Below are 144179 nucleotides of genomic sequence, written 5' to 3'. Positions count from 1 at the left end.
CATACCGGTCTCCAGCGCTTGCTGAGCTGCTAATAAGGCAGTTACTCATTTCACACTTAGCTGTTACTCATTACATTGGCCAAGAGCTCCTCAACGAGGAGGAATGAGAAGCAGGGCAGGTGCTAAGTCTCAGTCCCCAGCTTCACGGCAACGTAAGAGCATCAAAATCTCCCCCTGAACCTCAGCCACTAGCCATTACAAATCATGTTTTCAAATGATACTTAATGATATTGTTATAATGCTCACAGTATAATAAAAAGTGAAAGAAACAGAAAAGAAAACTATATATTCTGTGAAATCTCCAGAAAAAGACATTTAAAACACATTCACCTGTATATGCAATGCTTAGGAAAAGACCAGAGGTAAGCACATCAAAACATTAGCAGTGGTCGGGTTGGAGTGAGTGGATTATGAGTGATTTTTATATTATTTTTTATAAGCTCCTATATTTCCCAATTGTTTTGCAGTGAACATGTCTTTTGTAATAAGAGAAAAAAATCTATATTATTACATTTTTTAAGTGGTTGAACATTATAAAGGCAATGGAATGCAAAATTAAGAGAACATGAAATGCCCTAGATGAAGCAGGAATGAGAGGCTGCAAATGGGTTCCCTCAGGGACCAGGCAGAGATAAGGCAGCCTGGGAGAGATCTCAGCCTGATAAAAAGCAGCAAGGGGCTGGGCTCAGTGGCTCCCACCTGTAATTCCAGCACTTTTGAGAGGCTGAAGTTGGTGGATCATGAGGTCAGGAGATTGAGACCATCCTGGTCAACATGGTGAAACCCCGTATCTACTAAAAATTCAAAAATTAACCAGGTGTGGTGGCAGGCACCTGTAATCCGAGCTACTCGGGAGGCTGAGGCAGGAGAATCGCTTGAACCTGGGAGGTGGAGGTTGCAGTGAGCCGAGATGGTGCCATTGTACTCCAGCCTGATGACAGAGCGAGACTCCATCTCAAAAAAAAGGCGGCGGGGGCAGCGAGGGGAGTGATTCCAAATCAGAAAAACACAGGACAGAGAGCAGCAGATGGTGCAGAAAGAAATGATGGGGTGAGGTTGTCCCTCAGGGTTTGATCCATGCCTGAAGAGAGGTAACCCCCAGGTTGGGGGGAAGGAAAAAGAGGCCAAGACACTCAAAGCTGAGTCGGGAAGGAAACTTGAGTATCCATGTTGAAAATCCCCAAGGGTCAGAACTGGAAGAACCGTGGAGCTCTGGAGGGCAGCACTGTTCACAACAGTGGCCAGGAGAGGTGTGTAGCTGCTGAGTGCCTGACATGGGGCCAGTCCAAACTGAGCTGTGCTGGAAGGGTAACTTACATGTGGAATTCAAAAACTCAGCGCAAAAAAATGTAAAATACTTTCTCAACAATTGTATTGGTTTTGTGTTGAAATGAGAATATTTTGGGTGCATTGGATGAAATAAAATATGTTAATTTTACTTGTTTCTTTTTGCTTTTTTAACGTGGCTGCTAAAAACCTTAAAATTATACAGGTGGCTCAAATAATATTTAGACTGGACAGCACTGATCGAGACCAACCGTTTCATTTTACAGATGATAAAACTCAGCTAGCAAGGTTAAGGAGCTGGAACTCTTTTGTGAAAGCCACACAGCTAATTAGTGAGAGAGGGAGAGCAAAACTCAGACTTCTCACCACCCTATCCAATCCTCCTGCCTCCTCACCCAACATACACATCAAATGTTTGATTCTGGAAGCATTTCAATGACATATTTGGTTTCTCCATGGAAAACTGAGGTTATTGTTATCTGACATTCTATATACTTAGAACAACTAAAGGATTTTTTTTCCCAGTACCCTCTGTTACTTTGAAAACCATCTCTGTGAAAATATTTTTTCATGTTTTCATTAATGGATCATTTCAACCCAACCCAGTGTAAGGTGGTGTGTGACGTTCTACGTAACCATTACCATGGAATGAGGTCTGGAAGTCTCCCATTGATAACAACTAAACTAGATCCCACCAGTTCATTTAGGGGCACTTTCTTTGTTTGCACAAGATCTAGCTGAAGCTGGAGAGTTACAATAGGACAAAGCTTACCTGGGCTTGGGTTTTACGCTCATTGCCCAATGTGAAGCAGCAGTGCTGTACCGTTTCCTGGTTTTGACAAGGTCCTTGCAGCTGACATTGGGAGTTGCCTACCCAGTAGCCCTTCTCTCCTCCTTTCCTCCTAACAGAACCCTGATATGATAAGGGACAGCTGAAGGCTCCACTAATACAACCACATCTTCCAGCTCCATGTGCAGCTAAGGGAAGCCAAGTCATGTAGATCAGGCCAAGCAGGTATCATCAGAAGTTACTAGGTGGACTGTAGGGAAAGTTCTTCCTAGGGAGCTGACTCCAATATCAGGCTTCCTTTTGCCCTCCAATCTGCCACTTGTTCAATTGGTGAGGCAGGAAACCACACTAAAGATGGCAGGGTGGACAGACCCTGATGACATCAGAGAAGTGCCCCACCAGGCCCAGGCTGCCTCCTCCTGACTTGCTGTAATGAGAAAAATAAAACTGCAATTTGTTCTTCAGGTCGCTGTACTCCAAAAGTCAAATAAAATTTCTGATACAGAAGCCCAGTATTTCACATCTGTCCATCATATAGAATGAAATGGTTTTAGGGGAAGACTAATTTAAAATGCAGGAATTTGCGCAAATCTCCGATTGGACCCAGTCAAAATCCTTGTACTAAAGAATCCTGCAGAATGCCAGGCAAAGCCGGCTCCATGCAACTGCAGAGACCTTCCTGAAGCTAAGTGCCCTAGAAATGGCTGAGTCGCTCTGTGGCATGCAGCACAGGGAAAAAGTGTAAACGACACCTGTGTTAAGTAACGTCAAGCACCCAGGGCCACTGGCATATCTGTTAACATTCTGGAGCAGGTCATGAAGTAAGTAGAAGCCACCCCACTTTTCTTTAACTTTTAACTGTCTGCAACCCAGATCAAGCCGCTCAGCCAATCTCTGGTGTCTATCACCTTAGAATTTACCGATGCCATCTCAAAAGAACTCCTATTTGGGGAACCACCTTTTGAAAACTTCAAGAGCTGTGGATGTCTTCAAAATGATGAAATTACTTACCTCTGAGTTTCACGGTCAGTATATGTTGTCATCAAAACGGAGTCAAAACAGTTGGATAATAAAGATAGCGTGCACACTGCCACATCAAAACTCACTCCACAACAAACAGTCTCTCAGACCACAGTGCAATCAAGTTAGAACTGAGAATTCAGAAACCAACCCAGAACCGCACAGCTTCGTGGAAGCTGAACAACTTTCTCTTGAATGTTGACGGGATAAACAATGAAATGAAGGCAGAAATAAAGATGTTCTTCGAAACCAACGAGAACAAAGACACCACATACCAGAATCTCTGGGACACATTTAAAGCAGTCTCTAGAGGAAAATATATAGCAATAAGTGCCCACATGAGAAGAAAGGAGAGATCTAAAATTGACACCCTATCATCAAAATTGAAAGAGCTAGAGGAGCAAGATCAATAAAACTCAAAACCTAGCAGAAGACAAGAAATAACTAAGATCAAAGCAGAATTGAAGGAGATAGAGACACGAAAAATCCTTCAAAAAATCAATAAATCCAGAAGCTGGTTTTTTGAAAAGATCAACAAAATAGACAGACCACTAGCCAGATTAATAAAAAAGAAAAGAGAGAATAACCAAAGTAATTTACAGATTCAACGCTATCCCCATCAAGCTACCAAAGACCTTCTTCACAGAACTGGAAAAAACCACCTTAAACTTCATATGGAACCAAAAGAGAGCCCGCATAGCCAAGTCAATCCTAAGCAAAAAGAACAAAGCGGGAGGCATCACACTACCAGACATCAAACTCTACTACAAGGCTACAGTAATCAAAACAGCATGGTACTGGTACCAAAACAGACATATAGACCAATGGAACAGAACAGAGGCATCGGAGGCAACACAACACATCTACAACCATCCGATCTTTGACAAACCTGATAAAAACAAGCAATGGGGAAAGGATTCCCTGTTTAATAAGTGGTGTTGGGAAAACTGGCTAGCCATGTGCAGAAAGCAGAAACTGGACCCCTTCCTGACATTTTACACTAAAATAGACTCCAGATGGATTAAAGACTTAAACGTAAGACCTAACACCATAAAAACCCTAGAAGAAAATCTAGGCAAAATCATTCAGGACATAGGCATAGGCAAGGACTTCGTGACTAAAACACCAAAAGCATTGGCAACAAAAGCCAAAATAGACAAATGGGACCTAATCAAACTCCACAGCTTCTGCACAGTGAAAGAAACAGTCAATAGAGTGAATTGCCAACCAACAGAATGGGAAAAAATTTTTGCAGTCTACCCATCTGACAAAGGGCTGATATCCAGAATTTACAACGAACTAAAACAGATTTACAAGAAAAAAACAAACAAGCCCATTTAAAAATGGGCGAAGGATATGAACAGATACTTTACAAAAGAAGACATACATGAGGCCAAAAGCATATGAAAAAATGCTCATCATCACTGGCCATTAGAGAAATGCAAATCAAAACTACATTGAGATACCATCTCATGCCAGTTAGAATGGCGATCATTAAAAAATCTGGAGTCAACAGATGCTGGAGAGGATGTGGAGAAATAGGAACACTTTTACACTGTTGGTGGGAATGCAAATTAGTGCAACCATTGTGGAAGACAGTGTGGCGATTCCTCAAGGACCTAGAAAGAGAAATTCCATTTGACCCAGTAATCCCATTACTGGGTATATATCCAAAGGATTATAAATCGTTCTACTATAAGGACACATGCACACGAATGTTCATTGCAGCACAGTTTACAATAGCAAAGACCTGGAACCAACCCAAATGCCCATCGATGATAGACTGGACAGGGAAAATGTGGCACATATACACCATGGAATATTATGCAGCCATCAAAAACGATGAGTTTGCGTCCTTTGTAGGGACATGGATGAATCTGGAAACCATCATTCTCAGCAAACTGACACAAGAACACAAAATCAAACGTCGCATGTTCTCACTCATAGACGGGTGTTGAACAATGGGAACACATGGACACAGGGAGGGGAGCATCACACACTGGGGTCTGTTGGGGGGGAGTGGGGGGACAGCGGGGGGTGGGGAGTTGGGGAGAGATAGCATGGGGAGAAATGCCACATATAGGTGAAGGGGAGGAAGGCAGCAAATCACACTGCCACGTATGCACCTATGCAACAATCTTGCATGTTTTTCACATGTACCCCAAAACCTAAAACGCAATAAAAAAATAAATAAAATGCAAAAAAAAAAAAAAAAAAAAAAAAAACTCCCTCCGCAATTTCAGCATCTTACTCAAGGAAAACAACAAAAACTTCTGTTGAAATTTACTTGTAAGCAGAGCTCCAATTTTCCTTTTGTTTTACTCGCACAATTTGAGTTTAATTTTTATTTTTGTAACATTTTTCCTCAAAAATTGAGAAGTATAATTCTTTGGAATATCATTTTTCTATTTCATATATGTAAAAAAAAATCAATAAAATAAGTTATAGGCAAAATTGTTCCTGGTGGTATTCGTGTGTGTTTGTAGAAATATAATGTAATTATTGCAAGGTACCTACGTTGTATAGATGGTGAAAGTGAGGTTCAGGAAATCTAAGTAATTTATCTAATATCAGACAGTTAAGAATTGCTGAGTTCAAATCCATATCTCTACATCCTATTATCCCAGGACTCAGTCTCAGCGTCATAAGTTCTGATCCAGTTGAGGGAAGAGAAAAGGAAAAACTAATTGTGCAGACAGCTAAAGCTGGTCTTCTGTAAAATTATTTTAAAATGAAAGACGGCCTCAAGCTACAGGCACAAATAGAGCAGCCTGGGGAGAACTCAGGCTGCAGCTGCACAGGTAAGAAGGCAAGGCCCCACACAGCAGCCTTTATTCTTGGTATAATCGGTGAGATCCCACGAAAAGGGCCGTCCCCTTTTCAGGCACATACACAGTAGGCTCCACGGGAACCTGCACAGGGAGGGAAGGGCTTACCCAAAACATAACCACAGTTACACAAACAACAGAAGCCGTGCTTGTGCTTACTAAGGATATGCCCGCAGCTGCAGATCAGGGGAGTCACACAAACAGCTACAGAGATGAGGGGAGCTTCTTATAAAAGCTTTTGAATTCGACTCTCCCTCTTTCGAGTCCCCTCTCTGCGGCGGAGCGCTTTCTTCTTTGGCTTATTAAACTTTCGTTCCGACCTCACCCTTTGTGTCCATGCTCCTTAATCGTCTTGGTTGTGAAATAAGGAACTCTGGGTGATTCCTCACAATGAGAGGCTGCTACATTGTGGTGCACTGGTGAGACACACAGTGAGCTCTGTCCCGTTACGGTACATGTGCAGAGATGCGGAACCTCTCACAGATGTTCCAGTCGCCTTCTAACTGATCCAGAAAAGCAGCTTAGCCCCAGAAAAAGAGTATGCAAAGGTCATCAGGAGATGATCTCAGACAGTCTGCTGTGTCCCAGGAGGAAGACGGGGAGATTTGCTCCTGAAAAAGGCTGGGTCTGGCTGGGCAGGCCCCGTAAGCACCAGGTTCCTGCCCGCCCAGTTGCCATGGTTCTCAATCACAGTTCTCAAACTAATCCATCACCTGAAGAGCTTGTAAAATACATACATCTCCCTGTCAAAACTCCACCTAAGATGAACTGATCTGAATCTTTGATGGTTGGGGTCTAGGCACTCATTTTTTTTTAAGCAGACTGGGAATGGGGAAGGCAGGGTCACTGGGCATCTCACTGTATAAATGGTTGTTCTGCCTGCCCAGCCACAGCCCCGGGGAAAGCGGGACAGAGCCTAATAGCAAACATCAGTAATAATGATACTAAGCCCCTCACACACAACCCTGAATGCTGGTGTCCTCAGCCCCAGCAAGGTTAAGAGACGTGCCCAGGCTCCTGAGCAACAGACCCAGGCACCCTAATTCAAATGGCCTTTCAGCTTCCACCAACTCTGCTGCCTGAAATTTCTTGAGAGGAGCCTGAGACGGCAGTGCTAAAGCGTAGATGCTGGTGCAGATGAGGGTTCAAAATAAAAAAGTCTCAGACCCTCCACCGTGTGGAGACAGGTCTAGCAGAGGGGCAGGCCCATAACAGACGAGCACCCTTGGGGAGAAAGTCCTGGCTGGTGCTCTGGATGGCTCTGGCTGCCCAGTACAGAGCAAACAAAAAACAAGAACCACCTCTAATCCACATTAAAAAGGGCCCAGAGAGGTGAAGAGGCTTGGCCAAGGTCACACAGCTTCCTATAGGCAGTTTCCTTTACAGACACATTTCTTTTTCGTTTTTTTAAGATGGAGTCTCACTCAGTTACCCAGGCTGGAGTGCAGTGGCGTGATCTCAGCTCACTGTAACCTCTGCCTCCCAGGTTCAAGTGATTCTCCTGCCTCCGCCTCCCTAGTAGCTGGGATTACAGCTACTGTATTTTTGTATTTTTAGTATAGACAAGGTTTCACCATGTTGGCCAGGCTGGTCTCAAACTCCTGACCTCGTGATCCACCCGTCTCAGCCTCCCAAAGTGCTGGGACTACAGGTGTGAGCCACTGTACCTGGCTTCCTTTACAGAAACATTTCTTGAGCAACCTGATGTGTGCCTGGCCATACACTAGTGCCAGATTTAATGTGACCCTTTCCAGGAGTGCGTGTGTTATGAAAGAGGGCCATGGGTTGGAGTAATATTGATATTTAGGTAGTCTTCCTAGGGGCAGTCCTCGCCATCAAGGGAACCTTGGTTTGAAAGCAGGCACCTCCCTGAGACAACTATACCCAATACAGCTGGGCGAGTGTCACTGCCTTGCAGAAGCACAATCACAAACCCATCACTTGGGCCCAAGAGCAGCACACACCTAGACCCCAAAACTTCCATTCCTGTCCCCACTCTCAGCCTGTTTCTCTCCCCCACCCCAGCAGGCACACAGGGATCCCTGAAGGAACTTCTGAATTCTCAAGCGTCCCTCCACCCTACCCAGAAAGGCACCACGGCTCTCCGCTCCGCGCTCTCTGCTCTATGCCGGATACCCCTAGCTGAGCCACAGTCTCCCCAGAGCCCTGCCCTGGCTCTGGATAAAACTGAAGCTGTCAGCATGTTAATTAGGACCTTGAGAGGGGGTGCTCACTGACTGACAATTAATAACTCCATCTCTCTGTTTCCTGCTGGCATGTTATTAATTTATCGGGCCTCTCCAGTGGGGCCAGAGAGATAACACAGACTGTGAAAGTACACACTTCAATTTGAGTCTGAGATGCAGAGGAGGGGTGTTGAGAAGTGCGAGTCCTCCGGGGAGCAAGGACACAGCGTGGGAAAGATTTGTCCACAGCCCTGCTTCTAGGACTTCACCCCACAGAAATGAAAGTGCACATCCTAAAGGCACGTAGGGGAGGCTTACTACAGCACAGCTGGTGAAGAGCAACCGGGAACGTCCGTTGACAGGGGCTGCTGGAATAAACTGTGGTTCAGCCATGTTGAGGAATACTCTGCAGCGTGAAAGAGGTGCTATGGACACCTTTCCAGAAAGGGCCAAAGAAAGATGCACACCATATACTGTTAATTGTTTTAAAGGAAAACAGCAAGAGCAAAACAAAGACCGATATGTGTAATATAATTTCATTTTCATGACACAAAGAGAGAAGGGAAGGAGGGAGGAAGGGAGGGGGAACTTTCCCCAGCTTAAGCATAAACACAGGGGGAGAAGCAACCACAACAGACAGCAGCTGTGGCAGGGCTGAGACGGGGAGGGGCTGAGACGGGGAGGGGCTGAGACGGGGAGGGGCTGAAGCCGGGAGGGGCTGAGGCAGGGAGGGGCTGAGAGAGACAGGGAGGGGCTGAGACGGGGAGGGGCTGAGATGGGGAGGGGCTGAGGTGGGGAGGGGCTGAGAGAGATGGGGAGGGGCTGAGATGGGGAGGGGCTGAGATGGGGAGGGGCTGAGACGGGGAGGGGCTGAGATGGGGAGGGGCTGAGGTGGGGAGGGGCTGAGAGAGATGGGGAGGGGCTGAGATGGGGAGGGGCTGAGACGGGGAGGGGCTGAGATGGGGAGGGGCTGAGGTGGGGAGAGGCTGAGGTGGGGAGGAGCTGAGACGGGGAGAGGCTGAGATGGGGAGGGGCTGAGATGGGGAGGGGCTGAGATGGGGAGGGGCCGAGACAGGGAGGAGCCAAGACGGGGAGGAGTTGAGACGGGGAGGAGTTGAGACGGGGAGGGGCTGAGACGGGGAGGAGCTGAGACTGGGAGGGGCTGAGATGGGAGAGGAGTTGAGATGGGGGAGGAGTTGAGATGGGGAGGGGCTGAGATGGGAGAGGAGCTGAGATGGGGGAGGGGTTGAGATGGGGAGGGGCTGAGATGGGAGAGGAGCTGAGATGGGAGAGGAGTTGAGATGGGGGAGGAGTTGAGGTGGAGGGGGGTTTGAGATGGGGAAGTCTTGAGGTGGGGAGGAGTTAAGAAGAGCGAGTAGCTGAGATGGGGGAGGGGTTGAAGTAGGGAGGGGTTCAGATGAAAGGAGTTGAGTTGGCTGACAGTTGAGATGGGGAAGGGTTGAGCTAGGGAAGAGGAGGTGGGGAGGGGTTGAGATGAGGGAGGGCTGAGATGAGGGAGGGGTTGAGGTGGACGAGTTGAGATGGAGAGGGACTGAGGTGAGGAGGGTTAAGATGGGGAGGAGTTGAGATGGGGAGAGGTTGAGATGAGTGGGGTTGAGATAGGGAAGGAGTTGAGATGGGGAGAGGTTGAGATGAGTGGGGTTGAGATAGGGAAGGAGTTGAGATGGGGAGAGGTTGAGATGAGTGGGGTTGAGATAGGGAAGGAGTTGAGATGAGTGAAGTTGACATGGGGGCATTGAGATGGGTGGGACTGAGATGAGAAGGGCTTTAGTTTGGGAGGGGTTGAGATGGGTGAGGATTGAGATGGGTGTGGTGAGATGGGTAGATTTCAGATGAGGTAGGTTTGAGATGGGGAGAGGATGAAAACGGGAGGCATTGAGATGAGTATGGTTGAGATGTTGAAGGATCAAGTTGGGGAGATGTTAAGATGGGAAGGGATTGAGCTGTGAAGGGGTTGAGTTGTCAAGTGCCTGGGATGGGAAGTGGTTGAGTTGTGAAGGGGCTGAGATGGAAAGGGGTTGAGTTGGGAAGGGGCTGAGATGGGAAGGGGATGAGTTGTGAAGGGGCTGAGATGGGAAGGGGTTGAGTTGGGAACGGGCTGAGACGGAAAGGGGATGAGTTGTGAAGGGGCTGAGATGGGAAGGGGTTGAGTTGTGAAGACGCTGAGATGGGAAGGGGCTGAGATGGAAAGGGGATGAGTTGTGAAGGGGCTGAGATGGGAAGGGGTTGAGTTGTGAAGGGGCTGAGATGGGAAGGGGCTGAGATGGAAAGGGGTTGAGTTGTGAAGGGGCTGAGATGGGAAGGGGTTGAGTTGTGAAGGGGCTGAGATGGGAAGGGGTTGAGATGGAAAGGGGATGAGATGGGAAGGGTTGAGTTGTGAAGGGGTTGAGATGTGATGAGGTTGAGTTGGGGAGGGGTTCAGATGAGGAGGAGATTAATTGGGGAGCAGTTGACATGGGATGGTCTTGAGATGGGTAGTGGTTGAATTGGGGAGGGCTTGAGATGGTGAAAACGCCCTTGACTCATTTGCAGCCATGGGTCCAGGCGAGCCCTTAAGGACGGCAAGGTGTTACCAGTGGTCAGGGAGAAGGAAGGTCCTGGACTGCCTTGGGAGTCCCGGGGCGCTCACCCTGCCCTGCCAAGGCCCTTCCTCCTCCTGGCTTTGCTTTCCCTCCTTGTGATGTGAGTGCTGACCACTAGGCTGCCCCAGCCGCTCCAGCTACACAGTGGAAAGCATCCCAGCAAGACTGCGGCTGCAATTCACAGAAACAACCACTTGGGGGCGCCATAAAAGAGGAAAAAACAAAACGTCTTCAGAAGAAGAGGGAAAATGTGACGGAAAATGTGACAAATAGTGTGCAGGTTCCTAGTCTCCTGATCGGTAGGCAGTGATGCTGCTTTTGTAGAACAGCAGTGAGGCCGAGTAGTGGGATGTGAGCACAGCTGCAGAAGGTGTGGAAGGGGGTCCCCAGGAGAGGTGGGGCAGGGAGAGAGCGGAAAGGAGGACAGTCCCTTTCCTCACTCACAGGCCACCGCTGCATGCTTCATTCCCTCCCTGTTATAGGCTTTGTGAGAAAAGGAGGAAGAGAAAGATGGTTAGAGGAGTTAAAAGCAGAAGAGGAGGAGGACAGTATGGCTGGGGTAACAGCTGCTGAGGTGGGGTCCTCAGAAGGGTGCCCCGTGCCCACCTCCTTCTCTGCACCTCAGCTTTCTCACCTGCACCTTCAATGAGAAGTTATGTAGGATGAATGTTAAAGGTCTTTTTATCGGTGCCTGGAAGTCTACAGGGTATCTAATTCTGCGTGCATGCGTGTGTGTGTGTGTGTGTGTGTGTGTGTGTGTGTGTGTGGTGTTCAGCAATTTCATAAATATTTTTTCAGCCAAAAAGGCTGAAGCGAATTCCTTCAATTGTGTTCATCTCCTCCACAATGAGCACTTCCTTTTCTGCATGTGTCTTCATCCATCCCCTTACATCAAGAGGAAAATGCCCTTGACTTATTTGCAGCCATGGGTCCAGGCGAGCCCTTAAGGATGGCAAGGTGTTGCCAGTGGTCAGGGAGAAGGAAGGTCCTGGACTGCCTTGGGAGTCCCGGGGCGCTCACCCTGCCCCGCCAAGGCCCTTCCTCCTCCTGGCTTTGCCTTCCTTCCTTGTAATGTGAGTGCCGACCACTAGGCTGCCCCAGCCCCTCCAGCTACACGGTGGAATGCATCCCAGCGAGACTGCGGCTGCAATGCACAAAAACAACCACTTGGGGGCACCATAAAAGAGGAAAAAAATACCTCTTCAGAAGAAGAGGGAAAATGTGACAAATTGTGCGGCTGGCACTAGAGGGCGCCGCTTTTCCCACTTTCTTCAAAAAGGTGGCTGGGGGCCGAATCTCCATATCTTGACATGTCGAGAAGGCTGAAGAGCCTCCTTCTGCAGATATGGCCGTGGGGGCAGAGTGGAGGCAGTCCAGCACGAGGGCAGAATGGGAGAGAGGGGACTGACTCACCTGAGCCTCCAAACAGGGAGAAGACTCTGATGGTGCCATAAAAGGAAACACAGAATGGGCTGATCTGGCCTGGGCATCAGGCTGCAGAGTCACAAACCCTCTCCCCGGCCTCCTCCCCCAGGGCCTGCCTTAGAAGGGAAGAACCTGGACAATGGATCTCCCTGAGCCTGGCTCCCAGCACTGTGCTCTGGAAAAAAAGGAAACCCTCTGCTTTCTCTCAGGGCATCCAGTGGCTTCACAAAGAAAAAGGGAGTGTGTGTTTTTAGAGGGGGCAGGAAGTCCCCAGGTCACTGTATAACTCTCTAGCAGGGAGGTTATGCATTCATGCTCTGCAAGAGATGAGAGTCGCCAGGCACTTAGCAGGGGCCAGTCCCCCGCTTCCCAGTACAGGACCCTCCTTGTCAGAGGCGGCCTCCACTGCAAGCGCAGAAACCCACACAGCTCACCACTACCTTGTTTATTCTCACATCCTGTTCTCTAGGGAAGCATTTCTAGAACTATGGAAGGTTTGAAGGGAAGGGCAAGTCAGTAGACACCAGACCTAGAAACAGGCTCCTTTTGCTAATCCCAGGAGGGCAAGTAAAGAAAAATCAAGGGTGTGTGAAGTCCCCAAAGGACTCAGCTTAAAACAAATCTCTAGAAATCGCCCAAATTGTGTCAGTTCCCAAGGGAAGTCCAGTTCTCTGGATTCTCTGTGCCTTCCTGCTCTGCTCAGAATTCCAAGAAAGCAGGGCACATGCTCCAGGTCTCTTCCTGGCTGGTGGATTTCAACTGTGTTGTTGGTTAGTGATAAGCTGGTGTGTTGAAGGCTCATGATTTCTGTGTTCCACTGGCATATGTTCTGGTTCCTGCACGCCTGTTCTTCTACACGCCTGTTCTGCTACAGCCCTACGATCCTGAAGTGCCTCATCTGAGTGAGAAGGATGGATTTTGCAGACCTGCAACCTCAGGTGCCTTCAGGACCAAGTCAGTCCTCTAAATGAGTGAATTAGCCCAAAGGCAGTAGAGAGTGGTGGGGAATACAGTGACCTGGAGACTTCCTGCCCCCTCTAAAGACATACACACTTAAATAAAATTAAAATATCTGATAAGTCAACGAAGCACTCATATGTTAACCGAACAAACTCTGCCATGCACCGTTTCGGCAACAGCAGTTCCACAGATTCCTGTATTCTAACAACCCAAGTGATGTCTGATGCTGGCGGCAGGTGGCAGCATATGGACTGAGGTCTCCACTTAGTCTGACTAGACCTGCATGAGATCTTCGTCACCAGGCTAGAGTGTAGTGGCACGATCATGGCTCCCTGCAGCCTCGACCTCCTGGGCTGAAGCGATCCTCCAACCTCAGCCTCCTAAGTAGCTGTGACCATAGGTGTGCTCCACCGTGCCAGGCTAATTTTTTCATTCTTTTTAAGAGATGAGGTCTGCCTATGTTGCGCAGGCAGGTCTGAAACACCTGGGTTCAAGCAATCCTCCCACCTTGACCTCCTAAAGTCCTGAGATTACAGGCTGAGCCACAGCTCCTGACCATAGCATTGTTGTTTTTTAGAGAGACGGGGGTCTCACTATGTGGCCCAGGTTGGTCTCAAACTCCTGGTCTTAAGCTATCCTCCTGCCTCAGCCTCCCAAGATGCTATGATATTACAGGTGTGAGCCGCTGCACCCAGCCTGTGGCCATAGGATTTTGTTTTACTACATAAGCCTAAGCTTCAAGGTTGAGACACGTGTTGCCTTATAGAATATGTTGCTGATGTTGAATGCGGTGCGAATGCTGGAGAGACTGTTGGTTGGATGTGATCACCCCTACCAAGTCAGCATAGCTGCAGGGCACATGAGGCAGAAGTGGGCGGGACTTCAGGACTGGTTCCCCCGACCTTATCACTCACACTGTCCACTGACCTTCACATAAAGCACCAGCAGTCACCCAGGCTCGCAGGACCCCAGCTTCCTCACCTGCAAATGAGGCAGCTGGACCAGATGAATAATAATAATGAGAATGAGAATGGCTCATAGGCATTGACTGTTGACCTTGTGCCAGGCACTGTGCATTTCTTCCTGTAACCTCCCACACGCTCCTGTGCTCTACTGATGTATACAGCTGACCCCAAGCCTAACTGCAACCTCTGCCTCACGGTCTTTGGCAACCCTCTGATGCCTGCTGTTTACAGCGATGGCAAGTGACAGGCTCCTGAAGGTAAGGAACTGGACAGACGGAGAAAAACAACCAAGCCGTGGACTAAGTACTTTGCGTGCTGTTTTTCCTTCATAGCAATTCAAAAAGGATGCTGTACTCATCCACAATCTAGCAAAAGAGGAAAACGAGGCTCAGAAAGGTTGGATATTTTACCCAAGGTCAAATAAGACACGGCTCAATGGTGATCAAACAAAGCTTGAAGGAGGACGGTTCCCAAACAACCTGCAAGTTAACCAGCTCGCCTTTTACAGCTCATGAAGCTCCACACCACAGGGGCACCTGCTCTAAACCAGAGCCACTGGTGTCGTGAGCTTCCGGACTAGACTGTTCAGCATCACTAGAGCTATCAGAGGCCAGGTAAACACACAGGTGGTAACTCTAACCATAGCCACTGTCACGGAGCATTCATAAATATTCATTCACAAATAATTACTGAGGGCCTACGTGTCCGCATCGCCCTCCCCACTGGGGCTAAGGAGTCAACTAGGCAGTCAAATCACCGATCTCACGGCACCAACGTTCTTGTGAGGGTAGGCGGTCTACTGCATCGGTGACGTGGCACAGTGATCAGGCGTCCATTTTAGACTGTGTGATGAAGGACAGCCTCTCTGAGGAAGTATCGTTTGAGCTAAGGTCTAAATGGCAAGAGTGAACCAACCCTGTTGAGATCTGGAGGAAAAATTCCAGACAAAGGGAGGAGCCAGGGTAGGGACATAAAGAGGCATAGCCTAAATAAAAGGTGAGTGAGCAGGAGCTCAGGGAACATGGAGAGAGTAGATGAGGCCAGGAGCTAAGCAAAGCTCAGGTGGGGTAGGGCCTTATGAGCCAGCAAATGGAGTTCAGATCGTCCCTGCTTGAACACGTTCCCTGACTGTAGGGAAACAAAGATGCAGAGACAGGTCAGGGGGCCATCACAATGGTCCAAAGGCTTGGAAGAGATTGGTAGCAGTGGGGATGGAGAAGTGTTCGGACTCGGGATATGTTTGGGAGATGTTGTTGACAGGGCTTGCCACCGATCAGAAGTGAGGAAAAAGAGAAAGAAATAAAAGATCATGAGAATACTTGGCTTGGACAACTGGAGAAATAGCGGTGCCCTCTACTGAGATGAGGAAAAATGAGGGGCCAGACAGGATCAGAAGAGGATCAGGAGTTTTGTTCCAGCCAGGTTGTTTTAGAAGCTGGTTAGACAGATAACAGTGCAGAAATGCCAGACAACCATTTGGCTACAAGAGACAAGGGTTCTTAGGAAATTTACATTTGAGACTTATCTGTAGATGTGTGGGTCACCCAGGGAGGCTGTAGTCAGAGAAGAGGCCCAGAATAACCCTGGTGCTCATCACCATTTTGAGGATCCCCCACCAGAATACGTGATCTAATCATTGTGGTCAAAATTTACAACAGGCCTGCAAGGTAGGTATTATTTCCCCCCTCTACTCAACAGATGCCGAGGTTACAATGTGCCCAAGCCCACAATTTACAAGTAGCATTGCAAGAATTCGGTCATGAACGGAGTTCCCGTCATGTACCCAGTACTGGGCGGGTTAGTATAGGGACACCAGTGAGTAGGATGGTTCAAGCGTGGGCTTTGGAATTAGAGGATCTGGAGGGAATCCTCACTCAGTGATACTGGGCAGGTAACTTCACCTTATCAAGCCTCAGTTTCCCAATATGTAAAATAACTTTGCTGTTGTTGCGTTTCATTTTGCAAATGTCTACTAAGTGCCTATTATGTGTCCAGCACAGTGCTAAGAAATGGAGACACAATGGGGAGCAGACAGACCTCTCTGCTGACAGTCTAGTGGGGCACACACACGAACAGGCAATTACAATGTAGTGTGCTAAGTACTATCATCATGGAAATGCCCCCTCCCTCTTTAGAGAGTAAGTCATACCCACCTACGCAGACTTTAAAGTTACCCATAATTTCCTTTCTTCCAGACCCATATGCAATAATAATGCCATACAAAATGTTTCTGTTCTTCATCATAGTACCTACTATTTCCATTTGAATAAATAATACATGCAAATCACCCACCATATAGCCAGTGCTGAATAAATGGTGGCAGTCATTATGAAGACATAGGATTTTGACCTAGTACCACCTCTAACTTTGGAACTCATTTTTCTCTTCTGTAAACTAGAAATAATACTAGCTAATTCATGGGGTCATTGTGAGGCTCAGATGAGCTCATGTATATGAAAAACGTTGTAAGCTGGAGACAACTGTATTCAAGTATTAGAAAAACATCTCGACATGCCCACTTGCTAAAGTTGTAAAACTTAGTACACAAGAAACCAGGAGCAGTGGCTGACGCCTGTAATCCCAGCACTTTGGGAGGCCGAGGTGGGTGGATCATGAGGTCAAGAGATCGAGACCATCCTGGCCAACATGGTGAAACCCTGTCTCTACTAAAAATACAAAAAATTAGCTGGGCGTGATGGCACGTGCCTGTAATCCCGGCTACTTGGGAGGCTGAGACAGGAGAATCGCTTGAACCCAGGAGGCGGAGGTTGCGGTGAGCCAAGAATGCACCATTGCACTCCAGCCTGGGCAACAAGAGAGAAACTCCGTCTAAAAAAAAAAAAAAAAAAAAAAAACTTAGTACACAAGAAACACTTGGTGTTAGCCAAGAGGTCCCCATCACCTGAAAAGTAGGACTGAGGAAACCTTTAAATAGGTTCTTTGGAAAACAACATTCGGCACGAAAAAATCATCTGCTCCATCTGAAATCACCTAAACTACTCCTTCTCCCATCCACATTTGGCTCACCCAGCCAAAGACAAAAGCAGGAGACTCCCAGGTCAGTTTCTAGTCTGTTTCACTCAACACCAGGGTCCTGACTCGGTGTCTAGGAGACAGGATTTGTAAAGCTGGTGGTGTGTGTCCTGGGCTTCTGGCTACATAGGAGGTGGACAGGGTCTCGGGAGGAGCAGAAAGCTGCTGGGGCTCCCCACAGAGAACCCTACCTGATTTCTCACTGTAACAAATCCAAGCCCTGAGAAAGGACCAGGCTGCCCCTGTCCTAGAGCCAAGGGGATCCTGTCTAAAGAACGTAAGTCAGCAGAAGCCGAAAGGCAGGAGACAGAAGGAGAAAAGCTTCCATCTCTACAAAGTGCATGCAGGTACAAGGTCCTGAGCAGCCCTGAAGTGGGGCAGAGAACAGACTCCCCACTTGCACTGCTGACTGTTCAACTGGAGGACTCTGTGCAGTCAGCAACCTGCACAACCACACAGTTGACCCAGGGAACTCAGCTGCCTCCTTCCCTGGAACTTAGCTCAGTGGAATGGATATCAATTCCCCTCAACGTGTTTATTTCATCATTCTTTCAGCAAATACTTATTGTGAGCCAACTGCACACTAGGCACTGTTTCAGACCCTGAAGGTAAGACAAAGGCCCTGCTTTCAAGAAGTTTGCACTCCAGGGCAAAATGTGTGTTGTGTGTGTGTGTGTGTGTGTGTGTGTGTGTGTGTGTGTGTGTGTTGGGGAAACAATAAGGGCTATGATGAAAAATAAAGCAAAATAAAGAGGGAAAGAGAGTCCCAATGGGGGAACGCTATTTAAATAGGGTGACAGGAAGTTCTCTCTGAGCAGAAACTTAAATGAAATGAGAGAGAAGCCCCATCTCTACTAAAAATACAAAAAATTAGCTGGGCATGGTGGTGGGCACCTGTAATCCCAGCTACTCAGGAGGCTGAGGCAGGAGAATCACTTGAACTGGGGAGGCGGAGGTTGCAGTGAGCCAAGATCACGCCATTGCACTCTAGCCTGGGCAACAAGAGCGAGACTCTGTCTCAAAAAAAAAAAAAAAAAAAGCATCTTGCGAATTGAGCACTAGAGGGAGTGAGTGGAGAGAAAAGAGGGGTGGTCACACAGTGGGATGCTTGAAACCGAGCGTATGCAGCAGTGCAGTTATTACAAGATCCAGGCAGACCATGGAGGTGAGCTCTCAGCAGGAAGCGAGAAAGCAAAGTTACAAAAGAGAAGAGGCTAAGGAACCACGAGGCCAGGGTGCAGGACGGGTCACCTACATGGATACTGAAATCACCAAGAACGGCTGGCAGCTGAAGACGCGGGGAGAGAGGCAGTAAACCCAGGGCTAGCCCAGTCTTCCTGGAATGAAGCAAGTGACTTGGGGGTCTATAGATGGTGGCAACCAGGGGCAGGAGGTGGTATTATCTGATGATATGTGCTCCACAGCTGGCATTTTTAGGAGAGGAGAGGGGAATCATGGTCTGGAAGCAACAGTGAGGAGCAAGTTGCTTCTCCGGACTCCAGAGTCCAAGGCAGCATGGAAGGGAAAGCAGCTGTCACGTGAGGCAGCTGCAGAGTAAGCTGCATTGCTGGGGCAAGGCTCCAGCAGGAATAAGAAAGTGAAGGGGACTTCCAGAGAAGGCTAGGAGGATGGACAGGATTTTGCTGATGATGGAATGTCGGTTCCAGACAGTGTGTTAGTGAAATCATGCCCCAAAGAGTCAAAAAAGCCAATGACTACATTCTTGGGCTTACAGGATAGCAGATAAGAAAAGAAACAACTTGCTGAAAAGCTGAAGCTGAAACTGTGCCCCAGAGAGTAAGAACCAATGACTAACAGACAGTCTTGAGCTTGCAGAATGGCAGATAAGAAAAGCAACTTACAGAAATGCTGAAATTCCCCGCACTTGTGAGATCAAGAAAAAACAGGCTGACGTCGGTTGGAACCAAGATGGCCTGGCCTACTGGAGTCTGCGCAGAACAAGCTTGCTGACATCACAGTCTGACCTGCCATGATGTGTTTCATACTAAGTCCCCAAGAATTTTCACAATGACCCATGAGGTAGCATGAAGAACATGTCCAAAGACTTTCCAGACCTCCCCTCCCTCTCCACCAATCACCTACTAATCAATCCCTTGAAACTTTTCTAATGAAAATACTGCCTTGAAGGGAGGACAGAGAGACAGATTTGGGCTTGACTACTGTCTCCGTGTGAGTCGACATGCAATAAAAAGTTCTCTTCTCAAAAACCTAGTGTTACAGTATTGGCTTCTAGTGCCTTGAGCAGTGAGCCCTCTTTGCTCAGCAACATTAGGGTTTGGAGAGCTGGGGAGGGGCGTGGAGAAGATCAAATTAAGGCATGTCCAGAGCCACAAGGGTAAGGGATTGGGTGGTAATGGGGAAAGGCACAGTGAGGCTATGAGTGTTGGGGAGCAGAGAAGGATGGGGCAACATCACTGTCTCTGTCACTTCCCATTTTCTCTTCAACGCACTCCAATTGGGCTACTGACCCCACTGCGCTGCTGAACTGCTCCCATTAAGGTCACCTCTGTGTTGCCAAAACCAGTGCTTCCTTCTCTGCCTTCATTTCATTTGACCTCTCAGCAACATTGTATGGAGATGATGACTTTCCTTCTGAACACACCCTTTTCCTCACTTCTTTGTCCCTATACCCTCTGGTTACCCTCCTACCTCCTTCCACTCCTTCTCACCTCCTTCATGTGCTCCTCCTCCATTGCTACACCCCTAAAGGCTGACATTCCCCAAGGCCATTGATGTGTCCCCTGGTTCACCTCTTCATGGACCTGCCCAGGTGAAAACGGTCTCCCAATCATTCCCATCGGCACCCCAGGTAGGTGGGGTAGGTGGCTCCTACTAGATCTTGACATCCTCCAATTAGTAAAAGTTTAACTTACTGAAAGACATAAAAGTTATTTCCACATTGCTAGTCATGGTAAAGCTAGTTTTTCATTGAGAATTGTGGGATTTCTTGGGTTAGGCCGGATAATTGGCATTGAGTGACATGAACAATGTGTATGATGGTCTCTCGAGGTGTTCAGGGTCCTCTTAGAAAGATAAGATGGAGGTGCATTAAAAAATAGTACTTCTAAATACGAAGAAAGACAAGCTATCAGAGCCGCATGGTATTTAAAGGCCATCTACTCTCTCCTACTTGTTCTCCAAAGTCATGATGAGGTGACTTACTCAAGGTCACACCACTAATTAGGTCACCCTGGGAATTAGAACCAAGTCTCCCAACCCCCACACCAGTGCTCTTACCATGGCATCTCAATAGGTTGTTGAGAGAAGTACTTTGGGCTTTAGAATGAAAGGCACTATACCATCATGGTTAAAAGCATGGATTCTAGAACCACACTGCCAGGGTTCGAATCACTAATTAATATCAAATCACAGTAACAATGCAGTTGTTATCCAAGTGACCTTAGGAAAGACACTTAACTTCTCTGTGCCTCATTGGTTACATGTGACTAATAACTGCACCTACCTCACAGCTATAGCGAGGATTAACGTGAGTGGATGTAGGTAAGGTGCTTAGAATGTTGCCTGGCACGTAAAGACAGCTACGCCAGGTTCTAAATACTAACAGTGCTGAGAGATGAACAACCGAGAGGTTTGTGGAATGCTGGATGTGCTCAGCTCCTCTCTGAATCCCGGGAGCTTGGCATACATTCAGGCTCCCTGAATGAATGAATTAACTAACAAACATTCACATCCTTATGAAACAGAGATCAGTTCATCTACCCCTACCTGCACCATCCAGAACATTCACTGAAAACAAGTAGGTAAATCTCACCACGACCACCACCATCAGGATACACCTGTTACGAGTCTCTTGGCACTTGATGACATCTAGCAAGTCCACAATCTAAAGCAAGAGATAGACATACGGACCACAGGACACGCCAACGTGCAGCGTAGACTCTGGCATCCACAGGACAAAACTCGGTCCGTCTATGGAGCATAAACCCGGCGCAACCAAGAATTAAATGAAATACCATCTTCCTTCAGGACTCCTAAGAAGAAAAAGCCAAAATTCGCAACAGGTGCGAATTAAAGTCAGCCTTTTGCCCTATACAAAAAGAGCAGAAATAAAGCCAGGAGTGGCCACAGATGTTGGTCATTTTCTTCCATCCACTGGGGAAGTGCCCCAGAATGTAATCATTTACCCGAGGAGGATATTCAAAGAGCAGGGTTAGCTGCAGTTCCTGAAGGAAAGATGAAATAGATGATCCACCTGGTGAAGCATTCTCCATGGGCTTCAGGAAAGCTCAGAAAATGAAACAGACCCCAGTTCTTTATCCACAGGCTGTTAGTAAAACAAGTGAGCCTTGGAGGCAAGCCTGATTCACCCGCATCTGACAGCTGAAGGCCTCAGTGAGGCTGGAGGAGGCCTACAGCCAGGTGGTGAGATGAGGGGCTGACCACGAGGACGTCACCCAGAGGGTCCAGCCCCTCGTTAGTTGCAGCACAGTCGAAAGCATCTCCCGCCCCCACAGGACCCCACCCCGACCTCAGGCCCAGCCACGTCCGCCCCCGCGCCCCCCGCCGTACTCACTCCCATTCCTTGCGCCGGGCCTGCGGGGTGCTCTGCATCTTGTGCGCCTCGTGGGCCTTGATGATGTCGCGCTGCTCAATGAGGCCCCCGCGCCGCCGCTTCATGACCTCGGGGCTCACCGGGAGGAAGGGGCCGGAGCCGGCCTCCAGCGCCACAGCGCTCTCCCAGCCCGGGCCCTCGCCCTCCTGCACCGGGAAGAAGTTGTCGAAGCCGGAAGGGGCGCGCGGGGAGGCCGGCAGCATGCCCACCTCGTCCGAGGCCTCGGCCTCGAGCAGGGTGCACTGCTGGGGCCGCCATGCCTCCTCCTCCGGCAGGGCCAGCACGTGGCGGCGGCGGCGGCCTGCGGCCCTGGGATCAGGGCTCCCTGCAGCCGGGCAGGGGGCGGGCTCGGGCAGCCTGCGGTCTGGGCTCAGTCCACGCATGTCCGGCACCATCACAGAACATTGCTCTGTGGGAGGGGGAGGGTAGAGACAAGGAGTGGGGAGGGGAGGGAGGGAGGATGGGGCCAAGGTCACAGGGAAATAGAGAATAGAAAGAAAGAGGTTAATGGCATTGCCCTCCAGGCCAAGACTTGCTCAGTGCTACACCCCGGGCCTGATCCACAAACGCACACAGAGGAGCTCCATAAATGATGTTGAAATCGGGAGCATCTGCAGTGGACCAAGCTGGGCGCCAGGTGTCCAGAATTTCACAAAGTGGACTGGATTCCTGCCCTCATAAACTTCACAGTCTACTGCAGAAGACAGAGGTTAAAGAACCAATGATATGCCCCGGTGGTAAGAGAGAGAACTCTGAAGGCTGCTTATATCAGCCCCACCTCAGATAGCTAGGTGGCTGTTCCCTCCATTTTTGGTGGAAGAATCCCTCTAACCCCTTACCCAGAGCCCAACTCCTCTGGGGGAATTCAGACCCACCACCTGCTTCCCTGCCTCCCAAGCACGCGCTCCCAGGGGACCAAGCCTCAAGGTGGGCTCCTTTTTTTTTATTTATTCATTTTGAGATAGGCTCTGTCACCCAGGCTGGAGTTCAATGGCGCAATCATAGCTCACTGCAGCATCAACCTCCCAGGGTCAGACGATCCTCCTGTCTCAGCCTCCCGAGTAGCTGGGACCACAGGCATGTGCCACCACAGCCAGCATTTTTTTTTTTAATTTTTTTGTAGAGATGGCATCTCCCCATGTTGCCTAGACTGGTCTCAAACTCCTGGACTCAAGAAATCCTCCTGACTCAGCCACCCAAAGTACTGGGATTACAAGCATTGCCTCTGAGCCCAGCCTACGGAGGGCTTTTCTTGAGAACTGGGTCCTGTCTGCAGGTTCCTTCCTCCTTTTTTAATTAATGTGTCTGCCTCAGGACCTGGGGGCCATGTGTGACTCAGGTGCTCCTGTTGCTCCCCTTGGCATCATTCTCCTTTTCCATGCCAAGGAGGATGTGGCCAGATTGACCTCTGAAAGACATACACATTGAATCGGTGTTGACTGAGGGCATACCATGTGCTGGGCACTGTGCCAAGCACTGGGCACAACATGAGCTGGACTTAGTCCACATCATCCTCATGGGAGAGACAGGAAGAATATTGATTGTGACCACGACAGGATGTGCTGTAATTGGCATAGGCCTGATTGCTAGAGGATGCATGTGAGGGGCACCTGGTTGGGCACGGTGGCTCATGCCTATAATCCCAGCACTTTGGGAGGCCAAGGCAGGTGGATCACTTGAGGTCAAGAGTTTGAGTCCAGCCTGGCCAACATGGTGAAACCCCGTCTCTACTAAAAATACAAAAATTAGCCAGGTGTGGTGGTGTGTGCCTGTAATCCCAGCTACTTGGGAGGCTGAGGCAGGAGAATCACCTGAACCCAGGGGACAGAAGTTGCAGTGAGCCAAGATCACACCATTGCACTCCAGCCTGGGTGACAGAATGAAACTCCATCTCAAAGAAGACAAAAAAGGGGGATACCTAGCCTAGCTGGGGGTGGTCAGGAGGGCTTTGTGAAGGAAAGGACCCTAGAGCGGGGTTAAACAGAGCTTGCCAGGTGAGGAACAGGAAAGGAGTATGGGCAAAAAGGAAGAGCATGTGCATGAGGGAGGGTTTAGGGAAGCCAAGGATTCCTCCCACCTCGCTGGTCACTCCTCTCTCCTCCTTTGTGCACTGCTTCTCCACTACTGCACCCCTAAAGGCTGAGTCCAAAGCCATTGAGGTGTTTCCCTGTTTCACGCCTTATGGACCTGCCCAAGTGAACGCAGCACTCCAGATGGGTGGCTCATACCAGACCTTGACATGCTCCAATTAGCAAAGGTTTAACTTAATGAGAGACGTAAAAGTTACTCACACACCGCTAGTCCCCATAGTAAGTCTAGTCCCTGTGTCCCCTCCAGGGAGGGGGGTGGGGAACCAGCCCTTCTGGCCTGAGAGGGCCTGAACTTACCACCTTTTCAAGATACCTGCTTATTGTCTCATTCCTAGCCGGGAGCCCCAAACGGAATTCCTCCCAACCACATGTCTTAGTGACCACAACTGGCATCTAAGAAGTGTGCCGTGCTCTATGTGCTCAGAGGAGCCCAGGCCTCCAGATCATTCAACCAGTGTGGGATGGTTGAGCACCTACTATGTGTTGGGAGCTGTGCTGGGCCCCCAGGGTGGCATCCTCCCAGACGCTGCCCTCCAGACACCACCCCTTCCCTGGGCTGGACTGCAAGTCAAATTGCAAATCACAAATACAAACAATATTTCAATGGTTAGAAATCTTAATGATCTAACTGTGTCATTTTATGGATGCTGAGGTCCAGAAAGGTAGAGAACCCCGCCCAGGATCACACTGCCAGTAAAAAGCAGAGCTGGGAGATAACTCAGATTTCAAGTCCTAGCTCACGGTTTTCTCCACTATATTGATCACATGTCTCTACCACACGGAGCAGAATCCATAAATGCCTCTCCCAGCCCCCCTCCTCCTCATTATGCTAAGATAGCAAATAGAAACAAAAAGGCTGGATGAGAGGATGATCTTAGCACATACGTGATAAAGCCTGATGGGAGCATTCAGTAGCCCTGGGTGTCCCTAGGGCCCTAAGATACCTTCTCTTTGTCTCCTTCTCCATCTAACATCTGTACTGGTCCTCCTCACCCTACCGGCACCACACCCTAAGGCCTCAATGCTTTTGATCTTGAAGCTCCCAGGACATGGTAGCCAGCACTAGGTACTTGGCCACCAAGGCCAGGTCAAGGGAGCAGGGAGAAGGAAGACAAAGGGTCCAGAATGAGCTTGGTACGGAGGAGAAAATGTATCTCAAATCATGCCAACAGCTGGGTGGGTCCCTAGAAAGAGTGATTCATGTTCTTCACGTTGTCATTCTGTCTCAACTCCCCTTGAGGGATTTTAAATTTATCCTTCATTCCTACGATGTTTAAATGTCTCTCCCTCACCACATGCACGCACGCACACACCCTTCTCTGCTGCTCCCACCCCCTCCCCAGGCCTTAGCATCTCCAGCAACTCCAAGAATTCTCAGGTTCTGCTGGCTGCAGCCTCGTCTCCCTCATGTCTCTCTGTGACAAAGGCTCCTGGGCCACCCTCCCACCTCTCACCAGGCCACCAGTACCTGGCTCCCCACCTCCGTTTCCTGACCCACCCCACTCTCTCTCCTTACATGATTTCCTCTTCTCAGACACTTTGCCAATTTGAATCACATCTTTGCCAAAATTACAACAGCAATAATACTCACTGCGGAGCTCCGGCTTTAACGGAATCAATGTTATGCATATCAAAACATGAAATTATCTTCTCTTTCCTTTAAGAATTTCTGTTAAACAAGCCTTCTATTATTGATATAAACGTTCATCAGGAAGATCTGTCACCCCACTGTTTGCCAAGCCGGTCAGTCCCCAGTTCTGGCTAGCACCAAGCTGAGATCTCAAGCAATTCAGACAAGCCAGTCTATATCTTCTAGGAAAGGACACTTGAATCTATACTTACCCACCCCCTCCAATCCCCAAATTCTGGCATTCCTTAAATTCCTTGAGATCAAAGATTTTGTCTTGTTCATCTTTCTATTCCTAGCACCTGGTACTCATTTCAACTCATAGTAGGTGCTTATGGTGGCCATTAATGCTGTCTGTCAGATATTCTCATTATCCCCCTCTTGGGCACATGGTAGAATATATTTCCTGGCCCTCTATGGTTGAGCGGGGCCATGTGACCATTCTGGCCAGGGAGTTGTGAGTGGAAGTGATATAAGTTACTTAAGACTAGCATGTAAATGCCAGTACAAAACTCTCTAGAGCAAGGATTGGCAAACTCTCCAAAGGGCCAGAAAATAAATATTTCAGGCTTTGCACGCCATACAATCTCTGTTGCAAAGGGCCAGAACATAAATATTTTGAGCTTTGCGTGCCATACAGTCTCTGTTGCAACTACTCAAACTCTGCTGTTGTACCATGAAAGCAGCCAGAGAATATGTAAATGAGTGGGCATGACTGTTCTGATAAAACTTTATTTATAAAGTCTTATAAACTTTGGTCTTGCAACTGCATCTCTTGGACTCCATCATCATCACTCAGCCTATGCCCATGGAAGCAGGTTCTACAGAGAACCAGGCAAAAATAGGAAATGGAGATCTACAAAAGAGAATGAGCAGCTTCCTGACAACAAAGTTACTGTCCTGTGGCTCACACGCAAGACACCTGAATGGAGGGAGAAGAGGGCCTGCTTAGAAATTAAAAGTTCTAAGACGAGCTCTGTGAAATGCACCCAAGGACGAGCTAATGCAAGCTTCGAGGGCACCTGTTTGACTCTAACCCTTGCTTTCTACCTACTTCTTTTCTTATTCTTTATTGCTAAGTTTGGTTAATGGGCACAGGGTGTGATTTTTTAATTACAGGAGTCCTGAGGAGGAAGAGGTTTAGTGCAATCCAGCAGCCCCAGGAACACTCTTCCCTTGCTTGTCAGGATGCAGTGGGATGGCAGGATAAGGGCTCTCCTTCTCTACCCCCACTCAAACACCCTGCACTGCCAAAAACACTTGAGCCCATAATTACACTTCTGCCTACTTCTGGAACTGTCTTCCCCATCACCCTTCCAGAGTCAAAGTCATGATCTTTGTCCATGAAGAAATATTCGCACCATCTTTCCCTTAATACCCTATCAAGAGTTTTACTTTTTAATTCATCTATTTTTGACTGCTTTAGAAATAATGATCCATGCACCCCTTTGGCTTATCTGGGCCTCTCAGACCCTTGAAGAGGAGTCTGCCACATTTAGGACATTCATCTTCCTCTCCTTGGGCGTATCCCCATCCTACTCCCACCCCTCCACCACTCTCTTTCTGATTCCTTCAGAACATGTGCATCCTCCAAATACTTTGTGAGAAGTGGATACACCAGGAAGTCAATGCAACTTATGCTTTTCTAAGTCCACTATCTCCATTCCCTGAAAGTTTTGAGTTCAGCAAAGAAGTCTCCACGGCATACACCACCAAGTACATGGGCTAAGAGACAGTGGGCATAAATGGAACTGATGGGCACCATGAGGTGAGTGGTAGGCACACAAGTGTCCCTGAGCTGCCCTTGAGCTATCCTGGCTCTGTGCCCTCTGTCCACCATAGGCAGGATGAGGGCAAAGATGTCCTAATTCCCATCTGTTAGAAATGAAAAGTCATAAAGATAGAAACAAATTTTGAGATATGAGACTCTATATATCATGTTGAGTTAATTCTAAAAGTGATTCTCCTGAGAGAGAACTGATACAGTTAAATGGGTTTCCTGCCCAGCAATAGGGATAGCAGGGAATGACCTACTCAGCATACTCACCCACTTACTCAGAGAGGAAATATTCCTCGTGCAGAAATAATATTCATCTAGGGATTTTTCTTAGCTGAGCCAGCCTGCTACCTGACCACAAAAGGAGTAAAAGCTGGGCATTATTTTCATTTGCCATGATTTCCTACGACTGTGTTTCTCAATCTCTAGTGTACGTCAGAACCATCTACATTGCTCGTTAAAAATGCAGATTCCTGGATGTCTCTCCAGAAATACTCGTGCAGAGAATCTCATGTCTCTTAGTGCACATTCCACACTTGAAGCAGAGTGTTTTCCTTGAGTCTTGGTTTATATTCAGAATGTGCCTACATTGTTAATAGACACCCGTTCCCCCAAAGAATCATGTCTTCAAACACTGTCCTAAAACCAGTGTGTCAGCCTGAGAGGTTGTGCTAAGTTGGTAACAGGTGTTGTCCTGGATGAGTTAGGTTGTCAAAAGCCATCAGAACAGTGTCCTTCTCAACCATTTCCAGTCTATATCATGAAATGCATATAGCAAAACACGCCCAGGAAGTGTTCCCTGACCCACCCCCACTCCCTGCAAAGCTCTATTCTCCCCTAGACTGGCATCAGTTTTTGCCCACCCCACATTCGTCTCCATGTGCCTATGTTGTTATGGTGACTGTTCAAAGACGGGCTAATGTCCAACAGCAATTTGACAGACTGGTGCATTCTGAATGCAAACCAAGACTCAAGGAAAACACTCTGATTCAAATGTGGAGTGTGCACTAAGTCAGCCTGCGTCTCTGTGGAGAAGTCAAAAGAGTCCATATTCTGGTGTCAGAAGCTCTAGGTTCAGGTTTCAGTTCTGCCACTTGCTAGTAAAGCAACCTTTAGCTTGACTTACTCTAAGTCAGTTTTCTCACATAAACAATGAGAATAATAATATAACCTGTCATACAGAAGCCTGTAATGAGAATCAAGATAGTATCTTGGGAGGAACTTGGAACTGTAAGTTAAATAAATGTGGAGTGAAAAATAGAAGTTAGGAGCCTGTACTCTGGAGCTGGGTATGAATCCCAGCTCCCCTCTCACCAACTGAATCCCTGGGCAAATTACATAGCCTTGCATTTCCTCATCTGTAAAATGATCACTAAGAGTAGATACATCAGGCCGGGCACGGTGGCTCACGCCTGTAATCCCAGCACTTTGGGAGGCTGAGGCGGGTGGATCACGAGGTCAAGAGATCGAGACCATCCCAGTCAACATGGTGAAACCCCGTCTTTACTAAAAATACAAAAAATTAGCTGGGCATGGTGGCGCGTGCCTGTAATCCCAGCTACTCGGGAGGCTGAGGCAGGAGAATTGCCTGAAACCAGGAGGCGGAGGTTGCAGTGAGCCGAGATCGCGCCATTGCACTCCAGCCTGGGTAACAAGAGCAAAACTCCGTCTCAAAAAAAAAAAAAAAAAAGAGTAGGTACATCATAAAGTTGTTGTGAGAAGTAAATACAGAAGCTCATAGAACAGCACCTGGCCATAAAAAATGCCCAATAAATATTAGCTACCATTTTTATTATGTAAAATAACTTATGTTTTATTAAACAACCTCAAAATATCTCAAAATATCTGTGGCTTAATAAAATAAAGGGTTATTTCTCTCTAATATCACTGTCTAATGATACAAGTTGGTCTGGAAGATGGGAAAGAGAGACTCTGCTCCACACAGTCATCCAGGGAACCAAGTTCCTTTCATTCAGTGGCTCTACCATCCCCTAGGGAAGAGTTCAGCAAATTTTTTTCTTAAAGGGGTAGATAGTAAATATTGTAGGCATTGCAGACCATAAGATCTTAGTTGCAACTATACAACTCTGACTTTTCAGTTTGAAAGCAGCATAGACAATATATAAACAAATGGATATGGCTGTATTTCAATAAAATTTTTTATTTACAAAAACAAGCACCTGATCCTGCTAACACCTGAACCTAGGGTCTCAGAGTCTTTCTGAACTCTTTTTTCTCTCCATCTGGAAAGAAAACAAAATGCTACAACCCCTTGGACTTAGAGAAACAAACTAAAATGCCAAAGTTATCTAGAATGGGATGGAGAAGGGCTGGGGGCTAACTTCCAAAAGCCCCTATGTAGTCCCTGAAGGGTGTCTGTCCAAACCACTGCAGCATCAGGCTAAGACAACGGCATCCACAATGCTGCAAAATCTTCTCCAATAGCCTCTTTTCTGTCAAAACATTTCTCAAGTATCAATCCCAGTAGCACTGGGGATCTCGAATTAGAGCCTGGTAATATCCCTCCCGCCTACTCAGACCAAGATTACTCGAAGTGATTTGCTTGGAGGTAACTGTCTTTTAAAGAGGAGTATGTTGCTACTGCAATAAAGTTATGGACAGCACTGTTTGTGCCGGCAGATTAAATCTCCTCTCTGAGCAGGGTCATAACGGCAGCACAGGCTTTCAAAGATACTAGCCCAGGGCATCCCCTCATACTGCCGCTCTAAGTAGGGAAGATGGTTTGGACCCGGAGAGCCAGTCTGAGTTGCCTCCTAGAGAAACAAGAACAAAGCCCGAAGTGGGGGCATATGGGGCCTCCACATTGGGGTGGTCACGGAGGACAACCCTACAGCCCTGGAATGCCTCACATGTTGGCCAGTTGTGAACCCCTGTGGTGGTGGCCTGAGCTGTCCCCCATCTGGCTGCCAGGCCTGGCCCCTTCTGGTCAGATCCCATCTAACCTGTCTCAGAACCCAGCCTTTGTGCACACCTTCTCAGCTGTGATCAAACACAGTAGCTTGCCAACGAGTGGGAAGATCTCGGGTTAGGATCTGGATAATCAGCAGCAGATGGCAATGGAAGAAGGGCGTACCTGTGCCTCCAAAGCATGTCCGATCTCTGAAAGCCGTTAGGATCTGTTCTTCATTCCACGCTCTTCTCTGTGCCCTCTGACTGTTCTGTTTTATGCTTTTTCTTTCATTATTACGTATTTTACCACATGATTACTATAATGATGTTATAATTCACCTGTTTTTTAAGCCGAATAATTCATTGAGAACAAAACTCACATTTCTAGAGATAATGTGACCCGAAGGATTTTTAGCTTAACACATGCTGAGCACGATGGTGGCAACTCCGGGTGCACAACTCAGACTGCTGTTCCCTGAAACTGTGCAATAAGACACAAGACACTTGTAAGATCAGACCGACAACTACAATCAAATTGAAAGTGCCCACATCTCTCCAGTGATCGAAAAGGAAAACTGCAGTAGGCATTATGTTTACCCCCAAGACTGTTCCATCCCCCTAACCTTGTGCACCCTCCGTTCAGTTGGGGGAGGGGCTGCAGCTCCGTGGCAGATTCTATTTAGACTAATCCAGGCAAGGTAACCACATCATTTTGCCAGTGACTAGTTAAGGAAAGGGCACGTGACCCATTTAAGCCAATGGAGTATAAGGTGACATTTGCTAGGGTTTTGGACGGAAAATCTCCCAGCTTTAAAGGGAAGCCTAGAAAAAGAAGTGGCCCCTCTCTGCCTCTGGACAGTGCGCTGCACAGATGCAAACCGTGAAACTGCCATCACACATCACCGCCAACTGAGGACAAGCTGGCCACATGGAGGAGAGGAGGGCCAAGACACTCACAGGAAATGGAGAGGGAGCCCCAGATTCAATCAGCCTGGAAGCCACCCCACCTTAGATCACCAGCAATATGAGCCAATACAGCGCCTACTGACCGAAGCCCATTTGAGTCAGGCTTTCTGTTACTTACACCCCGAACCACATTAGTTGAAGGAGTTCCCATATTTACCTGCACAATTTTAAGATTCTAAATACTCCACAAGCCTACGAAACCATTTAACTGTGTGGATCATAGCAGGGGAAGCCTTCTCTCATGCCTCTCTATGATTTTGGTCGTAGTTCATCCTCTATAAATGGACACTGGGACTTTACTCTTGCATAAAATTCTTGGTCAGGATTCTAATTCAAACAATCCTTGGGAATAATGGAAAAATGACTCAATCCAAACTGAATAAAGTTAAGTTAAATTGGGTAAGCAGTTTGAGGCGGGAAAGTGAACACTGCAATTGGGCTAGATATAAAAGGCCTTTCTGCAATTAAGTAGGGTAGAATGAGGATTAGGGGTCATACTAGAGGCCATCTCTAGCACCATCATCAATAAAAATAATAGTTACTTTTTATTGGGTTTTTAATTTTATACTAGATACGATAAGGGGTTTTATGCAACAAATCCTTTAAATTTTTATTTAATTCTCAAAAAAAAATCTTATGAAATAACTATTACTGTGAACTCAATTTTACAAATGAGGAAACTGAGACTTGAAAGGATTAAGTAATTTTCCCAAGGTTAGGGTCACACATTCATTAAATGGTAGAGCCTCTTATCCAGATCTGACTTATCTGACTCCAAATGCCATGCCACCATCCACTGCACCATGCTGGGCTCTAATAATGGTATTAGTTCCATTTCTTGAACTCAAGACCAGAAATTCATGTTTATTAACCAACCTATGGGGTAAGTACTTTTATCTTTCCCATTAAGTAAACAAGAAAACAGGGCACAGAAACTTACCCAAGTTCACACAACTAGTAACACTGTATCTAGAATTCAAAATCTGATTCCTTACCCAACGTCTCTCTGGAAGTTGCAGTAAGGATGGCATAGGCTGTACTTTGAAAGTGAATGGGTCTTCAAATAGCCCTGTCCCTTGGGTATAAGACTGTTTATGTGTTTCAGGCCAGGCGTGGTGGCTTACACCTGTAATCCTAGCACTTTGGGAGGCCAAGGTGGGTGGATCACCTGGAGTTCAAGACCGGCCTGGCCAACATGGTGAAACCCCGTCTCTACTAAAAATACAAAAAAATTAGCTGGGCGTGGTGGCAGGCACCTGTAATCCCAGCTACATGGGCGGCTGAGGCAGGAGAATCTCTTGAACCCAGGAGGTGGAGGTTGCAGTGAGCTGAGATTGTGCCACTGCATTCCAGCTTAGGTGACAAGAGACTCCGTCTCAAAAAAAAAAAAAAAAAGATTGTTTGTGTGTTTCAGTGATGGCATGTACATGTATGTGCAGGGGGTAATAAGGCCATGCATGTCTGTACCAGGTTTCACCTGCCCTTCCCCAGGCCTGGCTCCATGTCTTTATGTAATCCCATGTAGAGGAAGCAGAGCTGTCGTCAGCAGCACTTTCTAACTAAGCACAGCACTGCATGGGGACGGACGACGCTGTGGCTTGGCACAACAGTCCTGGGCCTCTCCAAGCAGCAGCATCACAGAGCAAGCTCTCAGACGGCCCTAAGAGGTAAGGGAAAGAAGGGGTGGATCATCCCTTGTGAACTTGTGATTGCCTGATGAGAATCAAGTGATGGCTCTGCTCTGGGAGGAAACTAGGAGAAATGGAAAAAATGAGTCTTGGGACCTTCCCACCTCTTTCCCTGGCCCCCTGGGCTCTCTCTCTCACCACCTTGTACCCCTGTCCCCCAGCTGCCAGCGTCTTTACACCACCCTCTAGCTGTTGCCAAATTCCTGTCTTCATCACAATGTTCTACAAAATCCCCCATGATTATGGCAACACCACTTTTCAAACCAAAAAGGAAGATAACTGGTCTGAAAAGAATATTTTTTCTGATCTGCAAATTTACATATAAGAAGTATCTCATCTGGTTATAAAAATTAGTACACACTTAGTTATGTTAGCAGATCACCTTCTCTGAAAATATATAATAATGCAAAACGGGGGAGTGTCAGAATGTCTGGGCCATGCATCATCACACACAAACTCCACAAACTCCAACATGGCCATCCTACTTTTCTTCTACTTCTTTTTCTCAGACCACAGACAAGTCCCCCAGGGCCAGGCTCTTCATTAGAGATGAAAATCGCTTACCTAAATAGGTCCCCTCGAAGGTGTCAGTGTTCTAGGGAGCTGGGTCACTTAACAGCCAGGCAGTAATTCCAAGAGGAGTCAAGAAGAGGGGCCTCTGCAGGCAGGTATAAGAAAGGCCCAGTGCTGCAAAGTGCAGGGATGCCGCTTCCTCCTGCCACAGATCTTCCAAGCATTTTAGCCTAATATATTTCCTATATAAAAATCAGTGCAGTTTTCACTGGAACTAGTTGAATCACAGACAATACAGAAGCTCTGATAAGAAGCCCTCCCTTATCATATGAATTGTAAATATAAACGACCTCTTTTTGAGCCAAGCACCATACTGGAGGCTTTACAAGCCTTACTAGCTAATCTCCTCAACAATCTTGAAGCTTTTTCTAAAGTGAACTGAATCATTCACTCATTCGTGCAATCATCCACTTCTTCAATACATTGATAATAAGCACCTATTACATGCCCAGCATTGTGCCAGGCACCAGAGCTTAAAACAGACAAGTAAACAGATTCTAACATGAACCTTGATTTGCACTCAAGTGAGAAAAACAAATAAGGTGCTCTGGGAGGCCCTAGAGGGTCTTGGGGAATTGAGGAGGCTGCCTGGAGGACAGGGTGTTTAAGCCGAGAACTGTACATCATGTCAGGATCAGCAAGGCAGAAAGGGTGGGAGTTAGGGTGGACTGCAATGGAAATACTGTGGTCAGAGTGGCCTCATCGAGAAGGTGATGTTTCAGCATACTCATAAGAAGTCAGGAAGTGGCAATTCCAAAACAGCAAAGACAGAAAAAGCTGTGCAAAGGCCTAATGAGGGAGCATGCCTAGAATGTTCCTTGCTAGGAGCAGGAAGGAGGCCACTATGGCTAGAACAGGAGTAGCAGCAGATATGGGAGTTGTAATGTGGGGGCACATCGCAGAGGGCCTTTGCCTTTTGCTCTGAGTGAAGTGGGGAGCCTTCAGAGGGTTTTAAGCATGCATGGTGCTCCTGTGCAGCTGCTGGTGAGGACAGATTATAGGGGAGCACAGGAAGAGGCAGGGAGACCAGTTGGAAGCCACTGCAGCCATAATACAGCAAAGTGTGCCCCTCTCAAACCCTAGACAGAGACAGCTTTGTAAGCTGCCTGATCCATGGGAGCTTAGTGTACCCCAAGGAAAAACACAGGCCATCAGGACTGGGGAGAGGTAGAGAGAGAGGGCCTGAGATGGTCACTCCCCATCCCTAAAGCTCCTGTGTCTCCTGAGTGGTGCAGGAGGCTCTCTGAGGATTTTCTGTCTTCAGCACACACCCTTGAGCCAAAGAGAGGCATGGGATCTTGCCAGTGGTCCTAAAGGGCCTCAAGGTTTGGGCAAGGAGGAGATAGGGTTCATGCATCAGGAGACCAGAGGCATGGCAGGGCATGCAGATGCATCAGCAGCTGATGTGGAGGGGAGAGGTGTCAACGGCCACAGGCGAGGAGGGCCCTCTTCCATGCAGCCTCTCCAGAGGGCCTGCAGCCCAGATGCCCCACCCCAACATCAGGTCACGTAAGCTTCAGGAAAGGAGGGGTAGCAGGCAGCTGACTATACAGACATCAAAGGAATGACATATATAATCAAAGGAATGATAAATCATCAGTTAACTCAGAAATCTAGCATGGTTCTGGAAATAATGAAAGCCAGATTTTTATAACCTGAGTTTTGTCAAGCAACTTCAAATCTGCTTCACAATGTACAACAGGAAAAGAAAACCCACTGAGATATAGCATAGAACTACAGTAGATCAGATTCCATATTATTTATCTGGGTCATGTATACTATTCATTCTTCAGAACAGTTAAGGCTAAAATTCAGCAATGAAGGTCTTAAACGTTCAAGGTCACCACGTAGAGCCTCACCTGTAATTTTTACAATCTAAATGTCCACTTCTACGGCATGGATTACATTAGCTTCATCCCAGGCAATGGTATCCAGGAAATCGTGATTTGTTGTACTAATTGTATTTTTACTATTTTAACAGTAAATTCCTCGCCAAAGAAAATCATCAAGCATACCATCATGTGGGAAACATCTAACAAGTCACACTTTGGGAAACATTGTCCTCACTGGCAGGTAGTATCTACATAATAACAGTCATCTCAGCTGTTAATGCTGAGCGTGAGGTGAGAACATTAAAGATCCCCCAGCTATCCTCCCAGTCCTGCTGAGTCAGCTCAACCACATTCCCCGCACAGTCATTCAGTCTTTGAACACCTCCATTGACAGGGATTTCACTATTTCACTACCGCCCTCCTTCCCCCACCACCCAAGCAACTATTCCAACTTTCGATAGCTCTATTAGGATGATCTTTCTTATTCTGAGCTGAAATCAATGTGTGTCAACACAGAAATCAATGGTCTGTAAGGAAAAGCCATTCATTCACTTCTGGCCACCTGAGACAGTCTAGAAAAAGAGGATGTGATCAGCAATAAAAACAATGAAGAGAGGCCAAAAATCGATGTACCTCCTGTCAGAATAGCTCTACAGAAACAACTCAGTGTTTTTGCAATTGACTTAGAATACCACAAGATTTTCCATTTGCTTCTCTTTTTTTCCTTCTACCTCTTTTCCTTTAAAAAAAAAAATCTCTTTGAGCTTTCTTCCCTGTGAAAAGCTAATTGTAACTTTCCTGCAAGGCATTACTCAGGTTATTTTGGGAAGAATCAACTCCTACAACTTCGGAGGAAGGACAGAAAGGTCACGATACTGGGAAGAATCAAAGGATTGAGGGGATGTGTTTGGGGACTCACTGAAGGACCCAGGTTCCTGCGAGGCAGAGGAGAGTCTCCCTAATACTTAGGTCCTTGTAGTGAAAACAGAATTTCTGAAGTGATCTTCTACACAGTAGGACTGCCTGGAAGGGAGGAAGGGAGATCTGTTTCCAATTGGATCTCCATTGCCTTTTGCCTTTTGATTCAAGCTGAAAGGCTAATTTTTAGGGATAGAACTACAGATTTCAAAGGGTTGTTGGTTTTTGCTTGATGAAGTCAAAGACAGTGGAAACTACTACTAGAGCAGGTCCAGCTGCCACTGCTCAGACCTTGTTCCTGAAAGTGAGACGGGATGGAAAGTGGCCCTAGTGAAAGGTGATCAGGTTGGGTGGGGGTGACAGAGCAATGTTCGTGCTTCATGGAACTCGGTCCTCCTTTAGCGACGCCCATGGAGGGAGGGCACTCTGCACGCCCTGCTCCAGCTGCCAGGAGGTGCCTCCAGAGTTCCCTCAAATAAGCCTTTCTGGCTCTTCTTGCCCTTCTTCCAGCCCTGGCTTTGCCATTTACCAACTTCATATCCTTGAGCAAGTCAGCCAACCTCTCTGGGCCTCAGTTTTCTCATCTGTATTATGGAGATAATTGTCCTTTCCTCCAAGAGATTTATTATGAGGGTTAAATAAGACAAAGTGTGAGCATGCACTTCCTAAGCTACAAAGCTTATAGAAGAAATTAATGTGATCTTAATGGTGCCAAAGTTTTGTTTTCATCTTGTTTCATCTTGTTTCTGTTATTCTGGAAATGGTGAAAAGACAGCTGGTCCTTGCACTTCAAGACTCCCCAGAGAAAGAAGGGAAATTAAGCTGCCCCTCCCCTCAGTCAAGGTATCTGGGTAGAGCCTGTGGCTTTCAGAGATATTTAGATGAGCAGTTTCATTTTACAATTGACCTCAGAAGAGAGAGGTTGAAGCAACAGCGGAGGGCTGAGCTCCAGAGTGGGGAAAGGAGGAAGAGGCGGCTTCCCCAGGCAGACACTAGCTTAATAAGGTGACATTTGCACATTAGCAGCAGGCTGGCTAATTGATTTGCTCCTGTTACAGGAGCATCTGTCTCTGCAAGAAAGCAATGGCCACCAGCTCTGGCACAGGTGCCAGGAGAATGTCCAGGATCTCTCAGGTCACTTTCTGCCCTAGCCAATAGGGTAAAAGCATTTTGAAAACCAGGAGAATGCCAATGAGAACTGACTGCAGTACAAGAGGGGTAAGGGCTGCAGGTGGAGGTCCCAGGGCTGGGGAGCTCAGCAGGGAGAGGGAAGGACAAGGTGGGATGAGGGGGAGGGCCACCAGGTCCTGGAGCTGGATTCTAAGCATCACCGAAGTAGCCCACTCAAAAGTTTTTCTCACTTTCCTCCTTTTCCCTGGAGTCTTCCTAGTAAGCTCAATGAGAGACTACAACACCTCGCCCTGGTCAGGTGCGGTGGCTCACGCCTGTAATCCCAGCACTTTGGGAGGATGAGGCAGGCAGATCACTTGAGGTCAGAAGTTCGAGAACAGCCTGGCCAACATGATGAAACCCCGTCTCTACTAAAAATACAAAAATTAGCCAGGTGTGGTGGCGCATGCCTGTAATCTCAGCTACTCGCTGAGGCAGGAGAATCGCATGAACCCAGAAGGTAGAGGTTGCAGTGAGCCGAAATCATGCCACTGTGCTCCAGCCTGGGTGACAGAATGAGATTCCATCTTAAACAAACAAACAACCTCGCCCAGGTAGAAGCCTGGGTTTCATAAGGTCCAGGATAGAGTTCCATCCACCTTTTTTGTGGAGACTGATGTTCTTGACCCTGCCAGAGACATTCTGAGAGCTCCTGCAGACCTCTGCCCTTTTTTACTGTGAAGGTCTGTTTGGGCAGCTCTAGAATTTCCTCATCTGGTGGCAGAAAACCCACCTATCTTCAAGGTTTTGAACTACCCTACAAAGTGGATCTGCAGCTTGCAAGGGAGTCTCAGCTGTTTCATTGGCCAGGTTCACTACAGAGGTGTTCAAACCAGGCATCTTCTACAGGCTGGACAGAGTGGCTCCAGTCTTTACCCAAGTCCCAGAAGAAAAATTAGTTAATGGAAAGAATTTTCTCAATTTTAAGATTTTTCTCCTGTAATTTCTTTTCCTTAAACTCTTGAGATCTGATATAAAAATGTGATGGGTAATTTTATCTGTTTTAGCATAAACTGTTTATTCTGGGTTAAGTAGATCTCTGTTTCTGTTATTCCACATTGTTCTACTCAGGACCGAACTCCAGCAATTATCTTTCTCTTCTGCGTCATCAATTTTTCACTCGTTGGATTACGTCCATCAACGTACAAACATACTGTTGTTTCTCTCATCTTAGAAAAGCCACGTCGTTCACCAGCTATTATCTGATTTCTTTGATCGCTTTTGTGGCAAACTCTTCAAAAGAGCCATCTCTACTCACTGTCTCGGTTCTCTCCTTCCATCCCTCCTTACACGAACTTTGATCAAACTTTTCTCCCACTGGTTTTGTTAAGATCACCAATGCCTTCCACATTGCTAAACCCAATGACCGATTCTTCTTGTCAGGCTTGATGTGGTAGCCAGCTTCCAAGATGACCAACCTTCACATAGCTCTGTGTGGTCCCCTCCCGCACTGCACCAGGGTTGGTCTGCGTAACCAAGAACGTCCAGAGGCGATGGCATGACACTTCCACAGTTAGGCACAAAAGACTGTGACCTCCATCTGGGGTGCTCTCCTGCAGTCTATCTTCCTTTTGGGTCACCTGCTCTGGGGGTAGCCAGATGCCATGTCATGAGGCCACTCAGATGGCCTACATGGCTGTGAACTGGGGTGCCAAGAACTGCGAGAGTGAGTTTGGAATGGGATTCTCCAGCCCCAGTTGAGCTTAGAGATGACTGCAGCCACACCTAACAGCTTAATTTCAACCTGCAAGAGATCTTGAGTCAGGACTACACACTGTATCAACTCCTAGATTCCTGAGTCTTGGAAGCTTTGTGAGATAATACGTTTTTGTTGAGATAATAAATCTAAGTTTTGGAGTGATTTGTTACACAATGATAGGTAGCTAATATACTTGACTCGACATTATTTGACACCGTTGATCACTCTTGTCCCCTTGAAACACTTTCTTCATCTGGCTTCCACGGCATCACACTCTCCTGGCTTTCCTTCGACCTCATGGATCGCTTCTCAACTTCCTTTGCTGGCTCTTTTACTTCTGCCTTGCTTCTTTATGCTGGAGGCCCGAAGACTCCCGGTCCTTTTCCCTCCTGTCTCTACTCACTCCCTTGGTGACCTCATCCAGTCACGTGACTTGAATCACCACATACCTCGTCAACTCCAAAATTTATCTTTCAGCTCAGATCTTTCTTCCAAATTTCTGGCTCATATAACGAGGTGACTCCATGACCTTCTCTACTTGGATATTTAAGATACAACTCAAATTCAACAAGCTCAAATGTGAACTCCCAACTTTTCCTGCCCAAACCTGCTTCACGATCTCCTTCTGAATTGAGGGCAGTTCTATCCTTCTGGGTGCTCAAGCTGCCCTTGACTTCTGTACTTCTCTTATTCTCTTATACATCTCAGCCTCTCTCTTGCCACTGTCTTTTTTTCCAGTTTCCTGTTAATTAGGGGCAGCCTCCTTTCTCTCCATGAGTCACAGTCTCATATTTGGTTCCAATGACTGTATTCCTCTGTCTTATCATCAGTGAATGCTATTGAATGTACCTACAAGATATATAAAAAAATCAACTCACTTCTCACCATCCACTGCTACTATCCTGGGCCAAGCCACCATCATCTTTCATCTGGACACCTCAACAACCTACTAACCGGTCCCCCTATTTCTACCCTTACCCCTCTACAGTCTACTCTGAACACAGTAGCCAACGTGCAGTGTGAGCCTCTTAAATAGGCAGAGCACGTCATTCCTCTCTGCATAGCATCCTGCCATGTACCCTCCCTTCACTTAGAGTAACAGCCACAGCCGGCCTCCCAGTGGCCAGCAAGGCCCTGCAGCCCCGGCTTCCTGCACCAGCTCACTTCCCAGACTCCACCTCCTTCTGGTCTCTCTGCTCTGCTCCAGCCACACTGGCCCCCGTGTTGTTCTCAGAACATGCCAGGCTCACTCCCACAGCATTTGCACTCACTGTTCCTTCTGTCTGGAATGCTCTTCCTCTAAACACTATCATGGCTAAGTTCGTCATCTTCTTCACATATTTGCTCAAGTACCACCTTGACAATGATGGCCTGTCTTAGGCTTCCTGGCGAATCCTGTGTGCGACCCACCCTCAGCACTCCCGTGCCCCCATCCTATTTTCCCCATAGCACCTATCATCTTTTGACACACTAGAAGCTGTACTTGTTTGTGTTAATGTATTGTCTTCTTTCCCTGCTAAAATCTATACTACAAAAGGGCCAGTATCTGTGTCTGTTTTATTGATGAGACGCCCCAAGTCTTTAAGTATTTCTGGCATGTAGTCAACCCTAAAAATATTTTAGTGAATGAATAAATTATCTGAAACTGCAGCAAAGGCCTCACAAGATATTCTGTATTATCCACATTTTACAAATGAAGGAACTGAGAAAAGAGAATTCACATTTCTCAGTCTTACCATGTGCCAGACACTTTCAATACGCTCTTACTTAAACCTTCCATTTTACGAAGCTCAGAGAAGCCAAGTGCCTTCCAAAAGTCACATAAGTGGTGAGAAGCCAAACTCTGATTTGAACCCAGGTCTAGCCGGCAATAAAGTAAACTCCCCCATCACTCTCCCCATTCTTGTGCAAAACACCTTCCGCACACCTGGACTGAGTCAGCAATCAACTATCCCCTGAGACAGCTATCTTTGGCTAACAGAAGTCACCACACCACACGCTTACGGGGTCCCTTACAGGCCCTATCTAGAGACCAGTCATCAGTCCCTACCTTTCTTCCTATCCCCAGGTTCAGGCACTCAGTCCCACTCATTCCCACAATGCTGACAGTCACACAACATAAACCCAGCTGCTCTTCAAATACACAAACACAGGAAGAGGTTCTTGGTACCTGCTTGTTGAAAGTTGCAAACATTTTTCCAAATACTTGAAATGTAATGGTTTTTAAGGCCCTGAGTCCAAATGAGTACACACTAGCCCAAGCCTTCTCACTGCCCCCATCAGAAAAGAGCACCAGTCCTTCTTGGCCAGGCACGGTGGCACATGCCCGTAATCCCAGCACTTTGGGAGGCTGAGGCAGATAGATCACCTGAGCTCAGGAGTTTGAGACCAGCCTAGGCAACATGGCAAAACTCTGTCTCTACCAAAACTACAAGCTGGGCCTGGTGGCACGTGCCTGTGATCCCAGTTACTCAGGAGGCGAGGTGAGAGGATCGCTTGAGCCTGGCAGGAGGAGGTTGCAGTGAGCTGAGATCATGCCACTGCACTCCAGCCTGGGTGACAGAGTGAGACCCTATCTCAGAAAATAATAAAAGATCACCTGCCCTTCCATCAATTCTATCCTCAAAGCCTTGAGGACAACATAAAAGACAACTAATGGTAAACGATAACTAACATCATATCAGCTCTTACAATAAGCGAAATACTCTTGAATCCTTTACTTCTCATTTAATCCTTATGACAACACTGTAAGGAGGTTACTATTATTAACCCCATCTTACAGATGAGGCAAACTGAGGCACGGAGAGGTTTAGCAACTTTCCTAAAATCCCATAACTGGTAATTGGTAGAGCCAGGATTTGAACCCAGGCAGCCTTCCCCCACAGCGCACATTTAGCTGGTCAGCGCACTTCAGCATGAAAGCACATGGAACGTGTAAACAACACCCACAGCTGTTGAGGCCTCCAGCACTCCACAGAGAAAATCCATTCATTCTCATGGCGATGTCTGGATTGGCAAACTGACATTAAACCTTCCAATACAGATATCCGCAATTAACTCCTTATCGTTTCACAAATCTCATTCTTACCTCCCTGAAGAACCAGCCCTACATTTTCCACTAGATCAGTTATGTATTACTCATTGCTAAACATAACATTTCAAACTGCCAACATCACACAATACCTCCATGCTAAGCTTCCTCAGCCTGCTCCCCATCTCAGCCTCTCTCTTGCCACTGTCTTTTTTTTCCAGCTTCCTGTTAATTAGGAGCAGCCTCCTTTCCCTCCATGAGTCACAGTCTCGAATTTGGTTCCAGTGACTGTATTGCTCTGTCTTCTTTTTAAAGCACCTTTGTGTGGGGTTCCTAGATTACTTATCACACATTTCTACCTGCTTAGCTTCTTCTCCTTTGTTTTATTAAACACCGACTACTTGATCTCTAGGACTGAACACATGTCCATTCCACAGATGCTGGTCAGGCATGCACTGTGTTTCTGCACACAGTGATGACATCTCTGGTGAATACAAAGACTTACTGACTCCCTGCCCCAGCCCTGGAAGAGCCTGAAATATTTCTGGAGAGATAAACTATCCTTCTTTGGTAAAACTATGATCTTACCAAGTAATAAAAGCAAGCTTAACCCTTTTAGGAGTTCTGAGAAGGAAAGCAAGAACTCTGAGGGCTGGAGGAAACCAGGAAAGCTTCCTGGAAGAGGTAAGGTTTGAACCATTCTTGAAGAATGGATAGGAATTGAATGAAGGAAATCTTACATGCAAAGGCATGGAGGGTGAAATTAGTAAGTTTTGAGTTGAGTGTCAGGAAAAATATTACAGTTAGAGAAACATGGAAGATAAGATTGGATGAGATCCTAAAAGGCTTTGGTGTCAGATTAAAAGATACTGGGATTATATTCTGGAGGTACCAAACTGCCTGTTCCTTACACTTTCTGTGCTGATCTGCCACAGACCTCTCTTAAGGATATTCTGTGCTCGTCCTCCCAGGCTCAACAGGAGGCCAAGAGAGGCTCTTCCTCATTCACCCAATCCCTGGCCCATGAGAGGTCTGTCCCTCCACTAAACAGACAGACAGACAGACAGACGGACACACACACACACACACACACACACACACACACACAGAGAGAGAGAGAGAGAGAGAGAGAGAGATTGAGAGAGAGAGAGATCCGGACTGGCAGACCAGATTCCTGTGCTATGGTACTTCCTGACAGACAAATCTGACCGCCTTCAATTCCACCCAGGAGCCAAACCCAGTCTGCATAAATAGCTCAGCCAGTGCCTGAAACTGACTGCACGGCACTCCTGTCACATCTGTTTCCATCCTTCAGCATTCCCCAGACTCTCTTGAGAACTGGCTCTGGCAAGGTTTGGCCACTGGGAGGCCCCGGGGGAAGACTAGAAGAAAGAAAGAGAAGTATTTTCCATCTCCTTCTTGGCTTTAGCTGGCACTTGATGGCCGTGGCGGTGTCTCCTTTGCCACTGCAGCGTCCCCCAGACAGCCCCTCCCTCTGAAGTCCCAGCTACCCCCAGGCAGGACTCACCATGGTTGAGTAGGTTCCGGGTTCCGGGGCTTGGGTGCCTCCAGTGTAAAGGTGGTAGGGGCTGCCTGCCCTGGGTTGCCTTCCATCCTCTATTTGTACCTATGCAATCAAATCTTTGTATTAATATTCCCCGCTTGAAATACCTAAAGCTGTTTCACAGCTGGATCCTGACTAATACTGAAATCTACAAAGGTTTTTGAACAGGGGAGTGGCAGGATCTTGGATTATTTTTTGAACGATTACTCTGGCTGCTGTAAAAACTGCTGATAAAAGAGGAAGATGAGTAGAATTTTAAAGCACCCTTAGGTGAGGCTCTTTTAGTAGTCTCAGTCACAGGTGACGTGCCCGGGGCTCCAGTGGTGACAATGAATAAGGAGTAAAATCAAGAGCGTTGAGCTCTATTTTGGAGACAGAAGCTAAGCAGTGTGGTGATAGATCGGATGTGAGGAAGAGGAAGAAAAGGAGAGAATTGGTGATGAGTCCTCTAGATTTTTGGCTTAAGTCACTGGGTGGAAAGTACAGAGATGGAAAGGCAAGGGCAGGGGCCGTTTGGCTGTCAATCAGCACATCAATCACCCCCGCCTTCAGGAAGCCCCTGGCAACCTTCCAACAGGAAGCAATTTCTCCCTCCTTTGTAATCACACAATACTGGAGATACACTATCATTATATAGTTACATGTCCATTTGACTTTCCCCTGCTAGAGTGCCATGTGTCCTAGCTCACTGTATCTCCAACTCTCTGACCTCCACAGCACCTACGGTTCTAGGATGCTGAGCCACAGGGCAAAAGCACCGAGCTGGCAGCTTAGCAGAACAGAATCATCTCTAGGCAACAGACTTCAGGCTCAAGCCTCGTACTACACAAAAGCATATGGCTTTCAGCAACCACTCTGAGCCCTCGCTACCAGTCCTTGACGTGCTTCCCTGACTCATGGATTAAACCCACTCTTCTACGTACAGGCGGCTGTTGCTGACCTCCATGCCCAGAATCCTTCTCTGCCCAGCCCATGATGCCATCCTTTGTGGCAGGAAGGGCACACAGAGGCCCAACAAATGTCTGTTGAACTCAATCAAGCTGTCATGACCAAGCAGCAAAAAACAACACCCCTCCTTTTATAAGTTCTCCCAACTTCTTTCACTTTCCTATCCTCTCATTAAAAAAATAAAAATAAAAAAGGTGTCTCCTCTCCTCTCCTGGGTGATCACGGAATTCAGCAGAAGCCCCTCCTAAGGTGGTCAGATTAGTAACAGCGGGAACCCTGGCACAGTCACTCATCCTGTTATCTTGGGAAGGTGGCTTAAGCCCCCCCCCCACTTTGTTCATCTGCACAGCGGACATCATAGCCCTGCCTAGGCTCAGGGGTGCTGTCACAAAGAGCAGTGATCATGCACATGGCAGAGAAGGCCTCGTGCTCTCAAGAAGGAAAGTCCTTCCCAGGAAATGGAAAACAAGCTGCTCACCAGCCCCATCCCAATGCACAGTCGGCCTCCTCTAAAATCATCTTTCCGTGGCTGCAGCCGCTTCAGTCTCCTCCTCCACTTCCTTCCACTGCCTCTCCATTGATTTTCCAAATTAACATAAATCTCTGTGTCTTCGCTTGAAGTATCTCTTAGGACCTATGCACGTCCCTTGTTTCATTTCATTCCCTCCCTCAGCTCCTTCTGCCCTCAGTCAGCACTGATCTCCTCCTCAGCAGCCCCAGTAACAAAGATTTGCAAGGGCCACTCTGGGTGAAATACTGGGCCAGACATGGCTGATAGAAACGAGAGGCTTGTCCTGCTGGAGCTCAGGGTCCATCCGAGGACACAGGACCAAAAGGAAAACACACACAGACACAGGCCACTTCTCGGGACCTCCCTGCGACACATGCGTGCATGGAATTTCTGCACTGTTCTCCACCTCTCTGCACAAAACCAACCTCCTTTTTTATCTCCTTCCTTAGGCTCACGGTACAGTCCATCCTCATTAAGCACAGATTCCGTACTTGTGAATTAGCCTACTCACTAAAATTGACTTGTAACCCCAAGACCGACACTCACAGCTCATCTGTAGACATGTGCAGGGTGGCAAAAAATTAAAGTCACCCAGTGCACTCATTCCCAGTTGAATTCAGACAGGTAACACGATGTCTCCTTGTTTTAGCTCTCATGCTGTACACAAGGGTCCCTTTTGTGGTCCAGTTAGTGCCATGATGTTTGCATTTTTGTGCTTTCTGTTGGTGACGGTGCTGTTAAAACGGCCCCAAACATGACACTCAGTGCTGTCTCGTGTTTCTAAGCACAAGAAAGCCACAGTGTGCCTCACAGAGAAATTATATGTGTTAAGTAAGCTTGGTTCAGGTATGAGTTACAGGCCTGTTGGCTGTGAGTTCAATGCTAGTGAATCAACAATGAATGTTAAAGAAGGTGTCTCTAAACAAAAACACATAAAACAAGCTATGGATGGATCATTTGATGAAAGTGCTGTAAGCAGAGCCTCACAGAACCCTAACCCTGCACAGTCACGTATTACAAAACAACGTTTCCACCAACGTCAGACAACATATACGACGATGCTCCCATAAGATCATAATACCATGTTTTTATTGTGCCTTTTCTATGCTTACATATGTTTATTAGATACACAAATACTTACCATGGTGTTACAGGGCCTATGGTATTCAGTACAGTATGACATGTTACTGTCATACAGCTCTGTAGCCTAGGAGCAATGGGCTCTACCACATAGCCTGAGTGTGTAATAGGCTATATCATTTACGTTTGTGTACCTGTGATGTTTGCACAATGACAGAATCACCCGGCGATGCCTTCCTCAGCATGTATCCCTGTCATTAAGCAACACATGACTGTATTTCCTATTTGTCTAGGCGCGATGGCTCGGCACTGCCCAACTGAGGGTTCAGAGCAAGCTTCTGGAACGTTACCTCAGATAAGGAGCATTGAAACTGGAGCTCTGCAGTCTCCCACGGTTCTCTTAGGCTGTGTCAAAGAAGCGGAATATCTAGAACGATGTTCCAGCAACGGCTGCACTCCGGCTGCTCTGTACGCCCACCGCTGGGTGCTCCACTCTCTAGGGAGAAACGAATACCTATTGGCCAAGGTGACCACGGGGCTTGAGACCTTATCCTCCAAGAAACCGTTGAAGGAAGTCTTAGCTATCATCAAACACCAGTGGGTGTTCACGTGAAGGAGGGATGATCAGGCTCACTTTATAGGGTCCGCAGGGGGAAGGAAGGTTGGGACCCAGGAGTGAACACAACAAAGGGCAGATTTTAGCTCAACCTAGGGATGTGTGTTGCAACAGTTAGAAGGTCCTGAGGTCAGGAGGGCAGCCACATATGGTAATGAAGTCCACAGCACTGCAAGTGACAACCACCAGAAAGGGACACAGAAAATACGAGCACAGACTAAATTACATTTGAAAGTCTGTTATTCTACGAAAATACGTTCCCCAAGTGGGAACCAAGACTCTGCCAGGGCAGGATCCCTGTTCCAACACTAAAATTACCACGTCTCCAGTCTCTGTGTACTCTGAAAATGGGGCGACACCATCTGCACTTCCAGTTAGAGCTAGCCCTAGCCACTGTGTCACGGGCCTCCTGCTGCCACACAAAAGAAGGCGCTGGGGAGAGGCTCTCCCTCAGGGACAGAGCTTCACACACCCTTACTCCTGTGGCTGAGGGGAGCTGGAGGAGAAGCAGATCATCTATTACCCTCAAATCCATTCAGAGCAATTACTATGAGGGCATTTCCTTTTATGCCTCAAGCTGAGCCTAAAACACAAGCACGGAAATAGGCCTTTTAAAAATCATTTTAAAACTAGAAGCCTTGGTGGAAAGTAATTTGACTGTCCAGAGAAAATACAGGAAAGGAAGGCAAGCTCCCTGTCACTGTGAAGCACTCAAAGGAGCAGTCTAAGTGTTCAGGGTGGTGACAGGCACCATGGGGTGACACCCTGCCTTTCTGCAGGAAAGCCGAGAACTACCGCCACCTCACCCCATTCACAGCATGGAAACAGCCATGGGCTGGGCAAATGAGACGCTGGAAGGGCTCCAGAGGCCACACAGCTTGGCTTCTCGTGGACAGATGTCCCTGTGCACTCTCAGAGGGCTGGGGCACACAGACCACGCGCAGCCCATCTGCAACACTGGTATCTGCATCCTTGCACTTTGTACTCATCAGCCCAAGAAGGAAAACAGGAATCAATCAATCTAACAAAAGTTATTCAATGATCTCAGGCTATGTGGCCTGCCCTGGGGCAAAAATAAAAGCCCAGGAGCAGTCCCCACTCAGAGCATGTGAAGACTCATTGAGGAGAAACGGGAAAACACATAGTTACCCAATTAACCAAGAGATTCAATCAGTACACGAGGCTTCAGTGTTAGGGGAAAGCTTAAGAGTTGCAGAAAGGCCTACGTGGGGGTGCAGGAGGAATTTGATTGTATTCTGGATATGATGAGCAGACTATACTGATTTGCACTGTCCATTATGCTAGCTACTAGCCACATGGAGCTATTTACATTTCAATAAAATAACATTTAAAACTCAGTTCCTCAGTTACACTAGTCGCAATTCAAGTGTGCAATAAATAGTTTCCATGGCTAGCTGCTGCCGTGTTGGCGAGAGACCAGTTTCCATCACTGCAGAAAGTTTTATTGGACAGCTCTGATCCTGATTCTCCTCACTCCCTTCGGTGTCCTTCAGATGACCTAGAAAGAACCTCAGACGCCTTACGGTGGTTCAGATAGCCCTTGGCAATCAGCACTTGCCTTGCTCTCAGGACTCATTTTTGACATTCTGACCTTAAATGTGATGTGCGCCAGTCACACTGAGTGAGCTTCTTCCTGACTTTCCACAAGTTGCTCCCTTCAGCTGCTAGCTGGAACATTTCCTCTACCTCTTCTGTTGCCAGGCTAACTTCTTCTCATCGTCAATGCATCCATTCCCTAGGGTCCCTCCTGACCCCTTGAATAAGATGAGGTATCTTGCTTTGCATTCTCAGAGAAGTCTGTACTTTCACCATCATAACCCCACTATCAGCTGTTCACTGATGTATCCGAAGTGCCCAGACCACTGCCCGGCTCATAGTAAGCTCTCCGTAATGATTTATGAATGAAAGAATGAATGAACAAATAACACTTTGTTAGAATTTCTTGTGTCATTGGTTGTCAACCATCATAGTTTGCAAATTACATGAGAACAAAAATCTTATTTATCTCATTCACTACTTTATCTCCACTCTCTTCAGTATATATATGGCAGATGATCAAAATTGTGAGAAATAGCAGTAAAATAAATGAAGGAAGGGAGGAAGAGAGGGCGGGAGAGAAGAAAGAAAGGAAGGTAAAAGATGAAGAAAGGAGCAAAGGAAGGAAAGAAGGGAGAAAGAGAGGGAGGGAGGGAGGAAGGGTAAGACAGGAGAGGAGGAGAGAGGAAGGAAAGGAAGGAAGCCGCTCCCTTCAGCAGCTCGCTGGACCACTTCCCCTGCCCCTTTTCTTTTGATGGAGTAGGGAAGGAAATAAAAGTAAGAAAAACAAAAGGAAGGAAGGGGTAGATGCACAAATGATGGATTCAAAGTCTCTGCCTTAGGAAACAGGAAAAACAATAGTAATTAAGTAACAGAGTAGCTGGAGAGTTCATGGCAGCAAGCCATCTAGCTTTGACTATTTACAATGCTAGAATAATCATCTCCCCATCACCACTCAAAGATGGGCTTATAAATATCCCATCCCTGTCACCTCCACTTCCCAACCCAGTGAAGTGAAAAATAGATAGAAGTGCAAATTAAGCTCTTTATTACAATTAGCAGCTTAACACAGGCATCACCTGTCTTGCTGTAATGTGATATTGCATCAGAGGCATTCATAATCATAACCCAATGGGAAAGACATGAACCAATTCGCTGCCTGTTTTTCAACAGCTTTATATGAAATGCTTTTCGTTCTTTACACTTGCTAGCTATCTCTGAGGAACTCAAGGCAATTTACAGACTTTTAATTCTCATGACACCCTGGCAGTGTAGGAGGTAAGAGTCTAGAATTTATAGATAAAGGGAGAAGAACCATGCAACAGGATTGTCTTTCTCTGCTCAGACAGGAGAGACTCACCCTGTCCCCAGAGCCCACCCTTTGGAAGCTGAAATGAAGGTAATTACAGTGATATTCCTAAAATCCATCTCAGCAGAGACATCAGGGCAAAATCCAGACTGGAAAGGGTGAAGGTGAGTGAATGGGAGACAGTAGTGATAGCAGGAATGGGCTTAATCGTTGGTAAAGAGGAAAGAGGCAGGAAAGCAGGAAAGATTTCTAAGGTTGAAGACAGAAGACAGAATGGAACACGGCAGGGTCTGGAAGGGGCTTGAATCAGGAACACTGGGAATGAGGATCTTCCCTTCCAAGATAGGAGGAGCAGCACAAAGGGCGCAGAGGGAGAGCAGATATTTGAAAGGAACATTTTAGAAAAAGAAGCAAAGTCAGAAATCACAACTTCAAAGATGAGGAAGACAATAACCAGAGAAGCAATGTGACTTGACTGAGCCACATAGTGAGCTATGATGGAGGGAACCAGACCCCCGAGTTCACTCTGCTACCCTACATGGAAAAAGGAAGTAGTGCTTGCTTGGGGGGCTCCATTTTTTTCCCAATAAAATAGGGTGGAGAAAGATTGGGAACGCAAGAGAGGAAAAAGAAGAATAGATTTTCCATCTTAGAATGACGCTGCATAATTGGATTTGATATTAGATACTGGGCTTGTCCAGCCACATTGGCACCCAGCTGAAGACATATATTACATGAATTTTTAGTCGAGGTGGATCAGCAGGTAGCCCTCACTTTACATCATAGATACTGCATCTTGGTGTCTTAACGCCATACTGATTTCTCACGTACTTCACTGTGCAGTACAGATAAGCAGGAGATTCTGTTCCATCCATCACTCAGGAGCCAGACTCCTTGCATCTAAAGCTGTGCTGCCCGGTGTGGTAGCCCTACCCACATGGCACAGTTTAAATGAATTAAAATTAAATAAAGTAAAAAATTCCATTTTTCAGTCACATTCGCTCCATTTCCAGTGCTCAGTGAGCACATGATTACCAAAGTGGCCAGCAGAGATATGGCGAGTTGCATCACCATGCGAAGTTCTGTCGGGTAGAGCTGCTTTCCACCGGGTCTCTGGCATGTAGCCAGCAGGCGAATAAGAGAAAAGGTCTGGATGATGATGGAAGAGGTTTTGTGGATCAAGTCTGGAGATGCCACGCGTCCTGTTGCCCACACTCCACAGCCAGAGTTTGGTCACACACTCCTACCCGACAAAGGAGGCCGGGTACCTCCCTTCATTGAGCTGCATGCTCAGGAAGAAGAGGAAACGGGTTTAGTGAGCATTGGCCAGTTTCTGCCACAGTATATTCTAGCAAATTCCTAAAATAAAAACCTAATTTCCCAACTGAGTTCTGGAACAAAATCAGATAGATGATCCTAAAAGGAGAATATCTCCCTATGGACTGTTTTAAATTTCAAACAAGGAAGAGTTAAGACGGTGATCAGGCTATTGCTCAGTCGGAGTTTTCTAAAGGCATTTGCCACACACATAGTTTCTTAATTCTAAGCACTCCCAGCTGCTCCGTTTACTACCTCTGCTTCCTTTCTGCCCCCGCTTGCCTCATCATGTAGAGACACATGAATCAGCACTCACCAGGAAATCTTAGCTCCCTTCTTTCTGTGCACCTACCATGCCCAAAAGATGTCCTTGACCTTGAATGAGTTCAATTCAATTCAACAGCCTTCACTGGACTGTACTATGTGCACGAGCTACATGCAAGAGGGGCTGTGGGGAACAAAGGAGTGAAAGACACGATACCTCAAGGAAAGGTGGAAATCAGTATAACACACTGGGCTGAGACAAATGCCTGAAAAGAGATACCAAAGGGGAAGTTCAAAGGAATGAGAGATGAGGTCGGGGAGGAAAGCAGGGAAAGAGCCCATTGAGGAGGAAACATCACAACATGGACTGTGCACACCGTCCGATTTGATCAGGCTGGAATGTGAGGAGGAGGTTCCCAAAAGAGGAGGCGGCTGTCCTGGCCTTGCCTTAAGACAAGATGGCTGGCTGCGTGAGTAGAGTCAGTCTCAGGAGAGGAGTCGCTTCTCCAGCTTCCTCCCACCACCTAAGCCTCCGCCCCTTCCGCATGAGTCCCACTTTACAACACAGGAACCACCATTCCCTGCACCTGACTACCAAGATAAGACCGGATGTGCTGGAGCAGAGCACTTGAGCAATGGGCTGAGCTGGAGGCTGGGTGAGGACATGGCCCTTAAAGGAAACATTGATTATGAAAGCACACGGGAAGCTTTAAAGGACCACACGAGTTTGAGAGAAGATTGTTATTGCTATTTGTGAAGGTATTTGTACAGAGCAGAGTGGAAAATAAGGTGGTTGGTCAAGGAGTAACATTAGGCTATCCCTAACTCACTTCCAGTTCTAAAATTTCAAGGCCCAGATGATTTAGTCATCATCAAGATTCCTGCTCTTTCTTCCTTAAATTCTTCCTCTCCACTGCCATTATCCTAGCCCAAGTCACTGGAGGCACCACCTGAACCACCCAAAGAACGTCTTAGCTCATCTCGGCTTCCACTCCTGCCCACTCCACAAGCACTTGTTTGCCCGCAGCCAGAATGACCTTCCTAAAAACCCATTGATAACTTTCTATTGTCCTGACAATAAAATCTAAACTCACCACAGCCTACCAGCCAAAGCCCGTCTTGTTCTTTCAGAGGCCAGCGTGGCTAGAGTTGGTAAGGGAGAGGAAGGCACTGGCTTCCTAGAACAGTTTAGGCCTTTCTCATCTCAAGGCCTCTGCAATGGCTATTCCTCAGCATATGGCTGGCTCAGCTCAAAGGTCACCATTTTGGATGACCTCTAATTGCCCTATCCCAAATAGCCCCTTCCCTAGTTACTGCTCCAGCTGGGAGCTGTCCCCAGGCTGCTTTTCCCTTGTTCCATGCTTTCTGGCCAGAGATCTCATCTGCTCTCCTGGCTTCTGCGCTCACCTCCATGCTCATATGTACATTTTTGTGGTAGCGTTCACCTCTCTGCAGCTGTAGCTCTGCATTCTCAACTAGCTCCTGGGTGTTCTCACCTATATGTTCCCTATATAGATTTGGGAAAATAGAATTCAGAATCTTTTACAAATCAGTTCCTATTCCTTTCTTATTTCTGCTGATCCTACCGCCACACTTCTAGTTTCATAAGCTTACAACCTCACAGTTATATGTAATTCCTTTTATATAACTAATAACTATTCTGTAGTATTGTACAGCATATAAAGAACTTTCTTGTGTCATCTCACTAATCACTGAAGTTTCATTACGATGTTAACAGCTTTACTGAAGTAGAATTGAGTACAATATGAAATAATACCAAAATCAAGATAATGAACATATCCATTTTCCAAAAAAACTTATTTGTATATACCCTTCAGTAATTTTGCCCTTATCCCTCCCCACTTCCTCATCTTCTCCAAGCAATCATTGACATGCTTGCTGTCACTATATATTAGTATGAATTTCCTGGAATTTTGCATGAGTGGAATCATACATTACAAACTCATTTTTGCCTGGCTTCTTTCACTCAGCATACTTATTTTGAGATCTATTCCATGTTGTAGCTCATATCAATAGTCCATCCCTTTTTATTGCTCCGCAGTATTCCATTGTATTGATATATGCATTTGTTTATCCATGCATCTGTTAACGGATACATGGGTCATTTCCAGTTTTATGCTATTATAAGTACTTCTATGAATACTTGTGTATAAGACTTTACATGGCCATATACTTTCTCCCTTTTTCTTTTTCTTTTTTTTTTTTTTGAGATTGAGGTTCACTCTTGTTTCCCAGGCTGGAGTGGAGTACAGTGGTGCAATCTCAGCTCATTGCAACCTCCACCTTCTGGTTTCAAGTGATTTTCCTGCCTCAGCCTCCTGAGTAGCTGGGATTATAGGTGCCTGCCACGATGCCTGGATAATTTTTGTATTTTTAGTAGAGACAGGGCTTTTACCATGTTGGCCAAGCTGGTCGTCAAATCCTAACCTCGTGATCCACCCGCCTCACCTCCCAAAATGCTGGGATTACAGGCATGAGCCACCTGCTCGGCCTGTATGGACATATACTTTCATTACCTTTCGGTAAATGACTTGGAGTAAAATGGTTATATCATTTTGTAGGTGTATGTTTAACTTTTTTGAAAACCGCTAAACTGTTTTCCAACATAATTCTACCATTTTATATTCCCATTATTAGTGTTTCAGAGCTCCAGTTCTTCCACATCATAACACTTCATACCATTGGTATTTTTAACTTTAGCTATCTTAATAGATATGTGGTAGTCCCTTGTTAAGGTTTTAATTTACATTTCTCTAACAACTAACAATATTGAGCATATTTTAATGTGCTTATTTCCACTTGTTTGAATTCAGTTTGATGAAATTTTGTTTCAGGAAACTATTTTTGCAACTATGTCCATGAGGGATACTGACTTGCAGTTTTCTTATTATACCTTTTATCTGGTTTTGAAGAAGGGAATAATAACAATAATAATAAAAAAAAAAACCTTATAATTTGTGGTTCCTATATAATAAAGTAAATTTTGCTGTGTTGTGTGCTGTTTAATATAAAACCTAACCCCCAGGTCTGCTTAAAATTAACTAACTCCCTGTAAAACCTACGTTATCTATTCTCCCCACGTTCTCAGCAAAGTTCCCAGGCATCTCAAGACTTCTATTTTTCTTGCTGACCAGCTGCAAGGTCACAGGGCAAGATAACACCCAAACAATGTACAATGCTTTCTCAAAATGCTATTTTTCAAATGTAATGTACATCACAAAGACATGTTACAAATTAATGAACTGTTCTTTGTTCTGGCTTCTGTAAACCTGTTAGCTGCTAGGACATCCTGGATGTATAAAAAGTACCCCATTTTCTTTCTCCTTTGCTCAGCCTTGGGATGCTAATCTGCTGACCCGGTGGCCACCTTAATCCAATCCTCCTGTTTCACCCATTGGTCTCTCCAGTCTCCTGAATATTCCGGAACAGTTTTGCTATCAGTGTAATGCTGGCCTCATAAAATGAGTCCAGAAGTATTCCTTCCTCTTCCATTTTTTAGATGAATTTGTGTATAATTGGTATTATTTATTTAAATCTTTAGTAGAATTCACCATGAAATTATCTGGGTCTGGAATTGTCATCATGAAAGGTTTTTAACAAAAAAAAAATTTATTTCTTTAACAAATATGCAGCTATTCAGGTTATTTTTTCTTCTCGAGTAAGTTTTGGCAGCTTGTGTCTTTCAAGGACTTTCTCAACTTGATCTAAGTTGTTGAATTATTGACACAAACTTGTTCACAATATTTTTATTATCTTTTTAATATCTGTAAGATGTATAGTAATGTCACCTCTCTTAGGTAAGTACCCCTTATCTAAAATGCTTAGGACCAAAAGTATTTTGGATTTCAGATATTTTTTTTTAAGATTCTGGAATATTTGCATTATACCTGCCAGTTGAGCATCCCTGATGCAAAAAACCCTAAATCCAAAATGTGTTAATGATCATTTCCTTTGAGCATGACTTTCGGCATCATGTCAGTGCTCAAACTTTTTTGGACTTTGGAGCATTTTAGATTTTGAACTTTTGGATTGGGGTGTTCAACCTGTATTGGAAATTTGTGCCTTCTCTCATTTGTTTTTTCCTGATCAGTCTGGCTCCAGGTTAATCAATTTTATTGACTTTCTCAAAGAACCAGCTCTTGTTTTCATTGATTTTTCTCTACTTTTCTGTTTTCTGTGTACCTGATTTTAGCTTTAATCTTTATTATTTTCTTGTACTTACTTTGGGTTTACTTTGCTCTTTTTTCTTTTATTTCTTAAGATGGAAGCTGAAGTCACCACTTTGAGATGTTTCTTCTTTTCCAAAATAGGCATTTAGTACTATAAAGTTTGTATCTTTATTATTTGCAGTATGTTTCTTGTAGGCAGGATGTAGTTGGGTCTTGTTTCATCCAATCTGACAATATCTCTTTCAACTGTGGTATTTATTGATATGGTTTTTCCTTTCTCTTCCTTCTTTTGGATAAACTGAATATTTTGTATTGTTCTATTTTATTTCCATTATTGGCTTATTAGCTTAGAATATAACTCTTTGCTATTTTAATGTTTGATTTAGGATTTATAGTATATATATAAAATAAATATTTAAATATATAGTGTATATATATATTTACAATACATATATACCTTATGACAGTCTAAGGTATATACTTATCATAAGGTAAATATATATATTTACTATATATTTAAATATATATTTATATTTAAATAAGTGATATGTTAAATATATTTATGCTAAATATATTTACCTTATGATATATATAAATAGATATATTTACCTTATGACAGTCTACCTTCAAGTGACAGCATATCACTTCAGATATAAGAAACTTATGCTAGTACATTTCCATTTCTCCCCTCCCAACTTTTGTTCTATTTCTGTTATGCTTTTGACTTTTACATATATTATAAACCACATACTACATTATTACTGCTTTATTTAAATAGTACATTTTTTTTTTTTTTTTTTTTTTTTTTTTTTTTTTTTTGAGACGGAGTTTCGCTCTTGATACCCAGGCTGGAGTGCAATGGCGCGATCTCGGCTCACCGCAACCTCCGTCTCCTGGGTTCAGGCAATTCTCCTGCCTCAGCCTCCTGAGTAGCTGGGATTACAGGCACGCGCCACCGTGCCCAGCTAATTTTTTGTATTAGTAGAGACGGGGTTTCACCATGTTGACCAGGATGGTCTCGATCTCTTGACCTCGTGATCCACCCGCCTCGGCCTCCCAAAGTGCTGGGATTACAATAGTACATTTTTTAAAAGAGATTTATATAAGAAAAAATCCTATATATTTATCCACTTAGTAACCATTTGTGGTGTTCATCATTCCTTTTTATAGACCCAGAATTCTATCTGGTTTCTTATTCCGTCTGCCTGACAGACTTCCTTTAATATTTCTTATAGTGTGGTTCTGCTGGTAATGAATTCTTTCAGGTTTTGTATGACTAAGAGTTATTTTTCTTCCATTTTTGAAAGATATTTTCCCTGGACATAAAATCTAGATTGATAGGAGTTTCATTCTCCTAGCACTTTAAAGATGTTGCCACTGCCTTCTCATTTGTATTGTTTCCAAAAGAAACCTGCTGTCATCCTTATCTCTGTTCCTCTGTCCATAATGTGTGCTTTTTCTCTGGCTGCTAAGATTTTTCTCTTTATCATGTACTTTGATCTAAATGTTTCTGTCCCCCTCAAATTCATATGTTGACACCAAATCACGAATCTGCTATTAGGAGGTGAGGCCTTTAGGAGGAGATTATATCATAAGGGTAGAGCCCTCATGACACTCATGACTTTAAGTTCACTAAACTTTCCTTTTGCAGAGTCCAACCTATCATTCCTCTCATCCAATGTATTTTTCATCTCACACATTGTAGTTTTCATTTTTAGAAGCTGGACTTGGCCTCTGTTTATTTCCCATGTCTCTACTTAACTTTTTGAACACATTTAATACAGTTATAGTAACGATTTTAATGTCCTTGTCTGTTAATTCTTACATTTACCTCAATTCTGATAGAGTTATCTCCTCATTATGGGTGTATTTTCCTGCTCCTTCGCATGCCTGGTAATTTTTGACTAGATGGTAGACATTGTGGATTTTACTTTATTGGATGCTGGAAATTGTTTCCCCATAAATATTTGTGAGCCTTGTTCTGAGACGTGGAAACACTTGGAAACACTTCAGTCCTTTTGTGTCTTGCTTTTAAAATTTGTTTTGCTGAACAAGACTGATATTTGCTCTAGAGATAATTCTTCCCCACTACTAAAGAAGACCTTTCTGTGTATACTACCAAAAGTCCTTGAATCTTGAGGTTTCCAGTTTGCCTACTGAGAATAGGCACTATTTATGTCCCTGTGTGAATTCTGGGCACTTTTACCTCTAATCCTATCAGGCAGTTATTTCCCCAGCGTTGGGAAGTTTGCTCACATACATGCATTTATAAGCATTCAGCTGAATACTTAAAAGGGATCCTCTACAAATCTCTAGAGTTCTCTCTCTGTACACATCTCTCCTGTCTGTCACTCTGTCCTGTAAACTCTAATCTCTTTGGTCTCCCTGGGCTCTCAGCTTTGTCTCCTCAATTCAGGGAGTCTGCTGGAAACTACCTGGGTTTCTATTCCTTGCAATGCAGCATGGAATCTCTCTCAAGACAGTAAGGTAGGACAATCATAGAGTTCACCTCATGTGCTTGCCATCTCTCAAAGACTACTGTCCTTTTTGGCCTAATGTTCAAGATCTTGCAAACTCTTATCTCATATACTGCATGTGATACTTGGTTATTTCCGTTGGGAAGTTCAATACGGTCCTCTGTCCTTCATCTTGGCCAGAAGCTAGATCTCTGTCATTATTATTACACCCATATCACAAATAAGTAACTTGAAGGAAGGATCAGTCTAAGCTTCTAAACTGTAAGTGGTCCCAAACCCCACAACAAGTCTAGCACTAAGTTCTGTCAATTATTCTCTTTCTATCCATTTCTGTTACCCTCAGTATAGTTAAAATCTTAATCGTCATCTGAATTACCAAAATAATTGCCCATTAACTAAGTGATGGACAAAACTATGTGCACTTTATTTATGTTTATATGCTGCTAGCAGCTCCTGCACATTGTTAGGTTTCAGTAAATACAAGGAGAATGGGTAGTGTATTATTAAAAGTATGGAATGCTGGAGCCAGACTGCCTGAGTACAAATGCTCACTCACTGTATTTGTTCATTGGCTGTATGATCTTGGGCAAGCCATTTAACCTCACTATGCATTCTTTTTTTTACTGTAGCACAGGAATTATAATAGTACCAATATCAGAGGATTATTGTGAAGATTAAACGATGTAACATATGTGAAGTGTATAGAACAGTACCTGCTACACAGTAAATATTATTGAAATGTTAGTTAATATTACGGACTTGAATTGAACTAGTCTCCTTGCTTTCCATTTCTCCTCCTTTAATTTATCCTCCAGAAGATCATTATTTTTTAGAACATGCTTCCTGAAATTTAAGTTTTATCCCATTTCATCCCTGCTGTAAAACCTTTGATGGCTCCCCACATAACCTTCAAAGCGTTCCTACTCTTTAACCCCAGCATCCATCTCCAAACACATCTCCCTGCCACCACAAATACCAAATGAACTCTTTGCTACAGTAACACTGATTCATTTGCCAGACCCCAGATATGTCTTTATTCTGGCCTTTGCTCACCCAATCACCTCCACTTAGAATTCCAGAACTCTAGCATCCCCCTCTTCACCCAACTCTACCCCTGATCAAAATCCTATCCATGTTTAGAAGTTCAACTAAAACTCCACCTTTCTTATCAACTCCCCTGGTAACAACTGTCCATGATTTTTATATAACCCCTTTTTATTTTCTTTTTAAGTGCTTGTTATCATAGACCTATGCACCTAGAAGGCACTCAGTAAACATCTACTCAATGAGCAAATAAACGACTCGGAAAACTAGTGGGGGCATTCACAGTAAGGGACCATGCAGTAAACTCTTTCCTTAGCCAGTTCTTCCTGGGAGAAGCTATGTTCCTTATCATGCAAATGGTAGGAGGAGCTGAGCTCAAAACAGCCACATTATCCCTGGCAGCCTCAGGGTACAGAAGTAGCAAAGGCCACAAAACTCCAGTTGCCAGTTTCCAGATTGTTTAATGCGTCTAATTAACTCACCTTCACTGAGTCAAATGTGACAAAGAGAAGCAGAAAATCCCATCAAATATAGACTCAGCCACCATCCTCCCCTGGAAATAGAAACTGGGAGACAGCAGCTTAGGATACAGAGGAAGAGTGACATGATGTCAAAAGACTAAAGCAAAACGGGTTCCCATCCCTGCCAACCCTGCAGCAAGACAGACAGTGGGAGCCACCCTCACCCTCTCCTGCCCTAAGTTGTGAGGGCCCTTCTAAAAATGGGAAACAGGGAACAAAGGAAAATGTAACACAAGCTGCCTCCCAGCATGTGGTCCTCTATGCCTCTGTCTCTTAGAGACTCAGGGAGGAAAAGAAAAGTAAGACATAAAACCGTGTCCCGGCATATTCTGCACTGCTGTACTGGTTCAGCGTGCTATCATAGAAGAAGTGGCACTTCAAGTGGCACTTCTCCTTCGCTTTTTCTTGCCTCTGCCCCAGAAATGCACACAGCTCACCTTACTGGGTGGGTAATTCTGGTCAGAGTTTATTTTAAGGCAAACAATAACAACAAAAAAGAGGAATCCACATAGATGGTGTGATCTGTAGAAGGACTGTCCTAACACATCTCCAAACCCCATGCCCACTGTCTTTCTCAGCCACCTTAGGTTTCTACCAAGAATTCTTCATATAGCTCAAGCCCTATCCTGGCTCTATTCACTTAAAAAATATTTATTGAGTGCCTTACGTGTGCCAAACTCTTGCACCAGGGATCAAATAGTGAGAAAATGCATGAATAGTTTCTGCCCTAATGGAGATTACAGTCTACAGGGAGAAAGAGACATTAAATAACTTTTATTTACATGTAATAAATAATATAACATATAACAATTAATTATATAGTAAGTTATAAATAATTTAACAAATTGAATGAATAATGTACATAGATAAATTTGTAATCATATAATGTGGTAACTTCTAAGCAGGGCAAGTACAGCATGCTGTTACAACACGCAAACTTAGCCTCATCGAGGAAATCAGGAGACTTCTCCCAGAGAAGACTGGAAGGATGAGTAGAAGTCAATTCCCCCAAGGCAGAGTGGAAGGGGGGCTCCATTGCTTGCCATTGCTTACCAGGTAGGTGATCCACAGCGCGATGCCTGACTCCCCTGTGTCTCAGTTTCCTCATCTGTAGAATGGGAGCCATAATAGTACTACCTGCTTCACAGCGCTGTTGTGAATACTAAAATAAGCTAACCAACACATTAGATGGTAAAGTGTTTAGAATAGTTCCTCGAATACACAAGCACCAAGTGTTTGCTTTTGTTATTGTGGTTGTTCCTGATCCTACAAGAACCAGCTCAAGTTTCTCCTCTTGGCAGACCCTATCAGATGTCCCCAGAGGTCTCAGCTCAAACCTTGCAGTTGGGGGTTAGGTGTCAACATACGAATCTGTCGAAGGGACATAAACACCAGTCCATTGCACATCCCCAGCCCCTGCATGATAAGCATAATGTGTACATTCTATAACTATTTCTTGAAAAAATTAACAAATTCCCACCATGTTGTTTCCCACAGATGTTATTTGTCTACTGCATCACTAAGCACCGCATAGTCTCCCCATCTTCAGTGTCCAGAAACCTCCTCCAGAGCAACTATTTTTCTTTCACGTTATAAATACATGACACCTGTGACTAGTTGTGTTCTCTTCCTATCTAGCTGCAAAGAAGTTCAGAGCCAAAACTGAAGTCCAATTCATAACTGAGAAGGCATTGACGGCATATAGTGTACCCGCTTTTTGATTTACCTTAACTGTGTTGTATTATTTTGCCTTTACCCTACTAATCCTTTTGTATCTTTTATATTTATTATTTGATATATGTAGAAATACAAAAATTATACATATGGCTCAGATGAGTAGAGTTTTTTACTTATACCTTTTTAAAAGCCAAATTTAGTTTTAATATTGAGCCCTAAATGCCTCTGGGCAGTAGGAGGAGGGGTGTTTAAACATGCTATTTAAATTTGCTTAAGACCCTGCTGACTTAAAACTGCTTTTCAGCCAGGCTTAGTTGCTCATATTTGTAATACCAGCATTTTGGGAAGCTGAGGTGGAAGGATCACTTGAGCTCAGGCGTTCAAGACCAGCCTGGGCAACATAGCAAAACCCCATCTCTACAAAAAAAAAATTTTTTTTTAATTAGCCAGGCATGGTGGTACATGCCTATAGTCCCAGCTACTCAGGAGGCTGAGGTGGGAGGTACAGTTAGGCATGATCATATCACTGCACTCCAGCCTGGGAGATAGAGCAAGAAATTTTTTTTTTCTTTTGGGATACCTCAGCATTTTAAGGGAAAAAGATGAATCAATTCAAAGTTGAATGTACTAAAAAAAAATACCACAAGGCAGAAATCAAAAAATTATTTGAAACTAATGGAAACAAAGATATAACATACCAGACTTTCTGGGACACATCTGAAGCAGTGTTAAGAAGAAAGTTTTTATGCCTACATCAAGAAATTAGAAAGATCTCAAATTAACAACCTAACATCATACCTAGAGAAACTAGAAAAACAAGAGCAAACCAACCCAAAGCCAGCAGAAGACAATAAATAACCAAATCAGAGTTGAACTGAATGAAACGGAGATGCAAAAATCTATACAAATGATCAATAAAACCAAAAGTTGGTTTTGTGAAAGAATAAACAAGATTTACAGACTGCTAGCTATATTCATAAAGAAAAAGAGAGGCCTTCTGGGTCCCAGACAAGAGCATTTTTCTACTTCTCTGTGTCTGCCTCTAAAATCTACCTCGGGCCAGGCATGGTGGCTCACACCTATAATCCCAGCACTTTGGGAGGCCAAGGTGGGCAGATCACCAGAGGTCAGGCATTGGAGACCAGCCTGGCCAACATGGCAAAACCTCTGACTCTACTAAAAATACAAAAATTAGCCAGGTGTGATGGTGGGTGCCTGTAATCCCAGCTACTAGGAAGGCTGAGGAAGGAGAATCACTTGAACCTTGGAGGCAGAGATTGCAGTGAGCCAAAATCACGCCATTGCACTCCAGCCTAGGAGACAGAGTGAGGCTCCATCTCAAAAATAAAATAAATAAATAAAGAAAAATAAAGAAAAAGAGAGAAGATCCAAATAAACACAATCAGAAATGACAAAAGTGACGTACCATTAACCCCACAGAAATACAAAAAACCATTGGAGACTCTTGTGAATAATTCTATATATACAAACTAGAAAACCTAGAAGAAATGGGTAAATTCCTGGAAACACACAAGTTTCCAAGATTGAACCAGGAAGAAACTGAAGTCCTGAATAGACCATAATAAGTTCGAAGATTGAATCAGTAATTAAAAAGACCTACAAACCAGAAAAATCCCTGGACCAGAAAGATTCACAGTCAAATTCTACCAGACATACAATGAAGGAGCTGGTACCAATCCTACTGAAATTATTCCAAAAAACTGAAGAAAAGAAACTCCTCCCTAACTCATACTATGAGGCCAGAATCATTCTGATACCAAATTCTGTCAGAGACACAGTGAAAAAAGAAAACGTCAGGCCAACATCCCTGATGAACATAGGCACAAAAATCCTCAACAAAATGCTGGCAAACTGAATCCAGCAGCACATCAAAAATATAATCTACCATGATCAAGTAGAATTTATTCCTGGGATTTAAGTTTGGTTCAACATAGGCAAATCAATAAATGTGATTCATCACATAAACAGAACTAAAAACAAAAAACACATCTCAATAGATACAGAAAAGGCTTTTGATAATATTCGATATCCCTTCATGTTAAAATATATATATATATTCAATATCTCTTCATGAACTAGTAGTTCAAAAAACTAGGTATCAAAGGAACATACTTCAAAATAATAAGCGCCCTCTATGACAAACCCAACATCATACTGAATGCACAAAAGCTGGAAGCATTCCCCTTGAGAACTGGAACAAGATAAGGATGCCCACTCTCACCATTCCTATTCAATTTAGTACTGGAAGTCCTACTCAATCAATCAGGCAAGAGAAAGAAATCAAAGGCATTCAAATAGAAAGAGAGGAAGTCAAACTATCTCTCTTTGCAGACGATATGATTCTATACCTAGAAAACCCCCTAGTCTCTGCCCAAAAGGTCCTAAAACTCATAAACAATTCCAGTAAAGTTTCAGGAAATAAAATGTACAAAAATCAGTATAATTTCTGTACACCAATAATGTCCAAGCTGAGAACCAAATCAAGAATGTAATCACACCCATCGTAGCCACAAAAAGAATAGTAATACAGCTAACCAGGGAGGTGAAAGATCACTACAATGAGAATTACACAACACTGCTAAAAAAAATCACAGACAACATGAACCAATGGAAAAAATATTTTATGCTCATGTACAGGAAGAATCAATATCATTATAATGGCCATACTGCTCAAAGCAATTTACAGATTGAGTGCTATTTCTATCAAACTACCAATGTCATTTTTCACAGAATTATAAGAAACTATTCTAAAATTCATATGGAACCAAAAAAGAGCCCAAATATTCAAAGTAATCCTAAGCAAAAAGAACAAAGACATCACATTACCTGAGGTATCACGTTACCCAGCTTCAAACTACACTACAAGTTTACAGTAACCAAAATAGCATGGCATTGGTACAAAAACAGATACACAGACTAATGGAACAGGTTAATGAACCCAGAAATAAAGCGATGTGTCTACAACCATCTGATTTTCCACAAAGTTGACAATAACAAGCAATGGGGAAGGACTCCCTATTCACTAAATGGGGCTGGGATAACTGGCTAGCCATATGCAGAAGATTGAACCTAGATCCCTCCCTTTCACCATATACAAATGGATTAAAGACTTAAATGTAAAACCTAAAACTATGAAAACCCTAATAGAGAACCTAGGAAACATCATTGGTAACATAGGCCTTGGCAAAGATTTCATAACGAAGTCTCCGAAAGCAATTGCAACAAAAACAGAAATATACAAGTAGGACCTAATTAAACTAAAGAGCTTCTGGCCGGATGCAGTGGACCATGCCTATAATCCCAGCACTTTGGGAGGCCGAGGCAGGAGGATTGCTCGAGCTCAAGAGTTTGAGAACAGCCTGGGAAACACAGTGAAACCCTGTCTCTACTAAGAATAAAAAAATAAAAAGTAAATCAGCTGGGTTTAGTGGCACATGCCTATGGTCCCAGCTATTCTGAAGGCTAAGGTGGGAGGATTTCTTGATCCTGGGAGATCAAGTCTGCAGGGAGCTTATGATCATACCACTGCACTCCAGCCTGGGCAATGGCAAAAAATAAAAATAAACAAAACTTAAAAATAAACTAAAGATCTTCTGCACAGGAAAAGAAAATATCAACAGAGTAAACAGACAACCTACAAAATGAGAAGATATTCATAAACTATGCATTCAGCAAAGGTCTAATACTCAGAATCTATAAGAAACTTATACAAATCAATAGGTGAAAAACAACCCCATTTAAAAATGGGCAAAGGACATGAACAGACACTGCTCAAAAGAAGGCATACATGCAGCCAACAAGCATATGAAAAATAAGCTCAACATCACTAATCATTAGAGAAATGCAAATTAAAACCACATTGAGATACCATCTCTCACCTGTCAGAATGGCCACTATTAAAAAGTCAAAAAATAACACGTTGGTGAGGTTGTGGAGAAAAAGAGGACACTTAGATGCTGATGGTGGAAATGTAAATTAGTGCAGCCACTGTGGAAAATAGTTTGGAAATTTCTCTAAGAACTTAGAGGAGAATTATTTGACCTAGTAATCCCACAACTGGGCATATACCCAAAGGAAGATAAATCATTCTGCCAAAAAAAAATGCACTCATATGTTCATCACAGTGTTATTCACAATAGCGAAAACGTGGAACCAACCTAGACACCCACAAATGACGGACCGGATAAAGAAAATGTGGTGTGTATACACCATGGAATACTACACAGCCATAAAAAATCACGTCCTTTTTAGCAACATAGATGCAGCTAGAGTCCATCATCCTAAGCTAATTAATGCAGGAACAGAAAGCCAAATACCACATGTTATCACTCCTAAGTGGCAGCTAAACATTGAGTACACATGGACACAAAGAAGGGAACAATAGACACCAGGACCTACTTGATGGAGGAGGGTGAGGATTGAAAAACTACTAATCACGTACTAGGCTCACTACCTGGGCATGAAGAAATCATTTGTACACCAAACCCCAGTGACATACAATTTGCCCATGTAACAAACCTCCACAGGTACTCCCTGAACCTAAAATAAAAGTTGAAAGAAAACAAGAAACCATGAAACAATGTAAGTGTGAACAGTTGGAGTATCCTGCAACACGAGATGATTTCCTGAAATAAAGAAGGCAATACGAACACAGTGTCCAACTTGGACTGCAGCTTTTCAGAGTTCATTGCATTTTAATTTTGTTTTTGTTTTTTTACCACATCCCTGAAGGTCCTAGTCTTTCAATATTGCAAGTTAATTGACACAACTAATAATTTTGAAAAATTTAAATTCTCAACTATGAAAAAAAATAAAGTTGAGTGCATATGGACACAAAGAAGGGAACAGATACCAGGGCCTCCTTAAGGGTAGAGCGTGGGAGGAGGCTGAGGACTGAAAAACTACCTATCTGGTTCTGTGCTTATTTACTTGGGTGACAAAATAATCTGTACCTCAAACCCCCGTGACACGCAATTTGCCTAGAGAACAAACCTGCACATGTACCCTTGAGCCTAAAATAAAAGATTTTTTTAAAAGACAAAGTCAAATTTCCTACCAAGGCTGTTTCTCCCCCGCTTCTCCTACTAATCAAATGATATCTGAGTTTCAGGAAGCACATAGGGCATCTTGATGACATAGAGATGGGACTCATTGGTCTTCCTGTGTCTCCAGGGCAGTGTGGTTAGTCTGGCCTGGCCCTGAGCAGATTGAGCCCCTTGGTTCTTTGATGTGTCATGCTTCAGGCTGGCGCCAGCTGCTAAAAAAAGTCTCCTGGTATGAGGTCCCCACCTTTGAGGCCTATGTATTAAAACTATAGGATGGCTTTCATTCCACAAATTCACTTGAGAGAAAGCTCTGTGATGTGGCCTTTTGAGCTTCACAAGTCCCTTAGTTAATGTGTATAAAATTATCTTCCCTCCCAGGGGACGCTGATTGACAGCCAGAGCAAGGCTCATGACACCACAGGCAACTGTTTTCTCCTGTGGCCCAGTCAGACCAAGAAACAGAGCCTGAAGATGAGGCCATTAAAAAGACTTGGGAGCAAGCCAGGTAATTTCTCCAGTTTCCAACCTCCACACTGCATTTTGTACAAAGCAAGGCTTCAATTAGTCGAAATTTCCAAGCTAGAAATACCTTGGAGCCAACTAGCTTTGAAATGTTGACACGCAACTATTCACTGGTGTACTTGCAGTCCTGCATAATTAAGTGAGGAATGTCCTAACCTGAACTACTGGAGTCACTTAACCAAAGAGTCTGCTCTCTTCCACAGCATGTGCTTCAGCTGGCAGAGTCATCCTCCTGACAGAACATCATTCATACAGATCCTAGCAGTCATTTTAAAGGAATCGATCATGGGCCCAGTGCTTTGCATAGATCATCTTTACTTATTGGAGAATATACAGGGAGAGTATTCTGAGATCCATTCTAGGGATGTGGAACTGAGTAATCTGACTCCAAAACCCATGCCCATTTACCCTGCTGCCTCTAAGATAATTCATTTATCTCCTTTCTTGGAAAGCTGGAAACAAATTCAGTACAAATGAAGACCAAATAAAATCTTTTTGTGGAGTGCAATGGGCTTTCTTTAAACAACTTTTTCGAAATCCATTCCATGGCCACTTCATACTGAAGCAGCTCATGTTAACTATGGGCAAAGCACTGCTCCCTCCTCCCTGGTTGCCCCCCAACCCCACCTGCTTTTCTCCATCCTCACAGACAGAAGAGGGAAATGTCAGATGTAAATTTTGAAAAGCAGTTCTCACTACAGCTCCACAGAGATGTCTGAATTGTTTGTTACACAACTGAACCTTCTCTCACATAAACTGATATTCTTATTTCAAGTTAATTGTGATTTTCAGCTGCTTTGTTCATTTCTAATACAGTTGTTCTTAATAACTTTTTAGAAATCTTTTCAACAATAAGATTTGCACATAGGTTCTCTGTGAAAAGAGTTTTCATGTCACCTTGTTATAAATATCTTCTTTCTGGGTATTCTGATGCATTTTCTTCTTTTTTTTTTGGGGGGGGTTGTTTGTTTGTTCTTTGTTTTTGTTAGAGTCTCTCTCTGTCTAAGTGATGTATTTTCTTTCTTTCTTTTTTCTTTTTTTTTAGACAGAGTCTCTCTCTGTTGCCCAGGTTGGAGTGCAGTGGCATGATCTCAGCTCATTGCAATCTCCACCCTCCAGGCTCAAGCAATTTTCACGCCTCAGCCTCCCCAATAGCTGGGGTTATAGATGTGCACCACCACACCCAGCTCATTTGTGCATTTTTAGTAGAGGCGGGGTTTCACCATGTTGGCCAGGCTGGTCTCGAACTCCTGGCCTCAAATGATCTACCTGCCTTGGCCTTCCAAAGTGCTGGGATTACAGGGGTGAGCTACCATGCCCAACCAATTTTTTTTTTTGTCAACTACTTCACAAGGCAATCTGTCAAAAGCATTGTTAAGGTTATTCTGAAGGCTATATGAGAAATAAAACATGATTTTCAAAGAAAGCAAAGTAAATTACAAATAAATTGGCATCTTTCTATGGCTCTGGAATAGAATTATATTCATTGCATCTGAAAATGATTAAAATAGGCTGGGTGCAGTGGCTTATGCCTGCAATCCCAGCACTTTGGGAGGCTGAGGCAAGTTGATCACCTGAGGTCAGGAATTTGAAATCAGCCTGGCCAACATGGTGAAACCCCATCTCTACTAAACATACAAAAATAAGCCAGGTGTGGTGGTGCATACCTGTTATCCCAGCTACTTGGGAGGCTGAGGCAGGAGAATCACTTGAACCCAGTAGGTGGAGGTTTCAGTGAGCTGAGATTGCACCACTGCACTCCAGCCTGGGTGACAAGAGTGAAACTCTGTCCCGAAAAAAAAAAAAAAAGATTAAACTATAAAAGGTACTTTATCGTCTCTTACCCATCTCTTATGAAACATTTTTTAAGTAGTCAACTAGTTATTCTCTGCTATTTTAATATCTAATTAATGTTATAATTAGAAGTTATTCATTATTAATAATTAATTTGTTATAATATTTGATTAGCTATCATATAATTCTATATAAATATAAATAATTATTAAAAATTAAACCAAGTTCATCTGGAAAGTTTCAAGCTTTATTTTTATTAGTTTCTTCTACAACTCCAATTTCTATACCCCTTTGAGATGACAAGCTAGAGATCACTAAATGTTTTGCAAGGTTATAGTGCACAGCAAAAATAAAAGGCCGGGAGGTCCTAAGAAAAGCTGAGAAAAAAATTCCCGGAGCCCAAACAGGAAAAAAAAAACTATTTTGAAAGGAGAGATGAGATGGTGCTGATTCAACTCAAAAAAGAGTTTCTTAAGCAGCACTTTGGGTGAGGCATCAGGCCAAAGATCTTTAACAAATTCTAGAGTTTGCTAGGAACCTGCCTTGATCCTGACGAACAACAGGGCACCCAAATGCAGAAGCCGCACCACAGTGCTCTTTTGAATGACAGTCTCCAGGGATGAGGGAGGTAGGAGATGCAGAGGTGTCCCAGGAAGCCAGGATCCAGGGCTCGGTCTGGGCCCACCCCTGTTGGTAGCTCCCAAAGTAGCTAATAGGACATGTTAGGCAGGGAAGGCCTCCTTCACCACGGACACAGAATCACATAATGGAAAGAGAAGCACGTTTCAAGGGATGCAAACTTCCAGGCCATTGCCACTTTACTTACAAAATGGAAATAAAAGTACCCCAGATGGCTGCTATGAGAATTATACAGGTAAGTGCCAAGCACCATGAGGGTCTTCAAGGGATGGTAGCTACTACCATTATCAGTATTAATCTATCACTCTTCAGTTACCCAACATAAAGGCAAATGCTTCCTCTTCATTTTTGTGAGGCAGGTCTCAGGTTCAGAGAAGTGAAGCAAGTTGTCTGAGATCACACAGCAAAGAGGTACCAGGATCAGGGCTCGCACTGCTAATCCTTGCAACTGCAGTCTGCCGTGTAGCCCAGTGCCAGGATGCTCTCCCTCCTACAGCAGCCCTTAGGAAGCCTCGGCTCAAATGCCATCCCTGCAAGTGTGGCCTCACCTTGGTAGGCTGCAATCTCACTTCTCAAGTTGCAAAAAAAGAGGGATACATGAGAAAAGCAGAGGAAAATGACAAGATCACAACAGGAGCCCTCAAAGGGCCCCAAGTCAAATCAGTTAATCAGATGCACTTACTGCCTCCTACCTTGAGATGACCAGGTCTCGTGCAACCTGCAAACCAAGTAAATCCAATCAGATTCTAGCACAGCGCATTGCCTCGAGCCAGTGTCTGATACCAGTGTCTGATACCACAGGACATCAGAGCCCCCCGTAGCAAGAATAGGAGAGATGGAAGGGTCGATGCAACACCACAGAGGTCGTGTGTGAGAGGTGCTTCCGTACTCACCTCCAACCCTAAAACGGAGATGTCAGATAGGAACAGCCATTCAAAGAGGATAGTCAAATGAGAACCAGGTCCCCAAGGGCGTCCTGGTCTCTGGAGGCCCCAGTCCCAGGTTCCATTCATCAGCTTTTCTCCACCTCTCCATCCTCACCTCTCTGTGGATATGTAGAGTCAGAGAAACAGAACACCTCAAGTTCGCAGGCTCTAGCAGGCCTTTGGTCCCCTGCAACATCTCCCCATTTATAGCAGAAGGTCAAGAACCATCCCACAGGTGCTCACCAGCCAGTTTGCACAGGACATCTGCCCTAATCCTCTCTCCACCCTAGCTCCCTCGTCTACCTACTCTAAGAGGATGCCTGTAGCTGCCAGCACTTCCATCATCTGCCTCAAAAGACTACCAACTGTGCCGAGGTGCCATTTCCTGCTAAATGTCAGGACACCAGAGCAGGCCCATGGCCCCAGCCACAGAGAAGAAGGCCCCTCTTGTGCCCAACAAGGCAAATGCAGCTCCTTGAACTTCTTCCTGGGGTGCTTCTCCCTGTCCAGACTCTGGCTTCAGGGTAGGAAGGGAGAACAGCGTCTAAGGGGCCACTGATCTGACCATACCGGCCCAGCCCTCCCCTTGCTGCTTTTCCAGTAGAACAACCACAAATCAAGCTAACAGGCTGCAGCTGCCCTGACCTCAACTGTCAGGGCAGCTGATTTACCCAACTGTCTCCGAATGCCAGGTAGCCCTCAAAGGCTGGGATCAGCCAGGTTGCAGTGGCTCATGCCTGTAATCCCAGCAATTTGGGAGGCCGAGGCAGGAAGACAGCTTGAGGCCTGAAGTTCAAGACCAGCCTGGGCAACATAGCAGGACCTTGTCTCTACAAAATAAAAATTTGAAAATTAGCCAGATGTGGTGGTACGTGCTTGTAGTCCCACCTACGTGGGAGGCTGAAGCAGAAAGATTGCTTGAGCCTGGGAGGTTAAGGCAGCAGTGAGCCATCATTGCATCACTGCACTCCCGCCTAGGTGACAGAATGACACCATGATTCAAAAACAAAAAGCTAGGATCGCCATCCTGATAGCAGGCTGTCCTCACCCTCATCCACACTCATGCACACTCACTGGGAGTGTTAACCAGCACCACCTCCCAAAGCGTGTGCTCATTGCTGCTACCAGCCACGCCTGGAGTGAATGAGACCTCCCAGGCCCCTCAGTGGGACAGGGGAGGCTTGGCTAATGAACACTTGCAAAGGCTTGTGCAGAGGAAAGGCCGGGGAACCACTCATTATCCCAGCGGCCCTGCCGGCAGGAAGGAGGCCATGGGCAGGGGAGCAGGAAAAGCCTCCCGCCCACTCCTATCAAAGCACCTGGCTTTCCCTGCCGAGGCAGAAGACTCCAGCCCAAGAGGATCCAAAGCAGCTACTTCCCCTCCCACACCCCACAGTCCCCTCAAGGGAAAATCTGCTCCCCAGAGCCTCACTGTATTGTATATCCCTTCAAGATGCTGCTGCACCCGGAATTCTGTCCCCTCCATGCCACCACACCAACCACCCGGGCACAGCTGCTCACCAAGGACACAGCATCATTCTACATCGCGTTGTCCAGATTTTTATGATCTTTCTTGTGCCTTCCTGCAACTGAACCCCTGTGTTGACCCATCCATCCCTGTTATTTCTTCTCCATAAGGTCTCTGAGGTCTGGCCTTCCAATCTGGCTCCTTCTGGGACAGCCTCCATCCCACCTCTGATCACAGCGATTCATTATACAGAATGTTTACTGCTTGTCTGCCATGGGCCAGGCACTCCTGACCCACTCAGGAGGAATCGGTGAGGAAAACAGAGATCCTGCCCACACGGAGCTCACACTCTAAGGAGAAGAGACAATTAACGATGGGCGTGGTAAACAGGTAGGATGTGAAATTCAATGGCAGCTGATCAGCACTATGGAAAAAGCTGGATAAAGGAGCTTGGGATGGTGAATAAAGAAAACACACAATGTAGAGTTCAGGGGAGGCTTTGATGCGAAAGTGGAATCTGAGCAAAAACCTGAAGGAGGTAACGGAGGGAGCCAATCAGAGACACAGGGAATAAGCATTCCAGGCAACGTGGAGCAGCCAGTGCAAAGGCCCTAACGGGAGGAGCACGCCTGGCCCGGCCTGCCTCCAGGCTCCGCCACCTCCAGTCCCCTTGAATATCACTGTTGGTTTCATCTTTCTCTTTTCCATGTGCCAGTCACCTCCTCGGGAATTTGGAAGGGCTTATGGTGAACAGAGGACCGAGTCCAGACTTCTAACTCTGATGATGAAGACATCCCATACTCTGGCCTCACCTCTCCTATCTGCAGCGAATGCTGTTGCTGCCCTTCCCAAAGCTTTCTCACGGCTTCTATGCACCAGCCCTCAGCTTCTGCATGCCTCGTTTCTGACGGCTGGCCCCTGCAACCTTACTGGGCTTGGCTACTTCCCGCATCATCATGCAGAGGGCCAGAAAACAGGGGAGTCTCTGTCTACCCTGCAGCAACCTATATAGCCAATGACCGACGGATGGGGACCGTGTCAACCACCCTTGCGTAGTGGCTGATAAACTGTTTTGTGTCATTTATGCTCCGAGCTCCTGAGGGGTCAGGCTGAGGCTGGGGTGTCACATGAAATCGCACCCCTACTTGATGTCCTTCTCACCTTGTTCTGGCCCCCAGTCCCTTACCTCTGTCTCTTCAAAGCTCTTCCTTGGGAAGTCGCTTGCATATCAATCTTTATTTTAAGGTCTGCATTTAGGGATGTGACCTAAAACACCATCCAAATTTAGTTTCCACTATTTTCAAACATGGATTCTCTTCTTCCTTCCTTAGCCGTGCTGGCTAGGACTATTTCTCTCCTCCGAGGTATTACAGCAATAGACATCCCACATGCGCATTTTGGCAGGTATTCACAAGCGGGTTTGTTTCTGGTTTGTGTAAAAGTTTTCCCATATCTACTTCCTATATTCCTAATGAGATTGTGAGTATCCTTGAGAGCAGGGATGAGACTTCAGGCTTCTCTATAACCTTCGGCACCAGACCAGGCACAAAAGTCTGCCCTCAAGACTTAGGGAATGGAATCAGAAATGATGCGGGTCTATTCGTCTCTTGTATATGGTCCCCCAGGGGGAGTATGCCCACAGAGCCCTCTGATGGCCTATACGCAGCATGATGTCAGACCTGTGATGGGACATTTGTGTCCCTTCACAAATATCTCCACCCTCCCACACTCCTTGTCTTCGGTAAACTCGTAAGGAGAACCTAAGGAGGACTCCCAGAGGGAGGGTTCCAGCCTAGGGGTCAGGCCAGCCCGAGGCAACCTGCAAACAAGTCTGTAAAACAGGGAACGAGTCTGTTCTTGGTTTCTCCCATCTCCTCTGTCACATTCGCCCCAGTCCCCCCATTTCCTTCCTTGCTGTTTGTTTCTAAGTCATGTTCCCATCATACTTTGCTCTAATTGCTACTGACATGAGGCCCCAGTGAGCCACCTCGGGGAGACATTTATGTTTCCAAAGCATTGGCAAAACTTTAGGTAGTCAGGGAGTCCAGAAGAAAAATCGTTTGCAACTGTGCGGCATTTTACAGAGCACACAGTATTTTCACGTTCATCGTTCCATTAGTTTCAAGCAACAAGCCTGTAAGATGTGTGAGGCCAACAGTATCATCATCTCGGTTCTACAGACAAGGAAACTGAGGTCTGGAGAAGCTGAGTCCCTCACTGGAGACCACACTCCTATGGACCGACAAAGCCTCGGCCTGATGAGGGCTGTATCTGTGTGGGAAACAGCAACAGAGGCAAGACCTCGTTCCCGTAATGAGGAGGTCCTGCTGCCGTCCACCGCAGAAAGGACTCACACACATGAGTGCATTCTTCCACTTCTGCGCCTACTAGGAAAACACATGAGATTCTGGACCTCCAGGGAAAAAGAGTCAGCAGTTCGACAGATGCAGAGCTATGTGCTCATGATCGGGGCAAAGCACCTCTCCTTTTGGGCTCTGATGAGGAAGGACCGGAAGTTGCTGGAAAAAGGCGCATTAAGGGTCATCTAATACCTACTGGATGCCAGATGCTTCAAAATAGCCTTATGAGGGAGGTAGTATTAGCCCCATTTTACAGATGAGGAAACAAGCTGGGAGAAGGCAAATGACAGCTCAAGATTGCAACCTAGTAATAACAATCAATGGGATAGCCATTTAATGAGCTCCTGCTATGTACCACGCACTGTGCTGAGTAGTATGTACACTTAATAAATCAAATAATCATTAACATCTAGACTGGAGAGGATGTATAAGCTAAGGAATCATATCTCCATTTACAGATGTGAAACTGAGTCTTATTAAGTAATTTATCCAAAGCTACTCAGCTTGTAGGTATCAGAGCCATCCAGGGGTCTGAAAGATCAAGCTAACCCCCTTCCCCATTACATCCTCAGATACAAACAGAGCAGTGACAGTCACAGGCAGAACTTGGGGCACCAAGGCAGGAGGGGAACAGGTTGAAGAAGAAATGCTTGCAGGAGAGTTGGGAAGAGATTAACAGCTCCCTCAATGTGGTGATTCTAGGGGCATGAAAAGGTCCGTTTTCATGTCACCTCTGCCCAGGGCTGGCCCTCTGGTAATCACGCCACCTTCTTCTCATGATAAGCCTGGAGTTTTCCCAGTAAGTCACGGGAAAAGGAGTCTGGCAGCCAAATCTCCTGCCTTGTGAAACTCTCAGGCCTCCCTGCTACATCCAGGAAAGGGGTCCCTGCTCAAAGTGGAAGACTGAGCTGTGTATGGTAGAACAATATTTTTAAATATTAACCATTTTAAATATTTCCAAGCCCACATCCATATTTTCGTATGCTTCTCTGTCCTTCCCTCACTGAGTCTGCTTAGACAGTACATTGCCTCAAGGAAGGAGGACTCAGAAGAATCACAAAGGAAGAGAAAGAGTTAGATTTGGATTTGCGGTTTTCAAAGCCCAGCTCTCAGAAAGGAGCAGAGAGGATTCAGCGTCTAGGCCTCAGACTGAGAGACCGTGAAGAAGGCGCTCCGAGCAGAGAGTGGTGAGGGTGAGTGGGAGCGGTGAGATGCTGCCTGTGAAGCAAGGCGTGGAAAGATGCAGTAGGTCCCTAAGAAAGGGGACCTGTGCCCTGCCTCTCACACCTCAAAGGCACTAGAGCCACTGTCCCCATAGGTTTAGGGGATCTGCGAGCATTACAGGTCCTTGCCCCTTTCTCAGTTAGAACCCTAGGGGGGCAACATGATCTTGGAGAAGATATGGTTGTAAAGGCTGTCCAGAAAGATTGTGGGGTTTTTTTTCAATCCTTAAAATTGAAATATTCTTCACTTAACATAAAATTCACCATCTTAAAGTGTACAATTCAGTGGTTTTTAGTATATTCACAACGTTTTACAACCATCACCACTATCTAATTCCAGAATATTTCCATTCCTTACCCACTAAAAGAAAGCCCATACCTTGCCGGACACAGTGGCTTATGCCTGTAATCCCAACACTTTGGGAGGCTGAAGTGGGCAGATCACGAAGGCAGGAGTTCAAGACCAGCCTGGCCAACATAGTGAAACCCCATCTCTACTAAACATACAAAAATTATGCAGGCATGGTGACGAGTACCTATAGTGCTGGCTACTTGGGAGGCTGAGGCAGGAGAATCACTTGAACCCTTTAGTTGAAGGTTGCAGTGAGCACAGATCACACCACTGCACTCCAACCTGGGCGACACAGCAAGACTCTGTCTCAAAAAAAGGAAAGAAGGGAGGGAGGGAGGGAGGGAGGAGAGGGCATGTACCAGTTTTTGTGTGGTTATATGTTTTCGGTTTTCTGGGGCATATGCCTAGGAGTGAAAGTGCTGAGTCCTATGGTAACCCTATGTTTAACTTTTGAGGAACTGCCAAGGCTCTTTTCCACTAAAGGCTGTACCAGAGATAGGGTTTAGATAGCCCCGTGGTCCTGCCCCTATGGCCCAAGGCATCATGGAAGCAGTAAAACCCTTGGGATTCCCATGCACCAGAAGAGAAGGAGCCAGACCTAAAGCCACCGTGCACTGAGAGACGGAGGGTCCAAACTGCTCAGCAGTGAAAGGTAAGGCTGGGCAGCAATGCAGACATTGCAGCAACTGCCAGTGTGAATTCATGACTGATGCTCCCTTCATGCACCCCAAGTTTAGCTATAACCCTAAGGAAAGGAGGGGATCCCAAATTCAGTGAGATTCAGTTTCTTCTCTAGCAGCATAGGAATGTATTATAGAAATAAGGTAAGTTATGGAGAAATCAATAAAATTTCATTTCTTGCATTTGAGAGTAGAGATAAGTACCCATTACACAGTTTAATCTTACAAATGTCTCAGGGAAGCTCAGGAGGAATTTTAACCACCCCCCCACAGCCCCACTTCTGGGTGGATACCCAAACTGGCAGAGTAGGCACAGAGCCATAGAACAGCAGAACTACTCCTGGCCCCTCAGCGGGCATGGAAGCCCACCTGCCTTGGAATGGCCTAGTGAACCCATTTAGCTGGTTTCAGCGTCCTCCCCAGCATCACCTCTCCCTTCAGCCACACCAATTGCGTGCTAAGCCCACATCCATGCCATAGGCTCAAACATCTGTGGTTCTGCCCACGCTGTTTTCTGCCTTCTCACCTCGTACACTAAAAAGACTCTATGTCAAGGCCAAGTGCAAAGGTTGCTTCCTTCAGTGTGCCGTTTCCTGACCCTCTCAGGCATAATCACTCCATCCGTCCCCTCTGTTCCCTTAGCGTACTGTACACTCTGCCTTCTGTCCAAACTCCATGCCCCGCCAGCTAAAGGACAGTGTCTTGTATCAGTATGACTGTGCATGCTATGCATTTAGCACGTACCCAGCGTTCCATAAATACCTGTGCCGTGAATGATCAGGCCAGGCCTCTGTTTTACAAATAGGGTACTAAACCCAAGAGAGGTAAAAGATCTATCAAGGACTCCAACAGTTGGTGAGTGGCTGAGCCACCGACTGAACACAGCCCATCCAAGACGCTTTCCAAGGAACGGCCAGAAGCTGCACCAAATAAACTCTGGTGTCATCCAAAATTCCTGTCAGTCCCACAACCGCTCTCTGAGTTGCTGATAAAATGATAAAAGCAAGGAAATGTCATAAGTGAGGAACATGGCTGGCATATGCATTAGACTGGTATTTGAGGAAAAACAGATGGGGGGAAATGCTACGGGGACGTTGTGTAGCATGCTGGGCGTACTTCTGAAGGAGGACAGTTTATAGAAGCCTGCTTTACATTGATGGGGCATGATAGTTCATTATGAATAAATCGGCTCTAACACACAGCTCTGTGATGGCCAGATTCCACGCTCACTAACACTCCTCCTGCAAAGTAGAATATTCACATTCAACCCATTCCAAAACAGCAGCTGCCTAGGCTTGTCCAAGAAATCTCCATGCCTAGTTCCTTAGTTTATCAGAACAGCGGCCTCAAGAAAGAAGTTCTTTCTAATATCCAAAATGTAAAATCTCTCCTGCAAAACTCTCCTAGTAAGCTCTCATAAGATTACACATCGAGTAAGATTTCACCAAATTCTCTTTAAAATGTCTCTTTATACAGTAGAATAGAAATCAATACAAATCTTATTGTTGCATCTTCCAGCAAAACAAAACTGAGTGTGTGATAAGCATGATTTCACACACTTTCAGGTTTCCGGCTAAGTCTCCAGAAAAAATTCCTGACCAAGGAACCGGAGTAGTGGGTGGAACTCATCTGGTCCAAACAAGAGAAAGACTACTGCCAGCCTGGTCTCCCTGAAATGAGAGGAGTGAAGACTGCTTAGGCCATTGCAGGGAGGAAGACCTGGCTCCTTCCATGTGGAGAGCGAGCTGCAGACATGGCCTGATGTGTCTGGATAGGCGGCACTCCCCATTCTCCTGCAGGAGATGTCAAACCCCTCTACTCCCCTCAGTCTCCATCCTATTGCCTTCCCTGGATAGATAGAAGAGGACCAGACCTCCCACTTTCTGACAGACAGAACACTCCACCAGCAAATCTCTCACCTCCTTTCCATGGCAAACGTCATGACAGCCTCCATCCTCCCTTTCTTCCACTCACCAAGAAGGATCGGCAGGGAAATACCCCTCACTGGAGTAGAAGCGACCTCCTTGCCACCCTCATTCATGGTGCTAAGGGGTAGAGATTCCAGGCATGGCATCCAACCAGGGTAGGCACCAAGGGGACCTCAGGGGGCTTGGGTGTTTGCGGCATCGAGATATCAAATGCCATCCAGCTGTTTGGGGTTAATCTATATAGCTTTGAAACCCAAGAAAAACCAAATGCCCTTTAGTTGTCTAAATTGAACAGTGATGGTTGAGGCAGAGCTGAGTTTCTCTGAAGAGCAAGGAGGTTTTCTTCCGGTCACATACAGGCGATCCTGTCTATCATTTTTCATCATCAACTAACCCTGAACTCACAGCGGTTGCCTGGTGGCATCATTTATCTCAAAACAAGAAACAAATAAAAATAGGAAAACAAGAACAAGAGTCTGTCCACACTACAAAGGGTGGTAGCCCAGAACAGGGACCGAGGGTCCAGCCCGGCTCACCAGGTGACCTGACTGTAGTCAGACTAACGCAGTCACTACCGTTTTCTCATATGGAGATGGGAATAAATCATAGTTTAAATATTTAAAAATTCCCAAAATGCCTCCCTGAGGACTTCTAGACATGGCAATAGTGGGGTAACACCATTCTGGGGAGTCTGAATGAGAAGAGGAGTGGGAACCACCTCCATTGGAAGGGAGGAAGGTGACAACCAGGCCTTCCAGAGACCTGCCCCAGACCAGCGAGCCTCTGGGGCTGATCCAAGAGCAAGAACAAGAGCAAGAGAAGAGGCTCCTTTCCAGCAGTGGGTGGGGAGGCAGGAAGCAGCAGGCAGGAGGGAGGAAGGGAGCAAGTTCAATGGAAGCAATCACATTTGATGCTGAAAAGGAGAAGAGGAAGCCCGAGAGAGGGCAGCTCCAATTAGTGGTAAAATAATCAGAAATGAACCTGCGTTTACCCAAGCACAACTTCTCCGTACTCTCTAGCTGAGCCTCTTTGCTGCCATGGTTATATTTAGAATCCATTTGAGCAACCAGGTTATTTTGTCCACTGGAGCCAAAGAATACTCTAAGAGCTCCTACCGGGGCTCAGGAGAGGGGAAGAGGAAGGGAGGAGGGTGTAGAGAAGCTAACCTCCTTCCACCTCACACTCCAGGACGAGGAAACTCCCGGGATACAACAGGAGCCTGCCCTGGTAGGAACAGATGCACAGCGGAAGAGCCTGGAACAGCCTCCACTGTTGCAGCTTCCCCAAGGCGGCAGAGACGTTTCGACAAGGCTGAGGCCTGCACAGCCTGAGAGCCCTTCAGAGCAGATGTGGGTCTCTTCTACCTAAAGGCCTGGTGGCAGGCTGTGCAAAGGCAAGCATGTGCATGTCTTCTGGGGACAGCAGGGCCATGAGTGGGTCCAGCTGCTAAGGGACCAAGTCAAAACAAGAGTCTTTTTTGCATCTTTGTGTCCCAAGATGTGTCTTTGTTTCTCATCTTTGTGAGGCACAAAATGTTATATTAAACTAGGGGAAAGGGAAATAGTATGGGTTAGATACAGGGCAAACACGTGACAGACGGACTACCTTCTAGGATCTCACAATCAACTTAAGTGTGCGCGCATGCGCGCGCGTGCGCACACACACAAACAGAAGGCAACAGCCAAGGAATACAGTGGCTGGAAGAGAGTCCTGCTACTTTTCTTCTCCCCTGAGTCCTCATGCTCCACTTCCCAAAACTCCAGGGAAAAATAACTCTGCTCCAAGTACCTCCAAGTCATCCAGGATATTCCTAATAAATCTGTCTGCAGGAGCAGTTGCTGGCCAGTGAGCCTAGTCAAATGGAGCAGTTTTCATGTCCGCTACCACCAGGCACCAGTCACTGTGATGGCCTTGAGTCAGGCTGTGAACTCGGGGAGGGGGTGCCCTGACGGTGTTATAAAAATGTTAAAAAATGAGACTATTTTGAGCCAAGAAAAAATGAGCAAAAAAGCAAAGGAGGAAATGAAACGCTTAAAACAACTTTAATATTATATGAACTTTTGGATCACAAAGCAGTATGCAAATTAATTGCCTTACGAATTGGGTCTTCATTCCCCAGTGGTTTGCTGCAGTCCCTGAGACGCTTCACTTTCATGTCTGATGGCTCCACTCCCAGCATCACCTTCTATCAATTTAGCTGTAACATCCCCTGTCCTCCAGCGACTGTCACGCAGCTGCTGCTCTGTAAACAAGCACCGCAGTGCCAAGCTCTTGTTTAAAGGGAGCCTTTGCATATTTTTAAAAAATTACCAATACAATGAGCACTTAATCTATGGGCGCTGGGCTAAGGACTTTGTACTCATTGCCTGGTTTCTTTTATTTGTTTTGTTTTAGATGGAGTCTCACTCTGTCGCCTAGGCTGAAGTGCAGTGGCGCGATCTCAGCTCACTGCAACCTCCGCCTCCTGGGTTCCAGCGATTCTCCTGCCTCAGTCTTCGGAGTAGCTGGGATTACAGGCATGCGCCATCATGCCCAGCTATTTTTTGTATTTTTAGTAGAGACAAGGTTTCACCATGCTGGCCAAGCTGGTCTCAAACTCCTGACCTCAAGTGATCTGCTCGCCTCAACCTCTGAAAGTGCTTGGAATACAGGGGTGAGCCACCGTGCCCGGCCTGTTCTCTTTGCCTAATGTAACCCTCATCGCCACCCTATAAGGGAGGTCTCATTATTTTTCCACATCTCTCCAACGACGAAACTGATGCAGGAAAGGATGAAGAGTCTGCCTTGGGGTCCCCAGCCAGTTCGTGGTGGGATCCAAGGATCCAGGATCCAAGGATCCAAACCCAGGCAAGCAACCAAGCCCTGGCTGGCTTAGGCAGCCCACTCGGCTCTTTCCCTAGGGACTGTTCTATGTATGTTTTGAAGTTTGCCCCTTTCTCTGGGTTTTCTGGCAGAGGGACTCATCTCGCCTTGTGTGGCAGGCACCAGCAGGCACTGCCTGTGCGCTGGCCCTCTCTGCTCTCATTCCACAACTCAACACTGCCAGAGTTCCTACAAGTATTGCTCAGGTCCTGAACCTCGCTGGTTCATGCCACTCCCTAGTCTTTGGGTGGGCCATTTTAATTTTCTGGTTTGGTTTCTTCATAGGCAAAATCTTCCTTTTTTGCCTACCTCTCTTTTCCTCTTTCCACAATGGAACTTGGCACTCCTGCCCTTCCCCGTTATCTCCCCAAACCCTCTTCTCCATAAAACCTTCCAGGAACCAAGGCCCTGCTGCTCTTTTCCCTGTCTCGCTCCGTGAAAACTACTCTGCGGGTGGGAGCTGTCGCAAGGCCTGCAGCTCAGGGTCCCTCTGAAGGAATGGAGCCACGTGCACAGTGGGAAGGCGCAGACAACCCGAACTGTGGGAAGAATCTCTCATTGAGACCCTTCTCACCACAGGAAACTGGCACAGAAGGGACTGATTCTAACAAGGTGGACACCACAGTGCCCCCCACACCCATCCACTGAGCAAGCTCATTCACTTATTTCTTCAGGTGTTCACTCAAGTCACCTTCTCAGCAGGTCACCCCTGAGCACCCTATTTAAAAGAGCAAGTCCTCCCTGCCCCTCCCCGTCCTAGGCCCTGGATTTTCTCCATAGCACTAGCCCACATCGAACATGCTGTAGATTTTATGTATTTATTTTGCTCATCATCTCTCTCACTCTATGCCCAGAATGTGCCTGGCTCAGGATGAGTACCTGATACATGGTTCCATTCATTTACTCAAATGTGGCAAGCGCTATTACAAAAGACTCTGGTTTGTTTGTTTTTCAAATGTCCTCTTCCCTTATTCAGCTGCCAGTCTGATACAGCGATAGATATTCACTTTAAATCATCTATAAATAAAGTAAGATTCCGATTTGTGTGTCCCAGGGTAGGGACCAAATCAGGCAGCAGGGCAATTAGACTGCACACTCAGAGGCTCAGAGAAGTGGCTGTTTACTAAAATGTGTGGAAATCTTTCTATTGTTAGCAACCCAGTATGGCAATACAGGTACACAGCAAATAATTATTAACTCTAATAGACAGGGACTGTCTTCGAATTCCTTGCCTGTGAATAACAATAGTCTCGCCTTTTACAACCTTCCATCACCTTCCTTCCTTAGTGTGGTAGCCACACATTTGTCAACACTCCCTTTCAGGAGGTAGAACGTATCTATGCCCCCATTCATCCCTTGAATCTAGGTGGGTAGATCTGTGGCTGCTTTGGCTAAGGGATGCACTGGAAAGAGCAGTTTATTTACAGTGTTCAAATCTCCCAGGACCCATTTCCCTAATGCCCCATCCAAAGTGTCAAGCACGCATGGCTCACCACATCTCTTCCCACCCCATCCCTCACCCAACACCTTATTCATGCTAGACTCCCCAAACACATCATACGCTCTCGCTGCCCCTCTCTCTCTCTCTCTCTCTCTCTCTCTCTCTCTCTCTCTCTCTCACTGGTCAGTGTTTTTCCCTACTATCTGGAATGTTCACCTTTTATTTGGTTAATCCCAAGTTATCTTTCAGACTTCAGAGCAGACATGACTTCCTCCAGAAAGCCACCCTTGACTGTCAACACTGGGTTTTGTGTTCTCAGATCCCCCTGCACTCAGGGCTGAAGCACTCTGTAGTGATTTCCTATTACATGTCTGTTTCTCCCACTGGACAGACTTGGGGGCCAAGCCCGAACCATGCTTTGTGGTATCCCCAGAGCCTGACCCACAGTAGGCCCCCATTAAATGCTGCAGGATATACAAATGGGCCCCTCACAGGATCTCAGAGAGATGATGTCCTGTAGGCCCATGAGGGTAAGTGGAGGAGGCCATTGGTTCATCTGAAGCCAGGTAGCCGGCCATCCCATTAATTACCAATATGCATGGGCAACCATCTGTGTTACATACAGCACAGCCAATAACCAGCAGCTGGCCAGAAGCCGGGGCAGCATGACTGAAGCCCCTGGGGCAGTATGACTGAGTCTGAGTGGGCATTGAGGGTCAGTCCAAGTCCCTGACCTTCCCTCCCTCAGATCAGAGTAGGGTTCACTAGTTCTTCCTGGAGCCAGCCCATCGGCTCCTCTCCTGTAGCCCACACTAAGCCCTACTCCCCAACCTAGTGAGGGAGGAGGTCTTATTTGAAAGGTCTCATCACCCTGAGTCCTGCATTGAGACAGATCAAAGAGACTTTGGCACGGACCCCCAGGCACTTACAGTCAAGGGCCCGCACCCTCAATCACAACCAGCACCTCCACCCACAAACCAGGCAAGCAATTTAGCTGATGTCTCCAAATTGCCTTGACACTTCTCTGATCTATTTCTTTCCACTCAGCACCTTAAGACGATCTAGACGCTAACGAGTGGCAGAGGAGGCGGTGAAGAGAGACCAATGCATTAATTATTCAAATTTATTCTTGTTTAACTTCAGAAATAATAAAGAGAAATTCAATATTTCTAGAAAGACTGTCTAGGTAGGAGACCTCATGGTTTCTTTGACAGAGCTAAGAAATACAGTATTCTTTTCTTATTTACTTGATCCTGTCTCATAATTATTTAAGTCCATCAATTCTTAAAATCTACCCTTAAGTAACTCAGAACTAAAGTCAGCCAAGGACCCAGTTATGCCAATGAAAGTACTCACCCCTCCCCACCCACTCCCGCACGCACTCGGACACCGTCATTTCCCTCCGTCCTCCACCCTTTTACTCCTCATCAAAACGCTCTTCATAAGATTCAACACAGCTGAAAGGCCCAGGGCTTCTGCTGCCCCAAACTTCTCATCCCTCTTTCCTGCTGATTTTTCATAACACCTTGATCAAGATATTATGAAAAATATCACAGCCGGTGACATGATCAAGGATAGGCCTGTCACCTCCGACTGACGGCAGGATTCTCTGGCAGCATTTTACCAGAGCTCATTGAATGTCCAGCACTATCTACTCCAGACGCCGCAAGTACATGGACCCTGCCCTCACTGCCCCACTCACCTCCACCTCCTCTTCCTTTTACCATCTCATCTGTGGCAGGCTGAATAACGGCCCCCAGCTATGCTCACATTCCAATCTCCAGAACCGGTAAATGATCCTAAGATAGCAAAAGAGACTTTGCAGCCATCATTGAGTTGAAGATCTCGAGATGGAAATTATCCTGGATTTTCTGGATGGGCCTAAATACAAACACAAATATCCTTATAAGAGAGGCAGAGGGAGATACGATAACAGAGAAGGAGGCAGCAACGTGACTGTGGAGGCAGACACGGGAGTGATGTGGCCACAAGCCAAGGAATGCCAGCAGCCACCAGAACCTGGGAGAGCCAAGGAACACATTCTCCCCTAGTGCCCCCACAGGGAGCTCGGCCCAGTTGACACCTTGAATTCATCCCAGTGATACTGATTCCGGACATCTGGCCTCCAGAACAGTGAGAGAACAAAGTTTGTAGGAATTGCTTTCAACCACTAAGTTTGTAGGAATTTGTTAGCGCAGACACAAAAAATGAATACCACATCCAAATCACTTTATCTCCATGCTAGAAAACCGAAGTTTTGCCACGCTGGGAAATTTGTAGCCACTTTCCTCCACCTCAAAGAGTCCAGGGTAGGACCGTTCTCTTCCCCATCCTGTTCGGACTCTGAGCACTTCGTGAGCCTTGGGGCTGAGCACTTGACTCTGAGCACTTCTTGTGAGTCTTGGGGCTATAGCCCTAAACGCGGAGGAGGCTGACACTCAGCACATCCGCTCCCCACTGCGTGAGCCACCTGTCCTGCCTGAATCCCACCACGGGTCAGCAGTGAGGAGCCCAGACCTACCCATCCTCCTCAAGGTATTCCCAGCCCTGGCCACTGGCTCCATCTGCAAACCTGTTCCTGCAGCTCTTCAAATGGCCGGCTCCTTCTTTGAACTAAACCTAAATGTCACCTCTGAAAGGGCCTTTTCCTAATCCAGTCTCCAAAAGAGTCCCCTCCTGTTTTTCTCTGCTTCTCTCTGTGTGTTTTTTCACGGGACTCACCACCATTTGTCATGGTTTTACTTACTTCCTCAGTTACTTGTTCGGCTTTTGTCAGCTGCCCTCTCCCTCCCAAAGTGCAGGGACTGTGTTTGTCTTGTTCATCCCTGCGCCCTCAGCACCAGCACAGTGCCTAGTAAATGGCGGGGACCCAACAAATACTTGCTCAATTAACTAATTAATCCCTTAACTGTATAAGGTTGTAGGTGCAAAAAAATGGGGAGAATGTAGGGCAAAGCAGGGTGGGCATTTCTGAGGATTTCCAAGTTTGAGTCATGGGGCCAGGACTCTGTTGAAACAGAACCCCAGTCTGGGCGGAAGTACCTCCTGTAGGAGTGCTGACTAGAGTTACTTTGACCCCCAGGGGTTAAGGTCAGTGCAAGCACATGACTGATGGTTGCCAAGGGCCTCATTCCGTCTAACGTTGTCTCAGTCCTGGGCAAACTGAGCTCTGCGGGTCCTTGTGAGTTTCCATTGGAGACATGGAGCCTGCTGATACCCCCAAGTCATGCACCCTCGATTATAAAAGGAGGGAGGAGAGGAGAGGAGAGAAGGCAGAAAAGGAGTGGGAGAAAAAAGGAGGGGCGCTCAAAGGCCCAGACGAGCAGGGTTCCGCTTGGTCTGTTCTTTTTGCCCTGTTCCTGGGGAGCAGCTGTGGAGCCACCCTGCTCTGGATGACGGAGGGCTCTCAATGCCAGGACATACGTCCTCTGCCAGGGCTCCAGGGGCATGATTTCAGCCTGACTGATGACAGATCAAGAGAAGAAGAATATCACTTGCGTGAGCTTCCCAAAATTAAAATGGAGAATGGGGCTTTAGGGAAGCCTGCCTGGATAATTGGAGCATTAATTCAGGCTCTGGTTTGCCGAGAGCAACAGGCTCCTAAGAGCCCACTAAATTTTCCCCAGTAAACACAGTGGCTCCAAGGCAGCCTCCTGGCCAGGTGCAGCGGTCACAGCGTGCAGCACCCTTCCCCTCCACACTCAGGGGCAGCAAAGTCCAGGAGGTTCTTTACCCAGAACGTCTCAGAAATTAAGGCTGGATCAGGTCTGAAAGGCCAACTACACCCCAGGATACTGAGTGCAGAGAAGACAGTGACTTGCCTGGGGAAGCACAGCTGTTGGTAAGAGTGGAAGCCAGAATTCAAATTTCCCAACTTCGCTCCATTTCACATTTCTTGGAGGCTCGTCTGCAATACCCATGTACATACACACACAGCTCTGAGTCCTCCCTACGCAGCCCGGGGTCCTCCCTACACAGGCCTCAATCCTCCCTACACAGCCCAGAGTCCTCTCTACACAGGCCTGAGTCCTCCCTACACAGGTCTCAATCCTGCCTATACAGGGCTGAGTCCTCCTACACAGGCCTCAGTCCTCCCTACGCAGCCCGGAGTCCTCCCTACACAGGCCTGAGTCCTCCCTACACAGCCCGGAGTCCTCCCTACACAGGCCTGAGTCCTCCCTACACAGCCCAGAGTCCTCCCTACACAGGCCTGAGGCCTCCCTACCCAGCCCGGAGTCCTCCCTACACAGGCCTTAATCCTCCCTATACAGGCCTGAGTCCTCCCTACACAGTGTGGAGTCCTCCCTACAAGCCTGTCTCAGTAACTCAGGCCCAGCCCGACCTCTTGCTCTGCTGCAGACACTCCCACCCTGGCCCCCTCACCCCCTCACTGTCTCTCTAATTTCACCTTCCTTCCCTTCTCTATTGTCTCTCCTTTCAATGTCACTGCTTCATTCCCCTCTGTGAACTCCTCCAGCACTTGGGATTTTTCATATAACACAGTTTAGCCCTGAATTGTACCCTGTCTCCCTTGGGGCAGGGTGTTCTTCCCAACAAGACAGGGGTTGCTCGAGGCTTCCTCCCAAGTCTCCCCAGCCCAGTACACAGTGAGAGCCATCACTGCCTGCTGCTTGGAAAGCCAAGATTTGAGTCCAGGTTTAGTTGACCTCTGTGGCCTTGGACAAGCCCCACAGGGGACCTGTGTTTCTATTCCCACCCAGACAGACAAGGGCCATCAACTCCACCAAGAGCCAATTTTATTCCACATTGTGACGCTTCTCTGCACCTTCTCTCGGTCCCATAACAGCAGCCCACCCAAGCCTGCCCCTCCCTGCTCTTCCCATGGGCCCCAAGAGCTCCCCAAGGATGATGCTGTCTGAGGAGCCCCTGACTGCCTATTAATCATCCATTCTGCTGTCTCTACCCAGGAAAGCAGCACGACTGGCGGGACGAGCACTGAATAGGCAGTTCCGTGCTGGGTCCTGGGTTCCAGTCCTGCCCCTCCCACTGTCTGGCTGTAGGACCTGGCCACAGCCCACTGTGCCTTCACTGAAGCCTATTCCTCTGTGAAATGAGGATATGAGAACTCACTGCTGCTCCCCACAGACTCTACTGCCTGGTGCTCTCCCAATTTGTAAGTAGACATTGCTGTCTCCAGGTGCAGGTGCGCAGCAGAGCAGCTGAAAGCGGAACATGGCTTTCAGGTCTGGGGCATGTAAGAGGAAGAGGAGAATTGGCCTCTTTTCTGGAAACCTGGCTTGGATCTCCCAGAAGAGAGTGTGCCGTAAATACTAGAAATACAAAAATCACTGAGGCAACAATACCACCCAACACATACGTCGTCGGTCACCATCCTGCACAGCTTCCCAGGAGCACGGCAATGGTTCATGAGATCTGGAGACCCGGTGGCTTGTATCAAGGCTCACCACCAACATGCTAACAGCAGAACTGCCATTAGCAAACCATACTGACCCTCTAAGTCAGCTCCTCAGATCACTCACACTTTCTTTGACTGTGAAATGGGGGATGCAACTAGATGTGGGGAGGGCGAGGGAAAGGTGAGACGCAGCCTCACAGAGACCTCAGGCCTGGAAGCTCTAAGTTTAGATGCAACCTGAGGTTTGACACCCTCCCCCACCCAGCCCTGCTGACCCCCATGACCAAGTGTGACCACATCTGGAATGAAATGATCCCTCATCTCCACTGAAAGTCCATCTGTCCACCCAGACCCCATCGAAGCTTTCAGGATATTTTAGTGCTGAGCTGCAACTGGCATCAACACTACCCCCCCAGGACAGGCACAGCTTCAAGCAATGGGACTGAGTCTGCTCTCAGGACGCTCAGCTCCAACTGCTCACTCACAGTCTGGGTGGAAGGCCTGGCCCTGGCGGCACTCCCAGAGGGGATCCTTTGTGCTCCTGGCTGCAAGGTGAGCTGCCTCTGGATGGTGCCCTGAGGAGCGCCGCTGTGCAGCCTCAATAATTAACACCTATGCAAAATGCCTTTTACGCCCTCAACTGGCATATTGTTATTTCTTGATATGGGGAAGTATTTACTCTCTTAGAGCACATCTAACCAGAAACCTGACAGGGCACAATACTCAGAAAAGCTCCTCATGAAGGGGCTGTCCCCCATCCCACCCAGCAGCCTGAGGCCCACTTGCTGTCACCAATTCCATCACCCACAATGGCTGACACAGTCATTGAGTGTAGATCGCCATGAGCCCCACAAATGACTGAAACAGGTAACGTGAATAAAGGCCTGAGTCACAACGAACCCAGAGTCACGGGTGGAGGAGGAGTGGGTGCAGAGGCAGGCATGGGCCTTTCGAATAGGCGATCCTAGAGCCTGCATGGTCTGGAGTTCAGGGTGGAGATGGAGACAGGGGGCTCTGATGCTCTTTGGGCAAGAGCTTCTGGAGTAGGAATTCTGTCTGCCTTGCTGTGCAGAAACAAGCTGCACATTGATTGGACAAAAACATCAAACAGCCATCTGGGATGGGAGGAAAGATGGGAAGGAAGACTGTGCCATGGAAGGAAGATTCTTCCATTGCCTACTTTGTATCTCTTCAGCTTGGGAAGGTTCTTGGGACTTTCTGGCTCCATGAACAGTCATGCGTTACAAAAAACTAGGCAAAACCTAAGAAAACTCAGGTTAGAAGTAAAACAAACTGTCCATGAGACAAGCCTGTGGGAGGCTGCATTTCTGCAATCCTGGTACATATATAGTAAGGTGGTGGCCATTCTTCAGAGTGATGGGGGAGGGCACAGGATCTGAATGCAGGAGAGTCAAGATTGCCTTGGTGCTAACAGGAAGGCGGTGCTGAGATGAGATGTTTTTATGAAAAGGCGTGGTCCTCTTCGATTCACCCAAGACCGTCAATCAGTGACTGGCCACCTACTAGGTGCCTGGCCCTGCTCTCAGCAAGTTTTCAGAGGACTCTGCACCTCAGGTACAGGGTATGCTGTCCTCAAAAGACACCACCCAGGGTTTGCTTCCATAGAGAGACTTCCTTGAGGTCCAAGCAATGGCCCCAAGGCGGGAGCCCCTTCATCCCAGTATCTAAGAGGCAAACAAGGGAGGCTTGACACCGGGTGCCGCCCTGTCCCTGGACATGGTGCCTCCAGTTCCCATCGTTAGAAATCCAGCCCTTTGCATGAAGGGAACGTGATCCCAAGAGCCTTTGGTTAAAAGGTAATAAAAGTTAAAGACCTTGACACACCTCGGATTGGCTGACTCCCCTTAGGGAAGGGTCCTAAGGGAATGGAACCCTGCCCAGAGAGTTGCCAGCAGGACTTCAGGAAAGGTTAAAGTAACCTGCACTAATTAGGGAGAACAGGGACCTATAATTGTAGCCTACAAGTGATGCGGAAGGTGACAGGGTCTCAAAATAAATCCAGGTGCATCCATTGATGGCCCTCTCCCTTCTACTGGGGGCTGCTCGTTGTACTGACAACACATCAGACAAAATCCCCGCCCTTCTGTAGCTGACATTCTCATGGAGCTACAGACAATATAGAAAATGTTTTTAAAGTACAACGAATGACATTTTACATGGCGATAAGGAGTGAGGAGAAAAACTAAAGCAGAGACATGTGTTGGAGAAAGAATGACCCAGGAACATCTTCCAGAAAAAAATGACTTTTCAGCAAAGATCTGAAAGGAGCTGGAGACAGAACTATGGAGATATCTAAGGAAGCACACAGAGAGAAGTGCTGCCGTGGGTGCCCTCCCGAGGTAACCCGCGGCGCTCCCTGACCTTCATGTCCCCAGCACTCCTGCCGTCCCCCTGCGGCCCTTCAGCTGCCTTCACTCTCGCACGTCCAGTTGGCCATCTGTGGCCTGCCCCTCAGGAACACCTGATCCCGCCTGAGACAGAGCTGTGAGGAGACCACCCGGACACATTGTGGAGAGCTGAAGCTTGCCCACCGCACCTGCAGCCGCCCATTCCTGTGGCCATTCTCTCCCCTCCTCCCGCAGTACTCAGTGATCCTGGGGACCCCTCCTGCCTCTGTCAGATGGTCCTTGGCCAGAAGGTAGATCTAGACACAAGCCTGGCTCAGCCACTCAAGAAGCGGGAAATGAGCAAGTCATCTGCCCTTCCTGGGCCTTAGTTTATGCATCTGTAAAATCAGGGTGTTGGATAGCTCGTCTCGATCACCTCTTCCAGCCCTCCATGAGCCCCAGTCTCCACTGAGAAGCCTGAACTTGCCAGCGTGTTCATCTATGTCTCGTCTCCACCAAGAGACTGACCTGCAGTCACACAACCACATGCCCAAGAAAGACCCAAAGCCAGCAGACCTTGGGGAGTTATTTTAGGCCTAGAGCCTTCTCGGTAGTCACTCATGCCCCAGGCGCAGCCTCCTGGGCCCCCAACTCAGCAACTCAGCATGTGACCACATGGAACCATAAGAAGAAATACAGCAATTTCGTGTGTAGCCAGCCCTTCACCCACCAGTGTTTCCTGTCGCTGAAGTTCACACTGACTGTGAGATTATGAGGAGACTTTACGAGGAAATAAGCCACCAGCACTCCAAGGCGATCAGCATCAATCAGCATAGCCAATGATGGCTCATCCTGCGAAGCCTCTTCTCCCTGGCTTTGCCTTCCAAGGAGCAGAGCCCAGCTAGGTGTGCACACCCTGCTGACGGACGCACCCAGGCTACAGCTGAGGCAGATGCTCCAGGCTCTGGCACCTCTGTTGAGCTGGGTAACAGGGAGCTGGCTAAGATGGCAGGAGTCCTGCCTGCCCTGCTCACTGTCTTTAACTCCAGGGTCTGGCCTGGATCACCTTTCTCTGACAGGCATGAAATTCAATGTATCAGACCTTGGTCACCTAGGAATGGTGGGGAGTGGTGGGGCAGGGGAAGGAAGGTGGCGTAATTACAAGAATGGCCTCAGGGCTGGTGAGCTCCCTGGGCTAACCTGGCCAATGTAAACCAGAGGCAACTGGGGCTTTGCCAGCAGGTAATTAAAAGAAAGACTTCCAGTTCCCAGGCAAATGGCCAACCTGGGGGCCTCACTATTATCAGCCAACAAAGGGCCCTCTATCTTGCATGCTGGGTGGTTCCTTTTCCCCTAAGGACTCCTCCAACATTCATGTCAAATGGAGGTGGGCTGTGAGGCAGGGAAGATAACACAGTGTAATTCCACTGTCCTTACCAAGTGTGTCCCTAAGGCAAAGAGCATTTCCAGCTGCTCAGACCCCTGGTTTTTCCCAAGGCAATTATTCGCTCATTTTTGTCTCTAAGGGTGGCAGGAAGGCTGAGTGTTGTTTCTCTCTGCTGACGCTCTCTGATATTTCTCTTTCCTTGCCTCCTCCTTGGTGACCTTTCAAGACCCTGAGGCAGGAAAGCATCTACCCTCTCAGGAGACTTGCGAGGCAGCACCAAACTTCCCATGTCCTCTCCCTGCTGAGGGTTTGCCCAAGACAGGATCCTTGTAGAAGCAGCAAGACCAAGCGTGCTTTGGGTGGAGAGAAAGAGCAGTGCCTGGAATGTGTACGGGGGTGCATATGACATACTAGTTTAGCAAGCGGCATTAGTGGAAACAGTTTGCCTGGACAGGTGCATGCAGCTGCCTGGAATCCAGCTGTGAACAGGACCCAGCTGTTGCCCTGAGTAGCTTACAGTGACACAGAGAAGATGGAAGTGGAGAGATTCTTCTAGAGCAGTGGGATGACTGCTAGCTAACAGGAGAGTGAACTAAAAGGGAGTTTGAGAGAATGCAGGAGCGTACCTGACTCTGTCTGGGGGACTGAGAAAGGTTTCTTGGCAGGAAAAACTTCCTGTGGAAACAGGTATGCGAGGTGATTTGAAGGTGAGCAACAATAGCCGAGTGAGGGGGGCAGTCACGAGGGAAGGGGCTGTTGTCCTTCATACAGCCAGGGAGGGGAGAGGAGAAAGCAGGGAGGCAGGCACTCAGGCACAGGCTTGGGGCCACAATGAGGAATTTGACTTCTGTCCTTTGGGTGATGGGGCAATTCTGAGAGGGGACACAGCATCACCAGGTTTCCTCTTCAGACAGGTCATGGGAACCATGGGACCAAGGATCCAATGAAAGCGGCCAGGCTAGCGGCCAACTAGCCCATCAGAAAGCTGATTTCTCCATTCAAATGCGAAACATAGGCGTAGGCAAGGACTTTATGACCAAAACACCAAAAGCATTGGCAACAAAAGCCAAAATAGACAAATGGGACCTAATCAAACTCCACAGCTTCTGCATGGCAAAAGAAACAGTCAATAGAGTGAATTGGCAACCAACAGAATGGGAAAAAATTTTTGCAGCCTACCCGTCTGACAAAGGGCTGATATCCAGAATTTACAACGAGCTAAAAAAGATTTACAAGAAAAAAACAAACAAGCCCATTCAAAAATGGGCGAAGGATATGAACAGATACTTTACAAAAGAAGACATACAAGAGGCCAACAAACATATGAAAAAATGCTCATCATCACTGGTCATTAGAGAAATGCAAATCAAAACTACATTGAGATACCATCTCACGCCAGTTAGAATGGCGATCATTAAAAAATCTGGAGAAAATAGATGCTGGAGAGGATGTGGAGAAATAGGAACACTTTTACACTGTTGGTGGGAGTGTAAATTAGTTCAACCACTGTGGAAAACAGTGTGGCGATTCCTCAAGGACCTAGAAATAGAAATTCCATTTGACCCAGCAATCCCATTACTGGGCATATATCCAAAGGATTATAAATCGTTCTACTATAAGGACACATGCACACGAATGTTCATTGCAGCACAGTTTACAATAGCAAAGACCTGGAACCAACCCAAATGCCCATCGATGATAGACTGGACAGGAAAAATATGGCACATATACACCATGGAATATTATGCAGCCATTAAAAATGAGGAGTTCGCGTCCTTTGTAGGGACATGGATGAACCTGGAAACCATCATTCTCAGCAAACTGACACAAGAACACAAAACCAAACACCACATGTTCTCACTCATAGGAGGGTGTTGAACAAGGAGAACACATGGACACAGGGAGGGGAGCACTATACACGGGGGTCTGTTGCGGGGGAGTTGGGGGGACAGCGGGGGGTGGGGAGTTGGGGAGAGATAGCATGGGGAGAAATGCCACATATAGGTGAAGGGGAGGAAGGCAGCAAATCACACTGCCATGAATGCACCTATGCAACAACTTTGCATGTTTTTCACATGTACCCCAAAACCTAAAATGCAATAAAAAAAAATAAATAAAAAAAATAAAATCTCCTTTCTAAGTTTAAAAAAAAAAAAAAAAAAACAAATGCGAAACACACATCTGGGTTAGTCCATTTTTGCATTGCTATGAAGAAACAGCTGAGAGTAATTTAAAAAGGAAAGAAGTGTATTTGGCTCAGGCTCCTGCAGCCTGTATCTGAGGTACAGCACCAGCAACCACTTCTGCTGAGGGTTTCAGGAAACTTACAATCATGGTAGAAGGGAAAGGGGGAGCCAGCACATCACACAGTGAGAGAGACAGCAAGGAGGGGAGAGGTGCCACAGTCATTTGAACAACCAGATCTCACGTGAACTAACAGAGCGAGACCTCGCTCATTATCACGAGGACAGCACTAAGCTGTTCACAAGGAATCCCCAAACACCTCCCACTGCGCCCACCTCCAGCACCAGAGGTCACATGGCAACATAAGATTTGGAGGGGACATCATCCAGCTCATATCAGCCTCTCAAACTTGACAGAACAAAAGCAGCACTCTTCTGTCCCTCCAGCCTCCTCCACCGCCGTCTTCTCTTGGTCAGTGAACAGACTCTGGACCCCCATCTACCCAGTCGCTCAACCCACGTTCCAGGAGGCATCCTAATTGCTGCCTCCCTCATCACCACCACTAACCACAGCCAGTCTGTGGGCAAGTCCTGTGGATGTCACCACCAAAATGCCTCCCAATAAACCAGCCCCGTCCTGGGATTTTGGCAGGCCACTAAGCCATGGTCCCCACTCCGCTCTTGCTGCCCTGCCACCCATTTGTCACACAGCAGCCAGAGTGAAGTTTTTATACCTTTTTGTTATGAACATATATGTAGAAAAGTGTACAAAACAAAACCATACAACTCCGTCACTTATCACAAAGTGAGCACATGTGGAAGCACCCCACAAGGTCAAGAAACAGAACAGACCAGTTCTTCCCCGAAGCCCTCTTCGTGTTCTCTATCAGCAGTCCTCTTCCTCTGCCAAACACAACCACTCTCCATGCCTTTGAGGTAAGCACTTCTTTAACTATTCTTATATTTTATCACCCAAATATGCATCCCTAAAAGCACCCAAATGTGTATGCCTAAAAGCTCCAGCCTGGGTTTTGGCTGGAACTTGAAGTCTCCTGAAATGGAATCAGACGGTAAGGATTCTGTTGTGTTGGGATCCTTTCCCTCAACATGGTATTTAGGAAATTCATCCGTGTGGCCATAGTTTTTCCTTCTTGTTGTCATATGACAATCTATTATCCATTCTACTGCTGATGGGCATTTGAGTAACTTCCAGAGTTTTTTTTACTATTATGAATAATGTTGCTACAAGCAGTTTGATATGTCTCTTGGTGCCAAAATAGTCTTAAACATAGCAGACCCTGTCACTCCTCTGCTTAAAACGCTCCAAAAATCTTATCATACTGAAAATTCAAATGCTTTATAAGGCTGTGCTTCCTCCTCTGACCTCCTCTTCTTCCCCTCGCCCCCTGCCCAAAGCACTCGTGCCTCACCAGCCTCTGGAACACGACACAGCTGCATCAACCTCCTGGCCTTTGCATCTGCCCTTCCCTTTGCCTAGAATGTTCTTCTGCCAGGTCTTGGCATGATTGGCCCCTTCTTATCATTCAAGTCTCGAGTCAAATATCACCTCCTCAGACGCCTCCTTGATCACTTCATTTGGAAGACACCCCCAAATCTCCGTCTTCCACACACACTTGTTCTGTTTCCTTCAAGGAACTTGTCACTATGGGAAGCGTCTTATTTACATGTCTCGTTATTTGTTTGTTGTTTATCTCCTCCCACCTTTGTCTGGTTCACTGCTGTATTCTCAGCACCTGGAGCCTTGTCAGACACAGAGTGAGCATTTGATAAAACCTTGTTGAATGAATGGAGGGGTGAATGAATGAATCCCCAGGAAAAATGGCCAGGTAACTAGTCCAGTGGCAGTTGGGAGAAGTGGGTGGAGTAGAGAGCAGTGAATACTTTTGAGAACAACAGAGAAAGAATAAAGGAAGGAAGAGAGGCGGGAGATTAACACTGATTGAAACTCTGTGCTCTGTGCCCTAGGCCAAGGGTTTCATGTTTGCCCCATGCGAGGCTGGTCTCTGGTGCGCTAGAGAGCTGTGTGCCCCCGCTTCCAGGCTGCCTGAGCTGGAGCCTGGGAGAAGGTTCCTTGGGAGGCAAAGAACACTGAACCCTCCTCAGAGCACAGCAACCCCTGCTAAAGCAGGAGAATAAGGGAGGCTGCCTTTAATCCTCGTCTAGACAAGGGAGGAGGAAGGTGGGGGTGTTTCATTATTCTCTAAGAAGTCAAGGCAGCAGCATGAAACAATTCGAGTGTCAACCCAACAATGCCACCTCTGGGAATGACAAACTCTCCCCACTGCTGCTGCAGTAAACATCCAGAGGGCAGCAGAAGCCAGCAGCAGACCTCTATATCTTCCAGCCCAGCTGCGGGATATGCCCCAAGCATTTTGAGGCCCATCCCTGCACAGACCTAGAGCAGTGAGGCCAAGGCTTTGAGGAGGGAAGAGTGGAAATAGGAGCAATCATAAAAGGCAAGGCAGAGGATTATAAATTGCTTTATTATAAAGACACATGCACACGTATGTTCCTTGTGGCACTGTTTACAATAGCAAAGACCTGGAACCAACCCAAATGCCCATAAATGATAGACTGGACAAAGAAAATGTGGCACATATACACAATGGAATACTATGCAGCCATAAAAAACTATGAGATCGTGTCCTTTGTAGGGACACGGATGAATCTGGAAACCATCATTCTCAGCAAACTGACACAAGAACAGAAAATCAAACACCACATGTTCTCACTCATAGGCGGGTACTGACAATAAAAACACATGGACACAGGGAGGGGAGCATCACACACTGGGGGGCCTAGGGGAGAGGATGTGGAGAAATAGGAACACTTTTACACTGTTGGTGGGAGTGTAAATTAGTTCAACCATTGTGGAAGACAGTGTGGCGATTCCTCAAGGACCTAGAAACAGAAATTCCATTTTACCCAGCAATCCCATTACTGGGTATCTATCCAAAGGATTATAAATCATACTATTATAAAGACACATGCACACGTATGTTCATCGTGGCACTGTTTACAATAGCAAAGACCTGGAAGCAACCCAAATGCCCATTGATGATAGACTGGACAAGGAAAATGTGGCACATATACACCATGGAATACTATGTAGCCATAAAGAACGATGAGTTTGTGTCCTTTGTAGGGACATGGATGAATCTGGAAACTATCATTCTCAGCAAACTGACACAAGAACACAAAATCAAACCCCGCATGTTCTCACTCATAGGTGGGTGTTGAACGATTAAAACACATGGACACAGGGAGGGGAGCATCACACACTGGGGTATGTTGATGGGGAATAGGGGAGGGACAGTGGGGGTAGGGAGGTTGGGGAGGGATAACACGGGGAAAAATGCCATATATAGGTGAAGGTGGGATGGAGGCAGCAAACCACATTGCCATGTAGGTACTTAGGCAAAAATCCTGTATGTTCAGCACACATACCTCAGAACCTAAAGTACAATTACATATATATATATATATATATATATATATATATATATGGATGCCTACAATAACAAATAAAAACAAAACATAGGAATGAATTTAATAAAAAATATGCAAGATGGATGAAGTAGCTTTTAATTAAATACTATTTAAAGACACAAAAGAAGAACTTGAACAAATGGAAAAATCATACCATATTCATGAATAAAGAAATTTTACATCATAAAGATGTAGATTTGTTCTCAAAACAATTACCAATCAATTTTGTGGAGGAGGTAGGTAAGTTTAAACTAAAGATCATGTAGAACAATAAATAAGTAATATTATCCAAAAACATTCTGAAAAAGAAATGTATCAAAAATGACTAGCCATACAACATGTTAAGGTATATTATAAAATTGCATTAATTAAAACCTGCATTCTGGCAAATGAATAAACAAATGAATCAACAGAATAGAACAGAAAATGCTGAAACAGACACATATACCTATAAAAAATATTGAATTTGAGATCGCTGAGGAAGAGATGAACAATTCAATACATAGAATTGGGACAGCTGAGAAAACATGTAAAAATATATGTAGGATCCTTCCCTCAAGTCTTCTACCAAAATTAATTACCAATGAATCAGAGATTTAAATGTAAGAAATGAAGCCATGAATAGTGTTAGAAGTAAAAAAAAAAAAAGTGTAATTTTTGTGGTTGTGAAGGCCTTTGTAAGAATAATATAAAACCAAGTCACAGTAATAAAAAGACTGATATTTTCAACTGTATAAAAGTGTAAAAGCTGTCATAAAAATATAAACAACTTCAAAAGGCAAATTACAAACTGGGAAAACATTTTCTGAGTTTATACTACAAAAGTCTAATTTTCTTACTATACGAAACAGTCTACAAATTAAGAAACTGCAAAGGATATAAACAATCAATTCACTGAAAAGGAAACGTAAATGGTTTTTAATAATTGCAAAGACGTTGAATCTGACAGTAAGAGAAATGCATATTGAAACCAGGAGATACCGTTTTTTATCTCCTGAGATAGTCAAGAACAAAAGATGTTTGGTAAAACAGCATGTTGGCAGAGAGGCAAGGAAATAGGTACTATGTTGGTAGATGAATAAACTGTACAACTTCCTTGGAAGGTTATTTGGGACTATATTGCAAAATTTTAAACTCATGCTGTAAAATGTGGCATAGACATACAATAGAAGTACTATGTTGATAGACAAATAAACTACAATTTCCTTGGAAGATACAATTGCTTGTACCCAGGAGGTGGAGATTGTAGTGAGCTGAGATCATGCCACTGCACTCCAGCCTGGCGACAGAGCAAGAGACTCCATCTAAAATATATATATATATATAATATATATATATGTGTGTGTGTGTATGTTATATATATATTTTAGCCAGATGTCGTGGCACACACCTGTAATCCCAGCTACTTGGCAGGCTGAGGCAGGAGAATCTCTTGAACCCAAGAGGCGGAGGTTGCAGTGAGCCAAGATCACACCACTGCACTCCAGCCCGGATGAGAGAGCAAGACTCCATCTAACAACAAAAAAGAAAACCACAATGGGATATAACCTTAAACCTGTTAGTATGGCTATTAACAAAAAGACAAGAGACATGTTGGCAAGGGTGTAGAGAAAGCAATCCCTTGAACATTGTTGGTAGCAATGTAAATTGGTACAGTCATTATCGAAAACTGCATGGATGTTCCTCAAAAAATTAAAAATAGAACTACCATATGATCCAGCAACCCTTCTGCTGGTTATATAGACAAAGGAAATCAAATCAGTATTTCATAGAGATATCTGCACTCCCATGTTCACTGCAGCATTATCCACAATAGTTAAGACATGGAAGCAACTTGAGTGTCTATCAATGGATGAATGGATAAAGAAATCATGGTATGTGTACACAATGGAATACTACTCAGCCTTAAAAAAGGAGATACTCTCATCTGAGACAGCATGATTGAAGCTGGAGGACATTATAGTAGACGAAGAACCCAGACACAGAAAGAAAAATGCTGCATGATCTCACTTATATGTGGACTCTTTAAAAAGTCAAATATGTAGAAACAGAGAGTAAAATGGTGGTTATGAGGGGCAGGAAGGAGGAAAAAATGTGGAGAAGTAGGTCAGAGGGTAAAAACTTGCAGCTATGTAGGATGAATACATCTACAGATCTTAAATGTACAGGGTTAGGGCCATAGTTAACAATACTGTATAGTACACTGAAATTTTGCTGAAAGAGTAGATTCGAAGTGCTCCTACCACACAAAAAGGAACTATGTATGGAGAAGAATATGTTAGTTTGCTTGCCTATAGTAATCATTTCATTCTGTTTGTGTATATCAAAACATCATGTTGTAAAACCTTAACTATCTATAATATAGATATAAAGCAAATTAAAATATATATAATATATGGATTTATTTATATTGTATCTTTGTTTATGTTACATCTATTTATTTTAATTTTCTTTATATCTATATAATAGATATAGACATGTAGCTGTAATATAAAGAAAATTAAAATAAATTTTAAAATCACTTCCCACTTTTTTTAAAAAAGACATTATGCTACATGAAATAAGCTGATCACAAAAGCGCAAATACTGTATGATGTTACTTACGTGAGGTACCTAGAGTAGGCAACTTCAGAGAGACAGTAAGTGAAATGGTGGCTGCCAGGGGCTGGGGGAGGGAGGAATGGGGAGCTAGTCTTTTGATGGGTATGCAGTCCAGTTTGGGAAGATGAAAAAGTTCCAGAAATGGAAGGCAGTTACGGTTGCACAACAGTGTGAATTACTTAATGCCACTAAACCGTGCACTTCAAAATGTCTAGCACAGTAAATTTGACATCATATATATTTTACCACAATAAAAATAAAGAGAAAGCAAGCATAAATAATACACAAAGAAGAGTATGCATTCTACAGTCAGCTGTGCTAGGCCTAAATCCTCGCTCCTTCCTTTAATAGCTCTGTCGCCTGAGACAAGTTACTTAATGTTTCTAAGCCTCAGCTTCATCATCCACAAAACAGTAGTAACAGTACTGCACTGAGTTGTTTTGAGGCACATATAGGGCTTAGAATAGTGCCTACCATATTATAAAAGCTTGATAAGTAGTAGTTTCTTATTTATTGTTATCATTAGCAGTAATTGAGCACCTCTAACATCTGGGCATTATGACAAGCGTTAGGAAAACAGAGATGCAAAGGACTGGTTCCTGCCTTTAAGAACCTCATCACTTAGTAAATGGGCCCTTAACTGATTTTATCTTCACTCAGGCCCTCTCTGTAGGGCAAATGTTGAAAAGTCACAATAGACGTACCCCTCAAGAAGAAACACAGGAGACTCAACTAGATTGAAGTTCTAAAGTATGTTCTATTGATTAGACCTGTCTGAAATAGAAGGGGCTATCCTGAATAGTAGTGAGGTCATCTGGATAAGTACTTACCAGGCATATTGCCAAGAGACTCGGAGGTTGGACTATGAGAGCACTAGGGCCCCACATGGCTCAGAGAGTCTGTGATGCTCTAGGGTAAGGGCCAAGGACCGGACTATAAGCAGCTTGGCTGGGGAAAGACTCCAGAGTGTCAGCCTCACGGACATCTCTGCTTCATGACATCATCCAGATTCCCCCCAGCAGGAACCCGAAGTGTCCATATGTCAGGTGTGGATTCAAGCTCCAAATGACAGACATGATTTCCACACAGATGAATGGAGATGAACCAAGGCACAATGATCCCTGGATGGCAGACAGAAGGGTGAAAAGGCCCGAAGAGAAGGCCACCACTGCCTTTTCCTGGGCCAGGACATGCTCCAGGATGCAAGCCTTGGATTAAAACTGCAGCAGCACGCACAGCTGAAAACCTGAAGAAAATACCCCAAGGCCAACTGTGAATCCAAAGGGGGTACCCCACCCCCCAGATTCAGGACATCACAGCTAGGCCAGCAACCAGACGAGTCTGAAAGCTTAGTGTTTAAGGAAAGGAAAAACAGGTCTCTTTCTCAGAGGTTTGAGATGTCCTGCACAAAGACAGAAAAAAAGACAGGACTCCCTTTTCAGTCTCAGAACATTATCGGCAGTCAAGACTTCAACTGCAGCGTCCACTTAGGGCTAAGGATAAGGAAGGGCAGGGCGATATTCCCTACATGATCTGCAACCAGGCAGCTTTCCTGAGGGTCTCAGAGGAAAGACAGCGTGGATCCTGTTTGCTAGAGATCCTGAATTCCTTTCTTGGAGTGCAGGGGTGATGGGAATAGCAATGTGGTCAGGAAAGGCATCAATTTGAACAAAGACCTGAAGGTGGTGAGGGGCAAATCATACAGAAACCTGGAGAAGAGCATGCCAGAGGGAAGAGCAAGTCTACAGGGCCAGAGGCAAAGTGTGCCCAGCACATGTGAGACAGTGCAACTGGGAGAGAGAGAGAGATGGGGAGAGCTGTGGGCAGGCCAGGAAGATAGGCGATGGGGCAGGTCTCAGACCCTGCTGGGCCCACAGGCCATGTTAAGGCTCTAACTTCTACTCTCAGTGAGATGGGAAGACACTGGAGGGTTTTGAGTAGAGGAGTGAGACACCCTGACTCAGCTTCTAAAGGGTCCCTTGAGCTTCTGGGTTGAGAACACACTCCAGGTAGGGCAGCATGACCACCTGTGTCAGTTAGCAGGCGGCTGTGACAACGGTCCAGGAGAGGGGCGACAGTCGCTTGAACCAGGTGGGTAGCAGTGGAGGTGGTGAGAAGCAGACATATTTTGAAGACAGAGCCAACAAGATTTGCTGACAGATTGGATGTGGGGAGTGAAAGAGAGGTGTCAAGAATAATGCTGAGATTTTTTGGCCAGAGCTATTAGAAGGATGGTGTTGTCATTAACTGACATAGGGAAGACTGAAGAAGGAGCAGGTTTTGGGAAGAAGATCAAGAATTCGTATTTAAATGTGTAAAGTTTGATGTGTCTCTCAGACATCCATGTGGATACATCTCATAACAATCGGATGGACACGTGTAATGTTCAGGGAGAAGGCCAGCTATGTGTTTAGAAGTCATCTATGTTGGGTGGTATTTTAAATCGGACCCTGGGTAAGTGATTATAGGTAAAGAAGAGGATTTGGGACTGCACCATGGGGAATCCAAGGCTCACAGGCTGGCTGAGAAGAGAAAATTAACAAAAGCCCAGGAAGAAGTTAGCAATGGACACCAGGAGAGGGTGTGTCCTGAAAGCCAGGTGAAAAAGTGCCTGTCCATGTCAGGGACTCATTAGGTCAAGCACCTCAAGATGAAAACGGAGAGTCAACCACTGGATTTAGCAATGGGAATTCCTTTTATGATCTTAGAAGAATTTTGGTAAAGTGAGGGGAGAGGAGAGCCTCATTAAAGAGGGCTCAAAAAATAGAGGTAGCCAAATAGTGCAAGGAAAGTTTCTCTTTATAAATGTCTTCCAACTAAGAAGTGAGGAAGGAATGACAGGATTAGAAAGCAGCATTTTGTAAACCCCTAATGAAACATCATGAAATGATCTCAGCAGGAGTTAGCAAATTATGGCCCTTGGGCTATATCTGGCCTGCTTGCTTTTATAAATAAAGTTTTATTGGAACTCATCCATGCCCATTGAGTTATGTATTGGCTGTGGCTGCTTCTGAGCTGCATTGGCAGGACTGTGTGGTTGAAACAGAGACCACATGGCCCACAGACTAAAATATTTACTGTCTGGCCCTTTGCAGAAAATGTTGCAAACCCTGATCTATGTAATGGGTGTGGGCTTGGAGGAAGTGAGACCCCAGAAGATGGGCGGAGGGGAGAGGGCAGGGCAAGTCAGAAGGGGAAATAAAGTGAGTAAAGGTTGAGGCGTGAGGGGAAGCCTCTTCCACAGACTTCTAGTGTGTTCATGCCGGAAGGGGCTGGGAACTGATGTAGGTCCACCCTCCACTGCCTCACTGTGGACTGTTTCCTGTGGGCCTTCTCAATAGCATCTGGGCCATAGCGAGGAAGGGAGCCCCTGTCCTTCAAGCTGCAGGTGGCATCCTCAGAGAGATCCGGTTTGCACACAGAGGATGGAAACACTAGCCCCTACCTGCATGACTCCTGTACCACCAGCTGTTTCAATGAAGGCAAGCCCTAGGCCTGCCTCTCCACCCAGTGTCCCTGTGCTCTGAGCTCTGCATGGACCTCTCCTAGCTGACTCACGGTGCATAGTCTTGATCTAGGGTGATCCGCCCAGGCTCCAAGTAGAATGGCTTTTAGGAGACTTTGGGGTCCCCTGATATCATATGAGCATTTGGAGTATGTATTTTATCCGTTTGAGTCCACAGCTTTCATCAGATTTGCAAAGGATTCTATGACTACAAAGGTTAATAATACCACACTCAACGTTTAATAATTTTTTGATGTACTGGAATTAGAAGCAAGTCTGGGCTATAATTACAGCTGTCAAGTCCCCTTCAAAAGTCAATATGTGCTCCCCACCCACCAAACCAGATTTTTTCTGGATCAATGAAAGTAAGAATTAAAATTCTTCAATGGCAGGCTGATAGCAGTGCAAATCTCAAGAATCCTCTACCTTTATAGGCCGAACAAAAGAGCAAACCTATCAGGAGCTAGTTCCCACGTAATAGCTGACATTACACACTTTACAAGCCATGAAGACTTAGAAAAACGAGAAAAATGGGGTGCAATTTGTATCTTTTAATTGAATTATGTTTTATTATCTCTTTTTTTTTCCAACTTTTATTTTAAGTTCACGGGTACACGTGTAGGCTGTGCGGGTTTGTTACCTAGGTAAATGCATGCCATGGCTGTTTGCTGCACACATCATCCCATCACCCGGGTATTAAGACCAGCATCCATTAGCCAGCTCCTCTTCCTGATGCGCTCCCTTCTCCCACTCCCCACTCTTCAACAGGCCCCAGTGTGTGTTGCTCCCTGCAATGTGTCCGTGTTTTCTCATCATTCAGCTCCCACTTATAAGTGAGAACACGCAGTATTTGGTTTTCTGTTCCTGCGTTCGTTTGCTGAGGATAATGGCTTCCAGCTCCATTCATGTCCTTGCAAAGGACATGAACTTGGTGCTTTTTATGGCTGCAGAGTATTCCATAGTGTATATGTACTACATTTTCTTTATCCAGTCAATCATTGATGGGCATTTATGGTATTGATACAAGAAGAACAGATGACACATAGACCAATGGAACAAATAGAGAACCCAGAAATAAGACTGCACACCTACAACCATCTAATCTTCGACAAACAATGGGAAAAGGATTCCCTGTTTAATAAATGGTGCTGGGAGAGCTGGCTAGCCACATGCCGAAAATGGAAACCGTTTCATTATCTTAATGGTTTGAATGACCTCTACACATTAGCTTCGCCCAAGCCCTCACAACTTTACACGCTGTGATGCTGAATATGAGGTGTCAACTTAACTGGATTTAGGAATACCTAGAGAACTGGCAAAGCATCATTTTGGAGTGTGCCTGTAAGGGTGTTTCTAAAGGAGACTGTCGTGTGAGTATGAGTGGAACAGGTGGGGAAAGCGCACCTTTAATGAGGTCAGGCACCATCCAATTGGCTGAAGGCTTGTATGGAACAAAAACAGAGAGAAGATTCTCTCCTGGAGCTGGGATGCACAGGACTCTCCACTCTTTGGATTCCAGAACTTACACCAGCCCCCACCTACCTGGGTTCTTAGGCCTTTGGACTGGGCCATGTGACTGGCATCTCAGGGTTCCCAGCTTACAGATGGCCTGTCATGAGACTTCTCAGCCTCCATAAACACATAAGCCAGTTCCCCTAATAAATCTCCTTTCATCTGTCTATCTGTCTATCTCCTATTGATTCTACCTCTGGGAAACCCTAACTAATACACCTCCCCACCATAGCCATACCTGAAAGGATATGAGATCCAAGGCAATCTGCACCGTCTGTCGCCCACAAATACTTTATATGCTAATTTAACCAACTTCTACTGGGCTTGAGGCTCCGAGACGCCGTAAGACAGCAGATGAAGAGGGCCAGCCACAGATACTATGGCAGTCCCCAGCTAGAGCTGTGCCTGCCACCCTGCTCTTTCCTCCCCACAAGAGCTCAGTACAATCCCCTGCTCTCAAACATCTCTAGCTAATATTTGTTGATGGTTTCTACTGATTCAATCTTTACACAAATCCTATTAGGTTAAGTACTATTCCTATATACATCAAGGAAACTGAGACTCAAAGAAAATAAGTCACTGCACGGAGCCACCTAGCTAACAATTGGGAGAGCTAGGACCCAGTCTGAAAGTTGCTACCTTAACCCTGCCCTGCAGCACAGACTCCCCGGCTGCTTAGCTCTTGCCCCCCTGATGCTGGGCTCACCTACCCGTAGGAAATTCTGTCACAGGGACTTGGGCAACTTCATGTTTCAGCAACAGAATTTCAGCAACAATTTTTCGGGTGCCAGCAGGCCTTGCCCCACTCAAGGGGGACAGAACAAGACAGAATCTGGGGTCAGAGCTGTGGCAGCCACACATGGAACTTAGGCTGTGTTTGTCCCATTCCCCAGGCACCTTCCCCAGGCTGACCCTCAGGCCCTCTGCTCCACTCACGCCCAGCGCAGCCAGCATCATCATCAAGACCCCTGTTTTGATATTTCTCAGGTGCTTCAGCCTATGGTTTCAGCCATAAGAAACTGGAGGCAGGCAGAGAAGAAGGGGAGAGAGGGCTGGGAGGAGGTGGTCATGGCAGGGAGGGGTGGTGGCGAAAGTCAGAGGAAGCGGGAATCAGAACGAAACCAGGGACCAGGATGCCTTCATAGGTTGGGGGTGAGCTCAGGAAGGGGCCCCGGCTTCTCTGTCCAATCCAGGAACAGCTGGTCAGCCCAATCCCTTTGAGACCCTGGACCTTCATTATGAAGAGATGGGGCCAATCAGGGGCCAGAGGCCGTGGCTCATGCCTGTAATCTCAGCACTTTGGGAGGCCAAGGTGGGCAGATCACGAGGTCAGGAGATTGAGACCATCCTGGCTAACATGGTGAAATCCTGTTTCTACTAAAAATACAAAAATTAGCAAGGCATGGTGGTGTGTACCTGTGTTCCCAGCTACTCAGGAGGCTGAGGCAGGAGAATTGCTTAGACCCGGGAGGCGGAGGTTGCAGTGAGCCAAGATCATGCCACTGCACTCCAGCCTGGGCAACAGAGTGACTCCATCTCAAAAATAAAATAAAATCCCCAATCTGAGGGCATGGAGAGCATGAGGCGGGTAAGGCAGCAAGGAATGTGCAGGGAGAAACAATGCTACATCTCGGCTTACAAGCTGAGAACCACAGCAGCTTTACTTCCTCCTGAGGCAGGGACTGGGAGGGGCAAATCCCCACAAGACCATTCTCCCCCACTCCCGTTCACTCCCTTGGACCTGTATCCATTCAGCCAACAGTGATTGACATGCTGCTATATACCAGGCATGGTGCTGGGCTCTGAGACACAACCATGAACAATCCAAACACAGTCCCAATCCTTAGGGAACTTTCTGCCTGGGAGACACAGATGCTAAACTAACAAGTAACTAAGTATACACACATAAACTGGGGTGGGTGCTATAAAACTGTACAGTGTTCTAAGAGAGTGTCATAGAGGAACATAAATTAGATGGGCTAGGGTGGGGGTGGCAGTTTTCTGTGAGATAGAAGATCTCATTGAAGAAATGGCAGTTAAATCAACAACTGAAGAATGAATAGGCACTAACCAGGTGAACGGGGAGTGAGAAGATGGGAGATTACAGGGAGAGGAAACAGCATGTGCAAAGGCCTGCAATGAGAAAGAGCGTGGCGTGTTTTAAAGGAAGCTGGAAGGTAGTGGGTGATAGACAGCAATGTAGGCATCGAAACTGGGGCCAGGGGAGGAAGGGGCTGGAGCATGCAGGGCACAGACCATGGCTAAGATCTTGGAGTTCAAGCTGAAAGGTGGTATAATCATGTTTACACTTCGAGATCATGCAGGCTTCAGTGTGGAGCTTGGAGCTATGAAGGGGACCAGAGAAGAAGTGGAGAGATCAGTTAGGAGGCTGCTGTGATTGTGCAAAGGAGAGATGAGATGGTTTCCTTGGTAATGGCAGCAGAGCTGGAGAGAAGAAGACAAGATGGAGAAATACTGAGGGATAAGGTGGACAGGCTTTCATAATGGATCACCTACGAACGTACAGAGGGGCGAGCATCAACAGTGACTCCTGGACTTGCAGGTGGATGACGATGCCACTCACCAAGGCAAAGAAAGCTGGAGGAAAAACAGATTTGGGGGCAGAGATCAAGAGTTCAGTCTGGACATAGTAAGTTTGAGGTGCTTCTGAGACCACCCAGTGGAAAGATTAAGAAAGCCACTGGATATGGAAGTCTAGAGCTTAGGAGAGAGGTCTGAGCTGGAGGTATACATTTGGGAGTTGTAATACATTCTTTGAGTAATGACACTACGAAGTCTGTGAGAATGTGCTTAGCAGACCTCCGAGATACAGGACTCCCCTGACAGCCAACTTTGGCTTGAGGGCCTCCCAAAGCCTTACAATCCTCAGATTGCACAGCAGGCAGGGACCCTTGCACCCAACCTACCTTCCCTCAGTCTGTCACTCAGGGTTAGACTTGCATGGTGGTCTGATGGCTTTTCCAGCCTTTTCCAACTTCCTACCCATTACTCTCATCAGTTTTTCCCCTAATAAAATCCGTGTACATTTCACCCCCTCTTGGTGGCTACTCCTCAGAGGACCCAAGCTAACACAAACCCCAATTTGTTCACACCTTCCTACATCCACGCCTTGGGCAGCCACTCCCTATACTAAGTCTAGCTTAGCATGTGACTTACTTTAGGAATGGAACAATAGGAAATGAGACACCAGCAGAAAACTGAAAAGGACTTGCTCACTGGGGCACGCCCTCTCTCCTTGCTGTGTTCTGAATGTCTGTATCCTCCCAAAATTCATATGTTGAAAGCTAATCACCACTGTAACAGTATTAGGAGGTGGGGCCTTTAGGAGGAGATTAGGTCATGAGGGTGGGGACCTCATGAATGGGATTAGTGCCCTTACAAAAGAGGCCCCAGTGAGCGCCTTACCTTTCCACCATGTGAGGGCATGCAAGCCAGCACCTACGAACCAGGAAGCAGGCCCTCACCACGACTAAATCTGCTGCCAGTGCCTTGCTATCAGACTTCCCAGCCTCCAGAACTGTGAAAATTAAATTCCTGCTGTTCGTGAGCCACCCAGCCTATGGTATTGTGTTATAGCAGCTCAAACAAAGACATTCTTGCTTCTGAAACCCTCTGCAGCTATGTGAAGATACCTGGGCTGGCCTCTCTGGGGATGCAAAACCACAAAGAGAGAGGCTCCAGCATCCCAGCTGTCCCCCTGCCCCTGCCTCAGCTGATGACCCGTAGATGTCAGCGAGGCCAAACCACACCATCCAACTCCAGCCAGGCCTGCCTAGGACAAACGAACCACCAGCCAACCCACAGAATTGTGAGAAATGCTAACTGTTGTTTTAGGCCTCTGAGTTCGGAGGTGATTTATTACGCAGCAAAGCTAACTGCTACAGGAGTGTGGCGCATACAGATGGTATTCAAAGCCGTGGGACTCAGCTGCTCTGATCACGGATGTGCAGGTCCTGTCCTCATTCTCCCAGCCCAGAACCTTTCCTAGAGTTCTTGCCATTAGCCAGGTCTCTTTCTGAACATGTATTTAGCACTTAACTGTGTTCTTGGCAACGTACTGAGGAGATGTGGGTATGCAGTGATAACTGCAATACAGTCTTTACCCTGGAGGGAAAGATGAGAAATGGGGAGATCAGAGAAAACTCTCCTTTAATTTTCTATAAATTAAAAACCGTTGGACACGAAGTTGGCAGGAATATGAAATCTGCCCGGATTCTGGCACTTCCGCTTCATGGCAACACTTTCTACACAGATACACATACCACACACACACTCCGTAGTATCACCACCTTCAGTCAGCTCCCCACTTTCTCTGAGAGGAGCCGATGGGTCCTCACTGTCACTTCAAAGTCAACTGATAGGGACCTTGTCAAAGTCACAGCTGGGGAGCACAATGACCCCATCACAGGGGAGACTGTACCGCAACAAAGGGAAGGAGAATCAGGATTTGCCAAAGGTTCCAGAGTAGCTCCTTTACTTGTTTGTGTATTCAGTAAACTTATCAGTCACCTACTAAGGGAAAAGCATTGGAGACACATAGGTAAGATACAATCCTCGCCATCAAGGATCTCAGCACAGGGGAGGCTGACGGTTACAACACCACCTAAGAAGCACAGGGTCAGAAGTAAGCACAGGATGCCAAGGGCACAAGGAGAAGAACCCAGGACAGCCTGAAGGGATCAAGGAATCGGGATGAGCAACTGTGAGCCAGGCCATCGTGGGGTGGGCCAGGGCTGGCCAGGTGTCAGGGCAAAAGGGAGGAAGAAGAGTCACAAATGATGCCTAGATTTCTTTCCTGGGCAACAGGATGGAGGGTGGTACCACTTGCTGAAAGAGGCTATGTAGGAGGAGGACAAGGCTTGAGAAATGAAGATGGATTCAGTTTTAGACAAGGTGAGTTGAGATACTATGAGGTGTTGAAGTATAAACATCTAGTATTCCATTGGAGAGAAACCCTGAAACTCAAAAGAGAATCCTAGGTTGGAACACAAATTTGGAAGTCACCAGCATACGAGCAATGGCCGAGGCAAAGGGAGGGATGTGTGGACCATAAACAGCTCAAAGGGCCAGGGTGGACTGGGAAGCACCTGCATTTAAGGATCAGTCACTCAGTGCCATCTGGAGAAGGAGCTCAGCCAGAGATAACTGGAGGAGAAACTGCCAAGAAGTGGGAGCACCCATGAGACACCACCAGGGTATCCTGGCCTCCTTTTCAGGGCTGGCCCGCTCTCCTCTCCACAGTGTATTGTGAATGGTCAGGATAGGAATTAGCGCTAAGATGTTACTGGTTAGTAACAGATGTCTTCAGAAATATTTGCATTGTAATGAGGGGTCCAGACCTCACAATAATTCTGGCTTCAAAGTCAAGACTAGAGTCAAACTCAGGATCTACCACCTATGATCTCGGGTTCTGCTGCAGGCCTTTCTGCTCAACTATAAAACAGAAAAGACAATTCCTATACCTCAAAGAGGTGTACAATATATCTAGTTTTGGGCACATGCCAGATGCTCCACACTCAATAAGTCCCTTCAGCTATCCTTCTAACACGGGTTCCCAAACTTATGTTCATCAGACTCCCCTGGAGTGCTTGGCCCCAACCCCAGAGTGCTTGGCCCCACCCCTAGAGTTTCTGATTCAGGATATCTGGGACTGGGCATGAGAATTTGAATGCCTAAGAAGTTCTCAGGGGTGGTGATGTAGCTGATCCAGGAACCACACCTTGGGACAGGATGTTCTTCCTAAGGACCCCTCCCATGTGAGTGTAACCCCAGACTGGTCTTGTGGCCCATGAGGTCTGAGATCTAGGGTCTAAGTGCAGGAAGCCAAAGGGAAGTGAGGGGCAGGGACACACACAGCCTTCTCTGTCACCCAAGACATCTCAAAGGCTGGAAGTTGAGTGATTCACACCTCCATGTTTGAACAACTGTGACTCACGGCTCTGGGTGCAGGAGGTAGGCTGTGTTGACTCGACCCTCCTGGAGGGCAGGGAGCAGGGAGGAGGGGAGCAGGTTTTCAGAGCCTCAGTTCGCAGGGTGGACTGAGAGCCCCTCTGAACCCAGTGAGCCCCACCCTGGGCTGGGGAGAAGAGAGAGCTGTGGCAGCACTGGAGGAAGGCAAAGGCTACGCAGTCTGCATCCTGGGCAGCATGGGGAACACAGCCGCCCTCCCACATGCAGGAGGCAGAAGGAGGCCTGGGCATCTCTTCCCAGTTTCCACTGAGTTAACCTCTGTCTTCTCTGCATTAAGAAGACCCTGAAAAGAAAGAAGAGCAGCCTGGATCTTCCTCAGGAACCCTACTCCCGCAGTATTGCCTGTCCCGCTCCATCCCTCTGTATCCTGTAAACCCAGGGAAACTCCTTCACTCTCCCAGGGCTTCACGGATGCAAACGTCCAGGAAAGCCCAGTAGCGCCAAGAGCAGAAGGAACAGGATCTTCTTCCCACAAAGGCCTGTCCAGGCACCATCTAATTTATTTCTTAAACATCTCCTCCGAACTCCCAATTTACATTTATAATTTAATTCATCCTACATTCACTACCATGCTAGGTACTGAAACTGCAAATATTAATTAATCACAACGCTTGACCTCAAAGAATTTTCCCCAATGAGATAGAAAATGTGCTGCATTCATTTCATAGTCTGAAACACTTCCGCATACAATTTAACTTATTCCTCCTAATAGCCACAGATAATTGGTGATATAGATCCTATTTCATTTTTACCATTCTGATCTTTGGCTTAAATATTGCCTCCTCAGAACCCTTCCCTGATGCTGCAGTCTAAAGTGCTACCCTGTCACTGCCACATCACCCTCTACTAATTCTCTGAATGCCATTCATTACGGTCTGATTTTTTCTTAACAGTCTATTTATCTATATATGGTTCCTCTCTTCCTACAGTAGAATATAAATTCCACAACAGTAGTATATCTTGTTCACTGCTCTATTCCCAGTATCCAAGTCAGTGCCTGGCCCAGAACAGGCGCTCAGGACACATTTCAGAAAGAGGGAAGGAGGGAAAGGAGAGTAGAAGAAAGGAAGGGAAAAGCAGGGAAAAGTTAAGTGATTTTTCACCCAGTGACAGAACTGAGCTCACATCAGGGGCTTTGCCCCCCAAGCCCAGGCCCCTTCCTCTCCAGTCACCATGGGAGCTGCTCTGAACCAGGGCTCGGGTTCTGAGGTTGAAAGGCTGACTTTCCTTGACTGGACGAATCTAGGACTCTCAGACTTCAGCATCGAACAGCTCATTAACCCAGTCTGAGATCCAACCAAAAAAAGGAAGGTGGAAGCTGGATGTGTGTTCACCTATCGTTGGGAATCCTTTCACTAAGGAGAGGCTGGAACTTTTTCATATTTAGGATCATTACATTCAAGGAAACATCAATCAAGGACTAAACAAGTCAAGAGTAACTCAATTTACCTTCTTTTCAGAAGCAAAAATGTAAAATGTTCCTCACGGCCTTTTAAATTAAGAACAAAGAATAAAATTCCTATTCAGTAAATATAGCAAACAAAAAATTCTATTATATAATAAGTCAAGGGTAAGAGGGGGAGACCAGAATAGAGGAAGAGAGAGAAGGGGAGGGAGACAGAATCAGATGACAGTCAATGATCTTAATATGGGAAGGGGCCTCAGGTGACCACTGGCTCCAGGTCCCCTTCTCAGAAAGACAGAGTTATGTGCCTGTGTATTAATAAGCAGAGACCCAGCAGGTTTAGGTGATTTTTCTCACAGTCATACAGCTAGTATGGATTAGAGCAAGACCAGATCCACTATACCAGGGTCAGAGAATATATAATTTGATAAAAGAAATACTTTCTTAAATATGTAATTTGATAAAAGAAATACTTAGAAACCAATCACCTAAGAGAAACAACCATGTCATTTTCATCCTTATTTTTCCATTCCTTCTGGAAAAAGAACATGTACACATTTGGTTCCTGAGAAGGGGGAAGGAATCCCAAAAGGTACTTAAGAGAGGCGTACACACAGATACCTTCCGCAAGATAGCAAGGCGCAGAGAACTACTTTGATATCAAGTTGCATATTTGCAACTACAATGATATTTTCAACAATAAGAGGTGTGTCCATCAGTGCAGCCCTAGATTTTTTTTACCCAGGTTAGAAATTATATGGAAACTCACAGGGACAGATGCACTCCCGTGCCACAGGCAGCTGTGCCCAAGATAGTATCACACCTTCATCCTGGTGCTCCCAGGGGCTGTGCCCTCAGCCCCATTCAGCTGCTGCTGTCACTACTAATCCTACACTGAGAGTCTAGAGCACTCTCTCTTCATCCCAATCACAGACTAGTGTTTATGGAGGAAATTTTATTTTTCAACTGTAGTCCACACAGTTACAAAGGCGCTGTGATTCAGACACTGAATCCTCTAAAGCAATACCGTGTGAACATAAATGGAAAGGTGTTTCCTTGGGGGAGCCCATTCTAGAACCTCATTCAGCGCAATTCCTCCAAGTCCATGCATGGATTGCAGACAATAGAACCCTCCTGAATCCTCATGTCAGGGATGAGGGTGACATTCATAACACCAGCTTTCCAGGTTATGATGAGAAAGGTACCACACATCTTTGCTTCTGTTAGGAAGGTACTTGATTTGCACATAAACATCTCTAACCGTTTGTCACAACTGTTTGTAAAATTGGTTTTGCAAGGGGCTTTTTGGTTCCAAATGGCTTTATGATTTGTAACATGCATAATTCGTCCAGTGGCCTAGTTCCAGGCTCCCCCCACGCTGTCAGCACCAGGAGGACAAAGAATACGTCTCTCTTCTCCCGTTGTCCTACCTCTCACCCCCACCCCGTTTCCCCACTGCTCAGATCATCATTCAGGGCATATTGCAGATGGCTGTTAGTAGTATTGTATTTCCTGCTTTTCCCAAGCCTCCCTCACTTATTGGGGATGGAAAGTAATATATGCCAGCAACTCATCTGCTCGTCCCTGCCCACATGAGCTACCCCACTTTTCCAGACCAGAACTGGGCTGAGGCCTGCCCACAGGAGACCAAGGGCCGTCGCTGCTCCACCCAGGAGGTTTCTTCCATGACCCCCCATCTAACTCCTGTCCATCAGCCCCATCTGCCTCGTCTACCCTCCACCGATAGAGGGGAAGAGAAAAGGCATGGCTCTGCCTAGGATTTACAGAGCACAGAGCAGAAAGCCACCCTGAATTGTGGGACTGATGCTAGAAAATACCTGCAAGGCATCTTCCCAACCTTCATTTTCAGGCAAATTAAATGAGGCCCAACTAGGTTAGTGGCTTGCGCAAGGTCACATGGCTTCTTAGTGGGGTTGAGTCAGGCAGAAATGAAGTCTCCCACGCAGTACCCTTTAACTACCCCACCCTGACCCAATCACCATCCTGCCTCTTTCCCCTCGGCCATGCTGCTCTTGGTCTGGTAAATTATTGTGCTGCAGGGTAGGTAGGAATGACAATATCTAGAATTACCTACATGAGCCTCTATTTTTGCCTTTGTGATACAGAGGATCTGAGGGACCCAATCAACACATTATCAACTAGGGATGGTCTGGTTCCCCTACTAGTCTACAGAACTACTTCTGGGGAAACTAAGGGGTGGGAAGGCCCTTTCTAATCTAGGCCATGGTCAGTCTCTGAGACAACTGGATTCACCTAACTATGATCCTGAGAGAGGCAGGCATCAGTAACTAAGGTGCAGACAAAGCCTGAAAATCAGATGGTGACACAGGCTCCGCCTTTCCGTTAGACAATTCCACCACCCTGGGTAGGACTCATGAGACAACGGACTGGGATCCAGAGGGGAGATTCCTCTGGTGAGATCTAGGCTGCCAGGCAAAGAGTGGAAGGCAATGAAGTTTGGTTGTTCGTCCCTTCCAAATCTCATGCTGAAATATGACCCCCCAATGTTGGAGGCAGGGGCCTAGTGAGAGGTGTTTGGGTCATGGGGGCAGATCCTTCATGAATGGCTTGGCGCCATCCTCGAGGTAATGAATGCATTCTCTTTCTATTAGTTGCTGCAAGATCTGGTTGGTAGAAAGAGGCTGGCACCTCCCTCCTCTCTCTCTCTCTTGCTTCTCTGTCATCATGGAATCTGCACACACCAGCTCCTTCCCCTTCTGCCAAGAGTGAACGCTTCCTGAAGCCTTCACCAGAAGCAGGTGTTGGCACCATGCTATTTTGTATAGCCTGCAGAGCCGTAACCCAAATAAACCCCTTTTCTTTATAAATTATCCAGCCTCAGGAATGCCTTTATGGCAAAGCAAAATGGACTAAGACGGACACCAAGCAAGGACATGCTGACAGAAAAAACAGAGGCAACATGAGTTAGGAACCAGGCAGGATGGCCAAGCAGACTGACCAATCTACTCTACTCTGGAACAAGCCATCACCTTCCAGGCTGAGCAGCTGAGACTAACTGTGAGTCAAACGCTGACCCCATCAACTTCAGCACAAAGAGTCAACCTCGTGTGCAGGAAGTCAGCTAGCCTGGGTTCAAATCCCAGCTCTGCTTCCTACTAGCTGGGTGAACTTGAGAAAGTTAGTTAACTTTTCTGAGTATCAGTTTCCTCATCTATAAAATAGAGATACCTGCTTAATAGGATTGGTTAACAATTATGAAAATGTCTGGAAGCTGCTTGGTGTAATATTTGGAAAATATAACAATAAGCAGTCAATCGACTGTAACTACACTTTTTGAGGCCCTGCAGGGACTTTGCTGTCTGGCAGACTTACGGGCTGCAAGGGGGATGGAGGTGTGACTGACACATCCCCAAGAATCCTCATCACTCCCTCACGCAAGCAAGGAAGTTAAAAACAGACATTTCTCTGCAATAGGATGCTTCTTGAACATGAGTTTCTCAGTTTGAAATCCAGACATGTAGGATTTTGTTTTCCTCTTCCTTCTCTCTCACACCCGACATACACACCCTAGCCTTGAAGGAGTGGAGAAGTTGTGACAGCAATGATCCAATAGCTCAACGTGTGACTGTGTGGGTCACTGTATATCATGCTACCATCAACACAACACTCACAACTCCTGGCAGAAGGACAGTCCCCGGGAGCCGCAGGCTCATAAATACAACCAAGCAGACGGAGGAATAGAAACAGCTCCATGTAAATCACTCTCAGTTTGTAATCCCTGAAGAGTTAGAGCATGAAGCTGTACTCCAGGAATGGGCATTTCAGAGGGACTCGTGTAACTGGAGAAAAAGGTATTCATAAAGGAAAGAGATTTGTATTTGAGAGCTGCATTTTCAGAGGGAACTAAAAGAAAGTCCATTAGAAATTCGAGTCAGGAAGAACGACGCAAGATTCAAATGACATGAAAGCAACCCATGCTGCCTCTTGAATTATCCCTGCCTCTAACCTAATGCAAATACAGTCACTCTTTAGGGCACTCATTTGTCTCTATCTGTATGGGAGTCTTCACTGGCCTCGTGTAATTATTACCAACATCTCTGTCCACTCTCAGAAATGTCCCGGCTTGGACACTCAATCAATCATAAATGACATGATTATACTATACTACAAAGTGGTAAAGAGCTTCTTAGCTGATCAGAAACTTAGCATGTGAGAGAACAGTATAATGGAATCAAACGACAAGAAGACGTCATCTTATTCTAGATGGTAGAAATCACAGCACCACCCTACAAGACCCATACATTTACAGGGGAAGTTCTCTATTTCCCCATGAGTAATTCCTCTCAGAATGGCAAATGGGAAGGTTTTTCCTGGTGTCTACTCCAAATCCCAACCCCAGGAGAGGAAGCCCCTTTTCCTCTGATTCTGAACATAGTGGGGATAAGATAATGCTCTTATTTAAGCATCAGAAACATCCTTCCCTTGCATGAAAACTCCTCTCTGGGTTCAACCTGCTCTGTGGAGTGAGCCCTCCTGACTCCCAGCCTTTCCTCTGAGGATGATGTTTCTATGACACAGTGTGATTCTTACCCGAGAGTAAGGGCGAATCAGTGTTCCAACACAGTGAACCATTACAACCCCCCAGACCTCGGCCATCCACGCACCCACAGCCTAAACAACCTGCTCTGAGCAGCCAGACTCATAGACCCAATAGCAGCAGGTGACATCAGTCCCCTGAAGGAAGCTGTGATCTCAAGGGAGACGTCGGTGGGTTAGTGTCTCCCATCATTCTCTCCAAGACATGGGAACAAAGCAAAAAAACACAGAGAACTGGATGTTCCATCCCTGGGAAAGGACGCACAACCACCCTCACGCAAGGAGACTCAAGCCCGGTCAAAAAGCAAGGCACCCAAAGTATCCTGCCTTCCTCTGTGCCATTTCCTCCCTCACTTTGAGCCCCAGTTCCCAGCCCTGTCCCAGGAAAGGACCCACACCCTGCTCCCGCTCTGACCCGCAACTCCGCAACTCCATAGACACCCAGCCCACCCTACGGCAGTCCGGCAGTCCCGAGTCGCCCCCAAAGGCGCTTGCAGCTTCCTTCACCAAAACTTCACTGTAAGCTCAGCCCCGCGCACCCTCCCCACCAGCTATCCCAGCACAGAACTTCCCAGTGCCAAGGACCCGCGGAGCCTCCTGCTCCCCGAGGCACGGAAGGGCGGCCGGAGGCCCCAGGCTTGCGGAAAAACCCCCAGCACGAGCCTGCTCCCAGCTCGGAGCCTGGCTCTGCTCCCCAGCAGCGCGAGAGCCTTCCCTGCTGCCCCGTGAGAACCCTGCAACCTCGATCGGGATGCTGCCCTGAGCGCCGCAGCAAGGGGCGCAACAGGCACACCCTAAGCGCCGAAGGGCGCGGGGACTTTCCCACGCCAAGACAATTCCCACGGAAGTTGCAAAGGACTGACAGGGCGTGCAGAGGAAGAACTGAGCGCGTGCAGAGGAGATTCCAAGGTTAGGGCCAACTACGGATCTCCAAGGTCTACGCATCCCCCCAACAGGTAGCAGCGCCAGGGCCGGACCCGCGCCAGTGCGGCGCAGCCCCGCAGGCACTGGACGCGGGGCGCAAGACAGACGGGTCCCCGGCAGCAAGAACCCGGGGCTTACCTTGAATTAATGCAGAGTCCCGCGCTCAGCTGAATGAAGAGGGTGTGCTAGTATTCCCGAGACATCATTGAATTATTTTAAAAGAGCAAAGGGGTGGGGGAGGGAGGGCGAAGACGGGGGCGGAGAGATGGTGAAATTGAAGGGGGAAGGAGGAATCCGCAGAAGGGACACGGGGAAGGAAGGCAGGCGGAGGTGAGGGACAGAAACGGAGAACAAAATAAATAAAAGAGAAGAGAGAATTAAAAAAAAAAAAAAAAATCTGTCTCCTGCTCACACCGTGGAAAAGAAATTTCTGGCAATCAGAAAGAGGACTCGCGTACATGCCCCCCGCAGAGACGGCAGACCGGGGGACTAACAAAGGAGGAGGGGAGAAGAGAGCTGTATCCAAACAGCAGAAGAGATCGCTGTCCAGACACGGGCAGCACGCGAGAGGCGGCGAGGGAGCGGTGGGAGGGTGGGAGCGGGACGCCAGCGTGAGCGCGCACACCCGGGACTGGGGGCGGTGGAGAGGGCACCGCCAGGCTTCATTTAGGCGGGGATTTGTGTTATAAACCCCCTGAGATCAAGAAATTTAGGTCAGGGTTTCTGTGGAAAAGTTCAATAATCTCAAACTTCTGCGGGCGATTTCCACTCGGGAACAGAATTCTTATTTGTGGGCGGGATGGCCCCCTCCTGGGGTCCCACTCGTGGACCTCACCAGGGTCCTGGCTGCTTGCCTTGCTGAGCAGGGAGAGGGAAAGCATGATTACATCTACAAAGAAGCAAGGGGGCCGTCCCTGTCTGTAATCCCAGCATTGTGGGAGACCGAGGTGGGCGGATCATTAGGTCCAGAGATTGAGACCATCCTGGCCAACACGGCAAAACCCCGTCTCTACTAAAAATACAAAAATTTGCCGGGCGTGGTGGTGCGCATCTGTAGTCCCAGCTACTCGGGAGGCTGAGGCAGGAGAATCGCTTGAACCCGGGAAGTGGAGGCTGCAGTGAATCGAGATCGCGCCACTGCACTCCTGCCTGGTGATGTAGAGACAGAGAAAAAAAAAAAAAAAAAAAAAAAAAAGAAGCAAGTGAACTGGGGGCTTCAAGGATCAAGTTAAGGGAGGAGGGGCGTGCTAGATCAGCCAGAGCCAGATGCTTCCCAAGGAAAGGAGGCCCTAGCCGGATGCAGAGCCTCTTCGCTGCCTGTGGACTGAACCAGAGGCTCTCTGAAGGTCTCCAGGGACTAGCTGAGGGCTCTCGGGAGACACTGTTTCCTGGGGGCAGTTAAGGAGCACAAAAAATCAACAGCCCCAAAACTGAGTGAAACTGGAGTTTCCAAGGCTTCCTAGACCGGAATCCCTCTAGGGCATCCTCTCCCTCATATGGCTCTCTGCATATCTTTTCCTCAAAAATAATAGAAAAGTCTCCCAGAACCCTACAGGTGATGACGTTCCGTCCCACCCACCCATCTTTACACGTCCCAATGGGGTCCCTGGGGGGCTCTGACAGGTGGCTTTATAAACAACTGCCTCCTCTCCCCCAGGAGCTGAGTCAGAGAAGAGAGGGGCTCCAGGAAAAGAAGAGGAGCTAGTGGGATTGGAAGGGACAAGAAGAGAAGGGAGCCGCAGGGAAGGAGGAGGGAGAGAAAGAGGCGCGTTCTTTCTCTCTCCACCTTTTTTTTTTTTTTTTTTTTTTTTTGAGACAGAGTCTCACTCTGTCGCCAGATGCCAGGCTGGAGTGCAGTGGCACAATCTCTTGCTCACTGCAACCTCTACCTCCCAGGTTCAAGCAATTCTCCTGCCTCAGTCTCCCAAGTAGCTGGGACTACAGGCACACACCACCATGCCCAGCTAATTTTTGTATTTTTAGTAAAGATGGGGTTTCACCATGTTGGCCAGGATGGTCTCGATCTCTTGACTTCGTGATCCGCCCGCCTCGGCCTCCCACAGTGCTGGGATTACAGGTATAAGCCACCGTGCCCGGCCTTCCCTCTCCGCTCTTACTGCTTAAGCTTAGCCTTGGCCCAGATGGGTCAAGTCCTCAGAAGGCCTTGCTTGAGGGTGGCCAGTGCTGAATGATGACAGCTGGCCCTCCTACTTGGCTGTGAGCTTCCCTGGCTGAGGGCAGAGCCTGGTACACAGTGGAAACGTGCACTGAAGGGAACTGAACAGCCATGATGCCAACAGCTCCTCTCACCTTTCCTCTTCGCTGGGGCAGGAAAAGGGGCAGCTATGCACCCTGCTTGCTTAGTTCCCCATTTACCCGCAGAAGGTCTGCTTGAGAGATTCATGCTGTGAGGAGTCAAGACGTTGGCCCCGGACCAGGTAGGTCCCGAAAATTCTCACCAAGCCTGAAAAGAATTGAGTCTATCAATCAGACTTTCAGAAAGCTTGGCTTTAGTTTGACGTTAAAAAGAAAAAAAAAAATGTTCCAGCAGGGCATTAGGAAAAAAATCAGGGCTACACGTCAGTTTTCCAGAGGCTGACAAATTGTTAGAACAGTCTTGGAGGTCTGGTTTCCCATATCAGAAGATTGTTTGTTTGGTTTTTCTGTTCAAGCATAAGGATACAAGTGGGGGCCTCTCTTGAGCCCTTGAGAAGAAGCCTGCAGATTCCCTGGCCCTAGGATTCGAACCCCTAGGTCAGAAGCACAATATGGTGAAGGAGAGGAAGAGATTTTCCCACTTTAGGAAGTCACCTCAGAATCTGTTGGAGCTCAGAGGGAAGGAGAATGACTCCATGAACCCCAAAATATACTCTTCATGCCCCCACCACTATCCCAACATACACACACGGTGCTGTCCCCAGCCTCCCAGGGCTTCTCCCTGCATCCCGTAGCAGGAGCATTCACACTGCAATGTGTGGGTTTCTTTTTTTTAATGAAAAAGTTTAAAGAGCTAGGATACCAGACGGCTGATGGTTTTCCTGGCTTAGAATCTCCTAAAGAGCAGAGCATCCATACCCACCCCTCTCCACTGTCAAAACAAACAGCAATTGTGCCCACGAACAAGACTGTCCTTGACAACCCATTCATACAATTGGGAGCATGGGATGCTCACTGGATGATTCCATGACCCATTCCCTTTACCTATCTGTGCAGGTGGCTCAATGCCAGATGCCCAAGTATGACCCCCCGGACATACCTGCCATTTTATTTCTTCCTTCTCTGGCTACAAGTAACAACTAATTAGAACAATATAATGTCCTTTCAGACATAACAAAAATACTGGTTTTGGTTCTTGACCCATTTGAATGAGTTGTGGCTGTTGCTCTAGATGGAGGAGGTAGGGGAAGTAGGCTGGGATGCAGGAATTCTCAGCAGCACACCGGCCTGTCTCCCTCCACCCCTCACCTGTGCTGATGCACCTCCGCCCACCCCCAGACCTCTATCCATCTAGCAAGGGAAAGAGCCCAGTGCTCGAGACACACTCCCTGTCCTCTCAATTTTCAGCCTGACTCACAAGGAAGCACCCTGGCCCAGACCTGCACCCCACATGGCGCCCCCTAAGGGGACTTCATACTGGGACCAGGGCTTCAAAGAAAAGACCCTGGTTTAATAATTCAGCTTGCTTGAATGCCATTTAGTAGCCATAGCAACCAGTTCCCTGACATCTAGTTGTAGGCAGGATGTGGTTGGAAAGGGAAAGAGAAAGAGAGAAAGAGGAAAAGGTAGAGGGGAAAGGAAAAGAAAGAAACCCAGCTGAGATGTCATCTAAACTTTCCCTGCTTTCACTCCACACCATAGTCCTGACAATGAGATGCCATGAATCTCAGCCAACTGTGCTTTTACCTCGCTTTCCTCCTCCCTCTCTGACTTCGCTCTCCCCCTACCTGTCTCCCTCTGTCTCCTCTCTCTCCAACCCACTGGAAGCTGGAGATCTAGCTTCCTCAGTCAGCATTCCAACTAAACACTTTTGGGACTCTGGCAAATTATTTAGCCTTTCTTTGCTTCCATTTTCTTATCTTTAAAATGAGGGGCTTGTGGATGTCTGCTCTCGTTCCTTCTGGCCCTAACAGTGCGTGATTCTGCGGTCCTCTCTCTGTCTCTGACAGTGCGTGATTCTGCGGTCCTCTCTCTGTCTCTGACAGTGCGTGATTCTGCAGTCCTGTCTCTGTCTCTGACAGTGTGTGATTCTGCAGTCCTCTCTCTAACAGTGCGTGATTCTGCGGTCCTCTCTCTGTCTCTAACAGTGCATGATTCTGCGGTCCTCTCTCTGTCTCTGACAGTGCGTGATTCTGTGGTCCTCTCTCTGTCTCTGACAGTGCGTGATTCTGCGGTCCTCTCTCTGTCTCTGACAGTGCGTGATTCTGCGGTCCTCTCTCTGTCTCTGACAGTGCGTGATTCTACGGTCCTCTCTCTGTCTCTGACAGTGCGTGATTCTACGGTCCTCTCTCTGTCTCTGACAGTGCATGATTCTGCGGTCCTCTCTCTGTCTCTGACAGTGCATGATTCTGCGGTCCTCTCTCTGTCTCTGACAGTGCATGATTCTGCGGTCCTCTCTCTGTCTCTGACAGTGCATGATTCTGCGGTCCTCTCTCTAACAGTGCATGATTCTGCGGTCCTCTCTCTGTCTCTAACAGTGTGTGATTCTGCGGTCCTCTCTCTGTCTCTGACAGTGCATGATTCTGCGGTCCTCTCTCTGTCTCTGACAGTGCATGATTCTGCGGTTCTCTCTCTAACAGTGCATGATTCTGTGGTCCTCTCTCTGTCTCTAACAGTGCATGATTCTACGGTTCTCTCTCTAACAGTGCATGATTCTGTGGTCCTCTCTCTGTCTCTAACAGTGCATGATTCTGTGGTCCTCTCTCTGTCTCTAACAGTGCATGATTCTGCGGTCCTCTCTCTAACAGTGCATGATTCTGCGGTCCTCTCTCTGTCTCTGACAGTGCATGATTCTGCGGTCCTCTCTCTGTCTCTAACAGTGCATGATTCTACGGTCCTCTCTCTGTCTCGCCATCTCCCGACCATTCAGCTTTTCCTCTCTGCCCGGCTTTCTCTGTCTCTCCCTCTCTCTGTGTGCTTGTTTGCTTCCTGAGTTTCTCCATCTCTCTCTCTCTCAACCCCTCATTTTTTATCTCTCATAAAAACAATTTGCCATGAGGTTTCACCTGTGAAGCAGTTATGTTTCTAAGAAATACCTCACTCTCCCTTGCTGGAAAGCATCCCATCACCTCCCTTTACTCAGATAATTCCCCTTCATCCTTTAGGTTACTGATCAGACATCAGCTCTTCTAAGAAACCTCCCTGCTCCCCAAAACAGGGCTAGTGCCCCTCTTAGAAGCTCCCATAGTGTCCTGGGTTAGCCTCTATTGCACCTTATCTCACTATATAGTATTATAACTGCCTTTTCATTTGTTGGCACCTTGATGAGTGTGTGAGCTCACTAAGAGCAAAAAGAGTGGCTTCTTCATTGCCATATCCCCAATATCTACCATTTGGATCCTTAAGAAGTAGTCATTGAATGAAAGAGTAAATAAAGTAAAGCCACAGGTTTCTGAATCACTGCGTGTTAAAGACTCAAAACATGCCCTGGAAGGAGCACAGGGTAGGAAGCCTGGGTGGGAGCCGCCCCTGTACTACAGCGGATGGAGTGAAGGAGGCCTCCTCCTGCCTGGACTGCTTTGATGAGGTGGCAGGCCAAGAGCAAGGGCATCTTTCAGGCATCCTGGGTGGACAACCCAGCTCCTTAAGGAAATGAGGATGGGCAGCAGCAGGAATGGGAAAAGTAATCAATGGCAGGTGGGTGGTTCTCTTCAGCCCATCTCTGGGGTTGCGCTGGTGCCATTTGGGCAAACTCAAAAGGTAACTGTACACATCCAGTACTAGGAGTTCCCTTCACGGTGTCAGAGCTACAAGCAATTGCCTGACAGCAAATATCTCTCAGCCTTTTAGCCTGGCCCTCTCTTCCTGGGAGCAGACGGAGGCTGGGATGGTGCTGCCAGAGGAACATGGGCCATGCGGGCAGTGTTTCAAGCCCCTGCTGGGAGATGCCAGTGTGGATTTCTGTCATCCAGGAGGCAGCTTGCTTTAAAAACAGAAAAGAAAATATTCTTATGGCCATCATCGTTTGATGGACAAATAAGACCTCTATATTTTAAAAACCCTTAGCTATAAATGTGAATGAAAGGCAAGAATTCAAAAGACAGAGTTTCTTCCCAATGCTTCCTAATGAATTCTCTTTCATTCATACATCAAACAAAGCGGGAGGGACAGAGCTGGTAAACACACATACACGTAACTCCTTATACTTGTGTGTACAGAGCTACCATTAAGTAGAGACAGCCTCAAACACGAGGTCAGGTTTTGCATGGTGTGTGCCCCCCGCACCCACCATTCATCTCTCAGAAACCTAGGAATGCCTGTCTGAAGCCCGTCTTCATACAGCTACCCTACCCGCCCCCACAAATAATTCTTAATCCAGATGGAGCTGCCTTACACTCAAAGATCTGCCAAGTGACACACAGCCTCCCTGACATTGTGCACACACTGAGTGACACATTTCATTAGCAGACTTCCGTGAGCTGCCCCCACCACCCTCCCCAACTGCAATACTCACATGCCCCTCATGCAATAGGCAGCTAGCCTCAAGCTTCAGAAAAAGAATGAGGTTTAAAGCAGAAAGCTAGAAAAGAAAAAAAAATACAAAAAGACCCACACATACCCTGAAAAAAGACACTGCATTGTGAGAACGATACCCCAAACCTGGATTCATATCCACATTACATTGTTTGAGAAGTTCGATATGGATCCACACTGTTTCTCCATTCCACAGGAATATACCTCCCAGCTGGTGAAAAATTCAACTCCTGTACACTTTAGCGCAATAGAAACCTGACACAGGAAAGAAATAACTTAAAAGCCTTCCTACGTGCCCAAACCCTGCCACCACGTTGCCCTCCACTAAGCTGAAGTCGCACGTCCTCTCCCGCATTCTAACCATCTTTGAGCGCAACACCCAAACATTGGGACAAATCTGCACTCCTTCATCACCACTGAGAACGGACCCAGAAAGCAGGGCAGAAGGCGCCCATACTCATTCCACGTGATATCCACGCAACACAAACTGTCAAGGTATTGCACAAACACACCCCTCACACACAATAACTGAAACACAGGCACAGGCACACATACTCACACATACGTACTGTTCTCTTGAGGCATATATGTGTGTGTGTGTATTTTGCTTGAAGACTGGTGATGCTTTGGATTATGAGGTTTCCATGGTTACCTTCTGCAGTTAGAACTGGGGTAATTGAACTCTTGGGGTTCACCATTCAACAGATGCTGCTTGCTCACTCCTGCACGCTCACTCGCTCACTTGCTTGCTCTATCTGCAATTCAGCAGCATCATTTTTAGTTACAGTTTCAAGTTGAGTATATTGTAATAGAGTCAAACCCTTCCTAGGGCTCTGGCTGTACCTTGGAAAGAGATAACATTCTGACATGAAAAACTCTGACTTCAACAGAGGGGTTACCATAGAAGAGTCTCAGGCTAATTAAGGTCTAGGAGCAGCCATGATCATGTACACCCATCCCCTCTCCTCTATGCAAGACAGACAACCACTCCATAATGGGAAAGAAAAACCGTATTTACTAATTCACAAAAATCTCCGAGAGAATAAAATCTCAGAACAGCATAAGCCCACAGGAACGGGAGCAGGGCTCCAGCACTGCTATCTCCTTTCCACTCCATGTCCCTTCCCAGGGGGCCTCTAAATGGTTATTGCCATAGTCAGTTCAGGCTGCTATAACAGAGTACCATGGACTGGGTGGCTTATAAACAACAGAAATTAATTTCTTACAGCCGTGGAGGCTGGAAGTCTGAGAACAGTGTGCCAGCAAAGACAGGCAACCAACCCTGTTGGCACCTTGATCTCAAACATCTAGCCTCCAGAACTGTGAGGAAATCAATTTCAGTTGTCTAAGCCACCCAATCTGTGGCCCTTTGTTATGGCAGCCCGAGACAACACTGCAGAAGGTATACCAAAGTGAGACCCTGAGGAACGGCTCCCCCGCAGTGCTCCAGGCTCAGGCTCTGGAGTCAGACGCCCAGGCTCGCTGCCAGAGCAGCCACTAACTAAACAACACACGGGCTTGGGCAAGTGATTTAACCTCTCTGTGCCTCAGTTTTCTTGTCTGTATACTGTGGATAATAACAATACCTTTCTCATAGAGTGATTGCAAGGATTAAAGGAGATGCTGCCTGTCAAGAAATCAGTGCCTGGAACATAGAAAATATTCAACAAACAGTATTACAAAAACAAGCCAAGCAATTTTTTTACATAGAGTTGTTTTTGTTTTTTTTAACAGAGTCTCACTCCGTCATCCAGGCTGGAGTGCAGTGGCACAATCTCGGCTCACTGCAACCTCCGCCTCCTGGGTTCAAGCGATTCTCCTGCCTCAGTCTCCTGAGTAGCTGGGACTACAGGCCTGCACCACCACACCTGGCTAATTTTTTTTTATTTTCAGTAGAGATGGGGTTTCACCATGTTGGCCAGGCTGGTCTCGGACTCCTGACCTCAGGTGATCTGCCCTCCTCAGTCTTCCAAAGTGCTGGGATTACAGGCATGAGCCACTGTGCCCAGCCAAGATTTTCTTAAATAGGCTGGAATTGAGTCAGGTGTCTTGGTTGGTCCTGCCTAAAGGCAAGGAAATGGGTGAAATAACTTCCTATGCACCCTCCTAACACTGAAATTACACAGATATCTAAGAACCACCTTCCTACCTTTCAGAGAATTTGCAAATTTTAATCCTTAAAACCCACACATATTGATTATTTTGGAAAAAGTAACCATAGTTTTCCAAAACCATCACAGTCTGTGAACAGCTTTGCCACAGGTGCCCTCACGCCTCCCCCATGGCCCACCTGAGGCTTTTCCAGTTTTCATTTTCCCATCCCTGTTAACACATCATTCCTAACAGATCTCTGACAGGTCTTCACTCCGAGGACAACTGATATGAATCGCTCTTCATTCTGTCCCTGGGGGATGTTTAGAGTAAGGGGAGCGGGAAATGGGAGAGTTCATCTTAGGCACCAGACTAGAACAAGCAGGAATGCATTTCCATTGATCAGGAGGGGATGGGCCTGGATGACAGAGTCCTGGAAAACAGCAGGCAGTGCTCCCAGCAGCCTCTGCCCAAGCCCCGTGGATGCTCTGGTGATGACTCACCAAATGTCCCTTCACTTTCCATTACCGAGGACCACAGGCAGCCTAGTCAGGTGCCTTCCTTGGGCCTTTGATTTGGTTGCTGCTGGGTCTGCTCTGCAATACTTCTATTGCTCTGCCCTCAGGAACCACAGCCGGACACCCAGGCCTATGGTTCTTGGGACTGTGGTCATACCCAGACTTTCATGAGGATGTATTTGAGGAAAAGGCCACGCCAAGGAAATATTTAGTTCCATATCTCCAGGGAACACAGACAATAGTGGTCTGTCCATTCAGAGAGCCTACTGGTATCCAACTTGCCAAGGCCCAGAGCTCTCGAGCCAAGAGCACCTGACTCATCAGAGAAATAAATAAAGGTTATTCTCATCCCAAGCCGATGCTCTGCCCTAGAGCCAAGTCTAACAGCAGGTACAACTAATCAGACAATGTACCGCTTCCTCAGCATGCGCCTACCCTGGTCTCCCAGGTGGACGCCCTAAAAATGTTGTCACATAGAAAGGCAGCCATTTAGAATCTCTCTCTTTCCAAGTCCAGGGAGATAGGGGACAGGAGAGGCAGGGAGAAAAGAGAAAACAATAAAGGCATGGAACCTTTGCACAAAGGAAGTCCTCTTCAGTTGTCAAGGTTAAAGACAAACGCCTTCTTCCGCCCTCACCACACTGAGATATCAATGTCATTGGCATACTTCTGAAGACTACATTTGTGAAGGAAAATACAGAAAAGCACATATATAGGTGAACCTACTTCCTTCTACATCAGAAGCTGGTAGGTTTTGAGGCACCCATTAGCTTCCTCTTCTCAGAAAATATATTAATAGCCCAACTATCATAAGAGGAAGGTTTGGGCATCTCTCCCACCAAAACCTTGCATTTCCCCAGACAAGCTCTGCAGGTATCATTAAGCACTCATTTTGGCTTCATTATTACTTCACTGGCTTTATTGGGTCCACCATCCTCCCCCGTGCATCTGTTATGTTGTTCATTTAACAAAAGATGACAAAAGAGACCCCAATTTCATCAGCCCCAAAATTGCCCTAATTTTACCTCCTTGGGTCCTGAATCCTCCCATTTCCCAGGACTTTGTGTATACAAGCTTTAGTCAGTTTCTACAAAGTCAGCAAGCTTCTAGGCTAGCCAAATAAATTTAATTCTGCAAATAAACTTTCATAAGCATATTTAATCCAAATACTTCAGACCTGAGCTTCCTTCTCTCATCTTTGAGACACAGAGGCCTTCCCACCAGGGAGGCTGGCAGGATCTGCACATCCTCTCTGCACATCTGATGGCCCAGGTCTCTCTGAAGAGCTGATGACCAAGCACTCTCTGTCTGTCTCTCTCTCTCTCTCTCTCTCTCTCTCTCTCTCTCTCTCTCTCTCTATCTATCTCTCATTGTGATAAAATACATATGAGAGAAAACTCACCCTTTTAATGATTTTAAAGTATACAATTCAGTGGTATTAAGTACATTCACATTGTTCAACCATCACACCCTCCGTATCACCACCCTCCCCAACAGAAACTCTGTACCTATTAAACCATAACCCCATTCCCCCTGCCCCCAGCCCCTGGTAACCACCATTCTACTTTCTGTCTCTATGGATTTGACTACTCTCGGTACCTCACGTTAAGTGGAGTCATACAGTATTTGTCATCCCACACACATCCCTTGTGTCTGATTTATTTCACTTACCATAATGTTTTCAAGGTTCATTCATGTTGTAGCATGTGTCAGAATTTCCCTCCTTTTTAAGACTGAATACTAATCCATTATGTATATACCACATTTTGCTCATCCATTCATCTTTCAATGAACATTTGGGTTGTTTCTACCTTTTGGCTAATGTGAATAACGCCATAGTGAACACTGATGCCCTCATGTCTATATGAGTCCCTGCTTTCCATTCTTTTGGGGATATATCCAGAAGTGGAATTGCTGAATTATATGGTAATTCTACTTTTAACTTTTTGAGAAACTGCCAAACTGTTACCACATTCTCTTATAAAAGGATCCTATCTGCAGAGAAACCTTTCCCAGGGACTGTGAATAACAAAACCTGTCACCAAGAATTCCAAATAGACAGCTGGCCCTGGGGACTGCTTGCCTTAATGTCTTCAGTCCTCCCACCCTCCCTGGGCCCACACTCTTTGCTGTGTAACCTGACAGCTCCTCCCACAAGAAGGCAGGTCCCTGGCCTTTGAAGCTGGGCTCAGCCATGTAAGGTGCTTTGGCCCATAGGATGCAGCAGACACGAGAAAGCTGGAGCTTGAAATGTGCTTGCACATTAGGGCCGTCCCGCCTGCCCCTGTGACTCCACTGTGGAAAGGACAAGCCCAGCTTGGCTTACCAGTCCCAGGAGGAGCAGGAGGAACGTGTGAAGAACTACCCCACCACTGCAACCTGAAGAAAAGCTGCCCCTGCTCATCTGCCGGTCCCTGAGAATAAGTGATTGTTGTCTGAAGCCTCTGAGTTTTGGGGTGGTTTGAGTTGATGGCACAGTAACAGGCCCACTTGCTGTTTGATCTAAATATAGGTAAGAATGAGATTTCTGGAGAATGAGATTTTTTGATAAATGGTAGCAAACTCTCATTGGCTTCAGGATATTTTTTCTAACTGAATCTGCCCTCACCTGAATTAAAAGCCAGGCATCCCCCTTGTCTCACAGCTGTCGAGGATTGCCTCAGGGGCCCTCTTGGCCTGTTCTTGGCCTGATATTGTAATCAAGCTTTGTGAGTACTAAACCCAGCCTGTGAAAGTACCTTAGCTCTACATAAAATGGGGTATACCAAACAGAACCAGAAATCAAGTAGCTCATTGGGAAGCTGTGATTAGTGGGCGCACCTGCAGTTCCTAAGACAGGCCCCACAGTTCCTAAGTCGTGGCTCGACGGAGCCATCATCAGTGAAGATCTGATCCTAGCTGGGCAGCTTCTAAAACACAGTTCTGTCCATCCCTCCAAATTAACCAGTCTCAGGGGATGGTTCACATAAGTCAAAGTTTCCAGAGACTGAGAAACTGGAATGCCGGTTTGTTAATTTATTCAGGGAGTTATTCTTTCCGGGGCTTGAAGTAATATGCTCAAATTCTCCAGCCAGCTTACCTCTTCCTGCAAGACCACAGGAGTCCTCAGAAGGCTGCTTGGTGAGCACAGAGGCATAACAAGGGAAGGAGGACAGGGTCAGCACATTCTCCCCAGGCCATGGAAAATCCTAATAAGTGCTCCTAGCCAAAAACAGAGCTTACGATTTAGCCTTTCCACAATGGAGACACATTTCAAAACATCACGTTGTATATCACGAATATAAACAATTTTTATTTGTCAGGTTTTTTTAAAAGACTTTTTTGTAAATAGAGCTCAATTCCAGGGACCAAATATTGTAAGAACTGGCCCTCTCACCAAATCAGTATTGTCTCAATAGAAGTAAAAAATAATAATTTAAGAAATAAGGTACAAAGCATTATACAAATATACCACATTATTCTATCATCATTATTATTTCTATGATTATATGTTTATAACTGCAAGTGTGAGCGGTGCCATGGAGGTGGAAGCATACCAAACTGTCAGTGGAGATTCAGATTCTAATCACAATTTTGCTACCAAATTACTGCATGACCTTAGGAAACTGACTGTGACACTCTGGGCTTTGGTTTTCTCATGTGTAATGTGAGTGAGTTGAACCAGGTGGGCATCAAAGACATCATGACTTGATGAGTACGAGTCCGTGGGCAGCATGGATGATAAGTGTGAGGACTTCAGTGGAGGGAGAAATCAGTGAGGATTATTCACAAGATGGATCAGGAGAAAAGGCCTATGGAACAAAACAAGGCTGATAGCACTCCTGGCAAGGCAATTTAAACAGTATATTCTGTTAGGTCAGGAAACAAAACTGATGGACACAGAAGGTCTAAAAACCATTTGTGACTAGAATAACAATAATGTAACACTAGTTGCTGATCTGGAGACACCCTGCTCAGAAAATTCCTTGGGCTCACAGAACCTTCCGGGAGAAAAAGTCAGTCTGACATTTTGTGTACAAGACGAGAATAAAGTGCCACTCTTACTCAGTGCTGTCTTCTTCATTGATGTTACATTTTAATTTCAATTAAAATCCATGATCATGCCCCAGGATTTAACTTGGCTAAATCCCTAAGCTGTTGAAATAGCCATGTTTACTTTCCTGATAATTCTCATCTTGGCTTTAAACTCCTCGACTTAAGTTGAGATCTTCAGATACACAGGTCCATCATTTACTTACTTCTTTTAAAGCTTTACTCCTAATATTCTGCACTGCAAACTTGGAGCCCTCGACTCGTAAAATTGCTCTGTGACCACCTGCAGTGAAATTTACAGACATAAATTCACAGACCTTATTTTCTACTGCAAACCCAGAGCTCTGAGCTGTCAGCATGTGTTCCTGGTTTCAAGTTCAAACCAATTCTACTCTAATAACATGTCCTATGTTAGGCACTGATCGGTAGATAAATTGTTCAAGAGATGGAATCCAGCCATGAAAATTATTACAGACTGATAGAGAAGACAGGACATGTACATATGAAATTATTAAAGGGCAAAACAGGGGATAACATAGTCCACAAACATTGGGTTCTTGGAGAGACTTTTTAAACGAGATTAGTGACAATCATAAAAGCCTTTATGAAAGAAGTAGGATTTGAAAAAGACCATAACTTAGTGTGAAAGTTACACAAAAGGCAGAAAAGATGGCTGGATCCAAGGACCGAATTTCCCAGGATTCAGGAAACAGCTTCATTTTTGCTCCCTTTTCCCTGTGCTTTTGTAGACACAACATTCTCCTGCTGGAGGTAAGGTAGCCATCTTACTGTCAGACTGAAGGGAAACCTCATATACGGGAGATTTAAGGAGGTGTTGCCTTCTCAACTCTACATCTGCTCTGCAGACTGAGATGCTTGCTGAGCACAGTCCTGCCGGCTCATAGATGGGAGATGTGACACCTGACCCTTCCCTGATTCCATCTAGCTCCATGTGGCTAGCAGTGGCCATAGTGAGGCTCAGAACCTGAGAGATAGAAAATTCTCCTCTGGAGAAGGACTCATCATTAAACAGTGAGCCTTGCCACCAGCCTCGACCCAGAAAAGGCAGGCTTTGCTATAGAGGAGTTGAGAAATCACTGTTGAAGGATTATTATGAAACTAATCCCATCTGGGACTGCTCCAGAAGCTGGACTTCCTCCTGAACTTGACACTTACAGCATTTTTTAAAGTACAGGCTGAGGATCCTTAATCCTAAAATGCAAAATCTAAAATACTGCAAAATCTGAAACTTTTTGAACACTGACATGACACCACAAGTGGAAAATTCTACACCTGACACCTTTGCTTTCCAGAGGCTTAATGTACAGAAACTGCATTTCATGGACAAAATTATTAAAGTCGATTGTATAAAATTACCTTCAGGCTAGATGTATATGAAACATAAATAAATTTCATATTTAAACTTGGGTCCCATCCCCAAGATATCTCATTATGTATATGCAAATATTCCAAAATCTGAAAATATCCAAAATCCAAAACACTTCAGGTCCCAAGCATCTCAGATAATGGACACTCAACATGTACTAAGTGAAGTTCTGCTTCTGGTATAAAAGAGCAAACTCCTGCCAAGCCAAATAGCATCTATAAACTCTTAGGAAATAAATACAACAAAATGTTACCTGAGAACTCTGAGGACTGAACAAAAACAGGCATATTTTAGAGGGAAATACAATTTGAAGCAAGTGGCCAGGCTGGCATGAGTTCCTCGTTTATTGCGGCTTCACCCCGAGAGAAACCACATTTACAGCAACACTGGTGCAGGATGGCTTAAATTCTGGTAGAAGGTCCATCATCCTTCTAACCAGAGGAACCAGGACAACCAAGGCTTCTGGAAAATAAGAGTAAACCTCAGAAAGAAGAGAACAAGAAAAAGAGAATCTCAAATTGTATGTATAAACCTGGCCCAAGTCTCTGACTGACCTCTGAATCACACGTACATGGAACAAACTGAAAGCAGCTGACTACTGTGGCTTCAAGAACCGATCAGAGATCTGAGCCGCTACCTAACAACAGGCACAATAGTTGGCATTCTGAATCTAAATCAAGTTAATTATCTGCTAAAACAAAATGTCAACACTCCTTGGAGAAATATAACAGAATACAGAGTTTTTACAACATAATATTCACAGTGTCTGGGCTATGACCCAAAATGATTCAACAATGATGACTCAGGAAGACATGAGCCATTCTCAAGGGAAAAGATAATCAACAGGCTGCCGACTCTGAGATGACCCAGATGTTAGATTTCCCAGACAAGGAATTTAACGCAGTTTTACACGGCATAACTATACTCAGTGATGTAAAGGAAAATATGCTCGTAATGAATTCAGAGGTAGGGAGTATCTGCAATGAAATAGACAGATTGTTTACATAGAAAGTTTTATAGGAAACTATAAAACATCTAGTAGAATTTATAAACAAACTTAGCAAGGTTGTAAGATACAAGGTCAATACACAAAAAGTAATTGTACTTTTAGATATTAGTAGCAAACAATTAGAAAATAATTGTTTAATAGTAAATGTGGATTTATTAGTAAGTCCCTGGCTAAATTATAGTTACATGGGGGAACGCATAAGAATATGAAAGGTAGTGTGTTAGAGCTATGTGACAATTTCCATGTGATACGACAATTAAAAAACAATCAGGTTGGAAAGAGTATGTGAAGAATAAAATAAGCTCACTGATTGCCTTATGGGAATTTATTGGGAGTAAATGACTATTACTTCAAAATAAATTCAGCAAAAGAAAAGGAAGAGAAAAGAAGCGATTATAGAAAACAAAAGAAACCACCAGACAAAAACCCAAATCCAGCATCTTACGAAATGGAAACAACCAAAGATGTTTGTTCAAAATTCAGAAACAAGACAAGCACTATCTCTCCTTCTATTTAACATTGTGTTTAAACTAAGCAATTAGACAACAGAAGAATCTAGAGGAATAAGAATTGAAAGGACAGAGGTAAAGTCTATTTATATATAATATAATCTCAAAAATTGCAAAGAATCAATAGAAAAAACTGCCACAAATAAGAAAACTTAGTAAAGTAGCAAGAATTAAAATTATTATACACAAAGAAACCCAATTTAAAGTACAATGAAAGAGAAAACCTCATTTGACTGTGGCAAAAATAAAATACCTAGGCCAAAATGTATGTGAGCAAAACTACAAAACAATCTGGAAGAAACAAAAGTAGACTTGAATAAATGAAATGAGATACCATGTCAATTGGAAGACTTACCATCCTAAAGATTCCATTTTTTTATATCTTCTAAGTGTAATGCAATCTCAATAAAAAATCATCAAATAATTTTTTTATCTTGAGTTAGACAAATATAACATAAAGTTCATTTGTGGCCAGGCGCTGTGGCTCACACCTGTAATCCTAGCACTCTGGGAAACTGAGGTGGGCAGATCACGTAAGCTCAGGAGTTCGAGATCAGCCTGGGCAACATGACGAAACCCCATCTCTACTAAAAATACAAAAAAAAAAAAAAAAAAAAAAAAAATTAGCCTGACTTGGCGGCAGGTGCCTATAATCCCAGCTACTGAGGAGGCTGAGGCCTGTGATCACATGAACCTGGGAGACAGAGGTTGCAGTGAGCTGAGATTGTGCCACTGCATGCCAGCCTGGGTGACAAGAGCAAAACTCTGTCTCAAAAAAAAAAAAAAAGTCATTTGTAAAAACAAATAAGCAAGAATTGCCAAGAGAAATCTAAAAATTAAGAACAATGGTTTGAGGTAAGAAAGAGGGGAAGAGCAATCCTGTCAGAATTCAACCCTACCAGAAGCCTCCATTTTAAAATTCATTGGTATTGTCAACATGAACAGAAAATAAAATCTGAAAAACAACCCCATTGTATACAAACATTTAATATATGCTAAAGACAGCATCTCAAAGCAGCAGAGGAAATGCAACCTTTCTAGTAAGTTGTATAACTATATAACCATAAGGAAAAAGATAAGATTAGATCCATTGCTATGCCAGAGGTTGCAATTTTTTGAATTTTTGTATGAGTGAAAAATCAGACCTTGGTGATGAGCTTGAGCAGTAGGATATAACAGCCACGTGCTTAGCATTCCAATAATGAAACACTAGGCATAAATGAGTTAAACTGTACTCCAGAATGAATTCCAAATGGATCTGAGATTTAAATATTCAAAAATGAAACCATACAAGTATTTGAAGAAAACATGGGTGAATTCCTCTATAATCTTGGAGTAGGGGAAACCTTCCTATGACTCAAACCCAGAAGCAATTTTAAAAACTGATAATTTTATTACAGAATTCTTTTTTAACTTTTGCATGGCAAAAAGAAAAAATACATAAAGAAAAAAGACAAATGGCAAAATAGGAAAAACTGTTTGCAATTTATTCATAAACAAAAGGTTACTATTCTTAATATATAGAGACCTTCTAAAAATAGAGAAGAGGCCAAAAACATTTTTATGTAACATGTAATATATAATAAAATATAATATATAAAGATATGAACTCAGAGTTCATAGGAAAAAATGCAAATAGCTCCTAACACTATGAAAAGATGTTCATCCTCGATTGTAATAAGAGAAAAGCAAATTAAAACTATACTGAGATATCATCTCTCGCCAATTAAATTAGTAAAAATCTAATTTCAAAATTACATTCTGCTGGCAAATCTTGTGGAAAGACAAAATGATAGAACCTCCTGGGGACAAGAATTTAACAATATCTAGCAAACTTCTCCGAAAGTAAGACTTCTATAGTCACGTCAAATGAACTCAGAAGCCAGCTTGAACCTAGCCAAGGAAGGGGCAATTTGAGAACCATTAAGGAAAATATAGTTGATCAAAACACATTAAATTAGTTTAAATCTATGAATTCACTATGATGCTTTTTTTTTAAAAAAAGTCATTGATTACCCTTGGAAATCAACTCATTCTTTTAAAAACTGGTAATAAAAAGAAAGAGCCAAGCATTTATTCTACTTTTCCCACACAAACATAAAGGAAAGTCGGTGAAGAAAAGTTTCCCTTTCAGCTGTGTTTCAGCTAATAAACAAACACAGAAATGATAAAACTAGGTTATCCCCATTTTACATTTTCTAATGAATTAAATATAACGAATGATCATTAAGGGCTACTCACATCACAAGCGAACTAGACGTCACATTGCCTCTGATAGAAGGATACGGTTCCACCTATGATGTAGTCTGGCCTCCCCCACATTAAACCTGAATCTGGTCAAACCTCCAGATCTAACTTCCAACTTACAGAGGAGACAGAGGAAATGTGTCAGGCACTCTCACAAGGATTCAATCAACAAAACAATTGTTAGAAACTACTAGACAAATGACTGAGTTTCTTCAAGAATAAAAAACTGTCAAAGACACAAAGGAATAGAATGAGAACCTACAGGCTACAAGAGATTTCAGAAACATATTAACAAATTGTAATGTAGTGCACCTTTGGTTCCTGATGCAGTGTTCAAAAGGAAGAGTTTTTATCTTTTAGAAATACATACTGAAATAATTATAGATTAAATGATATTATGTCTGGGATTTGCTTTAAAAAATCTGGAGAAGAGTGGGAAAACAGGGAAAAGAAATTAGCCATGAGTTGATAATTGTTGCAGCTGAGTGATAGCTACATAGAGATCCATTAGGCTTTCCTTTTATGTAAATGTTTTAAATTCTGCATAATTTTATCAAATGCTATATATAGAAAATGAACTATTCCTCATAGACACATACATACTCAAGGTCTCAGATTGAGCACTTCAGTATAACTTCCAGTGCTGGTTGGGGAGATAGGAATAGGGAGAAGAAAAAATAAAATAATAATACAAGAAAATGACTTTGCAAAGAATGATGATAATTATATTCCAGGAACAGAGGAGGATGAGTAATGCTACTCTCTAAACCCAAAGTCCCCCCCACACCAAATTAAAGAAATAAAACAAATGACTGAAATTAAAAATCATGACTATGCATTCAAAAAGCAATTTGATACTTGAGAGGTTAATGCAGGAAGATCCTTGGAGCCCTGGAGTTGGAGGTTACAGCTGGCTATGATTTCACTATTGCACTCCATCCCAGATTACAAAGGGAGACCCTCATCTCTCTTTTTTGAAAGATAACTTGGGGAGTTTTAAGTAACTACTCAGTAATAGCATAACTGTAATTATTTACCTGAAAGCCTCATGAGTACTATCACTATCTATCAGAGAATAGAATTGGTAAATGTTCTTCTGCCCCATCAAAACTCCATCCCTACACCGTTCCCTTAGGACCCTGAGGCCATAGCTTCTGGATGTGGATTATTCAATTCCTGCTAACATGCTGAATTTTTCTGAATCTATCTCTTCTCTTTCTCTTTTTTTTTTTTTTCTTTTTTCTCTTTTGAGACAGAGTCTCACTGTGTTGCCCAGGCTGGAGTGCATTGATACGATCTTGGTTCACTGCAACCTCCACCTCCTGGGTTTAAGCAACTCTCCTGCTTCAGCATCCTGAGTAGCTGGGATTACAGATGCACGCCACCACACCCGGCTAATTTTTATATTTTTAGCAGAGATGGGTTTTTGCCATGTTGGCCAGGCTGGTCTCAAACTCCTGACCTCAGTTCATCTGCCCACCTTGGCTTCCAAAAATGCTGGTATTACAGGCATGAGTCACGGCGCCTGGTCCACACCCTTCTAACAAACCTGCTCCACAAGTCAAATTTCCAGGAGAAAGTGAAACTATAATTCAATAAACAGTCTAGGATCTGAGGCTGTTCTTTGAATTTTACAAAGATCCAGGAAATTAGAAAGGGAAATCCGGTTCCTCCTAAGGGAGGGGAATCCCATTTTTCCCTAGAATGCAAAATTGAAGCTCAGGGAACTACAATTGAAGGTCGAGCATTAGTGGGACAAAGGCAAACAAAAAGAAAACGGGAGGGAGAAGCAAAAGCTAAAAGCTAGCACAGATAAGGAAAGGCGGGGAGCCTCAAAAGAAGGGAAGACACTCCTCATGACAGAGCTCAGGCCATGGTGCCAAAAATCCCAGTCTTCTCATGAAAGTCTTTCTTGATCTGGGAAACCAGCTTACGGATAATTTTCTTATTACATTTCACAGGTGATTGCTCAGCGATCCGAAGTAGAAGTGGGTTTGGTGGCTTTTAGATATATGTATTTGGCTCTTTCATTATATTCTGATTCAGAACAGCCTTCTCTTTCTCTGTTCTTATCAGCAGGCCCTTCAAGAGCAGAGAATTAAGCCTCCGCGATGTCTGGGTCTGGTCCTATTGGGTCTAGTGCAGTACTTGGAGAAGCAACAGCTGTCACTTCTCCTCCATGTCTTCTGTATGGGAGTCATTCTCAAAATGCTAATAGATGTATTTGCATACTCAGAGCACAGAGTGTTGGGAGAGGCCGAGGCCGTTCTGCTTCCTAACGATTCCCTGTAAAGAGCTATTTTTTTTTTTTTTTTTTTGAGACGGAGTTTCGCTCTTGTTACCCAGGCTGGAGTGCAATGGCGCGATCTCGGCTCACCGCAGCCTCCGCCTCCTGGGTTCAGGCAATTCTCCTGCCTCAGCCTCCCGAGTAAAGAGCTATTTGAGGGTGTGACAAGAAGCACCAATTAAACAGCTCAAGGTGTTGGAAAACAAGAGTTGGCTGGGGTCTGATTGCAGCCCTCTCTATGCGACATGCAACATTGGCATCCTTCTCCCCTTCCCAGCTCCCTCTCGGAAACTAGTCAGGTTCTCATCATTATTAGCTCCTATGTGCCTTGAGCTTTCTTCCCTCTCAAGATCTCTACATTCATCTCCTACTCAACTTCATTTTGGTGTCTGCACCCCATCTAGGCAAATGTGTATGACAAATAAAACTGTGCAACTGTAGACTGCAAAAAAAAAAAAAAAAAAAAAAAAAAAAAACCATGCAATATTTTGGTTGTCTATAACAGAACTTAGCTCATGAGCCCTCATTTCTATCTCTGTAGCAGAAATCATAATCTTTCCAATCAAGGTTACTCAGTCTCTTTTGAATTTATTGATAAACATGGTTAATGTGACATGTACACTCTCCACCTCTTCTCTTTCCCTTCCTGCTGAGGATGTTCTAAATTCCTATGTTAGGAAGAGGTGGGTCATCGATGTTCTGGCTTCTAGGAGAGACATCTGATTGTTGAGCTGTCCTCTGTCCTGGCTAACTCCAGAGAGGGCCATCTCATCTTTTCTGGTCCTCACCATTCATCATCCTGCCATAGCTTCTCACCAGGAGACATGTACATTCTGCAGCCTCCTTGCAGAATCTAACTCCAGGCTCTTAGGACCTCCCAGCTTGTTCCCAGCCCTTTCTGCAGCCATTGCAGGTGCCATGGGAATTCTCTGGATGCTCTCTGCCTCCACCCTACAGAATACAGAACACTCTGTGGGACTCCACAAGGCTGTCCTCAGACCTACCAACCTAGACTTCCCCTGGTCATTGCTACTCTGCAGCCTAAGTGCCATGTTGGGGAAAGACTATTTGGTCTTTGGCCACAGACCAGAAAAAGAGACACAAGTGTCTGCTGTTCTTGGAACTCTTTTCAATCCATTTAGAGTTTCAATCACCCAGCCCCACCCCATCTCCCCTAATTCATCCCAGAGGAATGGGGATTCTGAGCCCCTTGAATGGAAACTCAGGCAACACCCAAGTTCTAGCAATACCCACTCTTAATTCTCCTCTTTTCCCCAGTTGGTCACATGTTTCTTTCCTTTCAGTGGGAAATAAATTATATCATTCTGCTGTCTAAAATCTCAGCTCTCTAGACTTTGGCTCTTGATATTTAAAGCCAAGATTTTTAGAATTAAAAAAAAAAAAGACATTTAAAATCCTCAGCTTATTGTTTATGCTAGGCAAGAAAGAATATTCCATCAAAATGCTTGTTCGTTCCAGCTCCATCCACCTGCCCCCTGAGAGCTATGTAATAAAAGCTACAGTGTACTTGGCATGTGAGGGAGAAGTAAAGAGAAAAGGAAGTATGGTGATAGGAGCAGGGGCTCGAGTTGTAAATACCTATCGCCATCCCCAGAACACCTGTTTGCCCCCTCCCTTCTCATGCTCCAGTCTTGCTCAACCCTGCTTTCTCCCAGGTCTGTCTCTACCATCTGCCCCCGAAGCAAAGACGCTCACCACTGGCAGAACATTGCTGACAGCCCATCTCCTCCCGTGTCTTCCCTGACAACACTGTGGTCCTGGGTGATGGGTCCCTCTTCGTGTTAGTAGCAATCCCCACAGGCCACCTGCCCTCAGCTGTTGACATCCGCACTGGGTGTCTAGACAGGGCTTCTCTGCAAAACCCTCTCGGTGCCTCTGGACTGTAGGCAGGCTGCAGGGTGAACTGTTTGCATGAGGGCCCCAGGCCAGCTGAGAAAAACAGAAAAGAAGGCTTTGGGATTGACAGGCTCTAAGGACCGAACAGTTTTAGGAAGACTTAAGAAACAAGCAAGGAGAGAGCTAGGCTACCCCAATCTGTGGTGAAGATGGAAAGGTAGAAAAGACCCAAGACCTGGAAGGCCATCCCTGGCCTGCTGTTCAAACCCTGCTACTCCCGTCTAACCTCTCACATGCTCATAATGTTTCTGTTTTTATTTTCTATCTTGACGTTAAAATACGGTGTTTAACAAACACTGTTGTATAGCAAATAGAACGATGTTGATGTGCCCCAGTTTTTATAGCTCCTTCCATGTACTTTTGATACTTCCATCATTAACTCCAACGATTCTAATTCTTTGTTCTCTGGGGAAATTGAAATAAAGTACATTTTAAAGTCAGGGAGCACGTGCCTGTGTTTCTTTGCGTCTCCTTACACATTCTTCACAGAGGCAGTGCTCGGTAAGTATTATCTACTTGCTAAATGTTAGAAGAGATATTTGAGTCTTACAAAATAACTTTAGAAGCTTTCTAGGAACTGCCACAAAATATAGACTTATCCCTTAGAGAGCTTTCAAACGGAGGGCGTATTCTCCTCACAAGAGGAGCATCCTCCCCTCCAATATCCACTCTCTTCCTCCAGCCTAAGATTGTCACGAGCATGAGCTATTGCTGCCAACTTTCCCTCAGAGCCCAAGGAAAGAGGTCCTACTGCTTGATCCTCAGTCTGCCATTTCCAGTAATCCCATAATGGCAACACTACAGGAAGCCAACTGTGCACCTGGGGAAGCATTCAGCTGCTCCACGGGGCCCCACAAATTAGATCCTGAATTATCCACGTACAGCCCAGATTCCCTGTCCCACCCACTGATCCATCCCAGGCAATCCCCACCACAGCTAGAAAAAGACCACTCTCAGTCCATGCAGAATGAGGAGAGGAGCCCTGGAGTTCACTGCCAGAAGTTAATATTCTGGGCAAGGAGTACCAGGAAGGCTTAAAGAGAATGGTGTGGTCAGACCAATCGCTTAAAAAGATTTGGCAGCAGATTTGGTTTGTTGTAGTTTGGAAACTCTGTGTGTGTGTGTGTGTGTGTGTGTGTGTATTTAATGAAAGGTGTAGAATATGGAGTTAGACTTACCCACTTAACAGCTTCATGATTCTGAATAAATCATTTAATATATACCTCTATGCTCACATCTGATTGAAAATGATGGTGTTGGTGGTCATAATGATGACAATATTAACAATAATACCAGCTCTATCTACCTCATAGTGCCATTAAATTAGCCATGGAAAGCAGTTTTGTAACTATAAAGCACTATAAAGATATAAAATATTACCATTATTACTCCAATTTCTGACACAATCCTGGGATATTTTATTGAAACTGAACCAAAATCTAAATGTTTGTAACTTTCACCAATAACATTATCTGAAAGCATAGACACAAGCCTAATTCTTCTTCCACATGACACTCCTTTAAGTATTGGGAAATAGTCCCAATGACATTCCCAAGCTTCTTTCCAGGTTAATGGTGGTTAGTAGTCTTTGTCCTCCCAACCTCACGCCATGTGTCATAGCCTGCCATGTCTTGTGACCTTACTAAGCTCCTGTGAAGGCTCCTTTGGCTTCCCCAGGTTTCTGGGTTGCTGAGATAAAGGCTGAAGAGTGCTGCCCATCTCAGACAACTCTGTACCAGCTGCAACCTGTGCTCAATGCCAGGTCACAGTTCTACCCTTGACTCCACACCTCCCACCCCTAAACCAGCTGGCTCTCCTGCTCTTTCTTATTATAGACCAATTAAAACGGGCCTTGAACAGCACACACAGACACACACACACACACAAGAAATTTATACCCTCAAACATGAACACCAGCAAGATCTCATTTCAGCCAATGGAAAGCATATGAATTAGAATGAAAGAGGAATCATTTATGCATTCAATTTATGTAGTTTGTTTCCTCCAAAATGCTCAGGGCACTGTACTGGGAAATGTTAATCAATTAACATATGACAGGGCTCAGCTTCTCAGGGATTTGCAAATGTCATTTCACTCTCTTGACTCAGCTCTCCCTCTGTTTCAATGCAATCGTTTCTTGTCTGCTGTGTACCCGTGGTGCCCTCTGATACGGAGGATGAGTGGAGAATGCTAAGCTGGAGCAGAATCACAGATGGAGCCAAAGGAAAATTTAGACAATCCAACTCATGCCTTCATTTTAAAGACAAGACATCTTTGGCCCTAAGAAACAACTTTCTTAAGGTCACAGCTAGTGAGGAACAGCACTAGGTACTTTTTTTTACTCTCTCTTATCTGGAAAGCAGAATAAAAATTATGCAAGTCTGGTCAGTATTCCTGAGAGAGCTAGAACTTGACGCAACAGGACGTTTCTGCACAGTTATCTTAGCCTTGGCCATAAAATATCTCCAAGTTTCCCAGAGAAGAGCAACTATAATGGTTAGGTAATACAAGGACCAACTGAAGTTGATCAGATAACTCAGCCAGCTAGGTTAGTTCTATCAGTAATTATTTAAAAGGCTGGGACAAAACAATGATTTTCATGTTTTACAGTTAAGTGTTGAGGAGGAAATATAACTCGAGTGGCATAAGGGAAGATAATGGGCAGCAGGGATGAACAAAATGAAATCAAGAAAGAAAAAATTAAGGTTGTGTATCATGAGATACTCAAGACTCCCGTAAGGAACCCCAGTTATTTTATATATGTATAATAATCCTTGTTTTGTTTTGGCTGTAAAATGAGCCTTTAATGATTTTTTTTTCTTCTTCAGCTTTTGTGATTATTTATAATATATACAGAGAGAGAGAGAGAGAAATGATGTTCGAATACTCCTACATTCATAAAAACCCCTCCCTGAAAACCTGTTCCTTTTTAATTAATACCAAAAGCAATTAAATCATGGTGTGCTTCCATTACCTGCCAAGTTTTGTTATTTTTAAAATACAGGAACACAGCTTCAGGTTCTATTATTTTGTCCACACACAGCCTTTCAAAGGTGGTTGCCTTGATTTCTCCATATATGAACTTTCAGCCAGGCAGTTAGAAAAAAAAAAAAACACCCCTGCTTTGAGATGACTTGCTTTTGTCTGATAAGACTCTCCTTTAAGGGGTACCAATCTGTTTGCCCTTTACCCAAGGCCCTCTCCAGAGGGAGTGAGAAAAAGACCAAAGAGATGTTGTGTGCAAGGTCACCATCCCACTGCCATGCGCACATAAACCAGCCTTGATCGTGGCTCCAGCTGCCCTCCAATAGGCTTTTCTTCCTTTTGGACATTTAGGAATTAAATAGGCATGTATGACTTCCTGGAAAATACTCTCTTTGTTCTGCTAGGAGAAGTAGCTCCCCAAATCATGGTGTGAGGGGAGCGTATTCTTGACTTTGGGTAGACTCATGCCATCGTTAGCAGATTCCCAAAAACCTGCTCTAACAAACAGAGCTAAACAGACCTTGAGGGTGATCCTCAAATACTGGGCCAGGAGAGGCCTCAAGGCATTCAACACCTTCCCCACCTGCAAGAATTTTCAAATGACATAAGCCAGTATGTCTAGAGGGTTTTTTAAAAAGGGAAATATCTGGTGTTCAGTGATTAATATTTATAACAAAGAGTATATAACTTTTCTAGATTAAAACTAGCTAACATCATCTCCCTCAAGCAAAGAGACCTATTTTGACAAGCTGACATTTATTATTAGTACTTGAATAAGCACCTTCATTATACAAGAGCACTGAAAGAGGTGCTATGGGGGACACAAAAAAGTATGAGCCAATCCTCGCCTTGAGAATTTTATAATTTATTGGAGATAC

General features: G+C 45.8%; 1 long non-coding RNA gene across 1 annotated transcript; it reads right to left on the bottom strand.

The window, feature by feature from the left end:
- Positions 1-43521: 43521 nt before the first annotated feature.
- Positions 43522-118161, bottom strand: LOC105711710 (uncharacterized). The gene is made up of 3 exons (XR_001106127.2): positions 117768-118161; positions 46426-46571; positions 43522-43599 (listed from the first exon to the last, which is right to left on the bottom strand). It is a non-coding gene; the product is annotated as an uncharacterized LOC105711710 (long non-coding RNA).
- Positions 118162-144179: the final 26018 nt, after the last annotated feature.

This window comes from Aotus nancymaae, unplaced genomic scaffold (genome assembly GCF_030222135.1).
Source record: "Aotus nancymaae isolate 86718 unplaced genomic scaffold, 86718_ANA_hifiasm-v0.15.2.pri h1tg000108l, whole genome shotgun sequence".
Lineage (NCBI taxonomy): Eukaryota > Metazoa > Chordata > Mammalia > Primates > Aotidae > Aotus > Aotus nancymaae.
Note: the sequence above shows the minus strand (reverse complement) of the source record. Positions and strands in the feature narration are given on the sequence as shown.